The sequence below is a fragment of the Medicago truncatula genome, chromosome 1 (genome assembly GCF_003473485.1).
Source record: "Medicago truncatula cultivar Jemalong A17 chromosome 1, MtrunA17r5.0-ANR, whole genome shotgun sequence".
Taxonomy (NCBI): Eukaryota; Viridiplantae; Streptophyta; class Magnoliopsida; order Fabales; family Fabaceae; genus Medicago; species Medicago truncatula.
The window spans coordinates 51,666,744-51,807,398 of record NC_053042.1 but is presented as its reverse complement, the minus strand read 5'-3'; the positions used below and the strand labels follow the sequence as shown (position 1 = coordinate 51,807,398).

The 140,655-nt window shown below is 33.0% G+C and overlaps 14 protein-coding genes, 3 long non-coding RNA genes and 13 other non-coding genes across 36 annotated transcripts; 8 read left to right on the top strand and 22 right to left on the bottom strand.

The window, feature by feature from the left end:
- Nucleotides 1-2,486: 2,486 nt before the first annotated feature.
- Nucleotides 2,487-5,485, top strand: LOC25485345 (endo-1,4-beta-xylanase 5-like). 2 transcript variants are annotated; one of them, XM_013614527.3, is made up of 7 exons: nt 2,488-2,695; nt 2,779-2,825; nt 2,911-3,133; nt 3,253-3,422; nt 3,708-3,806; nt 4,093-4,884; nt 5,006-5,462. In XM_013614527.3, exons 1-7 carry the CDS (start codon nt 2,611-2,613, stop codon nt 5,351-5,353), a joined length of 1,764 nt encoding a protein of 587 aa, XP_013469981.2. In that variant the 5' UTR covers nt 2,488-2,610; the 3' UTR covers nt 5,354-5,462. The 2 variants fall into 2 exon arrangements, with proteins under 2 accessions (XP_013469980.1, XP_013469981.2); XM_013614526.3 differs by lacking the exon at nt 3,708-3,806 and having other exon boundaries at nt 2,487-2,695; nt 5,006-5,485.
- Nucleotides 5,486-8,728: 3,243 nt separating this feature from the next.
- On the top strand, nt 8,729-12,176 carry LOC11419359 (endo-1,4-beta-xylanase 5-like). Its single transcript, XM_039831423.1, has 6 exons — nt 8,729-8,771; nt 9,326-9,538; nt 9,645-9,811; nt 10,367-10,465; nt 10,683-11,474; nt 11,774-12,176. The coding sequence occupies exons 1-6, from the start codon at nt 8,729-8,731 to the stop codon at nt 12,119-12,121; spliced, it is 1,662 nt and encodes a 553-aa protein (XP_039687357.1). The 3' UTR covers nt 12,122-12,176.
- A 24,681-nt stretch (nt 12,177-36,857) lies between these two features.
- Nucleotides 36,858-38,188, bottom strand: LOC112418670 (uncharacterized). Its single transcript, XM_024775137.2, has 2 exons — nt 37,879-38,188; nt 36,858-37,654 (listed from the first exon to the last, which is right to left on the bottom strand). The coding sequence occupies exons 1-2, from the start codon at nt 38,186-38,188 to the stop codon at nt 36,858-36,860; spliced, it is 1,107 nt and encodes a 368-aa protein (XP_024630905.2).
- A 2,346-nt stretch (nt 38,189-40,534) lies between these two features.
- On the top strand, nt 40,535-44,955 carry LOC11427902 (endo-1,4-beta-xylanase 5-like). Of its 2 annotated transcripts, XM_024770958.2 has the most exons (7): nt 40,535-40,673; nt 40,752-40,798; nt 41,826-42,048; nt 42,137-42,303; nt 43,322-43,426; nt 43,541-44,332; nt 44,513-44,955. In XM_024770958.2, the coding sequence occupies exons 1-7, from the start codon at nt 40,607-40,609 to the stop codon at nt 44,858-44,860; spliced, it is 1,749 nt and encodes a 582-aa protein (XP_024626726.1). In that variant the 5' UTR covers nt 40,535-40,606; the 3' UTR covers nt 44,861-44,955. The 2 variants fall into 2 exon arrangements, with proteins under 2 accessions (XP_024626726.1, XP_039685922.1); XM_039829988.1 differs by lacking the exons at nt 40,535-40,673; nt 40,752-40,798 and adding an exon at nt 40,850-41,497.
- A 956-nt stretch (nt 44,956-45,911) lies between these two features.
- LOC11414705 (endo-1,4-beta-xylanase 5-like) lies at nt 45,912-51,362 on the top strand. Of its 2 annotated transcripts, none has more exons than XM_039829987.1 (6): nt 45,912-46,164; nt 46,482-46,704; nt 46,801-46,967; nt 47,291-47,389; nt 47,630-48,421; nt 50,956-51,362. In XM_039829987.1, the coding sequence occupies exons 1-6, from the start codon at nt 46,051-46,053 to the stop codon at nt 50,971-50,973; spliced, it is 1,413 nt and encodes a 470-aa protein (XP_039685921.1). In that variant the 5' UTR covers nt 45,912-46,050; the 3' UTR covers nt 50,974-51,362. The 2 variants fall into 2 exon arrangements, with proteins under 2 accessions (XP_039685921.1, XP_003592519.1); XM_003592471.4 differs by lacking the exon at nt 50,956-51,362 and adding an exon at nt 48,691-49,151.
- A 150-nt stretch (nt 51,363-51,512) lies between these two features.
- Nucleotides 51,513-52,995, bottom strand: LOC25485344 (octanoyltransferase LIP2, mitochondrial). Its single transcript, XM_013614525.3, has 2 exons — nt 52,781-52,995; nt 51,513-52,376 (listed from the first exon to the last, which is right to left on the bottom strand). Exon 2 carries the CDS (start codon nt 52,371-52,373, stop codon nt 51,666-51,668), a length of 708 nt encoding a protein of 235 aa, XP_013469979.1. The 5' UTR covers nt 52,374-52,376; nt 52,781-52,995; the 3' UTR covers nt 51,513-51,665.
- A 1,619-nt stretch (nt 52,996-54,614) lies between these two features.
- Nucleotides 54,615-54,686, bottom strand: TRNAP-UGG (transfer RNA proline (anticodon UGG)). The gene has a single exon. It is a non-coding gene; the product is annotated as a tRNA-Pro (tRNA).
- A 1,192-nt stretch (nt 54,687-55,878) lies between these two features.
- TRNAP-UGG (transfer RNA proline (anticodon UGG)) lies at nt 55,879-55,950 on the bottom strand. The gene has a single exon. It is a non-coding gene; the product is annotated as a tRNA-Pro (tRNA).
- Nucleotides 55,951-57,488: 1,538 nt separating this feature from the next.
- TRNAP-UGG (transfer RNA proline (anticodon UGG)) lies at nt 57,489-57,560 on the bottom strand. The gene has a single exon. It is a non-coding gene; the product is annotated as a tRNA-Pro (tRNA).
- A 2,446-nt stretch (nt 57,561-60,006) lies between these two features.
- Nucleotides 60,007-60,078, bottom strand: TRNAP-UGG (transfer RNA proline (anticodon UGG)). Its single transcript has one exon. It is a non-coding gene; the product is annotated as a tRNA-Pro (tRNA).
- A 524-nt stretch (nt 60,079-60,602) lies between these two features.
- TRNAP-UGG (transfer RNA proline (anticodon UGG)) lies at nt 60,603-60,674 on the bottom strand. Its single transcript has one exon. It is a non-coding gene; the product is annotated as a tRNA-Pro (tRNA).
- A 534-nt stretch (nt 60,675-61,208) lies between these two features.
- On the bottom strand, nt 61,209-61,280 carry TRNAP-UGG (transfer RNA proline (anticodon UGG)). Its single transcript has one exon. It is a non-coding gene; the product is annotated as a tRNA-Pro (tRNA).
- Nucleotides 61,281-67,780: 6,500 nt separating this feature from the next.
- Nucleotides 67,781-67,852, bottom strand: TRNAP-UGG (transfer RNA proline (anticodon UGG)). Its single transcript has one exon. It is a non-coding gene; the product is annotated as a tRNA-Pro (tRNA).
- Nucleotides 67,853-68,390: 538 nt separating this feature from the next.
- Nucleotides 68,391-68,462, bottom strand: TRNAP-CGG (transfer RNA proline (anticodon CGG)). Its single transcript has one exon. It is a non-coding gene; the product is annotated as a tRNA-Pro (tRNA).
- An 828-nt stretch (nt 68,463-69,290) lies between these two features.
- TRNAP-UGG (transfer RNA proline (anticodon UGG)) lies at nt 69,291-69,362 on the bottom strand. Its single transcript has one exon. It is a non-coding gene; the product is annotated as a tRNA-Pro (tRNA).
- Nucleotides 69,363-70,288: 926 nt separating this feature from the next.
- LOC120577907 (uncharacterized) lies at nt 70,289-71,725 on the bottom strand. Its single transcript, XR_005643843.1, has 3 exons — nt 71,620-71,725; nt 70,849-71,090; nt 70,289-70,512 (listed from the first exon to the last, which is right to left on the bottom strand). It is a non-coding gene; the product is annotated as an uncharacterized lncRNA (long non-coding RNA).
- TRNAP-UGG (transfer RNA proline (anticodon UGG)) lies at nt 70,442-70,513 on the bottom strand. The gene has a single exon. It is a non-coding gene; the product is annotated as a tRNA-Pro (tRNA).
- Nucleotides 71,726-74,424: 2,699 nt separating the features above from the next.
- Nucleotides 74,425-77,448, bottom strand: LOC112417841 (uncharacterized). Its single transcript, XR_003008290.2, has 2 exons — nt 77,332-77,448; nt 74,425-74,927 (listed from the first exon to the last, which is right to left on the bottom strand). It is a non-coding gene; the product is annotated as an uncharacterized lncRNA (long non-coding RNA).
- TRNAP-UGG (transfer RNA proline (anticodon UGG)) lies at nt 74,857-74,928 on the bottom strand. The gene has a single exon. It is a non-coding gene; the product is annotated as a tRNA-Pro (tRNA).
- Nucleotides 75,904-75,975, bottom strand: TRNAP-UGG (transfer RNA proline (anticodon UGG)). Its single transcript has one exon. It is a non-coding gene; the product is annotated as a tRNA-Pro (tRNA).
- Nucleotides 77,449-77,511: 63 nt separating the features above from the next.
- Nucleotides 77,512-77,583, bottom strand: TRNAP-UGG (transfer RNA proline (anticodon UGG)). Its single transcript has one exon. It is a non-coding gene; the product is annotated as a tRNA-Pro (tRNA).
- Nucleotides 77,584-79,758: 2,175 nt separating this feature from the next.
- Nucleotides 79,759-83,408, bottom strand: LOC25485327 (cysteine-rich and transmembrane domain-containing protein WIH2). Its single transcript, XM_013614522.2, has 3 exons — nt 83,248-83,408; nt 82,918-83,116; nt 79,759-80,087 (listed from the first exon to the last, which is right to left on the bottom strand). Exons 1-3 carry the CDS (start codon nt 83,297-83,299, stop codon nt 80,042-80,044), a joined length of 297 nt encoding a protein of 98 aa, XP_013469976.2. The 5' UTR covers nt 83,300-83,408; the 3' UTR covers nt 79,759-80,041.
- A 6,617-nt stretch (nt 83,409-90,025) lies between these two features.
- LOC25485326 (nucleobase-ascorbate transporter 4) lies at nt 90,026-94,421 on the top strand. Its single transcript, XM_013614521.3, has 14 exons — nt 90,026-90,269; nt 90,379-90,476; nt 90,592-90,768; nt 90,849-90,949; nt 91,080-91,155; nt 91,271-91,330; nt 91,692-91,870; nt 92,107-92,203; nt 92,518-92,604; nt 92,696-92,754; nt 92,903-92,994; nt 93,279-93,356; nt 93,608-93,768; nt 93,856-94,421. Exons 1-14 carry the CDS (start codon nt 90,170-90,172, stop codon nt 94,072-94,074), a joined length of 1,584 nt encoding a protein of 527 aa, XP_013469975.1. The 5' UTR covers nt 90,026-90,169; the 3' UTR covers nt 94,075-94,421.
- A 3,965-nt stretch (nt 94,422-98,386) lies between these two features.
- Nucleotides 98,387-99,741, top strand: LOC25485325 (protein SOB FIVE-LIKE 5). Of its 2 annotated transcripts, none has more exons than XM_024775436.2 (4): nt 98,387-99,032; nt 99,118-99,207; nt 99,288-99,364; nt 99,453-99,741. In XM_024775436.2, exons 1-4 carry the CDS (start codon nt 98,634-98,636, stop codon nt 99,484-99,486), a joined length of 600 nt encoding a protein of 199 aa, XP_024631204.1. In that variant the 5' UTR covers nt 98,387-98,633; the 3' UTR covers nt 99,487-99,741. The 2 variants fall into 2 exon arrangements, with proteins under 2 accessions (XP_024631204.1, XP_013469974.1); XM_013614520.3 differs by having other exon boundaries at nt 98,388-99,032; nt 99,456-99,741.
- A 3,269-nt stretch (nt 99,742-103,010) lies between these two features.
- On the bottom strand, nt 103,011-103,949 carry LOC25485324 (uncharacterized). Its single transcript, XM_013614519.3, has 3 exons — nt 103,669-103,949; nt 103,390-103,436; nt 103,011-103,296 (listed from the first exon to the last, which is right to left on the bottom strand). Exons 1-3 carry the CDS (start codon nt 103,880-103,882, stop codon nt 103,162-103,164), a joined length of 396 nt encoding a protein of 131 aa, XP_013469973.1. The 5' UTR covers nt 103,883-103,949; the 3' UTR covers nt 103,011-103,161.
- Nucleotides 103,950-105,167: 1,218 nt separating this feature from the next.
- LOC25485323 (agamous-like MADS-box protein AGL62) lies at nt 105,168-105,788 on the bottom strand. The gene has a single exon (XM_013614518.2). The coding sequence runs from the start codon at nt 105,717-105,719 to the stop codon at nt 105,168-105,170; it is 552 nt and encodes a 183-aa protein (XP_013469972.1). The 5' UTR covers nt 105,720-105,788.
- Nucleotides 105,789-108,261: 2,473 nt separating this feature from the next.
- LOC25485322 (magnesium transporter MRS2-3) lies at nt 108,262-112,595 on the bottom strand. Its single transcript, XM_024773868.2, has 6 exons — nt 112,185-112,595; nt 109,966-110,088; nt 109,479-109,607; nt 109,083-109,255; nt 108,784-108,982; nt 108,262-108,695 (listed from the first exon to the last, which is right to left on the bottom strand). Exons 1-6 carry the CDS (start codon nt 112,551-112,553, stop codon nt 108,414-108,416), a joined length of 1,275 nt encoding a protein of 424 aa, XP_024629636.1. The 5' UTR covers nt 112,554-112,595; the 3' UTR covers nt 108,262-108,413.
- A 3,242-nt stretch (nt 112,596-115,837) lies between these two features.
- Nucleotides 115,838-120,277, bottom strand: LOC25485320 (ribosomal RNA small subunit methyltransferase E). Of its 3 annotated transcripts, none has more exons than XM_024770905.2 (9): nt 119,994-120,277; nt 119,729-119,802; nt 118,337-118,479; nt 118,184-118,230; nt 117,984-118,092; nt 117,767-117,828; nt 117,338-117,452; nt 116,634-116,807; nt 115,838-116,236 (listed from the first exon to the last, which is right to left on the bottom strand). In XM_024770905.2, exons 1-8 carry the CDS (start codon nt 120,150-120,152, stop codon nt 116,656-116,658), a joined length of 861 nt encoding a protein of 286 aa, XP_024626673.1. In that variant the 5' UTR covers nt 120,153-120,277; the 3' UTR covers nt 115,838-116,236; nt 116,634-116,655. The 3 variants fall into 3 exon arrangements, with proteins under 3 accessions (XP_024626673.1, XP_013469968.1, XP_013469969.1); XM_013614514.3 differs by having other exon boundaries at nt 116,643-116,807; XM_013614515.3 differs by having other exon boundaries at nt 116,687-116,807.
- Nucleotides 120,278-121,732: 1,455 nt separating this feature from the next.
- On the top strand, nt 121,733-123,749 carry LOC112419176 (uncharacterized). Its single transcript, XR_003009309.2, has 3 exons — nt 121,733-121,999; nt 122,302-122,451; nt 123,106-123,749. It is a non-coding gene; the product is annotated as an uncharacterized lncRNA (long non-coding RNA).
- A 7,792-nt stretch (nt 123,750-131,541) lies between these two features.
- Nucleotides 131,542-139,453, top strand: LOC25485317 (arginine--tRNA ligase, cytoplasmic). Its single transcript, XM_013614511.3, has 17 exons — nt 131,542-131,703; nt 131,796-131,944; nt 132,441-132,516; nt 132,616-132,717; nt 132,838-133,056; nt 133,567-133,647; nt 134,209-134,292; nt 134,408-134,515; nt 135,061-135,239; nt 136,495-136,579; nt 136,668-136,854; nt 137,000-137,069; nt 137,884-137,953; nt 138,227-138,316; nt 138,558-138,626; nt 138,821-138,922; nt 139,011-139,453. Exons 1-17 carry the CDS (start codon nt 131,695-131,697, stop codon nt 139,119-139,121), a joined length of 1,791 nt encoding a protein of 596 aa, XP_013469965.1. The 5' UTR covers nt 131,542-131,694; the 3' UTR covers nt 139,122-139,453.
- The last annotated feature ends 1,202 nt before the right edge of the window (nt 139,454-140,655 follow it).

Here is a 140,655-nt window from a genome sequence, read left to right as displayed (position 1 = left end):
AGATTTCACCTTATAAGATGAATAAGTGAGGTGTCCGAGGTTCGAACTCCAACCCCTGCATATAATAATGCATTGTTCTACCAACTGAGCTACGCTCACGGGAAGGAGTATATGGTATTTAATTAAGTTCAATGATATTTTAATCTTAATAATTTATTATGCATTAAAAATTGTTATTGTTGGAGAACCATAATTATTGAGATAGACAGAATAATCTTACATGAAGGTAATGGAAGAAATTGCTCCATTGACAGAGGTTTCACCGTAATCCATTGAAGAAGTTCCATCGATAATGTTTTGGTCGAAATCTATGGTAATTGTGTTGTTTGACAGAAAATAGATCATACATTGATTGTTAATGATATGATCCTTATATATACCAGACCAAAAATTAATATAAATAATCATTTTATCAAAAAGAATGAGATGGAGGAAGTAAGTTTTTTTTGGTTAACCCTAATAATATAACCATTGATATATATATATATATATATATATATATATCAACATTTATGAATTATCCCTTCAAAAAAATAAATATATAACATTTATGTAAAATAAAATAAAAACAAACAATTGTTTTAATTGAAAAGTTTTAGATAGGTTGATTATCTTTTATTTTTGCGAGGTTTTCATAGTGGATAATTAGCAACTGATTAAAAAATGATACATTAGTCCAAAACACCACTCGTTATTTCTTTACTACTATAACCATAAGAAACATCACGTTATCTTGATTTCAGTGAATGGTAGTAGTGGTTTCATCACTCGATGCCTGCCACAATACTATATATATATATAGTACCTTACCTCTTATTTAAATTTAATCCAACCAAACTGGACTGATAGTCGGTGCAATTTTAGCTTCGAGTTATATGTAGCTTGCAACCTATAAATGGTGTAAACTCCACCATTACACGTCACTCTGCATGATATTAAAATCCTTGATTTTGGTGGGAAAAAATGAGTTGTAACTCACCAAACAGTGGTGATTAATTCAGATTCGATCTTCCTCTCTTGCAATGAATTTTATATGCACTAACATATATATAATGGCCATTATTTGCTTTTTTATCTACGACAACTTCAAATCTACGTGACACAACTGTGTCATTTATTTACGTAGATGCGATCTGCTTCAGACACCACTTGAATTGAAGAGTTCAATTTTCATGCATTTTGTGCAAAATTCATTACATTGATTATTGATATTATAGTACATTAGAATTTGATTTGACATATTAATTAAGAATATCAATCGATTATTAGCAACAACGAAAAATCTAAGAAATGATTTCACGGGACATCATTGGAGTCTCCAATCCATATCTGACATTATTGCTCAAAGCATTATAGTATGTCTGTGTCTCAACCAGTTAAATATTTCGTGTGACATTTCTTGTACTGTATGATCCTTCATTGAATTTGATGCTAAAATCGGCTTCTAGCCTTCTATTTTTCTAAAACATTTGAACCATTGTCGCGGCTTTTATACCAAGATTCGCTCAAGCAATGTTCTAACAAGTGACAAATTAAGGGATAAGTTTTGTTATTCTTTTTACCATCTTAATATATATATATATATATATATATATATATATATATATATATATATTCTTATTAGAATAAATGAAATTATAAGATACCAACAATAGATTTGTTCAAGTGGTAAGGGACTTAGACCTTTAAATATATGGTACGGGCTCAATTCCTAACACATACATATGAAAAAAAAATCTGAACCCAACTTACTTGTCGCACATGTTCTATAACTAAAATTAATCATTGATGTTACATTGTAGAAGTCTAATCCTCCGTTAGACACAACCTTGTATTTTCCTTATATCACTTTACTCAAGTTTTAATAAAAAGGATACTCCTTACTAATATTGTGAACTTTCACATTTACATTATTTATTTATTTCCTGGTTTGTCTTTTCCTTATATCACTTTACTCAAATTTTAATAAAAAGGATACTCCTTACTAATATTGTGAACTTTCACATTTACATTATTAATTTTTTTACTCAATTATTTATTTATTTTCCAATGTATTTAATTAATTATTTTTAGTCAAGAACAAACTTTATCCTTAATAAGTAATTATTTAATTTTTTGACAAAGGATTGATAAAGTTTGGTAATCATTTATTTATTAGTAAGTTATTTGTATATGATCACTTTATCATGTATGTCATGTCCGACTATCATCAAATTTCGTGTCTGGTGTTCGTAAGATTTAGAATTTTTTTCTTGTTGTAAATAAAATGATAAACACCACAAAAGTTAAAACTTTTGGATAATGTGTGACGCTACAAATAATATTCATTCTAACAATATTAGTATAGTCGGTTGAGTTAGATTTTAGGATATGATTGCACTTTTTAAATAACAAAACAAAATATTTAAATTCTATAATAGATTATAAGGAAGAAAAAAACAAAATCTCTCATTCTTTATTTCTTACTATTGCTATCCAATTTTATCAACCATTTTTTTCTTAAAAAATTTTTAAACCGAATTTTCAAAGCTCACAGGCAATGCACGGGCTTATAAATAGCCAGTTAATCCCTATAGGTTCATTGTATAAGGGACGTTTTTACTTTATATAATGATGATTAGTGCTAAAATGAAGGTTACTGCAAAATGCTGCAATTTGTTGTTCATCACCACCTCTTTCCTTTTATTTATCTCAGGTTTCAATCTCTCCCTCTCTCTATAATTCAGTGCTACTATTCTTTTAATATCTAACATATATATCTTCACACCATATATGCAGGGCTAGGCGTTCATTCTTTGGACTATGATTATTTTGCTACTATTGAGGTAATGACACATCTTTTAATATGATTATTAATTCTTAAACATTGCATAAATTTTCTTGTGTTGTCAATGCCTTGGAATAAAACAGTGTATGAAAGAACCTCAAAGAGCACAATATGGAGGGGGAATTATAGTAAATTCCGGATTTGATCACAACATAGAGGGTTGGACAGTATTTGGAAATGGAACAATTGAGGAACGTATATCAAATGATGGAAATAGATTCATTGTTGCCAGCAAAAGAACACAATCATTAGATAGTTTTTCACAAACGGTTCAGCTAGAGAAAGGATTGATATATACTTTTTCAGGTAACTAACTTATGTTTCTCAGTCACTAACATTCATCAAATGAATGTAAATTATCATATTGATCGTTAATTCATTTGTTTTATAAAACATATTTTGATTGATTTTATTTCCACATTCAGCTTGGCTTCAGCTGAGTGAAGGAAGTGACACAATTTCTGTGGTATTTAAAACAAATGGAAGTGATCAACTGGTGCATGGTGGCCATGTGATAGCAAAGCATGGATGTTGGTCTCTTCTAAAAGGTGGCATAGTTGCAAACTTCTCGAGCCCTGCTGAGATTCTTTTCGAGGTTAACTGCATTCTTCTTTGAGTCAAATATGTTTTTATTGAATATTTTTTTTGTAGAGACTTAATACCAAAACACGTAATTTTAAGCCGATTGAAAACATATTTAACCCTTCTTCTTTTATTGAAGCAAGAAAAGAAAGTTCTTATCTAAAATTTTTACATGTACTTTTTGGACCTTGTACTTTTTCTGAATTGGTCCTAATTATTTCTGAATTCTTATCTAAAATGAAATCTGTTATGTAGCAAAAAAAGTTGGTAAATGAAATTGACTAAGAATGCATTGTAGAGCAATAATTCAAGTGTGGAAATATGGGCTGATAGTGTGTCCTTGCAACCATTTACTAAAAAGGAATGGAGATCACACCAAGACAACAATATTGAAAGGGTAAGCTAATGCAATACGAAACTTGCATTATTCTTCTATGCTTACTATCTTTGTGATACTACCAACTCGAGGAACAAAATCCATAGTAAGCAAACCAATTTTATACTCAAAAGCAATACTAAAATTAGAACGGATAATAAAGACGTGGTTGGGAGTGGAGACTCCACTAAATTTATGCGTCGACAAAATTTATGCATACTTCGTACCAATAACATGGTTCCAAATTTTTTTTTTTTGTAACAAAAAATATAAGAATAGTAACCGGTAATTGATTTATAACTTGTAGGTACGTAAGAGTAGAGTGAGATTCCATGTAAGTAATGTAAATGAAACAGCATTGGAAGGAGCAACAGTTGTGATAACACAAACAAAGGCAGATTTCCCATTTGGATGTGGGATGAACCATCATATACTCACAAACATTGACTACCAGGAATGGTTTGTGTCAAGATTCAAATACACAACTTTCACCAATGAAATGAAATGGTATAGTACAGAAATAATTCCAGGCCAAGAAAACTACACTATCTCAGATGCAATGTTAGAATTTGCTAAAGATAATGGAATTTCTGTCAGAGGTCATAACATTTTCTGGGACGATGAAAAATATCAACCTGAATGGGTTAAGTATTTATCGCCCGATGAATTGCGCAAAGCCGCGAAAAAAAGAATCGAATCTGTTGTTAAAAGGTATAAAGGAGAATTGATTGCATGGGATGTGGTGAATGAAAATGTCCATTTTCACTTTTATGAGGACAAACTAGGTGAAAATGCATCTGAATTATACTATTTAAAAGCTCATGAGCTTGATCCAGAAACAAAATTGTTTATGAATGAGTATAATACTATTGAATATAGTGGAGATAAAGTTGTTAGCCCACCCAACTATCTCAAAAAACTTGAGGAGATTATGCAATCTGGAGAAGCTACTGAAATATTATTTGCCATAGGATTGCAAGGCCATTTTGCAAGTGGCCAGCCAAATCTTGCTTACATGAGGTCAGGTCTAGATTTTCTTGGTAATATTGGATTTCCAATATGGCTCACAGAAGCCAGTTTGGATCCTCAGCCAAATCAGGTATGTTTATTACTCAACATAATCTAATATAGGATAAAACGGGAAAATGTTTTCGCAGTAACACGAAGAAGTATAAAATGAACATTGATTTCTCTTGTGATTCTTATTTGTTGTTATGTAGGCAGAGTATTTTGAAGAGGTACTAAGAGAGGCTTATTCTCATCCAGCAGTTGAAGGGATTATAATGTTTGCTGGTCCAGCACAAGCTGGTTTCAACAGTACACTTCTTGCAGATACAAATTTCCAAACTACTCCAACTGGACAAGTTGTGGACAATTTGATTCTTGAATGGGGAAGTGGGCCTTATACAGCCATAGCAGATAGTAGAGGAATTGTAGATATTTCATTACATCATGGAGATTATGATGTAACTTTTACACATCCTTTAACTCAAAACTCCAAAAAATTAAACATAAGTGTCAGAAAAGGATTTTCACAGGAAAACATCCATGTGAAAATGCATGCCTAAATTATAAATAAGAACCACCTTATGTAATTTGTGCTATAGTACGTACATTAGCATTTACTTGCACACTCACTCTTCAAAATTGAATGTGAAAAAAAGATTGTTAAAATAATAAATTGATTTGCAGTTGTAGCATCTATATGTTATTTTACTATTCGCTAAATTAAAATCAGAGATACAATCACACTACCTCTTCTTTTAATTTTGGCTTAATTGCACTTTTCCCCCTTATAGTTTGCCAATTGTGCGATTTTGCACCCCATAGTTTTAAACGAGCGATTTTGCCCCCTATAGTTTTCCCCCTTTCTGATTTTATGGTCCCCATGATATTTAGTGCTGGTTTTTTTATCAATTAATGCGTGCCACGTGTGTAATTCCATTTTTTTAAAAAATAAAAAAATCGTATTTTTTAGATTTTGAGAGAAGGGGGCACGTGATTTTTCAGATTTTAAGAAGAAATATCACGCGCCTCCTTCTCTCAAAATCTGAAAAATGCCATTTTTTTTATTTTAAAAAAAATGGAATTACACACGTGGCACACATTAATTGATAAAAAACAGACATATCAGCACTAAATGTCATGGGGACCATAAAATCAGAAAGGGGGAAAACTATAGGGGGCAAAATCGCTCGTTTAAAACTATGGGGTGCAAAATCGCACAATTGCCAAACTATAGGGGGGAAAAGTGCAATTAAACCTTTAATTTTTTAAAATTATTAAGATATTACAGAAAGATTGCTAATGAGTAATGTCATTCTTTTTGTTCGTATATCAAATAGCAAGCGCCATTGAAACTCATATATACAACTATGATATTTTAGGTTCGAACCCGAATGAAAATGTTCAACCTAATAATATCAGCATAGCTAGTTGAATTAAGCATTATGAACTTGATTAGTATCATTTTAACTACGTTAAATTGAGTTTATGTGACATTTTGGCATGGGCCAATATATATAGTAAGGAAGAGATAAGGAAATTTAGAGATATAGCATGGTATGTAGTATCATTGATTTTGTCGATGATTATTTTTCGTTCTAAAATTTGACGGACAATTTTTAGTGGAATCTTTCATTCACTCCATGTTTTTTATTCGTGCACAAGGCTCAAACTCAGCGTAAGGAATTCGAGTTAAAATCCATTTGGACCTAGTTAAAATTGATCTTGAAATTTTGGACCTGAAAACTTCACATAAATCCTAATATAAAAATTATATATTATTGTTTTAAGGTAAAATTACACTTCTCATCTTTAACTTAATTTCAAATAATGATTTCGTCATTTATCTTTTTCTCATGTTATTTTTATCTTTTTGGTTCGTTTACAAACAAATGTTCAAACATAAAATTTAAAACTCATATAAAAGCACGGATGAATAACCATAAATTTGAATTCCTATCGAAATAAACTCATAGATTTGAATCTTCAAAATTCATATGTAAATTGACAAAAAAAAAAACAGAATTAAAATGACGTGAAAAAAAATAAGATAAATAACGAAATTGTTACATGAAATAAAATGAAGAGACCACGAAAGTAATTTTGACTTAATTTAATGTAATAATTATTTAAAAATATAAAATAATGAATTTATTTATTTAAGCTTTTGAAATATTGCACAGGACAAGAATATTAATTATTCTTTATTAATAATTTCTTTTTTTTTGACAAGTTTATTAATAATTTCTTATACGGTGGATTTATATATATATATATATATAAGTTAATTTCTTAATAAATTTTTTTTCATATATCTTTTATCATTCAATCACTCATTTCACCAATGGTATAAGTGTAAAATAATTTATAGGATAATAATATAATATAATACAGTATAATTTAATAATAATTGATTAAAAATATTTTGTTTTTGACAAAATTGATTAAAAATATTATAAATGGAACATTGGATAGTTGATATCTGAAAGAGAAATGATATTTGAACAACTATTTGTGACAACTTTCTCTCTCATACTCAAATATTATAAATAATATTTGAACAACTTTTGTGACAACTTTCTCTCTCTATTATTTTGGTTTTTTTTTGCCAATACCTTATTTTCTTTGTAAAATTTTGGTTGTCTCAAAAGTTGTCATATAAATAGATGTTTCAAATATCACAACTCAATTATTTACTTCAAATTTTTAAGAAAATGGATTTTTTTTTTTTGTGGTCGGGGTTCGAACCCGGACCTTGCATATATTAAGCATTGTTCCCAGCAATTGAGTTAAACTCACAAGGACAATGGAGTTATTTATTTAGTAGTGTTGACTAAATTTTTAAAAAGTTATATATAATTATTTTATTACTAAGCTAGTTTTTAATCTATTTATTAATTTAAAAATATGAAAAATTAATTTGAAACGGATGAATATAATTGTTTCACAACGGTAGTCTTGTTATTTAAATATGATACATAAATCTTAGCATATCAAAGTTAAAAGAAAAAATTCGTTACATATTTAAACTTTTTTTCCCGAGGAAATGTTACATATTTAAACATAAAAATACTAAATGATATTATCTATTTTCCCTATAAAAAAAATGATATTATCTATTTCTTATCATGTGTCCATCAAACACATAAAACGAGTCATTAGAATTAATTGATGTGATAATGATCTTATCAAGAATATAAGATGATATATATTTATTTTAAATTTAGGTCAAAATATATTTGTTTTAAATTGTGCAATATTACACACCATAAGAATTATTGATTATTAATTAATTAATGGAAAATTAATAGAGAATTAATAATGTTTACCATCTGCAAATGTTGGGAAATTGTTATATATTGGAAGGTGGCAAGGGGCATAAGATGAAGCATTGTTTGATTAGTGACAAAGATGAAGGTTGCAACAGAACTGTGCATATTTTTGTTCAACACATCCTGCCTTGTACTTATTTCAGGTTTCTTTTTGTCCCTCACTCTAACTACTCTTTACTGTCCCTTTTCTCTAATAACTTATCTTTTCAACACACATGCAGGGCTCCAACTCCAATCTATGCCTTATGATTATTCTGCTACGACCGAGGCAATGTCACTACTTTATCATCGTTAGTTTTAATTATATATTAATTATATTTTTTGTGTGTTCTCTTTTCATTCTATAAATTGAAGAAATCATAATATTTTAATCATTTTATAAACTTTATAAATCGGTCAAGCTGGTTGTGAATCAACCAAATATATATGGGTTTGTGGAAGTTTTCAATCAGTACATAAACTCATTAAGGATTCTGCCTTAGACTTGGACCCTTTTTATTTTCCTTTTGATTATATAATAATATATGGTTAGATAATTGACGTAAGCCAAAGCCAGGAAAGAATTGTAATACAATGTTTTTTTTTTTTTTTGAGGGATGTAACACAATGTTTTCGTGTACTTGTGTTCCTGTAGTTAATAGACTCTTCGGTACGTTTTTTTTTTTTTTGAGAGAATGATTAACCTTAATTTTCTTTTTAAAATATTTGATTTGTTATTCTTAAAAAAAAAAAATTGATTCTTTCTTCAATTATGTGTATGCTCCATTAGTATACTATTAAAATCTTGTAGCTATTGTTTTTATTGAAAGAAGTTGTTCAAAATTCAAATCTTATCTAACATAGACAATGTACTAAGTTAGATAAAATAAATTAGTTATCTTTTTTAATAAAAATGTCTTGTCAAGAATTTTACTATTAGTCTTGATTGCAGTTGTTGTCCTCTATTTTTATCAGCTCACGAAATTGATTTTTCGTGTTTTAAATCCAATTCTTTGTTCCTCAATTATATTTTTTAATCAAAAAATGACGTGGCAAGTTTTTTTATTGTCATAGTATAGAACTCTGTATATTATAAATCCACTTGAATGATTCCAAATCAAGTGTTTTATGTCAATAAAAATTTGTCAAATGCTCCAGAATTCTTAGACATTGCACAAACTTACTTGTGTTGCCAATGCCTATAAACAAAGCAGTGTGTGACAGAACCTAAGAGGGCACAATATGGGGGAGGCATTACAGTAAATCCAGGATTTGATCACAACATAAATGGCTGGAAAGTGTTTGGAAATGGAACAATCGAGGAACGAGTATCAAACAACGGAAATAGATTCATTGTTGCCAGCAACAGAACACAACCATTGGATAGTTTTTCACAGAAGGTCCAACTGAAGAAAGGAATGATATATACTTTTTCTGGTAACCTATGTTTCTCTTTTGTTAATTATCATTTGATGTATGTTACCATGCATGCATATGTTGTCGTATCACTAATTGACTTTTCTAAAACATTTTCCACATTCAGCTTGGTTTCAGTTGAGTGAAGGAAGTGAGTTTGTATCAGTTGTATTTAAAATAAATGGAAGTGAATTTGTACGAGGTGGTCATGTGATAGCAAAGCATGGATGCTGGTCTCTTCTAAAAGGTGGCATAGTTGCCAACTTTTCAAGCCCTGCTGAGATTCTTTTTGAGGTGAAATGGTTTTCATTTTATCTTATTTTGCATATTTCTTCAAATTTCCTAAACTATGTGATAAAAGAAATCCCTTATTATCTCAAATGACACTTAACTCTTCTTTTTTTGATGGTGGTCAAGGTTTGAACCCCAAACCTTGCATATTTTATGCATTGTCCATACCAACTGAGCTAAGCTCACAAGGACGACACTTAACTCTTCTATAGGGTTATGTTAGACCTAATATAAAAATCTAATACATTGGAGAGTTAACTATTAAAATTTACCACATTTTCTTTTATGAAAGTACTGAGAAATGAGAATCATGTGTTTTCATTCATAAATGTTTTTGTGCCACATATTCTAATACCGTATAAATATACTTTTTTTTCTCACCTCGGAAAAAAAATACTAGCTCGGAGTGTATTCTGACATATTGTGTCCATTTTTTGTGTCAAAATAACATATATCATATGAGAAAAATCCATAATCAGAGACTGAAAGAAGATGGTGAAAGTAGTTATGCTTGTGTATTTAGATATTTGTTATAACTGAAATTTATTGGCAATGCAGTGCGAGAATCCAACTGTGGAACTATGGGCTGATAGTGTCTCCTTACAACCATTCACCAAGAAACAATGGAGATCACAGCAAGACGATAGCGTTGAGAGGGTAAGCTAGTCCAAATTTTCAATACTACTCACTCGACATTTTAGACATTAAATTTACATAAAAGTCAATGCCTCTTATCTTATTTTCACTTTAGATCCTAGTAATCATGTTGTCAGCAACAGAAATGAACTTAATAGCAGACCAAATTACATTGTGAGAATTAGTAGAACTGTAGCAGAAAAAACTAGTAATGATTTTTGTGATTTATAAACTGCAGGTACGCAAGAGCAAGGTGAGATTCCATGTAACTCATCTAAACAAAACAGAAATGGAAGGAGCATCAATTGTCATCAAACAAACAAAGGCAAATTTCCCACTTGGATGTGGGATGAACCATTACATCCTTACAAACTTTGAGTACCAGAGATGGTTTGTGTCAAGATTCAAGTACACAGCTTTTACTAATGAGATGAAGTGGTATAGTACAGAGAGATTTCAAGGCCAGGAAAACTATACTATCCCAGATGCCATGATGAAATTCGCCAAAGAAAATGGCATTTCTGTCAGAGGTCATACCGTTTTCTGGGACGATGAAACTTTTCAGCCTAAATGGGTTAAGTTCCTATCTCCTGAAGAATTACGAAAAGCGGCTGCAAAAAGAATAAGATCTGTGGTTTCAAGGTATAGAGGACAACTGATTGCATGGGACGTTGTGAATGAGAATGTCCACTACCACTTTTTTGAGAACAAACTCGGCGAAAATGCCTCGCCAATATATTATTCAACAGCTTACCATCTTGATCCAGAAATCAAAATGTTCATGAATGAGTTTAACACCATTGAATCAAGTGGAGATCGGGTAGTCAGCCCACCTAATTATATCAGGAAACTTAAGGAGATTCAGCGATTTCCAGGAACTGCTGGAATATCATTGGCCATTGGGGTGCAAGGCCATTTTAGACTTGGTCGACCAAACTATGCTTACATGAGGTCAAGTCTAGATCTTCTTGGTGCAACTGGACTTCCTATATGGCTCACAGAAACAAGTGTCAATCCTCAACCAAATCAGGTATTTCTTCATTTTCAAAACTAATCTAATAAGCTCCTTCCTCTTCAGGGAAATTTGTTAGTTATAACTTCTGCTTATTACTCAAGTCAAAATACAATGCTGCATGATTTAATACAGAAGATGCACAATATATTTATCTTTAATTTCCATCTATTAGTGAAATAAAAGCAAAAGAAAGAAATCTGAATATAGTGAAGAGAAATTTCAGAACTATTAATTTTCATTGGTGTCATATGCCACATTATGACAAGAACAAACGGAAAATAAACATTTCTTTCTCATTTTTTTTTGTTGGGCAGGCAGAGTATCTTGAAGACGTGCTAAGAGAGGCTTACTCTCATCCAGCTGTTCAAGGGATTATAATTTTTGCTGGTCCGGAACAAGTTGGTTTCGGCGATACATTACTCGCAGATGCAAATTTTCGAAATACTCCAACTGGAGACATTGTGGACAAGCTGATTCGTGAGTGGGGAACTGGAACTCATACAGCCATAGCAGACAGTAGAGGGATTATAGATATTTCACTTCATCATGGAGATTATGATGTAACTGTTACACATCCTCTAACCAAACACTCCAAAAAATTGAATATAAGTGTAAAGAAAGGATCTTCACCGGAAACTATCCATGTGAAAATGCATGCCTAAAAAGCAGCCACCTTTTATGTCAATTTTGACAGATTATAGTAATAAAATGATGACTTGCAGCATCAAGCTTGATTAGTTTTTTGGTTATATTACACTTTTAATTTGAATCAGAAATACTACATGATTAATTTTCTAGTGCAATATGCTTCCATCATCAGCTGAGAACTCGTTTTATAATCTGAAACAAATAAAACTCAACAAAGTAATATCAGCAAGGTGAAAATAGTAATATTGATTGAATATATATCTTTCCTACCTAATCAACAATTAACCGGATAAAACTACAAAATAAAGTAGAAAGAGATTGAAAATTATGCTTAACACGGGTTTTTTGCTAGTTAACTACAAAATGCAGCAGAGTTTTTTAATACAAATAAATAGGTCGAAGAAACATTTCAACAAGCAGTTAAAGTGCATTCAAATAGTATTCAGTGATGAGCAAAACTTAACAGTATAGTAGAATAGCATATTAAGATTAAAATGTTGGTTCGGTTGAGATAGAAGAGTGATTTGGAATTAATTAATAAAAGATGTGTAACGGTGTAATGAGTACTATATTGAAGCAAACGAAGAAGAAGAATTATGTGAGGGAATGGAATTGGAGAAGATGAAGAACCTGTGTTTCACTTTGGTTTTGTTTTGTTGGAGGAATCATTTTAAAATTGTTTTTTTGTTGTTTAAGAATATTTAAGATGAGGGATCTTATCTCATTGTTAGGGACAATACATTATATGTAAGATCCAGTTCAAATCTCGACCACAAAAAAAAAACTTTAGGGATCAAAGAACACCTACAAAATTATTTATATTTACTTCTCTCATATTCATATACTAGTCAATAGATTTGATAGAGAATCATATTTCTCTCACTCAACTGTCCTAACCTTCCATATGTCGAAAGGTTTCCTCGTCTAAACTTATAACTTATCTTTCGATGTTGGACACCTTTGATTTTCGGAGCAAACCATCACTGAGCACGATCAAATGTAACATGGAGACAACCTCTTTCAACAATAATTCTATATATGAGGTACAACATGTGCTTTAGAGAATCTTCGGGATGCACATTCTTGGCAAATCATAATATTTCTACTTCTTTGTCACTCTTCTAGAAGCTAAAACCATAGATTTGCGGGAAGCTATCAAAGTGGTCATATCAAACTGAATGAATGTTGTTTTGTTTGAAACTAATCGTGAATTTCTATATGTTGCTCTTGCCACCACCAATGGTCCTCTAAATGAATTTGGTGATCTTATTTTACAATGTAAAAATCTCTTACTAAATAGACCAGACTTTGTAGTGTTGCATGTTCGGAGGCCACCAAATAGGTTTTGCTCATAGAATAGCTAGGGCATCCATATATCACTCCAGCCCTCGTATTTTCAATAATGTACCAACTACTTTGTATTTGTTGATTATGAATGAAATGACTTAACTATACGGTTGGCTTAATAGGTCATTTAGTCCTCTAATTAATTTCCAATTTTTATTTTGGTCCCATAACTAATAAAACTCATGTTTTAGTCCCTTAGGTTTGTCTCCGTCGGTCAAATAAATCCCTACTGTTAAGTTTAACCTCAAATGTATATGGTGGACCAACCTTAAGAGTGGTCTACCATAGATCCTATTAATTATTTAAATATTAATCGTTTGATCTTTTTTTTTACGAGGACCATTGGATTACATAGGTGTATTTTATCTTACGGTGAGTCGATAACAACTAATTAATTTTCTTTTTCTTCATCTTCTTCCTTACTCTTATCATCATCTTCAATATCACATTCATGAACACCATCATCATCTTCATTATTTTTCCAGAAAAATTCAAAAACATCAACAATCATCAACAACAACAACAACAACATCATCATCACCATCACCATCAATTGCTATCAATAACAACCCCGGAAGAACAAAACTCACTTCCACATCAATAACATCAACACAAAACAACAACCCAACTCTCATTTAACAGAATATAAATCAATCAAAGAATTCCATAAAACACAACCAACATAAACAAATTAACCAACATAACCCTCATCATCCTCATAATCTTCATAAAAAGCCCGAAAAAATTTCAGCAATTCATCAAACTTTATAATTATCTCATTCTCTTAATACATCATTTACATAAAAAAAAAAAACCAAAAATTAACGAAACAATTAATCGATTTTGACCATAAATAAGGAAGACCCTTGCTTAATTAACTTCAATCTTCCACTAACAGCAAACTGAGTTGGATGAATTGCAACATTATCCTTGGAATATACAATTTTAGCACCTTCCAGTTTATTAGACGATGAGCTGTGTTGGAAAAAACTATCTCAGTGAGCATCTCGCATAAGCTTTGTTATCATGGTTTTTGGGTGTCAAGCCATTAATTGGACTTGTACCTTTCGACCGTTGATATCTCTCTTTTTTCTTGGGAAGAGAAAAATTGAGAAAAAACCCTTAGATTCTAAGTTCGGGGGTCGGTTTTACTACGGGAAGGTGTTAGGCACCCGGAGTAACTATAGTCCTCTATAGGAGCCGTTTTCCTAAGTTGATTTCTACGCTTATTTTTACTTACTTTTGAAAATGGGAGGTTTATTTAGTTAAGAATGGGGGGAGAGAAGAAGTAGAATTTAGTTTTATTTCGGCTTGGATGAGTTTTGACTCATTGCCTACGTACCCTTTTAAGGGATCAAAACCGTTCGTAGTTCTTGCTAAAAAAACTTGTTTTTTTGTTTTAATTGTTTGGTTTTAAGTTTGAAAAGAGGTTTTGAAGAATAGGGATGAGAGGCCTCAAGGGCATTAGATTTAGCAAAAAAAGTGAGGTTTGTTTAGTGATTAAAAAGAAAGTCTAAATGATTAAGATGAATTGAATTTTTCTTAAGAAAAAAGAAAGGAAAAAGAAATGAAGTGTTGACTTCATACTTATTATGAAAATTTTTGAAGTGAAGTTCAATTGTTTTTTTTTTTGAAAGAAAAGATGGATTTTCTCTAAGTGTTTAAAACCTAAGCGCTTATCTAACCATACAATCCTATGCATGCATCTAAGGTGAGTGTGTGCGTGTCGGTGCTCCATAGTGTCCATAGTCCATATTACAACATTTCCTAAATACATTCTATGGCCTCTTTGCCAAGCTACAAACCAATGGTAAAATATTACATCACCAAATGAATTACAATTTGTAAAAGGGAAAACTAAGCTAAAGAAGACAATGGTGAAGATAATGAAGTGCTATGAAGTGATCAACATGAAAGGAAATGTTAGTAGAAAATGGTAAAAGAAGAGTATGACATAAAGTGATAGAAGAAAGTATGGCATAAGACGATAGAGTGACGATGAAAATAAGCCGGAAACGTGTGGTGAATAATGCGCATGATGCAAGAATAAAACCCAACACATCAAAACAGTGACATATGCATAGCAAACAGTAGCAAAATTCATATGAAATAGTATGCAAATCAAACATGACGAATACGAACATTATGCACACGAAGTAACGGGTAAACATGTGAGAAAAAAGACTCAAAATTGTAAAAACCCTTGACAAAACAACACTAAAATTTTTATCAACTTTTCCAAGTAAAATACCACTGAAAATTAACAAGAAAAATAGTAAAATGACATAGTAAATTTCTTGGAATTTATTGATAAAAATTAACATGAACAGAGGTGCAAACAGCAGGCAAGTATGGTGCAAGTAGCAAAAAAGCAAAAAAACGTGAAAGAAAACTAAGCCCAAACCCAAAGCCCAAAGCTACAAGGTCCGGATGCACAGGGGGCGTACGATTGATCCAGGGTTCTGAAACCCTAGATCAAACGGCCAGGAACAAAAGGGACTGGACCGGTCTTGGACCGGTCCGGTTCACTGGCTTATAAAAGTGGCAGAGCTCCGGTTTGTTTCATTTTGCTGCTCTCATTCTCTCTCTAACTCTTCTCTCTTCTCTCACCTCTCACTAACCTCGCCGCCGGCGAGGATGAAGCTACGGCGGAGACCTTGAAGGTCCGCCGGAAACTTCATCTTCTCCGGCGAGTTCATGCAGTTTCCGGTGACCTAAATTTCCAGATTTCAAAGATTCTTACTTCATTTGATTCGTCCTTTAACCCTAAACACGAATCCAGCAGCTGTTTTTTCAAATACGGTTTGAAACGTTGTAGATCTAAAAAGTTCCGTACGGTTTTGAAACTGATTTTTTGGTTTTTTGAAAAGAAAGGTTTAGATCGTTTCAAGATCTACATCGTTTCGTTGTTTGATTACGCTTCTAGTACTCGTTCTTGCTTTCAAAACCTAGATCCTTATGGATCTAGGTTTCGTGTTTACGGTTACAGTTTTCTTTGAATTCTGGAATTTTTTGGTGTGCTTTGCTCACGTGATTGTTTTCTACAGGTTTAACAGTGATATTATTTCTGAGAAAAGTTTATGAGTTTTACCTAAGGTTTTGGTTGAAACCTTTAATGGAGAAAATCTTTGGAAATCTTGATTCTGTTCTTGATGATTTTGATTCTGTTTGCTTCACCGGTCCAGATTCTTCATCTTCTTCGCCGGTTTAGAACTTCGCTTCTTTCCCTCTTCTTTTCACGCTCTGTGATCAACGCTTGAGCTTGCTTCAATGCGAGCTCGCGTTTGGAATTGCAGAGAATGATCAATTCGATGATGAAGATTCAACAGAATCTCTGAGAATTGATTCAAAAACTGTTGATTCTGATGAATTTGATTTCTGAAAAAACGGTTAGGGTTTTTGTTCTTGGTGTTCTTGAGAAATTCTGAGAATTTTCTTGTTTTGATCTGATTGCTGAGAGAGAGAAAGTTGGAATTGTGTTTATGAGTTGGCGTGTTGTTAATGGCTTTGAATCTGACTCACTGTTTATATAGTTGACATGTGTACACTTGAGCCAATGAAAATGTGACACCTGGATTTGTATGGAAATGGCACGGCCTTGGACTTAGAATTAATTTGGGACCTTTCTGCAAAATTGAAAAATTAAGGGACTGAACTGCAATTGACAAAAAGGACTGAAATGTAAAAAAAAGAAAATTCTGGACTGACACGCAATTTTGGACCTCTTGGGGATCAAAATGTAAAATAAAATAAAATTGGAATAAAATTGGCAATCTGACAAAACGTAAAGTGAAACTAAAATAAAATTGACAAAACGGACTAAAACGAACCAATGGCCTAAATGAGGTACTTCAAAGTAACCTCCCCATGCCAAAATTTTATGTGAAATGACCAAAATGCCCCTAGGGCTAAAAACGACCTAAACAGATTCAAATTGACTCGACACTGACTCAGATGCAAGTTCGAAATGAAATTAGCAAGGTTTACTGATGGAAAGTAAAAAAATGAATTTGAAAAGACTCAGAGACAGTCACAAGGATGAAAATGGGTCCCATTGCAGGAAATGACCAAAATACCCTTCTGTATGACTTTTTGCAAATTTTGAAATAAACTGTGAAAAAAAAAAAAAAAAAAAAAAAAAAAGCAACGTAATGATTCAGAGACACTTTTAAATGACTTACAAGACAAGTAAAGACATTTCAAAAGGTTTTATGCAAGAAAAACATAGGTAAAATTGTGATTGAAAAATACTGCGAGGCAGAGACAGTTTGAACTGTGCAGTTGAAATTTGATAATTGACAAAGTTTGAAATGAAATTGGGCCCAGTATTTTTAGGTCCAAAAACAGGGTATAACAGCTGCCCCTATTTAAGTTTCTTTGTCTGGAGAGTCAAGAGACGGAGTCTTTGGCTTGACAGGACGAAGATACTTAAATATTAGCATTTGCACTGTGTTTGGACGTAAAAATACGCCTACCCATTTTCAAATAATATGCATGCCATGCATCATTTGGATTATGAATGCAAGACCTCATGGGGATTGGAATTAACAAAATATGTCGTATCCATTGCGGGATTGGTAGACATTGACAAAGATAGTGAATAGCAGAGTAACGGGAAACTAGAAGCAAGTTGGACAGGTACAAGCTGTTCTTGGATTCAAACTAGCCACTTGACCGGGGATGAAACAAACAGACAACTGCGAGTTGTTCTTATGGATTCGAACTGGTCACTTCACAGGGGATAGAGGTTACTGGACAAACATGAGTTGTTCTTATGGATTCGAACTGGTAACTCACTTGGGGATATTGGAAAGTGCGAGTTGTTCTTATGGATTCGAACTGGTGACCCGACTGGGAAAAAGAGAAAATTGGCAAGTACGAGTTGTTCTTATGGATTCGAACTGGTGACTCGACTGAAAACATGTAAAATTGGCAGGTACGAGTTGTTCTTAAGGATTCGAACTGGTTACTCGACTGAAAGCAAGGCAAATAGACAGGTGCGAGCTTGTTCTTGGATGCGAACTGGTTACTCCACCGGAGACAAATACAAAATAGACAGGCGCAAGCTGCTCTTGGATCGAGCTAGCCACTTGAGCGAACAGAAACAGATAGACGGGTACAAGCTGTTCTTGGACTTGAACTAGCCACTTGACCCAAAATCATAGACACATAGACAGGTACGAGCTGTTCTTGGATTCGAACTGGTAACTCGACCGGGGTCATGGAAAAGTAGATAGGTACGAGTTGTTCTTGGATTCGAACTGGTCACTCGACCGAAAGCAAAGGCAAATAAACAGGTGTGAGCTTGTTCTTGGATGCGAACTGGTTACTCCACCGGACAGAAACAGATAGACAGGTACAAGTTGCTCTTGGATTGAGCTGGGCACTCGACCGATAACATAAGCAAATTGATAGGTACAAGCTGTTCTTGGACTTGAACTAGCCACTTGACCAAACAGAAACATATTCACTGGGGATCAGTTTGTTTGACAAAATATAGATTGAGATTGACTTGACACCGATTTGAATTGAAAGGTAGAAATTGACCGATATTATTGGCTCACAAGGTTTTGACAGAGAACCTGACATGAGTATTGAATTGAGACTGATGTTGACATTGGAAATGCGATATGCATGGATGATATAACAGTTTCATTAAATGCATGGGTACACAATATGCATGATTATGCATGTATGAATGCTTGTAATGCATGACTGTTGGCAGTTTGTAGGCACGACTTCACGGGGAAGACAAGACATTAGAGTATTGGGCACGTAGTGGCTCGTGCTATGTTACACATTCTTGGAAATCCTCTTTGGAGATGACGTCGTTGGGAGACGTGTCGGAACCATAGCTGAGGGCAGGTAGATATGCAACTTGCTGGAGATAGAATCTTGGAAGACCTGACTGGGGAAAATGCCGTTGTGCTGGGCATTTCAGTGCTGGATATGTTGTAGACATTGCATCTGTGGTCAATGCTTTTTGCATGTTATATTCTTAATTTCATTCATTCATTTTTTGCATCCCATTTTTGCCTGGATCGCCCTTTCGGGTTTTCGATCCACCGGGGAAATAAATTCTTTTCAATGCCCCATTTTTGCCTGAACTGCCCTTTCGGGTTTTCAATCCAGCGGGGTGCTCATTCTTGCCTAAGCCGCCCTTCCGGGTTTTCAACTTAGCGAGCCTTTTCATTTTCATGCATTTTCATTCTGTTTTTTCATTCTTGCCATTGACCACAGACTATCCTGGAGGAGAACCTGCTTGTAACACATATTGAAATAGACATCAACATACTCTCACTCATGCATGTTTCATTTGAATGTACCCTGTTGCTCAGGTTTGCTTTTCAAAATAGACAAAAAGTTTTCAATTTTCAAAATGTTTGTTTCAAGCATTGTCATTATCAAAATAGAAAGAAAATGTTTTGTATATAGCTTTGAAAGTAGAAAGAAAACAGAGTTTTAAACAAAAGCACAAGCTCAAATTGATGTATAAGAGTGGTGGTCAGCCGAAGGCATGACTCCACGGATTCACAAAGCTTGGAAAATGGTAATTTTATTGGTTGGTGGTACATTGAACACAGCAATCATTACATTTCCTGGAAACTTTGAATTCGCAAGTGTAGGAGCTTTTGATGAAGATAGTCATTAACAGCTGCAAATGCCCCAAGGGGGACGGTGGTTAGCCAGATATAGTTACTTGCCTTTTGTTTCAATCTCATTTTTGCATGAACCGCCCTTCCGGGTTTTCGGCTCATCGAGACGCTCATTCTTGCCTGAGTTGTTTACAATCTCAGCGAGCTTTTCATATTTGTTTTTTTTGTCCCTTATTTTTGCCTGGACCGCCCTTTCGGGTTTTCGATCCACCGGGAAGCGCATTTTTGCCTAGGCCGCCCTTTCGGGTTTTCGACCTACCACGCTGTTCTTTTCATATTTCTAGGCAAAGTATTTCTTGACTATATCGGCATTCACTGGATTTGGAAGTTCTACACCATCCATGTGTGTAAGGATTAAAGCACCACCGGAGAAGGCCTTCTTGACAACATAAGGACCTTCATAGTTAGGCGTCCACTTGCCCCTTGGGTCGGGTTGCTGGCTTATCCTCCTTTTCAATACAAGTTCCCCTACCTTGAATTCTCGAGGATGGACTTTCTTGTCAAAAGCAGTCTTCATTCTTGCTTGATATGACTGTCCGCGAGCCATGGCATCCATACGTTTTTCCTCAATCAAATTCAACTGGTCATACCGGCTTTGGCACCAATCAGCCTCAGATAACTTTGCTTCCATTATCACACGGAGAGATGGGATCTCCACTTCCAAAGGAAGAACTGCTTCCATACCATATACAAGAGAGAAAGGGGTTGCCCCGGTTGAACTGCGCACAGTAGTACGGTAGCCATGCAGAGCATAGGGTAACATCTCATGCCAGTCCTTGTAAGTGGTTACCATCTTCTGGACAATTCTCTTGATATTCTTGTTGGCGGCCTCAACTGCACCATTCATCTGAGGTCTATAGGGAGAAGAGTTATGATGCTCAATTTTGAATTCTTCACAAAGAGCTTGCACCACATTGTTGTTCAGGTTGGTACCATTGTCGGTAATAATCTTGCTGGGAACACCATATCGACAGATGATGTTGTTCTTGATGAACTTAGCTACCACTTGCTTGGTCACATTGGTATAAGATGCTGCTTCAACCCACTTGGTAAAGTAGTCAATTGCCACTAAGATGAAACGATGACCATTTGAAGCTTTCGGTTCAATTCTTCCGATCATGTCGATGCCCCACATTGAGAACGGCCATGGGGATGAAATAACATTGAGAGCGTGCGGAGGCACATGAATCTTATCAGCATAGATTTGACATTTGTGGCATTTTCTGGCGTATTGGTAGCAATCATGCTCCATGGCCATCCAGTAGTAACCTGCCCGTAGCAACTTTCTTACCTGTAGCATGGGTCCCGAAGGTACCGTCATGTACATCATGCATTAACTGCTCTGCTTCATGTTCATCAACACATCTTAACAGTACCATGTCATAGTTCCTCTTGTACAGGATATCTCCATCTAACAGGAATCTACCGGCCAATCTTCTCAGGGTCTTCTTATCTTGTTTGGAAGCACCCGGCGGATATTCGCGGCTTAGCAAGAACTGCTTGATGTCATAGTACCAGGGTTTATAGTCAACCATATTTTCACCAGCCTGATCGATCACATCCCCAATAGCAAACACATGCGAAGGTCTTTCAAGGCGTTGCACTTTGATTATTGGCACATCATTCCAATGGTTTACCCGAAACATGGAGGATAGAGTAGCAAGAGCATCAGCCATTTGGTTCTCATCACGAGGAATATGGTGCAGCTCAACCTTTGTAAAATATGTCAGAAGACGTCTCGCATAATCACGATAAGGAATCAACTTAGCATGGTGGGTCTCCCATTCACCCTTTATCTGATTGATGACGAGCGCAGAATCTCCATAGATGTCGAGGTGTTTGATTCTCATGTCAATGGCTTCCTCGATCCCGAAGATACATGCTTCATACTCAGCCATATTGTTGGTACATTCGAACAGGATTCTGGCGGTAAAAGGAATGTGATGCCCCTGTGGGGATACAATGACTGCCCCAATTCCTTTACCATAAGCATTGACAGCACCATCAAAGATTAAACCCCACTTGCTATTGGGATCTGGACCTTCATCAATCAACGGTTCTTCGCAGTCTTTGGATTTCAAATACATGATCTCTTCATCGGGGAAATCGAATTCAATTGGTTGGTAATCATCAAGAGGTTGGTAAGCAAGGTGATCGGCAAGAATGCTACCTTTGATTGCCTTTTGAGTTTTGAACACAATATCATATTCAGACAAAAGCATCTGCCAGCGTGCAATCTTCCCAGTAACAGCAGCTTTCTCAAAGATATACTTTATCGGATCCATTCTGGATATCAACCAAGTTGTATGATTCACCAAATAATGACGCAGGCGTTTAGCGGCCCAGGCCAAAGCACAACAAGTCTTCTCAAGCATTGTATACCGAGTTTCGCAATCGGTAAACTTCTTGCTTAGGTAGTAGATAACATGTTCTTTCTTTCCAGTCTCATCTTGTTGACCAAGCACGCATCCCACAGATTCATCAAACACTGACAAATACAAAATCAAAGGTCTTCCTTCCACGGGAGGGACAAGGATAGGTGGTTCCAGCAGGTAATTCTTGATGCTATCAAAAGCTTCTTGGCATTCATCGTTCCATACAATAGGCTGATTCTTGCTCAAGCAGTCGAGTGATCTCATATGGTATATCATCATCCTCTTCATCTTCGGCTTCATACACAGGGAATTCAAAATTTGGAGGAACCGTAGGATTACTGTGTTCAACGGGTTTATTATGGTTCAAACTGCATAGAATGGTTGAATGATTTTAGAAAATGGTTTTTTTTTCTTTTATGCAGTTCTTTGAAATTGATAAGAAAAATAAAGATGTTTTGGTTTTTTCTGGTATTACCATTATTTCCAAGGAAAAAAGCACTAAAAAAAATAAAAGTCGTGAAAGAAACGACAATTTTTATTAATAACGGCGATGCCGAAACAAACATGCCCTTACAGAAAATATCACTGTCGCTTCGGGCAGAGCGAGAGGATTGTTATTTTTGAAAAACAAAACACTTAAGCAACAAGACACATTACTCGGAAACATGCATGATTGAAGGAATGATGATGGCATCCCAATTTCTCGCAATGCCCCTGGTATAACAAACATAGGCCTAGGACTACATCCAGTCGCCTCTTCAGTAATTGCATTGATAAACTCAGCACTGTAGAAGATTCATGTGGAGACTCCTGAAGTTGGGGAATATCCTAGACCCTCTTTATGCTTATTCTCAAGGAGTTGTATTAACTTGCCCCAGCCAGCAGCTTGTCCTTCTTGGATGTCATTGACAGTCAGATAATTGTCGTTCATCAGTTTCTGGATGTCATTCTGAACAACGTAGCAACCCCAAGGATTATGGAAGCATTCTGGGCAACTGGCATGATCATGGTCAAACAGAGAGGCTTGGCATAACTCGATGTGTAGTGGCACCAGAGGAGTTGCAACGTTACAAACGTCCGATCTGGGAGCTTCCTCATATACCTCAATCATGTTTACAGCAGCGTGATTCGGAAGAGGATTGTCGACGACATGAGGGACGTTATTCTCAAAGGTCAATTTTCCTTGGTCTATGAGTTTTTTTACAATGTACCTCAACGCGTAGCATCCTTCGACATCATGACCCATAGCACCTTGATGGAAATCACACTTGAGGTCCGAACGGAACTTGGGAGGCGATGGATCAGGTGGAGGCTTGCCCTGTCTGGTTGTGCAGTGCCCTTTGAGAAGTAGAGTCGGGAGTAATTCAGCATATAACATTGGTATCAGAGGAAAGGTAGGTCTAGCCTGTTGCTGCTGTCGTTGTTGAGCTGGAGGCTGTTGTTGCATTCGCTGGACGACGGCATTAACGGGTACCTGAGGTTGACCCGATGGCAAAGGATACTGATGATAGAATGGTGGAAAGAAGGGATGCTGAGAGTATTGCGCATACGTGTACGACGGAGGTAGCTGAGCAGCATTGATGTCCATGACCTGGAACGTGATCAGAAAGGTTTCGGGACAGATAGTTATTGGCAGATCTATCTCCCCAAGAATGTTCTTACGGGATCCGTCGAAGGCTTTAACCAGAAAGGTGCTCATTCCCAAGGGAGTTCCCCGATAGCTCAATCGATCCAGAGTGGCCGTTGTCTGAGGCAAGGTGGTCTTGACAGAGACATGGTTCTTCCCAGGAATCTGGCCATTATTGACAGTACCAGAAACGCCAGCTGCAGTACTGGGAGTGAAGAACGGTGGAAGCCCATACGGAAACCCAGCTGTCATAGCAAAGCGAGCGTCTGCAGATGCGGTTGGGAGCACGCTTGTAGTCACCGGTGCAGTTGTGGCTGTAGGGATAGCTGTAGCTGATTGCTCTTGAGCGGCTAGCAGAGCAGTCATGACATCATTAGCTTTAGCCAATTCCTCCCTTAGAGTGGCTAACTCGGTACGGAGCTGAGCGTTCTCTTCTTCCATAGCCTTTTTCCTTCTTCTGTACTCTCTGGTTCGATCGATTCTATCAGGTTCGTAGACCTTCTGAGCACGAGCCACTTTTCAAACTGTGGCAGAGGAACCAGGAAGTAGTGAGCAATTGGAAGCCTTTGTGACCGATGTATGATGCATATGATGCATGATATGCAGATGCAAATGCAAAAACGACTCTTTTTAATGTCATCGAAGGACTTTTTAAACAAATTCGAAACATTGTGAACACTGTTAAACAAGCAAAATAAGGTTTTACAATGGTAAACTTATGAATACAAGTTCACACCTGCGGTGTCTTACAATGTTTCGATCTGTCTAAAAAAATCTTCGATGTATGCGTGAAAAAAAACTTATGCATGAATGCATGTATGCATGGTTGTTTTGTTTAGTTACAAAGAACAAGGTGGGTTGAGATTCAAAGTAACAGGGCCACGGATGGACACGGCGTCCGGTGAACTAAGGCTTTGGATAGTAGTAACCAAGGTTCTAACACAGTTCCCAAACTGCAACCTCTCTCACATATATCATGGTAGTACAGGACGACACCCGTTCCATGATTATTTGTGAGAAGGTCTAGTTTGAGTGTAGTATCGCGTGACGACTAAAGTTTGAGACAACACTCAATTTAGCCACCGCACTACGTCCTAAAAAGGCTAGGATGAGTTTGGTAACTACGGTTCATAGCTTCGTCGAACAATTGAAAGTGAAGTGCCTAAGCATGACAACACACGCCGACAATATCACCTTCAAAATGCCTCAGCTATGTGAGATTGATCGCATAATCCAATACACGAGGCAACCCCCGGATCGAATTGTCGATTATATCTCTACCTAAACATAAGTTCACTCAGCCCGGGTTAGGACTTTTGATATTCTCACCCCACACGTTGAATGAAAGTAAACAAATATTCACATATGTAAGTAATAAAACAAAGCGTAAATATAAACTAAGGAAAACTAGGCGCGACCCGCTAAAAAGAAATCCCCAGTGAAGTCGCCATTTCTGTTATCATGGTTTTTGGGTGTCAAGCCATTAATTGGACTTGTACCTTTCGACCGTTGATATCTCTCTTTTTTCTTGGGAAGGGAAAAATTGAGAAAAAACCCTTAGATTCTAAGTTCGGGGGTCGGTTTTACTACGGGAAGGTGTTAGGCACCCGGAGTAACTATAGTCCTCTATAGGAGCCGTTTTCCTAAGTTGATTTCTACGCTTATTTTTACTTACTTTTGAAAATGGGAGGTTTATTTAGTTAAGAATGGGGGGAGAGAAGAAGTAGAATTTAGTTTTATTTCGGCTTGGATGAGTTTTGACTCATTGCCTACGTACCCTTTTAAGGGATCAAAACCGTTCGTAGTTCTTGCTAAAAAAACTTGTTTTTTTGTTTTAATTGTTTGGTTTTAAGTTTGAAAAGAGGTTTTGAAGAATAGGGATGAGAGGCCTCAAGGGCATTAGATTTAGCAAAAAAAGTGAGGTTTGTTTAGTGATTAAAAAGAAAGTCTAAATGATTAAGATGAATTGAATTTTTCTTAAGAAAAAAGAAAGGAAAAAGAAATGAAGTGTTGACTTCATACTTATTATGAAAATTTTTGAAGTGAAGTTCAATTGTTTTTTTTTTTTGAAAGAAAAGATGGATTTTCTCTAAGTGTTTAAAACCTAAGCGCTTATCTAACCATACAATCCTATGCATGCATCTAAGGTGAGTGTGTGCGTGTCGATGCTCCATAGTGTCCATAGTCCATATTACAACATTTCCTAAATACATTCTATGGCCTCTTTGCCAAGCTACAAACCAATGGTAAAATATTACATCACCAAATGAATTACAATTTGTAAAAGGGAAAACTAAGCTAAAGAAGACAATGGTGAAGATAATGAAGTGCTATGAAGTGATCAACATGAAAGGAAATGTTAGTAGAAAATGGTAAAAGAAGAGTATGACATAAAGTGATAGAAGAAAGTATGGCATAAGACGATAGAGTGACGATGAAAATAAGCCGGAAACGTGTGGTGAATAATGCGCATGATGCAAGAATAAAACCCAACACATCAAAACAGTGACATATGCATAGCAAACAGTAGCAAAATTCATATGAAATAGTATGCAAATCAAACATGACGAATACGAACATTATGCACACGAAGTAACGGGTAAACATGTGAGAAAAAAGACTCAAAATTGTAAAAACCCTTGACAAAACAACACTAAAATTTTTATCAACTTTTCCAAGTAAAATACCACTGAAAATTAACAAGAAAAATAGTAAAATGACATAGTAAATTTCTTGGAATTTATTGATAAAAATTAACATGAACAGAGGTGCAAACAGCAGGCAAGTATGGTGCAAGTAGCAAAAAAGCAAAAAAACGTGAAAGAAAACTAAGCCCAAACCCAAAGCCCAAAGCTACAAGGTCCGGATGCACAGGGGGCGTACGATTGATCCAGGGTTCTGAAACCCTAGATCAAACGGCCAGGAACAAAAGGGACTGGACCGGTCTTGGACCGGTCCGGTTCACTGGCTTATAAAAGTGGCAGAGCTCCGGTTTGTTTCATTTTGCTGCTCTCATTCTCTCTCTAACTCTTCTCTCTTCTCTCACCTCTCACTAACCTCGCCGCCGGCGAGGATGAAGCTACGGCGGAGACCTTGAAGGTCCGCCGGAAACTTCATCTTCTCCGGCGAGTTCATGCAGTTTCCGGTGACCTAAATTTCCAGATTTCAAAGATTCTTACTTCATTTGATTCGTCCTTTAACCCTAAACACGAATCCAGCAGCTGTTTTTTCAAATACGGTTTGAAACGTTGTAGATCTAAAAAGTTCCGTACGGTTTTGAAACTGATTTTTTGGTTTTTTGAAAAGAAAGGTTTAGATCGTTTCAAGATCTACATCGTTTCGTTGTTTGATTACGCTTCTAGTACTCGTTCTTGCTTTCAAAACCTAGATCCTTATGGATCTAGGTTTCGTGTTTACGGTTACAGTTTTCTTTGAATTCTGGAATTTTTTGGTGTGCTTTGCTCACGTGATTGTTTTCTACAGGTTTAACAGTGATATTATTTCTGAGAAAAGTTTATGAGTTTTACCTAAGGTTTTGGTTGAAACCTTTAATGGAGAAAATCTTTGGAAATCTTGATTCTGTTCTTGATGATTTTGATTCTGTTTGCTTCACCGGTCCAGATTCTTCATCTTCTTCGCCGGTTTAGAACTTCGCTTCTTTCCCTCTTCTTTTCACGCTCTGTGATCAACGCTTGAGCTTGCTTCAATGCGAGCTCGCGTTTGGAATTGCAGAGAATGATCAATTCGATGATGAAGATTCAACAGAATCTCTGAGAATTGATTCAAAAACTGTTGATTCTGATGAATTTGATTTCTGAAAAAACGGTTAGGGTTTTTGTTCTTGGTGTTCTTGAGAAATTCTGAGAATTTTCTTGTTTTGATCTGATTGCTGAGAGAGAGAAAGTTGGAATTGTGTTTATGAGTTGGCGTGTTGTTAATGGCTTTGAATCTGACTCACTGTTTATATAGTTGACATGTGTACACTTGAGCCAATGAAAATGTGACACCTGGATTTGTATGGAAATGGCACGGCCTTGGACTTAGAATTAATTTGGGACCTTTCTGCAAAATTGAAAAATTAAGGGACTGAACTGCAATTGACAAAAAGGACTGAAATGTAAAAAAAAGAAAATTCTGGACTGACACGCAATTTTGGACCTCTTGGGGATCAAAATGTAAAATAAAATAAAATTGGAATAAAATTGGCAATCTGACAAAACGTAAAGTGAAACTAAAATAAAATTGACAAAACGGACTAAAACGAACCAATGGCCTAAATGAGGTACTTCAAAGTAACCTCCCCATGCCAAAATTTTATGTGAAATGACCAAAATGCCCCTAGGGCTAAAAACGACCTAAACAGATTCAAATTGACTCGACACTGACTCAGATGCAAGTTCGAAATGAAATTAGCAAGGTTTACTGATGGAAAGTAAAAAAATGAATTTGAAAAGACTCAGAGACAGTCACAAGGATGAAAATGGGTCCCATTGCAGGAAATGACCAAAATACCCTTCTGTATGACTTTTTGCAAATTTTGAAATAAACTGTGAAAAAAAAAAAAAAAAAAAAAAAAAAAAGCAACGTAATGATTCAGAGACACTTTTAAATGACTTACAAGACAAGTAAAGACATTTCAAAAGGTTTTATGCAAGAAAAACATAGGTAAAATTGTGATTGAAAAATACTGCGAGGCAGAGACAGTTTGAACTGTGCAGTTGAAATTTGATAATTGACAAAGTTTGAAATGAAATTGGGCCCAGTATTTTTAGGTCCAAAAACAGGGTATAACAAGCTTAATCTCACAAACCCTCATTATTGTCAATCGAATCTCAGGATCTCCTTCCAATTTATTTGTCCCACAAACCCTCACCACAATGAAAACCCATCAACGATTCCCTAACAACACCCATTGGGTCAATATTTTAATGGGATGAAATTAATGCAACTGAGTTTTCTGGCCAGCTGCAGAAACTCCGGCACAGCTACAGAGTATAAGATAATTTGTGGAGACATGTTCAAAACAAGTCATTAGTATTAATTGATGTGATAATGATCTTATCACATCTTATCAAGAATATAAGATGATTATCACATCCTAAATTTAAAATAAATTTAAGATGTGATAATCATTCAAATATCTATTCTTGATAATCATCTTATATTCAAATCATCTTATATTTAGGATGTGATAATCATCTTATATTTTTGATAAGATCATTAACACATAAATTAATACTAATGACTTGTTTTAAACATCTCTATTATATATATTTGCCTTGCCTAAATGCAATAGTACACATGGTACTTTAAAATGCAATAACTCATTTAATGCTTTTCTAACATCATATTCCTCTCATCTAACTCAATTGTTGACTAAAAATGAATTGTTTATGGTGTGTAAATGCTATTAACTAGCACTGCCTTATTTATTTATGACAAATTTAAACATGATAAAGGAAAATAGTTGATATGCTTCTTCTATTTCAAATGTTTCAATGTGATCATAAAACCAATCCAATAATAACAAGTGTTACATGATATTTTTAAGCCAACAAAATTCTAACATGTGTAATTTTTCCATCATCATATGATTATGATCAAGGGTTTAAAAGTAATTTGGTTGTCATTTCCCCTATATATATATTCGATCAAATTTGCATCATTTTCATCTCATTACTCCTTTCATCGTTACTCCTTTCATTTGATGACATCTCAGAAATTAATTCAGTTGAAGAACCATGAAGCATAGTCGCGTGAATTATACATGTTTGGTTCGTTCGTTTTGTTAAACAAGAATGTCATGTAAATTGTTACTAAGCATGCTTATTGTTGTAAATCGACTATCAAAATAAAATAGAGTTTATGATCATGTTTTTTATATTCTTATTGAATAGTAATTTAATCAATTCTTATCACAATCTTCTATTTCATTTTTACTATGCTTATTATTGTAAATCGACTATCAAAAAAAAATACTTGATCAATCGGAGTTTGTGATGATTCTTTTTATTTTCTGATTGAATAGTAATTTAATCAATTCTTATCACATTCTTTTATTTCATTTTTACTATTATATCATTATACAACTGTCTTGCTTTCAATTTTTTTTTGGGACATTGCATTCTAAAGTTTGTTTTTCATAAATATTCAAAAATAAAAATAATGTTACTCCAAAAAGTTGGTCACTTTTCATTTAGATGAAGTTTGGTAATTTTTCCAGCTTAGAACAATGAAATCTATATATGTTCAATATGTTTGTCATCATTTTCATCTTCATCGTAACACACATCTTTTCTCTCTATTTTCATTGTGATGCACACATTCTCTCTCTCTCTCTCTCTCTCTCTCTCTCTATATATATATATATATATATATATATATATATATATATATGATTATTATGGATGTTTAAGTATTGTTTTTACATATATGTTTATAATTTTATTTGTTTTCGTTCTCTCTCTCTCTCTCTCTCTCTATATATATATATATATATATATATATATATATATATATATATATATGTATGTATGATTATTATGGATGTTTAAGTATTGTTTTTACATATATGTTTATAATTTTATTTGTTTTCGTTTTCTTTATTCATGCAATGTGTTTTAATTTTATTTTCGTTTTCTTGATGGCAGCATGATGATCATGTGACCTCCTTAACTGAATCAATATCATTATTGAATTAAAATAAATCAATTGCTAAAATTTTGTATCAAATTAACTTTGACAAATTAATGTCATTTAATCCTAACTCATTTTTATATATTGATTGAAGGATTTCTATGATAACAAAATTCATGTCATTGTTCCCTATTTCAAGTAAATAGAAAAAAAAATCATTTTTACATATTAAACCACCCCAACAAAAATAATTATTTCTTTTTCAACTAAAATTTAATATCCTACGAGAATTTAAAAAAAAATTCCAAAAATTTGTTTTAATTTTTAGAAAAATAAATCAAGCTAGGTAAAATTTCCAATCAAACTTATTAGACCATATTTTGTTTTAAATTTGTATTTATTTATTTATATATTCAAGGTAATAGAATTCAGTCGTCATGTATGACGTTGATATATATAATTTGAGAAAAACTTTAATTCCCTAAAAAAAGAGTATGTCAATTTTAATAGTCACCAACTAACCAGTATGCATATTATAATTTACTTTACAATTATAAAAAAAATAAAAAATTGGCTCTCGATCTTTTTGAAGGCTTATTTATTTTGTTATGGTATAAAATTCTCCTAATGTGGGAAAATTAAAAAATTGTGTGTTGGATGAGAAGTGTTGGAGACTTGGATAAATTCTTCAACTTTAATTTATATTGTTATAATACTTTAAATATTAAAAATATGTTAACATTTATGTATCATTCTCTATAAAAAAAAAAAACTCTCCGAAAGAGTATGCCAGATTTCTCAATTTCTTCGGCTAACATATTACAACTAACATGAAGACATTGCTTCATTCCCTTAACAAAAAAAAAACAAAAAAATCTTCAAATAGTCACTAATTTGCAACATGCTAACATCCGACCTTATTTTGGCATCAAGTGTCTTTTTTTTTTTTTTTTTTTCCCTTTATAGTTCATTTTTTTTTTATCTTAATCATTAGCAGCTTCATGTAACCTAAACAAAACAAAAATCATTAGCAACTTCATCTATATTGATTCTTTCACAACTTCACCAATATTGATATCCCCTTAGGTATTTGGTGTCCATAGTAAGAATTGATATGAATATTTTAGCTGCAAGAGCGGCCCGAGCAAGAAGGAAGCTCATACAGCAATAGAAACATTGTAATTCTAGGCAGATTTCGACAAGTACCTTATTTATTATCTTAGTTTTAATTTTTTAAGGGGTCTTTGGTTGTTTGGATATATACATTCTTGCTTTCGATTTTTGTAATTATTTAGGTTTTTAAATTAAATCAATTATAATGAACGATTCGTTAATACAATCTTTTAGAAAAATTGCAAATAACTGAACATCGATAGACTCAAAAGGAGGACTGTAATATTATTATAAGTTAAATTTGATGCACCATTGGAGTAATAATCGAATGAGTTGCTTCAAGATGGTGTGGCTTAATGCAGCCCAAAAAATACTCTTATATGATGTCCACCCTTAGGGTTGCTCTAATATACGCAAAACTCACACACCAAACAACCAACTCACAATATTAACGGAAAGTGCAAAACGATCGCCTATGCAAAATGAAAAAATCACGTAGTTTGAATTCGATCCATAGGACATTGACATAGGCTTGCTACTAAACACGTCCACTTTGTATATTTAGGCATCCTCCGAGATCCCAAATTCAAAACCTGATGATTGGGCATCCCGATTGGTTTAGCTTTTCTTGATTGTGTAAGAGTTTCCTCATGATTCCTCTTCAATCTAATATCGATACTTACAATTTGGTTGATACAATAATCTTATTCTTAAACGGTTGTATTCTGCGTCACTAACTTTATTGGAAGTTCTGAAAAAATTATTAGTTGGAACTATATGATTGTATAATTGGATGGGCATGAATTATACACTTTTCTATCTATCAAGGCGAAAATCAAAATCAATTTTGCAGCTAATTCAATTTATGTGATGGTTGAGTCTTTGTATTTAAACAATAATTTGTAATTGAGTTTGTTTAACATGTGCAATATTGCACATGTTAAATCAACTAAAAGTAGTACTTTTTTTTATTGAAAAACATCAATTATTTATTGAAAAGCAATATATTTAACATAAAATACAGAAGTTCTAAGACAAAATTAACATTTTAAATTTCTTAACATGTGCAAATTTGTAGATAATAGAAAAAACCCTTTATAATTATTTCAACATAATCTTGGTGGTTCTTTTAATCTTGGTGGTTCTAATTTACATTGTTATTTGTTATTAATAATTAACATTTTATATTCTTTATGTTTAGATTTGGCCACGACGTAAGCACGTTTTGAGAGACATACTTCAAAGGATCCTAAAAGTATCTTAACCTGCACACCTAAACGTGATAGAGACATCGATTTTGAGGACCCATTGTCTTTTCGTCGTAAAATAAATAAAACCAAAACTCTTCCTACAACGTCGTGCAATAACTCTTCTACGGAACGATATATACGTTCGATGCATTTTTTTTTATTATCATTGACTCATTTTTATTATTTGTTTTGAATAACTACGTTTACATATTATAATAAATACTTATTGACAATTATAAAATGTATACCTTATTCAAGGAAAAATATATATAGCATGTTTACCATCCGACATAACTATATCAAATATATTAAAAAATATTTTGTATCGATTCTTATAAATATACAATTTGTTTGTGCATAAAAAAACATATACAAATATGAATTATGAGGTCATTGTTGGAAGCAGTGACATCGCTACATATAACAGACATTTTACTTGCATGTCCAATCAAGGGGATTTAAAAAAACATATATAAATATGAATTATGAGGTCATTGTTGGAAGCATTGACAGTGCTACATATAACAGACATTTTACTCGCATGTTCAGTCAAGGGGATTTACTAAGATCGATAGTTCTTGATATCAACAATATATCTTATGATGAATTACTAGATATTTTTTCAACCACTCAAGGTATATCATAGTAAAATTAACGTATCAACACAAGGACTAATTAAGGTTATATGTTGCTTGGTTGGAAATTTGAACTCTAAATGTTAGAGATTTTCCCTACTTACAAACTAATTTCTTATCATATGCATTTTTATTACATAAGGTGGATCTACCATCAACACAAAATCACTTATGTACGAAATGGCTTAGTGTGAATGTATGATTTTCAAATGCTATTGTTTTAGATATAGTTATTATTTTCATATGATTTTACTTTTGTTTAAAAAAGACAGAAGCGATTAGTGACATCGAATTTTCACATTGTACGATATTGTTTGATGCTGGAGACCTTATTATGTGTTGTCGGTGGTGTGGTGCAAAGATGTTGTTGGGTGAACCTTGAATGAAGCGGAAGTGAAGGTAATGTTGAATTTTTGCTATGTTGCACAAAGGGAAAGGTGAACCTTCCCCACATTCAGAAACCTCTGAAACTTTTATTTAATTTGTTACGCAGCGATCATCCAAAGAGTAAGCAGTATTTAGATAATATTAGACCTTACAATAGTATATTTCCATTCACATAAATGCGAGGTAAGATTGATCATACAACAAATGATGGAGATGGAGTTGTATATTTTGTTCTTAGAGGTCAAAACTATCATAACATGGGTAGTATGATGCCAGAGTCGGATTCTACGCCGAAATTTGCACAAATTTATATATACGACACACAAAACGAGTCGAAGAATCAATATAAGCATTTCCGATACGATATTGTTTAAATTTATTTTCATATTTTTGTTATATACCAAAGGAATATTTTTAATGTGTTTATATATATATATATATATATCACAGTGCGAGTAATGATAGTCAATCACTTAACGAGTCTTTGGTTAAGACAGTTCCCACTACCTATGTGCTTCAACAAGTGAGGGATTTCATATGAAAGAGGCGGTCCATCAAGTAAGCCTCCTTATGTGGAACGAGGAGACAGTTCCCGCCGACTTTATGTTTCGCAATCACGATAAATAAAAGTCAAGGTCAGTCGTCATCTAATGTTGGAAACTATCTTTCCAAACTGTTTTTCACTCAAGTCACTTCCAAAAAGGGATTTAAAATGCTTATACTGGATGAAGAAGATCGTGTGTCCACTAAAACCACTAATGTTGTGTACCGTGATGTATTTCTATTTCAGAACGTTTAACTGGTCGTTCTAGATGATATAGGTTTTTTATATGTCGAACTTGAATATTATGTTTTATGAAGTATTATTTTAACCCCTTTTTGACGATATTTTGTTGGTCTCAAATAGTTGGTGTCTTTATTATTATTTGTTATACTTATTTTTTACACAATTAAATAATTACAAATTCACGTTAGATGTTAAGTGAATCCAGTATATGCGTGAAAGAGATCATAGAATTTGAAAGAAACTACACCCTCCAGTCACTAATATAAGCAAAACTTTATATTTTAGATTCATTCAATTAATAACGTATATGATCTTTATTATAGACCACATACATCATTTAATGAATGAACCTAAAATATTAATTTTTGCTTATAATAGTGACCAGAGGGTGTATATATATATATATATATATATATAACGGTATCAGGTATGGAGATCAATTGACAAAAAATATAGAATGTTGCTTTCATTTTTTTTAACGAACAAGTTTATTAAGTTTCCGTGAGCTTTACTTAATTGGTAGAGATAATTCATTGTATATGCGTGGTTGAATTTGAGACCCCAACCCCTCAATTACCAGAAGAACACACAAAAAAACTCATCTCCATAATCAATTTTGCTTTGTTTTTGGATAAATTCATTTATTATCGATATTCATATTAATAATATCGGCTTGATTTTAGTTATCCGCGTGAGATCTTCCCGCGTTAAAGATTATTATTTCAGTGTTACATGTGTTAGTATTAATGTACAATGTTTAATTAATAACACAATAACAATATGTTTTATTAATATATTATGTATAAAAACAATGAATTTTCCATTTAATTAATGTTTATATAATAAAAGTAAATAGTCGACAATCTAACCCGTGCCTGGCACGGGTGTCCAAACTAGTGTCTCCACAAAATCATTCAAATATTTTTTTTTTTGACAAATCATTCAAATATTTATAAGTTGAAGAATATTTTTACAAATTTTAATTTAACAGCAACTAAAACTGCATGCTAAATTTTTTGTAGGGATGCAGTTGCAAACACATCGTTTCTTTTATGAGAACAAAAAAAAAAAAAACGAAGTTTGGTAATTTTTTAGAAACGAATTATATATGTTTTCCTAGCTTAGTTTATCAAGATTTAGGCCTCAAATTCTTTTAGTCTTGGGTTCAAATCTTGAACTTAGCAATTTTTTTACCAAATACCTCCCCGGATCCTTTAAGTTTTATGTTTGTTTCAGATAGGTCCTTTAAGTTTCTAAGTTTAAGATAAGTCCTTTAAGTTTCGAGTTTGTTTCAGATATGTCCTTTAAGTTTCTAAGGTTTCAGATAGGTCATTTAAGTTTTGAGTTTGTTTCAGATATGTCCTTTCTATCAACCTCCGTTAAGCCAAAGTTATCTGTCCGTTAAGCCAAAGTTGATCTGGTTGGGGAAAAAATTGATGCTAAGTGTCAGAGAGAACCACCTCACCCACTTAAGGACATATCAGTTTTGCCTTAACGGACAGAACAACTTTGGCTTAACGGAGGTTGACAGAAATGACCTATCCGAAACAAACTCGAAACTTAAAGGACCTATCTGAAACTTTAAAAACTTTTTTTTTTGAACAAGCCAAAATGGAATTATATACGAATTAGTAGTTCCAAACGCACAAGGTGTGCCTTTAGAGACTACCTCAGAAACCAAGAGTTACAACGATTACATACAAAACACAACAGAAAAACCTTAGCCAATACCCAAACAAACAAGAGGGCTTGACCACCACTGCTGAGTCCCAAAAACAAAGGTAGCTTTTTTAGCTTTCAACCAACCTAGAGACAACAGCTTAACCTTATCAAGTAAACAGGGGATGGGGGTAACAACGTGATTAAACATACGGTTATTACGTTCATTCCAAACAACCCAGGCACAAAGAAGCCAGATTAGTTGCATAAAAGAACGTCTAACAGCACCACCACCTATCAAATGAGTGAACTGTAAAAAAATGAGCTGAAATATTATCTGTGTCCACCCCAAAGCAACCGATCCAATCACGCACCAAATGCCACAGAGAACCAAAAGTATCACACAATAAAAATAGATGTCGAGCCGATTCAGGATGACCGTAGCCAGCAACACACGAAGACATGTCAGACGACAACACCCGTCGAGCAATCAAATTTGTCCTTGTTGGTAAACGATCACGGAGGAGCCTCCACGCAAAAACGGAAACCTTCAAGGGAACCTGTTTGTGCCACACCAAATCCAGATCATCGACGGCGACCGAAGGTACCTGAGAGATTAACAAACTATATGCACCTCGAACTGTGTAACCACCAGATGGGTCCGGAAGCCACACCCAGCTATCTGAAACAATAGGATTCAAGGAAACATCAAGAAGTAAAGCCCCACACTCATCTAGCAACTCCTCCTCCCACTCCCATAACCTACGTCTCCACCTCCACACCTCCCCCCACCGCTCCGAATCAACAGAGAGCAAGTCGGCAACGGACATAGACTTATTCTCTGTTAACTCAAACAACCGCCTAAACCGCACACAAAGAGGAGCCTCCCCTATCCACCTATCAGACCAAAACGAAGTAACAACCGCATCACCAACTCTCCTCAACACCTGATCCCCAAACCACCCGCTACCACCATCGCCTACCCCATCCCTAAGACGCCTCACCTCCGACCACCAGCAAGAAACACTCCGGCCCCCAACCTCCAACCTGCCACCTAATTCGCCATACCTGACGACTAAAACCCGATACCACAAACCACCTCTATCCACCAACATCCGCCAACACCATTTTCCTAACAAAGCTAAATTAAACTCCTTCAATTTCCGCACCACCAAACCGCCACACTCCTTTTTTAAACAAACAGTTTGCCAACTTAACCAAGAAATTTTCCTATTATACTCACTCCCCCCCCCCCTCAAAAAAAATTAATAAACAAAGAATCAATAGAGGAGATTATACCTGCTGGAGCTTTGAAGAAGGAAAGCGCATAGACAGGCAGAGAGGTCAAGACAGATTTGAGTAGAACCAAGCGACCACCAAAAGAGAGAAACCGACTATTCCAACCCGACAGTCTAGATTTAATACGATTCACAATAGGTTCCCAGAAACACAATCTTCGAGGGTTACCACCAATAGGCATACCTAGGTACAAGAAAGGGACAGTTCCAACTTTACAACTCAACACGGATGCAGCTTCATATAACCAGGACGACCCAATATTCACCACCACCAGCATACTCTTATGAAAATTCACTTTCAAACCCGACATAGCCTCGAACAACACAAGGGCCGCCCTCAACGCGCGGACATTGGCCCAACTTTTAGACCCTAACAATAAAGACCCAGTGAGGTATTTGACCAATTTTTTTTAGGGTAAATACCTCTTTTCGTCATTGTAATATTAGTGAATTCCGGTTTTAGTCCTTGTAAAAAAAAATATTTAGATTATGTCCCTGTAATTTCATATTCTTCCACTTTTGGGTCCTCATTTCACCACGTCAGCAGAATCTGCATACATGTCACGTAAAATGAGGGACCAAAAGTGGAGGAATCTGAAATTACAGGGATCAAAAGTGGGAGGAATTTGAAATTACAGGGACGTAATTTATGCATATTCTGCTGATGTGATGAAAGGAGGGAGCAAAAGTGGAATAATATGAAATTACAGGGACAAAATCTAAATCTTTTTTATTACAGGAACTAAAACCAGAATTCGCTAATATTACATGAACGAAAAGAGATATTAACCCATTTTTTTATAAACATTGTGTAGGTTTTTATTTTATTTTATTTTATTTTTATTTTACACATAATATTTAGTTTAGGTCTCTTAACTTGTTGTACCGACTTTGTGGAGTGGTACCAAAATTTAATGGTAGAAAAGAGTTGATTAATCTCCCATGGAATCACAATTATTTCCTTATACATGCCAAATTTAGAATCACAATTGTTTTCGGTGGAAAGTTAGGAGCAAAGATGGTAACTTAGGCGGACAATTAAGATAAGCAATATATCTTTCTTTTCAACATTTATAATAGTTTTTGGGTCCTGCTGACCGGTGTTCTGGAGCACCGGTTAAGCATACTATAAAAGATAATTATTACCATAAAAGGAAACTGTTTTTGACTTTATTATAAATTAATTACACAATTTCAATGCATTAACTATTATATAATTTCCTTTTACATATCCTTAACCAGTACCCCGGAGCATCGGTTAGCATTTCCCTAATTTTTTTTTTGTTAAAACAAACATTTAAATAAATATACATTGCTTATCTTGATAGTTCGCCTAACTTTCCCGTCTAACTTTCCAATTATTTTAAAAAGAAAGATATATTGCTTATCTTAATTGTCCGCCAAGCTTCCGTCTTATCTTTCTTCCTTATTAGAGCTCATATACACCAAACATTACTGGAGCTTCGAATGAGATCACCAAAGCTAACCCGATCTATCTTTTTGAAAAGAATTTTCAAAGTAGTTTCCATCAACGTTGATGATTGATTGGGTCGGGGAGATTCATTTGATGATTTTGCCTTCAAATTACAGTTGTAGGTTTATGAAATAATATATAATGATGTTTTTTTACACAATGAAATAATAATTTTATTAAGAATATAATGCGTATATAAATGTTTTGGACCGGACCTCGACTCAACAACGACCCATTAACAAAAGCCCAACTAATGGACACACCGGCTCAAAAGATGCTTACACAAGGTAACCCGCGCGTCTTACCGCACAGGAACACTGCCTGAAGACGATCTTGGTCGTTAACTTGTACTCATTCAACTATATTCCGCAACAAGTCGGTTTACACAAAAACAGTTGCAACCAAACAATCTATACAAGTATGGCATCTCTACCACGCCCAGGTACGATCTCAGAAGCACACTTTTACACTTCTCTCTCTTGACAAATACTGACTTGGACATCGGAGCGATTGTCTGTTTTGCAGGTAGAAGCAATCCTCAACCGCACCGGAGTTCCTCCTCCGCCGCACCGTTTCACCGCAGCATGAGAACCACAATTGTGTCATCCATAAGCTATGTTCCCGGATAGATCAATATATATGTGTGCGTGTGTATATTAACTTGTGCAATACTAAGCACAATGAGAATTATTAAGCACATCTACCGTTCCAAATTATAAGTCAATTTAGGAAGAAAAAAAATGTTCCAAATTATAAGTTACGTTGTTTTACAATACCAATGAAATTTTAATGTTATTTTTTCATATTATGACCTTAACTATTTATTACTCTTTTCTTTTAACTTTATCATTTATCTTTCGCACACCATTAATGTAGAATAATTTTATAAAATAACTTATAATCTTTCTTTCCCATACAAAATTTATTATATTTATTAATTTGTGTGAAATGATCAAAACAATTTATAATTTGGGACCGAGGGAATATCAATTTATTTATTTGATAGATGGAGAAATATAACATTACCACACAAAAGAGAGAGAGAGAGAGAGAAATATAGGAGATGGAGGCTGTTTGATTAAATAAATAAGTAATTAACAAAGAAAAACAGCAGACAGTTAATGATTTTTTTTTTTTTTTTTGGGTCAAAACAGTTAATGATGTTTACAATCTGCAATGTTTCACATGTTGGAAATTTTTTATATATTGGAAGGTGGCAAGGGGCATAAGATGAAGCATTGTTTGATTAGTGACAATGATGAAGGTTGCAACAGAACTGTGCATATTTTTGTTCAACACATCCTGCCTTGTACTTATTTCAGGTTTCTTTTTGTCCCTCACTCTAACTACTCTTTACTGTCCCTTTTCTCTAATAACTTATCTTTTCAACACACATGCAGGGCTCCAACTCCAATCTATGCCTTATGATTATTCTGCTACGACTGAGGCAATGTCACTACTTTATCATTTTAGTTATATTAGTTTTTTTTAACAAAATTAGTTAATTATACATTAGTTATATACACACGTACTAATCGAAAAATAAGAGTGTTCTTTTTACAACTTGATTCTTTTTCACATTTTATCTGTTCTATAAATGAAGAAAACAAAATTGTTTCAATTATTTTATAAACTTTAAATCAGGCAAGCTGTTTATGAATCAACCAATACTACAACATTTTTCACTTATGGGTTTGTGCTCAAAAAGTCATTAAGGCTTCTCCCTTATGCCTCTTTTTTTTTTTTTTTTTTTTATTTTTTTATTTTTTTGTATTATATATGTATTAAACGTAGAAACTAGCATATGGTTAGAATGCTGAAGTATGCCATGAATGCATTGTAATACAATGCTTTTATGTCATTTATATTCCTAGAGATAATGAGCTCTTTGGAATTGTCATGATTAATATTATATATATTTTTTAGTGAACATTACTATTTATAGGCTTGTTTTAATTATTATTTTAATATTAAAGAGAAAGGCAAATAAAAAATGCTCCAAAATTGATCCTCATAATCGTGGCAGCATATGATTCTAGTACCACCGACAATATAAAAGAGGTCTCAATAACGATTGAAAATATAAAAGGATGATATGAAGATGAAAACCCAATATAGAAATAGAGAGAAACCCTTGTATATGGAGGTTGTTACCACATTCGTGTGTGTAGCACGAAAATATTTATCGTGTCTTTTAGCATTTTTCTATTCTTTTTAGTCATTTTATTTACTAAAAGTGTCTCGTCAAAAAAATTACGATGAGACTCAATTGTAGTTTTGGTCATATTTTTACTCACTCACAATTTTCTCCTTCATAAAATCCATTTTTGTCCCGCACTCATAGTTTTGAATCAAAAATTGCGAATTAGCAACTTTTTTTATTGACGTGACATAAAACTAGTATATTATTAATCCAATTGGATGATTTCACATCAATGTGTTTTAAGTCACAAACTTGTCTTGAAATAAACCAGTGTGTCCCAGAACCTCAGAGAGCACAATATGGAGGTGGCATTATAGTAAATCCAGGATTTGATCACAACATTAAGGATTGGACGGTGTTTGAGCATGGAACAATCAAGGAACGAACATCAAATGATGGAAATACATTTATTGTTGTCAGCAACAGAACACAACCATTAGATAGTTTATCACAAAAAGTCCAACTGGAGAAAGAAATGATATATATTTTTTCTGGTAACCTATGTTTCTCTTTTGTTAATGATGTATGTTACCATGTTGTTGATTCATTAATTTACTTTTCTAAAACATTTTCCTAATTCAGCTTGGTTCCAGCTGAGTGAAGGAAGTGACACAATTTCTGTGGTATTTAAAATAAATGGAAGTGAATTGGTAAAAGGTGGCCATGTGATAGCAAAATATGGATGTTGGTCTCTTCTAAAAGGAGGCATAGTTGCAAAATTTTCAAGCCCTGCTGAAATCCTTTTTGAGGTTAAATGGTTTTTATCTTATCTTATTTTGCTTTTATTTCTTCAAATTTCCTCAAATACATGATTACATGGTTTTTATTATCATTTTGTCTCTTCACTCTCAAATAGAAAATGAAATTGACTATTTAAATATTTCTTCGGCGTTATGTTAAGAGTCTCACATCTGATGAGATATAAGTTTATAAATTGAAGACATTCTTACCTTACAAGTCAATTTGGTAGCATTGAGTTAAATTTGATATAAGAACCTAATATGGTATTAAAGTCTTTTCATTAGGTCCACCCATTAAATTATCAACTTACTCACCAAGCACAATAGTGTTGGGCATTATAGGGTATATAAAAAAAAGTATTGAAGTCTTGGATAGTAAATAGAAACGGCCTTAAAAAAAATTACTACCTCCGTCTCTAATTATAAGACCCTTTTGAAAAAAAAATTTGTCCCTTTTTATAAGACCCCTTTTCTATTTCCAACTAAATTAATTATTTCTTTACATACATGCCCCTATTTATTATACATCTTTTTCTTCAATCAACAATAAATAGAATGTTGAAAACATAAGCCAACCCTCTTTCTTAAAGGATAAAATTGTAAAAATAATAGTAATTACAAACATATTTAATACAAATATCTACTATTTTAATTCCCGTTATTTTTTCAAAAGGGTTTTGTAATTAGGGACGGAGGTAGTATAAAGAGAAAGATCTCTCACAAAACAAACCGTTTTGTATAGACGAGTCGAGCTGAATTTTAATTATATGATGGTATTAAAATCTATCAAAGATTCATTGGGTCACCCTTTACTTCAGAAAAATCATTTTCAAGAGTGTTAAGACTTTAGATCCACTGTGCAATAATTCACCATATGTTTTCAGTCAAATGTCGATTTTAAATAATACATACTTGGAAGCTGAGTAAAATGCATAATCAGAGAGTGAAATAAAATAGTGGAAGTTATTGGATTTATCTATTTAGATATTTGTTAAATATTGTCAACTGAAATTTACTAGCAATGCAGAGCAAGAATCCAAGTCCAGGTGTGGAATTATGGACTGATAGTGTCTCTTTACAACCATTCAACAAAACACAATGGAGATCACACCAAGCCGACAGCATTGAGAGGGTAAGCTAATCCAATCCAAGTATAGCAGAAAAAATATACATAACCTGCATTCTTAAAATAAGTTGTAAAAGTATAACAGAAAATTATTAAAGAATTGCGATCTATATCCTGCAGGTACGTAAGAGCAAGGTGACATTCCAAGTAAATCATCTAAACGAAACATCATTGGAAGGAGCAACGGTTGTCATCAAACAAACAAAGGCAGATTTCCCATTCGGATGTGGGATGAACTATCACATCCTCACAAACATTGAGTACCAGAAATGGTTTGTGTCAAGATTCAAGTACACAACTTTCACTAATGAGATGAAGTGGTATAGTACAGAGAAAATTCAAGGCCAGGAAAACTATACTATTCCTGATGCCATGCTGAAATTTGCCAAAGAAAATGGCATTTCTGTCAGAGGTCATGCCATTTTGTGGGACGATGAAAGATTTCAGCCCCAATGGGTGAAGTCCCTATCTCCTGAAGAATTACGAGAAGCGGCTGCAAAAAGAATGAAATCTGTGGTTTCAAGATATAGTGGACAATTAATTGCATGGGACGTTGTGAACGAGAATGTCCATAACCGCTTTTTTGAGGACAAACTCGGCGAAAATGCCTCTGCAGTATATTATTCAACAGCGTACTATCTTGATCCGAACACCAGCATGTTTATGAATGAATTTAACACCATTGAATTCAGTCCAGACCAAGTTGCCAGCCCACCCAATTATATCAGGAAACTTAAGCAGATTCAACAATTTCCAGGCACTACTGGAATGTTATTGACTATAGGGGTGCAAGGCCATTTTTCACGCGGCGTGCCAAACATTGCTTACATGAGGTCAGGTCTAGATCTTCTTGGTGCAACTGGACTTCCTATATGGCTCACTGAAAGTAGTGTGGATTCTAATCCAAATCAGGTATTTCCTAAACTTTAAAAGTAATAACTTCTGCTTGGTCATAGAAGTAAAAGAAACAAACCTGAATTTAGCTAAGAAAAATTTCAGAACTATTAGTTTCATTAGCATCAGTAGCCACATTATATGACAGGGTCAAATAGAAAATTATTATTTTTTTTCTTATTTTTGTGTGTTGGGCAGGCAATGTATTTTGAAGAGATACTAAGAGAGGCTTACTCTCATCCAGATGTTGAAGGGATTATAATGTTTGTAGGTCCAGCACAAGCCGGTTTCACCAACACACAACTTGCAGACGCAAATTTTCAAAATACTCCAACCGGAGACGTTGTGGACAAGCTTATTGGTGAGTGGGGAACTGGAACTCATACAGCCATAGCAGACAGTAGAGGAATGATAGATATTTCACTACATCATGGAGATTATGATGTAACTGTTACACATCCTCTAATCCGATACTCCAAAAAACTGAATATAAGTGTAAGGAAAGGATTTTCACCGGAAACCATCCATGTAAAAATGCATGCCTAAAAAGATACCAACTTTTACAACTTATACTGAAGCTAGCAATAGTTAACTCTGTCAATTTTGAAAGATTATAGTAATAAAATGGTTTGCACCATCAAGTTGATTATTTTTTGTAATATTACACTTTTCATCGAAATCAGAAATGAACCCTCTTTGTCAGAAATCTACCACAAAATACACCAGAATTTTAAAATCTATATAAACAGGTGGAAGAAACACTTCAACAAACAGTTAAAGGACATAATTTACGGTAAAACAATTAAATGTGGGACCACACTAAGATAATAAGTAATAAAAACAATTAAAGCATGTTTCAAAACAACACTGAAAATACTATACGAGAATCAATTAAGCATATCAAAAATGATAAATTTATGTTGGATGAGTGGTAAAACTAGACGGGATAAGATTAGAAAAGAAACAATCTGAGAGAGTTGTGGTAACGAAAAGAGGGTTTGAACGAGAGAAAACTTATATTATATATATATATATATATGTTATAATACAAAGAATAGATTATATGAGAAGAGTCGGATCAAAAGAGATAGATCATGATCTAGGAAAACTATAGGAGAAATTGTTAGGAAAAATTTCGAGGTTGATGAATTGGATCCAAATATGATTTAATATAAAACATTACTCTTTTCAGTCACAATTATAAAAAATAAAAAAATAAAAAAACTTGTAAGTTTATTAAATACGTAATGTATTTGATCTATAATATATAGTACATATATTAGATAGTCAATGAACCTAATTTTGGGATGAAATATGACATAATTCGATCCAACTAACCAAACTCATTTAATGGAATAATATTTGATCATTGTTATAGTAATTCAAAACACAAACCCACAAAAAAATAAATAACTCAAGCACTATCACTCAAAAAAAAAAGGAGAGAAAGTCAAGCACTAAACGTATGTTTGAACTTACATTTTCAATCTTGATCACCGAGTGTGTATGAGTTTTACTAAACAAGAGAGATTTAACTCAAGTAAAAAGAAGGAGAGAAATTTGAGTAAATAGTAAGTAAAGTAGTAAATAAGAAGGTAATAAAGAAAAAAAGTAGTGAGTTAATGAACGGTTACTTACCAACTGCAATGTTTGACGGAAAATGGATATATAGTGGACGGTGCATAAGTTGAAGGGTTGTTTGTTTGTTTGTTTGTTTGTTTGATAAATCATACAATATGAAGGTCGGTGCAGCAGAGCTATGCATTTTGTTGTTCACCACATCTTGCCTTCTTCACTTTTCATCAGAGCTACAACATTCTATGCCTTATGATTATTCTGCTACTACTCAGGCAATGCCACTTCCTTATCTCTTCTTTATTACTAGTTTTTTATATACCGACAAAAAATCTTAGTGCATAAACACTTGTGACACTGATTCTGAGAATTTATGATCACAGCTTATCAATTGTTTATAAGTTCTTTTTAACTTATGAAATCAACTTATAACTTATACAAAAATAGTTTTACTTTATTTTATCTTTTGCTATAGAAATTGTTTCTACATTAGGACTAATCATGATAAGGGCTTATGCTATAAGCTGCAAATTAAGTTGTTTATCCAAACATGGCCTAAGTTGAGCTTATTCTATGCCTTGAAATAAAGCAGTGTGTGACAGAACCTAAGAGGGCACAATATGGAGGAGGCATTATAGTAAATCCAGGATTTGATCACAACATAAAGGGTTGGAGAGTGTTTGGAAATGGAACAATCGAGGAACGAATATCAAATGATGAAAATAGATTCATTGTTGCTAGCAACAGAAGACAAACATTGGATGGTTTCTCACAGAAGGTCCAACTGAAGAAAGGAATGATATACATGTTTTCTGGTAACTTCTATTTTTTTGTCCTTAATGATTATTTGATGAATGTTGCCATGTTTGTGATTCATTAATTTAGCTTTCTTAAGCATTCTTTATATTCAGCTTGGTTTCAGCTCAGTGAAGGAAGTGACATTGTGTCAGTTGTATTTAAAAGAAATGGAAGTGAACTGGTGCATGGTGGCCATGTGATAGCCAAACATGGATGTTGGTCGCTGCTAAAAGGCGGTATAGTTGCAAACTTTTCAAGCCCTGCTGAGATTCTTTTTGAGGTGAAATGGTTTTCTTCTTATCTTATTTTGCATATTTCCTCAAGTGTGTCATTGCAAGTACGTAGTTTTCACTTCTCAGTATTTGCATATAAAAAAAAAAGTGTAAATGTTAACAATTAACCCTCTTCTGAACAAATGCTCAAATAGCATGTAAATTTCATTTTCTATAGGAGAGTTAAGTTAGAAGTGTGTCATTTTCTATGAGAACTATTCATGCTTGGAAGTTGAGTAAAATTTGTAACCTGTGAGAGTGAAATGAAATGGTTAAAGTACTTGTTTTTATGTGCTTAGATATTTGTTGACTGAAATCAACTTGCATGCAGAGTGAGAATCCAATTGTGGAATTATGGGTTCATAGTGTCTCCTTACAACCATTCACCAGAGAGCAATGGAGGTCACACCAAGATAGCAGCATTGAGAGGGTAAGCTAATGCTTATATTGTTTTCACATAGATACCTGTGCTTTGCACCAGGGGATGAATCGTTGCTTTTATTTTTGTATTACTAGTACTACCATCACGACTCTCGGCCTCGCAGACCAATAGTCAAGCATGTTGTCATTAAGAGGAACAAACTCAATAGCATACCAAATTGCATAATGAAAATCAGTAGTAGATGTATAGCAGAAAAAATGCTTAAGTTATCTGATTTATAACCTACAGGTACGTAAGAGCAGGGTGAGATTCCAGGTAACTCATCCAAATGAAACAGTGTTGGAAGGAGCAACAGTTGTTATTAAACAAACAAGGGCAAATTTTCCATATGGATGTGCGATGAACCGTCATATCCTCACAAACAGTGACTACCAGAAATGGTTTGTGTCAAGATTCAAATACACAACTTTCACTAACGAGATGAAGTGGTATAGTACAGAGAAAATCCAAGGCCATGAAAACTATACTATCCCAGATGCCATGCTGAAATTTGCTAAGGAAAATGGCATATCTGTCAGAGGTCATAACATTTTGTGGGACAGTGAAAGACGTCAACCTGAATGGGATTTGTCCCTGTCTCCTGATGAATTACGAGAAGCAGCTGCAAAAAGAATGAAATCCGTGGTCTCAAGGTATAAAGGACAATTGATTGCATGGGACGTGGTAAATGAGAATGTCCACTTCCACTTTTTTGAGGACAACCTCGGCAAAAATGCCTCTGCAGTATACTATTCAGCAGCTTACCATCTTGATCCCACAACGAACATGTTCATGAATGAGTATAACACTATCGAATACAGTGGTGATAAGGATGCCAGCCCAACCAATTATATCCGGAAGCTTAAGGAGATTCAGCAGTTTCCAGGAAATGCTGGAATATCATTGGCCATAGGGTTGCAGTGCCATTTTTCAAGTGGCGTGCCAAACATTGCATATATGAGGTCAGGTCTTGATCTTCTTGCAGCAACTGGACTTCCTATATGGCTCACAGAAACCAGTGTGGATCCTCAGCCAAATCAGGTATGTTCAACCTTCAAAAGTAATATAATAAACTTCTTCTCTTCAAGAAAATTTGTTATTTATAAATTCTGCTTATTACACTAGTTAAAATACAATGCTTCGTGATTTAAGACCAAAGATGGATAGTTTATCTATCTGTTTTCATCTGTTTGCAAAAAAAGTAAACAATATATGACAGGTTTCATTCACATTACAGTTACAAGCCACATTCCATGACAGGAACAAATAGAAAATGAACATTTCTTTTGCATTTTTTGCTTGTTTGGCAGGCAGAGTACTTTGAAGAGATTCTTAGAGAAGGTTACTCTCATCCTGCTGTGCAAGGGATTGTAATGTTTGTGGGTCCAGCACAGGCTGGTTTCAACAGTACACTCCTTGCAGATGCAGATTTTCAAAATACTCCAACTGGAGACGTTGTGGATAAGTTGATTCTTGAGTGGGGATCTGGGCCACATACGGCCATAGCAAACAGTAGAGGAATTATAGATCTTTCATTACATCACGGGGATTATGATGTGACCGTTACACATCCTCTAACCAATTACTCCAAAACACTGAATATAAGTGTGAGGAAAGAATTTTCTTTGGAAAGTATCCATGTGAAAATGCATGCCTAAAAAGCAACAACTTTTTATAACTTCTGCTGAAGCAAGCAATAGTTACTTGTCTCAATTTTGAAAGATTATAATAAAATGGTTCACAGTATCATGCTTGATTGTTTTTGGTTTTATGTTACACTTTTCATCCAAATTAGAAATAAACTATTTGTATACATTTGACACTGCGACTACAAGAGATATAATCTAATAAAACATAAGTACAGAGCAATGCTGCGTAATTATTTTTCTAGTATAATATGCTTCAATTACATCAGATGATAACTCATTTTGTAATCCAAGACAAAAATAAAACTTAACAAAGTCCTAGCAGCTATGTGAAAGATGTACTCTTGATTGCAAATCCAGCTTTCTTACCTAGTCAAAATGCTAGCCAGGCAAAACTAAAAAACTCTAGAAAGATGTTAGATTTAATTCCTCCTTGAAATTGAGATCGCCAGACGCAAATGATGTCAAAGTCTCTTGTTTTGGATTGGATTTGATTTGCTAGCTGGAGTCTTCCTTAAACTTGTGTCTACAGATCTCTGAGAGGCTTCATAAGATATTTCCGACTTGTTTAAACTTGCAGAGAAGGAGGAAACATGAACCAACAGCTTTCGTGACGGAAACCTATCTATAAGATTGCTTCTAGTTTCACTATTGATCAAAACTATAGAACATGTCATTAAATTTAAGAGCATTAGGACAAAGAGACCCAACAAAGTACGCTGAGTGGTTATCATGGCAGGGTTTACTCGAAACAAACAACGGATGAGGCAAGAAAAAAGAAGGGAATTATTGTGCTTGGAACTATCCCATAAAAATGTATTGTAACCGGAGTCTATGTATCTCAAAGGGAAGCAATTCTTCTCAATAGCTTGTTGGTGGCTGATGGTTTTAATGGACGATGGAGAACAAAGCAAGTAGGTTAAGATACTAGTGTAATGCATAAATATAAACTTGCCTTCCCTCTTTTAAAAAGAATGAAATAATGTAGTTAAGATTTTTTCAACCGCTCAATAGTTGTGTGAAAGAATCAGATTTGAGGAATAGGAAAGGGAAGGAAGGTACATGGATAATGGATTATTGGACCTGCCACATTTTGTTGTGTTGTGGAGTAGAACATGGAATGGAAGGAGCTTGTCATGTGATCCTTAATCAAATCCCATACTTCTCAGACATTTCTATAATGTTTCCATCACATGCTAATATGGATCATGTGACTAATCACATGATGTTAAAATGGGTTTCCTATCCTTGACCATATTTATTTGTTTATTCTTGTATTTCTCATAAGCATGACAAACACAGCTAAATAGAGCTGGGTAAGTTTACTTTCCAGGAATTGGACAACTTCATTTTCAGGGAAGTTTATTTACAGCTACTAATCGACGATAGACTCCTAACAAATTCATCATATTCCAAGTGTCGCAACTGATTAGTTTTACTTGGATTTGTATGAACTATAATTTCATGCACACAATGTTTATGTGTGAAACAGTAATTAATTTTATGTAACTCAGATATTATGCGAGTGTGTACACACTAGAACTTTCCTACAATCAAGATAAATTCTTGCTCCATCAAAGCATGTAACCTTTTTGTATTGAATCTGATGTAATTTTGAGGTCTTACATAGACTTTCAATCGAGGATGTGACCCTTTATTTGATATGAATAGATAATGTAGTCAAATGGCTCCTAAATGCTGTTTTTCATAATGGAGGTGTTATAGTCAAAGAGTCTCACTTGATTAGAATCAAATTTGCATGTGGAGACTGAGGCTTCAATATTCCTTGAGCTAAGAAAAAACATACGGTCTATGTCAGCAAGAATAAAGTAGAATCTGTGCAACAAATTTTTCCAATTACATTTCTTATACTGAGTGACTCTTGTGATGGTTATTTTGCACCTCACAATTTGTTTGGTGATTTGACAGAATCAAGGTGGGTTCTGATTGAAGTTTGTAGCCCTAACATCCAACCAAATATAATCAGCATGATACCAATCCCGTAAGATATGGAGTGTGGTCTCAATCTCATTTGATTTTGCATATCTGATCTGGAGAGAAATAAATATAGTAACAAAGCAATATCATAGCTCATTAGTCAGCATGTGGTCATGAAGTCAAATCCAACCAGTAGTCATATCATATCCGTGTCACTACACACTACTAACTAGTACCTGTTATCATCATGCATTAGTATTACTCAATGTAAAGTGGCTTCAGAAAGGATGAGTATGTGTATGCGAAAATCAGCATGTTATTGTAGTAATGACGTATTTTTTTCATCGCCTCCTTTGGAGAATGTAGTACACCAATATGAAAATACTATTTTCAACTCATCAAACATGAATTTGTGAAGTTTTGTAATCTTGGTCTTCTTATCATTCAAAACTATATCATTACACTTGTAGAATCAATCTATTGAACTGAATTTATCATTATCAATCATCGGTCGATCGCTAAAATTCAACAAGTAAAAGCAGAATATGTCTTGCCCAATTCACGTATCATATAGATAGACAAAAGTGAAAGAACATGTGTATATGAAGAATAAACATGAATTGTATTGGTTAAATACTTCAAAACAATATAAGAAAAGAACAACTGTTATACAACTATATGTCCAGTAAAGTAGCTATGTCTCATTCAGTTTCATTTTTATCGGATGATATAGAAGCATCCTCCTTCCAGATCAAGTTATCATAACCAAAAATTCTTGCAAAACATGAAACCAACTGCTCTTGTATTATTTCTTCTGTGGGAAGGTCAAAATCTGTCTCTCTTCTCAAAGATGTCACTTCTTTATCAGCAATTCCACAGGGAACGATGTGCCTAAAGTAGTTTAAATCAGGATCAATATTAAATGCCAATCCATGAGAAGTGATTGCATTTGATATCCGAACACCAATTGCACCTATCTTTCTTTCTCCAACCCAAACTCCTGTCTCACACTTCTTTCCAGGACAAGCTTTCACGCCGTATAGACCTGCCAGTTCAATCATAGTTGACTCAATTTTTTCTACAAATTTTCTAGCACCAAGTCCCGTGTCACGAAGCGATATGATAGGATATAAAATGGCTTGGTGTGGACCGTGAAATGTAATGTCTCCTCCACGTTGTGTGTAGTGAAGCTCAGCTCCGATCTGTTCCAATTCTGACTGAGGGATTAATAAATTATGAACAGTTTGTCTTTTGCCAACGGTGTATGTAGGAGGGTGTTGCAAAGACAATAGAGTATCACATCTCTTATGCGATTTTCTATCCAAGACTAGCTTTTCCTGCAGTTTTAACGCATCCAAATAGTTGACGACTCCCATTTTCCATACCTCAAGGGTTCGCAAAGCCCTCATTGCCTGTTCACAAGGACATTATCAATTACATAAAATGCTTTTATAATATAACTACTTTTCACAATTTCGGTGTGCTAGTTTGACTTAAAAAAAAAAAAAAAAACTACTTTTCATTTCTCAAATCTAGAAAGTGAATTCCTTTTTATTTAGAATGCCCTACACCAAAAATTGCATCCATAGAATCCCACTTCCCATAAGTAACCGCAAAATACAGCAGAATATTAGAATCCATACAAACAGTTGGAAGAAACATTCCAACAAACAGTTAAAGGGCATTCACGGTAAAGTCATATATTCAATAAATTTCAATTTTTATGAATAAAAGCTGTTACTAGATTCAAATGGGTTTTCAACGGTGAGCAAAATTTCCAATGTAGAATTGCATATTGAATTTAAGAAAGACTTACCTGGAAAAATAAAAATGGTACTTGATGAGTGAAAATTGAGATGGGTAACAGTGCAATTCGGACAATTTACTTCAATAGAAGGAGAAGTATGTGATCGTGAAGTGAAAATGTGAAGAAGAAGAATATTGTGAGGGAATGGAATTGGAGAAGATAGAATTCCCAGTGTTGTAGTGGAAGAAAATATGTGGAGCATAACTGCCCAATGTAATTTACTCTTTATTTAAATTTATTGGCTTTTTATTTATTTAATTTATTTTGCTTTGGGTTTTTTAGATGAATTTTCTTTTAAATAGTTTTTATCAATCAATGGAAATTTAAAACAAACTAACTACCAACTAAGTTTTTGAATATACTCATAAATTTAACCCAGACATGGCAATGATATTGGCGAGTCGACAATGGTAACAATTTGAAAAAATTGAAGTAGAAGAATTTAACTACATGTGTCGTTGTATCGTATTGGACATCAAACACATCTTCAATCAAAAATATAAGTGCCACGTAGGTTTTGTTGATTTATTTCTCTCAATATTTCCTCGATGATTGCATCAATGTGAAAACTATTAGGATGATATTGTTTCATCAATTTTGTAGCAAACTTGCACTTGAAAGCCTAGTTCAAACTTCAGTGAAACTAAAATTGCCAAGACATAGCTTTAGTTGTTTCCAGCCAAGCCATCATAAATTTTCAACTTCATTTTTTCTTCCGTTTTTGTTAAATTTCATTTTAGATTATCCCAAGCAAATAAAGATCAATTATCATCCACTTTTTTTGCCGGAACTCTAAGTTACGTTGTTGATGCAGGTGATTATGAGAATCTACCTGTCTCAAGAAATGAACTCCATCATTTGTTAAGCATCTTTAAATGTGATTCAGCTTCTGGTTCTTGGTAATAAGATTGACAAACCTGGTGCTTTGTCTAAGCAAGACACGACAGAAAAGATGTAAGTACTGTGTAGTGTGTCTAGCCAAGCTATTGTGATCCTTTGATTTCAAAATTTTATATTTGTTCAGGATGTGCTTGTACTTTCCTTTCATTGATGTTGTTTCACGTGCACTGGAGACTGAAATCAATAAATGAGAGAGAAGTTTGTTGCATCATGATCTCAAGTAAAAACTCCACCAACATCGACTCAGTTATTTGTTGGTTTGTAAAACATTCTAACGCAAAGAACTGAAGCTCTCAACTTCTGCCCTAGGATTCTATTTGAATGTTACATTGCAGACTGATATCAAGGTCATTGAAGGGATGATATTGGTGCGTGTCTGTGTCATACTAGTTTTTTATTTTGGAACAGCTTTTAATAAAATCATATGATAACTTGGTTTACCATCAAAGGTATCAAAGAGAGTCTACTTACTTATATACCATTCAGATTCACAATATTCTTCATAGACCAACATGTTTTTCAGCCAACACCAACAAACAATACTCATGTGTTCCAGGCTTCCAGCATTCATCTCAATAAGGCATCCACATGCAACATTCATCTTCAAGATCTTCAACAATAAATCAAAAATACCGAGCTTATTTGTATTTAACTAAAATATTGAAAAATTAACCTCCTAGCCTTCAAGATGTTAATTGTTATTTATCTACTAGTACTGTACAGAGCATATAAGTCAAACTTGACAGCTTACCGATCTTAAAAAACTAGAAGTATACAAACTGTTGCTTATTGAGATTCAACTAACCAATTAATAAGTCAACATTGTCAGCTTCAAGATCTTCAGCAATAAAAATATAAAATACTGAGTGAGTCAAAAAGAAAATACTGAGCTTATTTGTATATAACTAAAATGTTGAAAAATAAAACTCCTAACCTTCAAAAAGGGGCATTCGGAGAATCGAACTCCGGACCTCTCGCACCCAAAGCGAGAATCATACCACTAGACCAAATGCCCTGCTATGAAAAGTTTTGTTTGTGAATGTATCTATTAGTTAGTTCAGGCAATTATTTAAGAAAATAAATGAATTTAGACCTTATTTTACCACATGTGATCATTACATTGATAGAATTCTCATTTTAATAATGTCTTACCATGTGTGAGTTACTTGCACAATTTAGGAAAAAATTAATTTATACCTCTTATTTTCACCTCATGTAATCACAACACAAGTTAATGACAATAATTCTTTCTAATATCCATATCCATTAGGATCTCATTTTGTATTCTGATGAGGACTAAAGCAAAAAAATTCAAATCAGAATGTTGTCAACATTGAAAACCATATTTCTAATATGAGCTAAATAAAAGGAATATCCAAATCAAACTATATGTGTGCAATTTGGCTATGAATTGGTTTCAGAATGAATATGATATCGTTTCCGAACAGATTTTATAAAAGATCCAAAAATATCAAATGAAAATTGGTTTTGGGCAGAAATGCCCATATTGAAGTAAGCAAGGTTAGGTGAGATCTATGTCTTCTTGTTTAGTAATGAAATTGTTCATGAATACCACATGGTCTGCAGTTGTATTGTAATATTGCATGAAAATGACCAAATCTGCTTATTTGGATACACAATTGTTGGTTGTTCTTCACATCTTAATATTGACAACAGAAACCAGGTGCTAAATACAGTCCTGTGACTTCTCATGATAACGAGACCACTGGATGAATCGGTTGACCACTGGATGAAGCTACCATCTCAAAAGCTAAGATGGTATTCTAAGTAAGACATCAAAGAGTCACCACCATGGTATGACATAAGTGGTAGATACTTGAGTCATTTAATCATTTAGTAAGAGGTTTGATCTCAGATCGATGCGTATAAAAACATAACTTATAAGATAAACTATGACCCACAATAGTCTTTCATGACCAACTTGTTTTTCAGCCAACACCCATACACTATTCATGTATCCCAGCAGTCACATGCAGTCTCTAATGCTAATTGTTAGGTAATAATAAATACTAGAACTGCACACTAGTATATAGATCAAACTTGACAGCTTCCAGATCTTAAAAAACGAAAAAGCATAAAAACTTGACAGCTTCTGGATCTTAAAAACAAATAAGTCAACCTTGTCAGATTCCAGATCTTCAACAATATTAAAAAAAAAAACTTATTTGTGTTTAATTAAAAAAACAGGGGCATTCCGAGAATTGAACTCGGAACCTCTCGCACCCAAAGCGAGAATCATACCTCTAGACCAAATGCCCTGCCCTGATATGAAAGGTTTTGTTTATGAATTAATTAATTCAGACAATTAGGTTAGGAAAAATTGGAATTTTACCACATGTCATTGTTATCATTACATTGGTAGCATTCAAATTTTAACTGCTATTATGAATTAGCTCTCTCTCTCTCTCTCTCTCTCCCTCCCTCCCTCCCTCCCTCCCTCCCTCCCTCCCTCTCTCTCTCTCTCTCTCTCTCTCTCTCAGGACATAAGTCTGGCTACTAGTACAAAAGTCAGCCTTGCCAGCCTCCAGGTCTTCAACAAAAATAAATAAAAAACACAGCTTATTTGTATTTAACTAAAATATTGAAAAGTTAAACTCCTGACCTTCGAAAAGCGGCATTCTGAGAATCGAACTCAGGACCTCTCGCACCCAAAGCGAGAATCATTTCACTAGAAAAATGTTTATATTTCTTATTTTCCCCACATGTCATCACTAAAAAAATTGATGACAATATTTCTTTCTAATATCCATATCCAAATCCAATTGGATCTCAGTATGTAATCAGATCATGACAGAAGCAAAAGAACATTCAAATCAGATTGTTATAAACATTGAATACCTAGTTCTGTTGTGACTTGCGAGATGAATAAATGCATTAGACAGATCAAACTATGCATCAGAAACCACCTTGATTGATACTGCAGTTAGATTTCCGTCTATGCTTCTGTTTCTTGGGGCAGGGGTAATTTCTAGGCCTTAACTATCAAGCCTGTCAAATATTTCTGTATTTTCTTGTTATTGTCATACTTACTGAAATTGGAGCTTCAGTCAAAGCCAAGAAGTTTACGTTTTGAACTCTTCCTTTAAATTTTGATAAAGGAATGAAACTCTGATGTTAGTTGCAATAACCTCACTGTATTTTATGCAATGGATCTCTAATTTTCTCACAGTAAAAAATTGAATTCATCGAAGACAATGAAAAGATACAAAGGATATTGTTCTGATATTTCATAAGTGGGAAGTCCTACATTTTGCATTTGACAACTAAAGTAAGTTACATTTTGCATTCTATGATAAAATTTAAGTTGGACTTGACTCAACTTTACAAAACCACAACTTGCAAGGTTAGAGATTGCTAACCACTTATGCACGATCCTATAATGTTATGTATAATGTAGCATTCATTTAGCTTGCTAGCCCAACTCTCTCTCTTTAATGATATCTAATCCTATCTCGGCTTTTTTTTTTGTTAGGGGTCCTTTCTCGTTTGGTATTTCTGCTCATACAGTGCAGCATCCTCATGAATCTCAATCCTTTTCATCTTGGCTTTTTACTACCCAACAGTTCATCTCATACAACAAAGCAACTTTTTCACAAGATTAAAAAAGAAATTATTTGTTGATTGTCATAGCAAAACGAGAGTTTGTAAAATAAGAACATAAGTCTGGCTACTAGTTCATTATTCAAGTATCACAGCATTCATCTCAAGGCATAAAAACTGATGCCTATGGGTATTTATCTAACCAAATAAAAAGTCAGCCAAAATATTGAAAAGTTAAACTTCTAACCTTCAAAAAGGGGCATTCCGAGAATTGAACTCGGGACCTCTCGCACCCAAAGCGAGAATTATACCACTAGACCAAATGCCCTGATATGAAAAGTATTAGTTTGTAAGTTAGTTGAGACAATTGTATAAGGAAAAAAAAAAGTTTATACCTCTTGTTTTCACCAAATGTCATGACTAAACAATTAGATGACAATATTTCTTTCTAATATTCATATTCAATAATCTCATTATTAATCTGATCATGACTGAAGCAAAAGAACATTCAATCAGAATGTTATCAACATTGAAAACCATAATTCTATTGTGACATGTGAGATAAATAAATGCAACAGGAAAATCAAAACTATGCATCAGAAACCAATTTGATAAAGCAATTCAAGCCCAAAAATGCTGAGATTGATGTTGTACCTGGATTTCTGGCTATGCTTCCATTTCTTGGGGCAGGGATAATATCTAGGCCTTAACCATCGTGCTTGCGACTTTTTCTTGTTATTGTCATATCTACTGAAATTGGGGATTCTGTCAAGGCCAAGAAGTTGAATTTTTTAACCTTTCCCTTTAATTTCAATAAAAGGAATGAAACTCAACTGTTAACTGCAATAACCTCACTGTATTTTATGCATTGGATCGCTTCTTTTCCTACAGTTAAAAATTGAATTCATCAAAGACAATGAAAACTTACAAACATATTGTGATGATTATGTGTGATAGTTCAAAAGTCGGAAATCCTACAATGCTCACTCCTCAAACAATTAAAGGGTTTATAATCTAATATATATTCGATAAACGACAAATTATTTGAATAAAAGCAGTTAATAGATGCAAATGGTTTTCAATAGTGAGAAAAATTTGAATGTAGAATTGGATATTGAAATGAAAATGTTGGTTCAGTTAAGATTATAACAATGCAATTGGTGTATTGAAGAAGAGGACAAGTTTACGGCAATAGAAGAATAATATTGTGAGAAAATGATGAATAACTAACCTGATGAAGTCCTGCTATGCTATGCATGTGCATGTTGAGACAAGACAGTGGAAGCTAGAATTTACCGTCTTAGTTCAAGCAAATACTTGAAATATAACCTTTTCTTTTTTATGTGTTGGAAACTGGAAAGTGTGTATAATTAATTCCGTAATTCTTTTTTAATTTTTGTTCATGCTGAATCCTTTATTTTTTTATTTTTATTTTTCCATTAGTCTGTTTTTCATTTTCATTAAAAAAACATTAACGAGGTTAACCACATGTACGTAAATTAGCATGATCTATCTCCCTCTATATGCTGATGTGGCACACTGCCATGTTATTTTCCAGCAAATAAAATGAATAAAAGAGTGATGGCACGTCACCAAATGGCATGTCACAATCTGCACTGCACCACAAATAGAATCAATTTCATTTTGATTATCTATATGGCCAGGTATCACAAAGTACAGTTATCATCCCATGACATGGGAGTTATAAGGTTGACTTGGTGGCTGGGGTGGAAGAGTTAAAAGAGTGGACACATCCACTGCTGGTTCTAAGTAACAAGATTGATAAACCTGGGGATTTGTCTAAGCAAGACCTGACAGAAAAGGTTTAAGTAGTGTGTGATCCTATGATTTCAAATTTTAGCTTTTAATCAGGATGTGTCCGTACTTGCCTTTCATATGATGTTGTTTCACATGTGCAGGGGACTGAAATCAATATATGGGAAGGAAGTTTGTTACATCATGATCTCGTGTAAAGGGAGGGAAGTTTGTTACATCATGATCTCGTGTAAAAACTCCAACAACATGGACTCAGTTATAAAACATTCTAAAGCAAACAATTGAAGCTCTCAACTCTTGCCATATGAATCAATTTGAATGTTACATTGCAGACTGATATCAAGGTCTTTGAAGAGATGATGTTGGTATGTTACATTGCAGACTCCAACAACATTGCAGACTGCTACTAGTTTTCCTTTTCTATTTTTGACTGGATTTAAACCAAATCTGATAGCTTGTGATTTAATCTTGTGATAGCTTGGTTTACCAACAAAGGTATCAAAGAGAGTATTATACTTATTTACCATTCAGGTTCACAACATTCTTCAATGGCCAACATGTTTTTCAGCAACCACCAATACACATTATTCATGTATTCCAGCATTCATCTCAACAAGACATTTGCATGCAGCACCTGAAGTTAATTACTCCCTATGGTCCTTTTTATAAGAGACAAATTGGTCAACTAAAGTTGATGTATTTGGTTCATAATGTGGACCAAATACATTTACTTTTGTTGACAAGTTTGTGTCTTATAAAAAGGACCAGAGGGAGTATTATCTATCTACTAGTATTGTACACAACATATAAGTCAAACTTGACAGATTCCAGATCTTTAAAAACTAGAAGTATACAAACTGATGCTTATTGAGATTCAACTAACCAATTAATAAGTCATCCTTGTCAGCTTCAAGATCTTCAACAATAAAAAAAAAATACTGAGTTTATTTGTCTTTAACTAAAATGTTGAAAAATAAAACTCCTAACCTTCACAAAAGGGGGCATTCGGAGAATCGAACTCCGGACCTCTCGCACCCAAAGCGAGAATCATACCACTAGACCAAATGCCCTACTATGAAAAGTTTTGTTTATGAATGTCTATATTAGTTAGTTCACGCAATTATTTGAAGAAAAATATTGAATTTAGACCTCTTATTTTACCACATGTCATCATTACATTGATAACATTCTCACTTTAATAACATCTTCCTGTGTGAGTTACTTGGACGATTGTTTTAGGAAAATAATTAATTCATACCTCTTATTTTCACCACATGTAATCACAACACAAATTAATGACAAGATTTCTTTCTAATATGCATTAGGATCTCATTATGTATTCTGATGAGGACTAAAGCAAAAACATTCAAATCAGAATGTTATCAACATTGAATACCATGTTCTCTAATATGAATGAATAAATAAATGCAATATGCAAATCAAACTAGATGTGTGTAATTTGGCTATGGATTGGTTTAAGAAAGAATATAAAACCCGATCTGAACAGATTTTATTGAAGAAGATCCAAAAATATTGAATGAAAATTGGTTTTGGGCAGTTTTCAAACACTGAGAATACTAAATTAACAAAAAATGGGGCATTCCGAGAATCGAACTCGGAACCTCTCACACCCAAAGCGAGAATCATACCACTAGACCAAATGGCCATATTGAAGTAAGCAAGGTTAGGTGAGATATATGTCTTCTTGTTTACTATTGAAAATGTTAATGCATACCACATGGTCTGCAGTTGTATTGTAATATTAGTTGTGCGCAGAGGATAACTTGGTTTATAAAAAAAAGTATTAGAGTCTACTTACTTATGTACCAGTCAGGGGTTAACTTGGGATTTTATCATTAAAGATAAAGTTTGATAAACCATGACTCACAATAGTCTTATATGATCCGCTTGTTTTTCAGCTAACACCCATACACTGTTCAGCATTCATATAAAGCAGCCACATGCAGTCCCTAATGCTAGTTTTTACTTAAGTATATAGATGCTACTAGACACTAGTATGTAGATAAAACTTGACAGCTTCCAGATCTTAAAAAATGAAAAGCATATAAACTTGAAAGCTTCTGGATCTTAAAACTAATAAGTCAACCTTATCAGATTCCAAATCTTCAACCAAAACAAAAAACAGAGCTTATTGGTATTTAACTAATATATTGGAAAGTTAACCTCCTAACCTTCAAAAGGGGCATTCCGAGAATCGAACTCGGGACCTCTCGCACCCAAAGCGAGAATCATACCACTAGACCAAATGCCCTTATATGAAAAGTTATTGTTTGTGATTCAATTAGTTCAAACAATTAGTTTAGAAAAATTGAAGTTTTGACCTCTTATTTTTGTCACATGTCATTGTCATCATTACATTGGTAGACTTCACATTTTTCATAGTTTTTCTCTACATCTATCGACTGATCCACCACATATGTGATCTATTCTTCTTACTATAGAATCTATAGATTTCCTTCACACATGTCCAAACCAGCTAAGTCGAGATTTAACCATCTTATTACAATTGGTGCTAGCTTGCTAGCCCAACTCCCTCTCTTTAATGTTATTGTTCCTATTCCTATCTCGTGTTTTTCTTTGTTATGGATCCTTTCTCGTCTAGTATTGCCACTCATCAAGTACAGCATCCTCATGGACCTCAATCCTTTTTGTGCTGGCTTTTTACTACCCAACACTCTATCTCATACAACAACACAGCTTTTTCATATGATTATAACAGAAATTAGTCATCAATTGAAATTGAAAAGGGAGAGTTCATGATATTAGGACATAACTTTGGCTACTAGTACATTCTTCATGTATCACAGCATTCATCTCAAGGCATAACAACCGATGTTAATGGGTATTTAATTAACCAATTAATAAGTCAACCTTATCAACTTCGAGATGAGCCTATTTGTATTTAACTAAAATATTAAAAAGTTAAACTCAGGCCTTCAAAAGGGGGCATTCCGAGAATCAAACTTGGGACCTCTCGCACCCAAAGCGAGAATGATACCACTAGGACCAAATGCCCTGATATGAAAAGTTTTAGTTTGGTAGTAAGTTAGTTGAGACAATTGTTTAAGAAAAAACATGTTTATACCTCTTATTTTCACCACAGGTCATCACTAATCAATTTGATGACAATATTTATGCTAATATTCATATCCAATAGGATCTCATTATGTGATCTGATCATGACTGAAGTAAAAGAACATTCAAACCAGAATGTTATCAATATTGAATACCATAACTCTACCGTGACTTGTGTGATAAATAAATTCAACTGGCAAATCAACACTACGCATCAGAAGCCAATTTGATAAAGCAATTCAAGCCCAAAAGTGCTGAGATTGATGCTGTACCTGGATTTCTGTCTATGCTCCCACTTCCTTAGGAAGGGGTAATTTCTAGTACTTAACCAACATGCCTGCCAAAAAAATTCTGTCTTTTTCTTGTAATTGTCATATTTACTGAAATTGGGGAATTTGTCAAGGCCTCACTGTATTCTATGCATTGGATCTCTTCTATTCCTACAGTTAAAATTTGAATTCATCATAGATAATGAAAACTTCCGAACATGTTGTGATTAAGTGTGATATTTCAAAAGTGGAAAATCCTACACTGCTCACTCCTCAAACCTTTAAAGGGCTTATAGTCTAGTCTATTTTGAACTAGTTAGAGCAATTTAATTTTTGAGTTATCATAGAACATTGCACTATGAATTTGAGTGTTCAACAAGTGAAGTAAGTTACATTTTGCATTCTATCTTAAAATTTAAGTTGAGCTTAACTCAAGTACTCAACTTTACAAAACCACAACTTGGAATGTTAGAGATTGGTCACCACTTAGTCTTATAACCACTATTCATACCAACTATATTACTACATATCCAATGTGTGAATCTGATAAAATGTAGCATGCATTTAGTTCCCCGATTGTTTTATAATCTAACTACATTTCATATGAATCATATCTGAAATTTAGAAAGTGAACTAATGTAAGAAGTAAGCAGAAAATGCAGCATACTTATGAAGTCTATAGTTGGAAGAGACATTTCAACAAACAGTTAACGGGCATTCAGTGTAAAGGCAAATTATTTGAATAAAAGCAGTTACTAGATTCAAAAGGGTTTTGAAGAGTGAGAAAAATATGAAGGTGGAATTGCATATTGAGATGAAAATGTTGGTATATTGAAGAAGAAGAAGAAGAAGAAGAAGATAAACTTACGGTAAGGGTGAAGTTGAAGAAGAAGAATATAGTGAGGAAAATGAAATTGGAGAAGACTGATAACCAACCTCATCATCGTGTAATCTTCAAATTGAGAGTTGTGAATTGTGATATACTAACTACATGCATGCATATGTTACCGTGTTGCATGTTTGGAGTTCAAGAAAATACGAGTACAATAACTGCAAAATCTAGTTTACTCTTGTAGTATCTATCTATCTATTAGTTAATAATAATAATAATAACAAAAAGGGACAATGAGATCACTCTTTGCCTCTGTTTGGATAATCTAAAACTAACGGAGCGGAATGGGGACGGGACGGAATGGAACGGTATGGAATAAAAATTTCATTCCATTGTTTGGAAATTTTAAGACAGAATGGAACTAATTTCCCACTCCATTGTTTGGAAAGTGAATGGAACGGAACATGTTATAACTTTTTTATTCCAATTTTACCCTTTAGTTTAAAAATATTAATGTGTAATCAATATATGTTTATTTTGGCATCAAGTAACACCCTAATAAACAAGTACATAATAAATATGGGTAATTAAAAAAAAGGTTCAGTACTGATTAGTTAGAATAAACAAGTCCATACATGTTCATAATAAGCATAAACTGCAAAAAAAAACGTATAATACTAATTAGTTATAATTGAAGATAATTGTGCAATGCATAATAATGATTCTTACATAATTTACAATTGTTACATAGTAAATTGCCAATCAATTTCTCTACGGTAGTAAGTAAACATGTCGGAAACAAAATGGGGAAGTAGTATGAAGTATGGGAAAGGCAAGAAGAAAGAAGGCAATGAACAGAAGAAGAAAAAAAAACGACGAAAGGAGGATCATTAGTTGATGAAATAAAAAAGGCAGGGGCATAGTTGTCATTGTATTATTTATGTATTCCATTCCATTGGATACACCCCAAATTAGGGGGAATGAAAATTTGGCTTAATGGGTGGTATTGGATGGAATGAGTTCCATCACACTCCATTCCATTCCATTCCACCACTCTCCATCAATCCAAACATAGCCTTTCCTCTATACTTACCATCTTTTTTTACATGATTTAAACTAAGGATTTCTACCTCCAAATTTATTATATATCATAGTTTGAGAGTTAAGACACACTTCAAAGACTTTTAAACCCACACCAAAATTTTTATGCAACATATAAACCACCATTCATAGAATCTTTATCTATAATGATCTCATCCATATTGATAATTTTACTTGCATTTACCTCTTGTTTTTTCTTTTCGTATCTTACATTAATTTTGCTAGTGAAATTTTCAATTGAGATGCATCACACAATTGTTTTCAAATGAAAAACTCTCTTTACGACATTTACATTCAACTTATTACAACAAGTTAAATTAAATTTTTATAGAATTTTTCGACAACAACAGTAATCATGAAAACATTAGTTGTTTTATTTACCATTTTCTCATTTATTGAGATTTGAATTCTAGTCTCTGAACTCTTTCAATATTCTTCTAATTATATGCTTAAATTAGTTAAACTACCAACACCTCTAAGAAATATTTAATATGTGCTTCACTTGAAGTGAAAGTAAGAACTTGTTTATTGTACGTCCCCTGTTTTTATTTTAATAAATACTATAAGAGAATATAAAACAAATATTTCTTCTTAAAAAAATCAAATATTTCATTGGCTATTTTTCTTTTATGAAAATAGATTTATTTAGCATTTTCAATTTGATCCTTTTTTTTTCATTTTATTTTCCTTTTTATATAATTTCATTTTAAATTTTCCATTTCTTGTACTGGAACTGGCCGTTATGTTGTTGATGCAGCTGATTATGAAAATATACCCTGTCTTAAGAAGGGAACTCCATGACTTTGTTGAGCAAACCTTCTTAAAATTGGATTCAATTGCTGGTTTTAGGTAATAAAATTGACAAACCTGACAATTTGTCTAAGCAAGACCCGACAGAAATATGCAAGTAGTGTGTCCAGTAGCCAAGCTATTGTGATCCTTTGATTTCTAAATTTTAGCTTTTTTTTTTTCCAGAATGTGTATACTTTCCTTTCATTGATATTTTTTCACATGTGCAGGGAACGAAAAAGAAGTTTATTGCTTCACGGTCTCATGTAAAAACTACACCAACATTGGCTCAGTTATGCGTTGCTTTGTAAAACATTTTTCTAAAGCAAAGAACTCTCAACTCCTGCCCTATGAATCTATTTGAATGTTGCATTGCAGATTGATATCAAGGTTCGCTGAAGAGATGATGTCGGTGTCATACTATTTTCTTTTCTTTTCATCTTTTGACTGATTTAATCTTTGTGCTTTGATAAGTTTGCATCCGACTGTTGTAAAATATGCAGTGGATTTGAACCAACAACTGTGTTCATACATGTTTTTAAAATTGATATTTTAGGGTGTCTACAATTTATAGGAGTTTGTGGTTCGGTTAAATCCAATTAACAAAACAGGGATATTAATAGGGTTAATAGTGTTTTTTACCCCTTTAATATATGTCATTTCTGGTTTTCGTCCTTATAAAATTTTCGGTTTAATTTGCACCTCGTAATTTATTTTTTTTCCGGAAAACACCCTTAATAGGCCATTCAAAAACCAAAATTTCTTGAAAAAAAAATTCTGAAAATGGCCTATTAGGGGTGTTTTCCGGAAAATAAAATTTTTATGAGGGTGCAAATCAAACCGAAAATTTTATAGGGGCGAAAATCGGAAATGACATATATTACAGGGCTGAAAAGCACTATTAACCCGATATTAATATCTCTGCATTTGTGGTTCTATAATATTCAATCCATAATTCCTCCATTTGTACAGTTTTATTTGATATATATTTCTGTTATTCATTGCTCTGTGATTGAGGTTTGCAATGATGGTCCGGCCTACGGGATATAGAATGGGATCAATAATTTATGACGCCCACAATCAGGTGACAAGAATCACAATGATTGTCGCAATAGAAGATGCAATAGAAGATAGGAGACGCACAGAGGAGTGAAAGCATCTTAAGCTTGGGTCTCACACATGACACAACCTAATTGATCAACTGCATTCTCACAAGGGGTCAAATGTTTGTCGAACAGGAAAGGTTGGAGAAACATAGGTCCCATGAACAATCTTGTTTCAAGCCTCACCTTACTAGCTATTAATTGACTCTGAGAATTATTCAAATCAAATAAGCGTGACCTATCTCCCTCTCTATGTTGATGTGGCATTTTGCCATGTTATTTACCAGCAAATAAAATGAATAAAAGAGTGATGGCACGTCACCAAATGGCATGTCACAATCTGCATCACAAATCCCCTCCGAAAGCTACAAATAGAATCAATTGCATCAATGTGAAAACTATTAAGACGATATTGTCACATCAATGTTGTTACAAACTTGTAATCGGAAGGAGCACCTACTACTACCTAATTTGAACTTCATTTAGATCATTTATATGGCCAGGTATCACAGAGGACAATTATCATCCATTTTTTTGTGCTGGAACTAGCAGGTATGATGTTGATGCAGCCGCTTATGAGAATTTACCTGCTTCAAGAAGTGAACTCCATGACTTGGGAGTTATAAGGTTGACTTGGTGGCTAGGGTGGAAGAGTTAAAGAATGGAGTGATAAGGGTGATCTCAGATTCGATTCCTACATCCAGCAAATGCTAACAAATTAACATAGTAACATTAGCTATTTTAAAAAAAAAGAGGGATTCCACTGCTGGTTCTAGGTTAATAAGATTGACAAACCTGGGGATTTGTCTAAGCAAGACCTGACAAAAAAGATTTAAGTAGTGTGTGATCCTTTGATTTCAAAAAATTTGCTTTTTTTCAGGATGTGCTCCATTCATATGATGTTGTTTCACATGAGCAGGGGACTGAAATCAATCAATGGGAGGGAAGTTTGTTACATCATGATCTCATGTAAAAACTCCAACAACATTGACTCAGTAATTTGTCGGTTTGTAAAACATTCTAAAGCAAACAACTGAAGCTCTCAACTTCTGCCATATGAATCTATTTGAATGTTACATTGCAGACTGATATCAAGGTCATTGAAGGGATGATATTGGTGTATCATACTACTAGTTTTTCTTTTCCATATTTGACTGGCTTTAAATCCAATCTGATAGCTTGTAATAACTAGGTTTACCAACAAAGGTATCAAAGAGAGTATTATACTTATTTACCTACCATACAGGTTCACAATATTCTTCAATGGCCAACATGTTTTTCAGCCAACACCAATACACAGTATTCATGTGTTCCAGCATTCATCTGAACAAGGCATTCGCATGCAGAGCCTGATGTTAATTGTTATTTATGTACTAGTACTGTACACAGCATATAAGTCAAACTTGACAGCTTCTAGATCTTAAAAAACTAGAAGTATATACAAACTGATGCTTGTTGAGATTCAACTAACCAATTAATTAGTCAACATTGTCAGCATCAAGATCTTCAACAATAAAAAAAATACTGACCTTATTTGTATTTAACTAAAATGTTGAAAAATAAAACCCCTAACCTTCAAAAAGGGGCATTCAGAGAATCGAACTCCGGGCCTCTCGCACCCAAAGCGAGAATCATACCACTAGACCAAATGCCCTGATATGAAAAGTTATGTTTCTGGATATCTATATTAGTTAGTTCACGCAATTATTATTGGAGAATATTTAATTTAGACCTCTTATTTTACCACATGTCATCATTACATTGATAACATTCTCCTATTAATAACATCCTCCTATGTGTGAGTTGCTTGGACGATTGTTTTAGGAAAAAAATTAATTTATACCTCTGATTTTCACCACATGTAATCACAACACAAGTTAATGACAAGATTTCTTTCTAATATCCATTAGGATCTCATTATGTATTCTGATGAGGACTAAAGCAAAAACATTCAAATCAGAATGTTATCAACATTGGAAATTGGAATACCATATTTCTAATATGAATAAATAAATGCAATATGCAAATCAAACTATATGTGTGCAATTTGGCTATGGATTGATTTCAGAAAGAATATGAAATCCAATCTGAACAGATTTTATTGAAGATCCACAAATGTTGAATAAAAATTGGTCTTGGGCAGTTTTCAAACACCGACAATAGTAAAAACTAACTAACGCTATATAAAAGATGGGGCATTCCGAGAATCGAACTCGGAACCTCTCGCACCCGAAGCGAGAATCATACCACTAGACCAAATGCCCATATTGAAGTAAGCATGGTTAGGTGAGATATATGACTTCTTGTTACTATTAAAATTGTTTATGCATGCCACATGGTCTGCAGTTGTAAAGTAATTTAGCATGAAAATGACCAGATCTGCTTATTTGGATACACAATTGTTAGTTGTTCTTCAACATATAACGTACCCAACAGAAACTGGCTGCTCTTCTCTTGATAATGAGGCCACTGGACGAAGCTACCGATCTCTAAGGCTAACATGTTTTTCTAGGCAAGATATCAAAGAGTCATTTAATCATTTAGTTGGAGGTTCGACCCCTGATTATTGCATAAAGATAAAACATCATTTATAAGAGATCATCTCCTGAAATGATTCTCGGCTAAGTTGAGATATCAGTCTCTGTTGATGTGCGCAGAGGATAACTTGGTTTATAAAAAAAAAAAAGTATTAGTCTACTTACTTTTTTACCATTCAGGGGTTAACTTAGGATTTTATCGTTAAGATAAAGTTTGATAAACTATGACTCACAATAGTCTTATATGACCCACTTGTTTTTCAGCTAACACCCATACGCTGTTCAGCATTCATATAAAGCAGCCACATGCAGTCCCTAATGCTAGTTTTTACTTAGAATAAATACTACTAGACACTAGTATGTAGATCAAACTTGACAGCTTCCAGATCTTAAAAAATGAAAAGCATAAAAACTTGACAGCTTCCGGATCTTAAAAATCTAACAAGTCAACCTTATCAGATTCCAGATCTTCAACAAAAAAAAAAAAAAAAAAAAAAAAAACAGAGCTTATTTGTATTTAACTTAAAATATTGGAAAGTTAAATAACCATCAAAAGGGGCATTCGGAGAATCGAACTCCGGACCTCTCGCACCCAAAGCGAGAATCATACCACTAGACCAAATGCCCTTATATGAAAAGTTATTGTTTGTGAATCAATTAGTTAGAAAAAATTGAGTTTTGACCTCTCAGTGTTATCACATGTCATTACAGTGCGAGAAATGTATAGCCGAATTTAAATTTACATTACTATTATACACAAGTTCACTGTTTTTTTGAAAGATACACAAGTTCACTGTTGAAATTTAATCTTACATTTTCACATATACAACAACAATCAAGTTCTATCTCACTAGGTAAAATTGGCTAGATGGATCAAAAGTCGTCATAATGTTCTAGCATAAATAATATATAGCCAAAATATGGACGTCTAAGCATTTGTTAATAGTTTTGTTTCGTTCATATTTTTTCATGGTTTTTCTCTACATCAATCGACTGAACCACCATCCATGTGATCTATTCTCCTTACTATAATAGATTTCCTCCACACATGTCCAAACCAGCTAAGTCGGGATTTAACCATCTTATTTACAATTGGTGCTAGCTTGCTAGCCCAACGTCCTCTCTTTAATGTGATTGTTCCTATTCCTATCTTTAGTTTTTTTTTGTTTGTTATGAATCCTGTCTAGTATTTCCACTCATCCAATACAGCATCCTCATGGACCTCAGTCCTTTCTGTGCTGGCTTTTTGTTACCCAACACTTTATCTCATGCAACTACGCAGCTTTTCATATGATTATAAAAGAAATTAGTTACCAATTGTAATTGAAAAGTGAGAGTTCGTGATGTTAGGACATAACTCTGGCTACCTATGAAGCACGTATACGGATATGGATACGGACACCGGACACGACACGGACACTGACACGCCGACACAGATAATAATTTGAAAAAGGTCACATATTTTAGTGTAAATACAAGTGTCGGTCGTGTCCGACACTGGGACACGCCTAATTGGAGGAGTGTCCGTGCTTCGTAGCTGGCTACTAGTACAATATTCATGTATCACAGTATTCATCTCAAGGCATAAAAACTGGGGCTTATGGGTATTTAATTAACCAATTAATAAGTCAACCTTATCAACTTCCAGATGACCTTATTTGTATTTAACTAAAATATTAAAAAGTTAAATTCCTGACCTTCAAAAAGGGGCATTCCGAGAATCGAACTCGGGACCTCTCGCACCCAAAGCGAGAATCATACCACTAGACCAAATGCCCTGATATGAAAAGTTTTAGTTTGTTAGTTAGTTAGTTGAGACAATTGTTTAAGAAAAAACATGCTCATGCATCTTATTTATTTTTCACCACAGATCATCACTAACGAATTTGATGACAATATTTTATGCTAATATTCATATCCAATAGGATCTCATTACATAATCAGATCATTACTGAAGTAAAAGAACATTCAAGCCAGAATGTTATCATATTGAATAACATAGCTCTACTGAGACTTGTGAGATAAATAAATGCAATAGGCAAATGAAAACTATGCATAAGAAACCAATTTGATAAAGCATTTCAAGCCCAAAGTACTGAGATTGATGATGTACCTGGATTTCTGTCTATGCTCCCATTTCCTTGGTAAGGGGTAATTTCTAGTACTTAACCCTTGTGCTTGCCGAATATTTCTGTATTTTTCTCATGAGTGGTTATATTTACTGAAATAGGGGATTCTGTCAAGGCTAAGAAGTTGCATTTTTGAACCTTTCCCTTTAATTTCGATAAAGGAATGAAACTCAACTGTTAACTGCAATAACCTCACTGTATTTTATGCATTGGATATCTTCTTTTCCTACAGTTAACAATTGAATTCATCAAAGACAATGAAAACTTACCAACATATTGTAATGATTATGTGTGATATTTCAAAAGTGGGAAATAAACACCTAAAGGGTTTATAATCTATTTTGAACTTTGACCAATTTTATTTTTGACTTATTATACAACATAGCACTGTGAATTAGAGCCTTCAACAACTAAAGTAACCTACACTCTGTATTCTATCTTGAAGTCTAAACTTTAAAAAACTAACTTGCAAGGTCAGAGATGATCACCAGTTATAACATCTGGAAGAGACATTTCAACAAACAGTTAATGGGCATTGAGCGTAAAGACATATATTTAATAAAAGCCAAATTATTTGAATAAAAGCAGTTACTAGATTCAAAAGGGTTTTGAAGAGTGAGAAAAATTTGAGTGTAGAATTGCATATTGAGATGAAAATGTTGGTTTAGTTGAGACGTGGAATAACTAGTATATTGAAGAAGAAGATAAACTTACAGCAAGGGTGAAGTTAAAGAAGAAGAAGAAGAATAACCAACCTGATCATGTAATAATCTTCAAATTGATAATTGTGATATGCATGCATGCGTTACAGTGTTGCGTGTTTGGAGTTCAGAAAATATGTGGACCATAACTGCAAAATCTAATTTGCTCATATAGGATCTATCAATAATAGTAATAACAAAAAGGTCTAAGTTTAAATTGAGAATTTCTATCTCTAAATTTATTATTGACCATATTTTGAGAGGTGAGATACACTTCAAAGACATCCAAAGTATCATTCTCTTTAGACCTACCAAACTTTGATGTGGGTCTCTAACCCGATGAATTTTTTTATGTAACATGTGAATCACGGGTTTAGATCCTCTCGAGTCAGATGAGAATTTAGTGAAATCTTGTTCATTAAAAATTAATGCATGTGAGAATTTTAAACGATTAAAACAAAATAGAGAAGACAACTTATGTGGAGACTGTGCCACTACAGAAGATTAGAGGAATTTTCACAAGAGGAAATCCATTCTCATGAACCACCACTCATAAAATCTTTATATATAATGACCTCATCAACATTAATAAGTTTACTTGTATTTACCTCATGGTTTTTTCATTTCGTTTGTTCACAATATTTGGTTCAGATGCACATCTCAATTGTTTCCATCTATTATATATTATATGTAAATGACAAAACTTTCTTTAAGACAATTACATTTAACTTATTACAACAAGTTAAATTAATTTTATATTTTCATTTTTTTAGCATTTTTAGGAAACAAAATAATCATAAAAACCGATAACATTTTTAGACAACAAGAACAATATGAAAACATTAGTTGTTATATTAGCATTTTCTCTTTCATTGGGATTCGATTTCTAGTCTTTTAACTCCTTCAATATACTTCAACTATTGGCTCAAATTAGTTGAACTATCAACTCCTCTAAGAAATACTTAATTTGAGTTTCACTTGAATTGAAAGTAAGAACTTGTTTATTTATTGTGTGTTCCACTGTTTTCATTTTAACTAATAAATATAAGAGAATATAAATCAAACATTTCACTCAGAAAATAGATTTAACATTTTTTAAAACTCGGAAAATTTCTCATCATTATTTTCATTGTCTATGAAAATACACCATCTCTATTTTTGTCTTCCAATTTCCCTCTATCACAAGATTGCCAATACAATATTCTAGTCTATGTTGTTTCCATCCAAGAAATCGCAAATTTTCAATTTGATCCTTTTTTTTGTTTTATTTTCCTTTTTAGCCATATGTTTAACAATTAACAACAAAAACAATAAACTTTATGCGAGAGTAAACCAACAATTTTCTTTTCAAAGTCTCTCAATTACTCACCTTATGGAAAAATAAGGTTATAAAAAATGCCTAGAAAGTTTGTTAGTGGAAAATGTGAGATTCAATTCTATAATGGGCGATTTTTCAATTAAAATGTCTTTAAGTTTAGCATCAAGACTATCTCCATTTCTAGGATCATTATCATAGATATTACATAAAAGACGTTAGTAGCTTTTCTAGCCAAGCTATTGATTGATTTAAAAAAAATTAGCTTTCTTTTCTTCAGGGGACTGGAATCCATCAATGAAAGAGAAGTTTGTTGCTTCATGATCTCATGTAAAAACTTCACCAACATTAATTGACTCAGTTATTAGTTGATTTGTAAAGCATTCTAAAGCAAAGAACTTAAGCTCTCAAACTTCTGCCCTGTGAATCTATTTGAATGTTGCATTGCAGACTGATATCAATGTCATGGTAGGGATGGTGTTGATCTGATGCTAATTTTTCTCGCCTTTTTTATTTTCCTTTTTTCACTTTCTTGACATCGAAACTGATAACTTGTGATTTGATCCTTTGATCCGATATGCTGCTTTGCATCTAAGGATTGTAAATTATGCTGTGAGATACATGTACAATGGACTTGAATAAAAAACTGTTTATACATACGTCTTAAAAATAGATATTTTGGGGTGCGTAGAAGTATGTGTGTGTTTTGCGGTTCGATTTAGACTAGCTGAGGCAAAAATGTATTTTGATCCAAAGATTTAAATAGCAAGCGCAGTTTCGATCCAATGCGGTTTAAGTGTGTTTTTGGATTAGATCGATTCGTTTAAGTTTTATCGATGCATAATTATATATTTATATCAAGTAAAATAACTTTTTACAAGCTAAATAACATTAAAATATAAAATTAAGAAATAATGAATATCAATTATGCTCGGACCATTTACTCAAATTTCTTTGAGCTTCCTTAAAAAAAATTGAAATTTGAGTTAATTACACTGATGCTGTATAAAAAAGGGGCATTCGGAGAATCAAACTCCGGACCTCTGGCACCCAAAGCGAGAATCATACCACTAGACCAAATACCCATCTTGAAGTAAGAAAGGTTATGTAATGTATATGTATTATTTCCTATTGAAATAGTTTGAGAAAAGCACATGTTCTGCAGCTGTATTGTAAGATTGTGTGAAAATGACTAAATCTACTTATTGAAATCTATTCTTCAACATCTCAGAGTTGCCAACAGCAACCAGCTGCTAAGTACATGCTGGTCCTGTGTCTTCTCATGATAATGAGACCACTGGATGAAGCTGCTGATTTCTAAAGCTGAAACGTTGTTCTATTAAGATATCAAAGAGGTAGCCACCATAGCATGACATATCTGGTATATACTTGGATTCTTTAATAATTTAGACAGAGGTTTGGTCCCTCATTGATGTGTATAGAGAAATATCGGTCAAAAGATAACAACTTAAATAAATCAAAATTACCTTTAGATATAGTCTCTTCAGTTGCTACCAAATATAATTTGATTTAAGTTTACCGAATAAAAAGTAACAGAGTCTACTTTCTTATTTACCATTCAGGTGTAAATTTAGGATTAATCTTTAGAAATAAATTTTGATAAACTATGATTCACAAATCACACCAGTCTTCTAAGACCAACATGTTTTTCAGCCAACACAAATACACTAATTCATGTATTCCAGCATTCATCTCAACAAGGCAGTCACATGCAGCCCTTGATGCTAGTTGTCAATTAACTACTAGTACTGCACACCAGTATATAATTCAAACTTGACAGCTTCAGGATCTTAAAAAACTAAAAATATAAAAAACTAATGCTTGCTGGTATATAACTAACCAATTAATAAGTCAATCTTGTCAGCTGCCAACTCTTCAACAATAAATAAGGAACACTAAGCTTATTTCTATTTAAAAAAAATGTTGAAAATTTAAACTCTTAACCTTCACAAAAAGGGGCATTCGGAGAATCGAACTCCGGACCTCTCGCACCCAAAGCGAGAATCATACCACTAGACCAAATGCCCTGATATGAAAAATTATAGTTAGTGAATCATATAGTTCGTGCTTCTATTCATGACATCCAACCAGACCAATTATTTTACTACATATCATCACTATATTTGTAGCATTCACATTTTAATAAAGTTTTATTACATCAAAGTTGTATTGCAAAATTTACATTACTATTATACACAAGTTTACTGTTAAAATTAAAAAAGAAAATGGCTGATCCATCTTACAACAACAATTAAACTTTATCTCACTAGGTGAAGTTGACTACATGAATTGAAAGTTGTCATATATATATAGCCAAAATTTGGATCTATAAGCATTTGTAAATAGTTTCACTAGTAGGTTTTCATAGTTTTCTCTACATCTACTGATTGGGCCACCATTCATATGGTTTATTCTCCTTACTCTAGATTTATAGATTATAGATTTCCTCCACACATGTCCAAACCAGCAAAGCTGAGATTTAGACATAATGTCTCCAATAGGTGCTGGCTTGCTACCCCAACCATATCTCTCTTTAACCTATTATCCTAATTATATCTATCTGGTCTTCTAATAGTTGAGGATCTTTTCTAATCTAACATTTTAACTAATCCAGTGCAGCATCCTCATGGCCCTCATTCCTGATACATTGAGTATATTCGTAGCAACACTGGGTTAGTTAAATAATTTATTGCACTGGATTCAGGGGCTGCTACAATTGACAATTAACACTTCATCTCATATTTGTCAATTGTCATTGCAAAGAAGAATTTGTCATATTAGGACATAAGTGTGGCTACTGATATATTATTCAAGCATCACACATTCATCCTAAGGCATTCACATGCAGCCCCTGAATCTTAATTGTTGATTAACCAATACACCAAGTCAATTTGTCAGCTTCCCTATCTTTAATAAAAATAAAATTAATGCTTATTCATAACAATAAACAATGGTAACCTTCCAGAGCTTCAAAACAAAACAAAAAAAATATAAAATAAATTGGGGCATTCGGAGAATCGAACTCCGGACCTCTCGCACCCAAAGCGAGAATCATACCACTAGACCAAATGCCCTGCTATGAAAAGTATTAGTTTGTAAATATGTTATTTGGGACAATTATTTTAGTTGGAAAAATAAAGTTTATACCTCTTATTTTCACAACATGTTATCACTAAACAAGTCAATGACAATATTTCCCTCTAACATCCATATCCATTAAAATCTCTATGTATTCTGATGAGAGAATGTTAACAACATTCTATTGTGAGATATATGCAATTGGCAAATCAAACTATGCATCAGAAGTCACATTGATAAAGCAATGCAAGCAAAAATTACTGAGGATAATACTACCCTTGGATTTCTGCCTATGCTCCCATTCCCTCGGGAAGGGGTAATTTCTAGGCCTTAACAAGTGTGCTTACCGTACTTTTCTTGTCTTAGTTATATATACTGAAATTGGGGCTTCTGTCAAAGCTAAGAAGTTGTTTTTCTAAAAGTTTCTCTTTAATTTTGATAAAAGGAAGAAAACTCAGATGTTAGCTGCAATAACCTCAGTTTTTTATGACATTGGATCTCTTTGTTTCTTACAGTAAAAAACTGAATTCATCAAAGACAATGAAAACTGACAAACATATTGTGATTATGTGTGATATTTCAGCAGTTGGAAATCCTACATAGCTCACTCGTCAAACCTTTGAAGGTTTTTTATTTTAGTTTAATTTTCATGCACTGTCACAATAAAAAAGAAGGGAAATGCTAATCATTGCCCTTGGGGCATTAGATAAAGGAACAAAAATAGAAATTTTGTGTTGGAAAAAGAAGAAAAGTGGTCAAGCCAACTTGTAAAAAGTTTATAAATTGTTGTTTCCAATGTAAAGCTACTAATTTTGGTTACCTTAACCATTGCCCACCATTGCCCTGATGCAATGGTTAGCAAGACCCAAAAAAGAATTACACTGTCACTATAAAAAAAAAAAAAATTACACTGAGTATGACTTTCAAAGTGGTCATGATAAAAGTCAAACGTTTCTACTAATATAATCGTGTTATGATTGATTGACAGTGTAAAAACTCTATTATGTATTTTGAGCATTTTAATTTTGGAACTCAGACATTGCTCTCAACTTGTAAGGTCAAAGATTCTCACCAATTATTATATCAGAAAAAGAAAAGAGAAAAGAGATTTTCACCACTTATAACCAGTTGGAAGAAACATTTCAACAAACAGTTGAAGGGCATCAAAGTCATTGAATACAGCAAAGCATATTATTACTACTATATTCCAATTTAGAATTACATATAGTGAGATTAAGAAAGAGTTAGAAATTTACGGCAATGGAAGATGCATGCATGTGACTGTGAAGTGAAAAAGTGAAGTTAAGGAAGAAGAATATAGTAAGGGAATGGAATTGGAGAAGATGAATTACCTGATAAAACATTGACAAATCAAAAGTTGTTTGGATTCATGGTGAGGATGGTTTGAACTTTGAATCGCCGCAATTTTTGCGAACGCTACCGTTTCAATAAATTAAATTCACACACATGTAAACAAACATACACAAAATTGAGAGTTTTAGTTTGTAAAAATAATAAAAAGAATTAAAAAAGGGGCATTCGGAGAATCGAACTCCGGACCTCTCGCACCCAAAGCGAGAATCATACCACTAGACCAAATGCCCTGTGGTGATATGCTTCCATTTGTAATTATGTTACTTCACGATTACTTAATGGGAAAAAAAATGAAGTTTTCACCTCGTATTGTCACCACTTCTAATCACTGATGGCCAATTTTATTTGTTTTTGACTTAAGTGAGTGATATGAATCAAGCCTTCTCTTCTTATTTATTAGCAAGATTATATGTCTGGTTCTAATATCCTACCATTATAAAGTCAATTTATGAACTTATAAATAGATCCAACAATTTCTTTTTCATGGAGTAATCTTATTTGAAACTTGTCGGACATTAAATCTAAATACTTATTCAACTACAACTTCAAACACTAGTTCACCATATTTTGTTAAAGTTGAATCCCGTTCACATGAAATAATCTTATTTGAGACGTACCGACACTAAATGTAAATACATCTACAACCTCAAATTCAAACATTGGTTCGACTGGATTTTGTGAAAGTTTAAAACCCCTTCCAAAATACCAACTTTTTTTTTTTGTTGGTAGTGTTGCTTTCCTTTATCTACCACACACATAATAACAGAATTAATGTATTTCCTATCGTATTCGTTTGATTGTCGTTTTCTATTATTTTTTCCAATATGGTCAGGACTCCAGATTATATATTATAATTGAAAAACTATGTACTGGGATTTAGTATCGACGATGGCCATGCCCATATGCTCCAAAATGAGGGGTTTAAAGTGCATCATCATCATCCTTTATAGTTAACGTACTGAAATTAAGGTATGCCCAAGATTGTTAAATAAGGATTTTACTAAGGATTTACTGGAAACTCAGACAAAATGATTGTTAGATAGCCAACTCGTCAATCATCACTGCATTAATCTATGTATCTAAGTTCTATGTAAACCTTGTTCATTTTTTTCCATCCGCAATTCACTCCAACTCAATAACGCATCATATATTTCAGATCATACGACAGAACGGTTTATTACGTTGATAAGCTAACTGCAGATGATCGAATTTATCATAAGCCCTGCTTCTGATGCCACCATTGCCGGAATACCCTCAAGGTAAAATTTTGTATGCATATCATATGTAATAAAAAAATACACTTTTTTATAGAAAAATATTAGTTGTTAGTAAAGTTTGAAACTTGGATCACCCTTTTCAATCCCTTTCGAGTGTCACCACTCAATCACTTGAACGATGCCTTGGGAACATACGTAATGAATAACAGAATAAATGAATGAGATCTGATGAAGATTTTACATATTTACATTGATAAGGAGGGACATTACGCATCCATTTCTATATAGGAATGCTTTCTCCTTGAATGATGATAATAAATTGGATTAATAAACTCAATAACTGATCCTACAAAAGTGTGTATGTGTTGTAACTCTATTTGCAGCTAAGCAACCACTGTTCTTTTGAGGGGGTTCTACATTGCAGACCACACTATGATCAACTCTGCAAGAGAACAGGAAGCCTGGACAAATTAAAAGCTTTGAAGGTAAAACTCGCTTTTAAATTTGTAAACTAATCATCCCTTTGTGAAAATTTTAAGTGTTTGTTTGAGTGAGAGTTTGACAAACTTGATTTTAAATGAACAGAATGCAAAGATACTAGCAAACGCGTTCTTTCTTAGGCAACAGAAACAATGCATGTGTTGCAAAAAGACTGTGTATCCCACGGAGAGGGTATAACTAATATACTAAAAAAATTCATTTACTTACTGTTTTACACTTTTTCCTTCTAACTATAATAAATGCTTAATAGTATCCTTGTTGCTATTTACTAAAGGTAACGGTTAATGGTACACTCTATCACAGAGGCTGCTTCAAATGTACCTATGGAGGTTGTACTATAAGCTCATCAAACTTTGTATCACATGAGACAAAGCTCTATTGCAAACATCATCACATTCAACTTTTTAAAGAAATTAAATGGGGGACTACAGTCAGCTTGAGAATGATGTTCACGTTGCTGCATAATGTCTATTGTAAAAAGAATATTGGTAGTTTTGGATGATGGGTGCTCCAATTTCACTTAAATGTTACTACGGTCTTGTGCATTTTAAAACAAATGTGTTGATGAGACAAGTACTATAAGGTGAAATTTGCTATGTATTCATCTTAAAAATGCTTAATAGTACTAGAAGGCCTCTGCTCTTGTAGTGGTGATTATCAGATTCATGCATCAGAACATTAGACAAATTCATCAAAACACAGATGCTAGCAACATTAGACAAATCCATCAAAATACAAATGCTAGCAACAAATGAAATTTCTTATAAAGGTAACAAATATCACAAAAGGAAAATAAACCGACCAATCCTGTGAATTAGGCTGTATGAAAGTTGGAAGCATTAGTTCATAACTTCATTTTCATAAAAGCAAACAACAAACAAGAAAAAGAAACTATAAGAACAATAATCATTATGTGCTCAGATTCAAAATACACATGTAATCAATCCAATCTGTGCAAAGTAATGTCTTCTCAAAAGCATGCATCCAAGAGACAGCAACAGCAGAGAGCAGCCAAGCTGCAACAATTTACAAATTATACGAACAAATCAGAATTACATCACATATTGGTTAGCATATATAACACAATGTATTAGCAGAAAACCAGAAATTAACAAGGTTATTTACCAAAGGAATAAGAAACTAATAAGGTCATAAGTGTGTTTGTATAACCGGAAATAGGTGGATCATGCATATCTTCAAATAGAGGAAGTGTGAGAACCAAGAACTGTTACATTTGCACTAATATGCATTTTGAGGACCACAAAACAACAAAGATATACGTATAGAATAGTTGTTATAATGCAATTTCACTAATTTTTTTTTAGGGTTAATAGGCTTTTACCCCCTGCCATTTGGGGGTCTTTTGATATACCCCTGTAAAAAAAAAACAACTTGGAGATTCTCCCTTATAAAATGTAGATTCTTTGGTTTACACCCCCAGGCCATCTGATTGGATAAATAAGCTTATGTGGCGCGCTGATGTGTTATTTTATTTAGTTATGTTTTTTTTTTATTTCCACGTCGGAAACAAAATATTTTTTTTGCAAAAAATAATACTAAAGATGTGAAATACCTAAAATACCCCTGATGCTAAATTAAAAATCCCAATTTCTTCTTCTCTTCCCTTTTCAAACTCTCAACAACAACATAAATTTTTCAAACTCTCGCCAACCCAGAGAAATCCATAAGTAAGATTCAACGCACCATCAACACTAACAACATAAATTCAACACAAGTCCAAAAATAATAATCGAACAGTGACCTTTTCTTTCTTTCCTTACACAAATCCAGAACTGATACAGAAGCAAATAAGACTCCCACACTACTAACATAAACACACCTACATGAGGAGAAAAGTGTGACAGCAGCTGGCACAAAAATCAGAAGCTAAAACACAGACAACACCACTGCCTGCGCTACCAAGACACTCCCAGCACCAAAACAACACACAAATCAAACCCAAAAACGCGAAATAGATCGTGAAACATGTCGGGGATGCAAAGCAGATGGTGAAACGAAACCGGCGGCCACCGTAGGCGTATGAGCGGCGGTGTGATTAGGGTGAAGCCACAACTTGTTCAAATCTGATTTGTGGAAACTGATTTAGAGGGTTTTGTTGTGTGGATCCTTAATTTGGAGAAGGGAGAGGGTTATTGAGGATGGAAGAGAAGGATTGGGTTTGTTGGTTCATTGGAGAAAGATGAAGAGCGATCTGGTGAAGAAGAAATGAATGGAGAATTGAATTTTTTTTCCTTTTTTTTTAATTGATTCGAATGTGTTTTTTTTTTTTAAATAATTACTACTAATTTATTAAAAAAAAAAAGGCAGCTGGGATAATAATTGTTGTTATTTTTTTGATTTGGGTCTCAAGGGAGTAAAGAGATTGAAGGGAGGTGGAGTGAAAGAGTAAGAAAGAAAAGAAAGAAAAAAAAACTGGAAAAAGGTTGATAGAAGAAGGAGATAATGAGGAAGAAGATGAAGATACGATGTTTTTAATTTTTAATTTTTTTTTAGTAATTGTTAATTAATAAAAAAATGTAGGTACAAAATAAATAAATGGAAAAAATAAAAATCCAACTCAGCATGCCACGTCGTTGGTAAATGCAGAGTCAACACGCCACTTAAACTAATTTACCGATGACCTTAGGAGAGTGAACCAAATAATAACATTTTACAATGGGAATGTCCAAGTTTGTTTTTTTTTTTTTTACAGGGGAAGACCAAAAACCCCCATATGGCACGAGGTTAAAAGCCTGTTAACCCTTCTTTTTAAATAAAATAAATTTTCAACTAAAAGAAATTGATATTTTTAAACTCTTTGTGGAAAAAGTATTTAAAATATAACTTTTCTAATAGGTATAGTTTTTAGAAAACTTGTCCCTACACACCTTCACCTTTTTTGTATAGAGTAATGATATTTGAACAATTATTTTGATCAATTTTTGGTACAACTTTGTTGTTCTCTCTTCTCATTGGTTAAAAACAATGGAGAGATAAAAAAGAAGAGAAAAAAAAAGAAGATAATATGAATATGAAAGAGAAAGTTATACAAAAATGATTGTACAAATAACATTTCTCTTTTGTACAAATAACATTTCTTTTTTGTATACTAGTATTGTGTCTCAAGAAAAAGGCGTTGAACAAGACAATATACCATTTCTAGATGGCTAAAACCTGCACGTCATTGACATCATTATCAATGACAGCAACGACCCACCCCGTCCACTTGACTTATATTTTAAGTTCAAATTAAATTTTAACTTCAAAAATATCTAAATAATTTAAATACTAATCTACTTCTTTATTTATAGATAGATGAAATAATGATAGCAATTGGAAAAATTCACACAAGTAAAATTGGGGTTCAAATCCGTTTCGATATTTTTGTTGGTTGAGTTAAAACTACAAATACTAATCTAGTGTACTTAACTATTGTTTATAGTTGTTGAGTAGGTTTTAATTTTAAATAGCTTGTTAATCTAGGTCATTAATTAATGTTTAATAATGAAAGAGTTGAACTTAAGATGGTATAGATTGGTATATCCGATGATATAGGTCCCACATAAATAAAGAAAGAAAAAGAAAACAAAAAGTAAGGCAGTTGAATAATAACGTGACGAAAGATAATACGAAAACAACAAAGTAACAATCAAGCGCTGACGCACCACCGGCGATCGATTCCAAGATCGCACCGCTTGATCTGAATCTCCTCCATAGTATTAGTCACTTTCATCTCATGATCAATTCAATTTTAATTTCAATTTTAACTTGGGATTTTAGATATGAACAAAATTAAAATTTGCAAGTAGAAAATTATCAGAAAGATCGAGAGAGCGAGTAAATTACCAGCCTTCCATGCAACCAGCACCGCCTGAACCTTGCTGACGAGGTGGTGGCTGAGCGTACTGAGGAGCATATTGCGGTGGGTAACCCTGTTGTGGAGGATAGCCTTGAGGTGGATAGCCCTGTTGTGGAGGGTAACCTTGTGGAGGATATCCCGGTGGAGGGTAAGCATCTTTTCCATAAGTCTCCGGCGCCGGGTAACCTGTTAATTCCATGAAATCACTAAATTGAATTAATTTAAAGCAAAGATCAAGAATCAAGATGATAAATTAACATGCAAGAGTTGAATTAAAGTGTATATGCATGCGGTTAAGAAAAGAATAGAGGATGGACCTTGCTGGGGTGGAACGCCGACGGGCGGTTGCTGTTGGTTGTAGTAACTCATTGTGGGTAGGGGGGGTAGTGGAGAGAAGAGAAAGTTGGAAATGGGGTTGTTTGTTAGTAGTGTTTTGCGCAAATATAGATAGATAGATCATCTTTTTATATATCATAAATAAATAAATATCTAAATACAGTATTATTTTACTATTATTTTATTGACGGCTCTTTGGGCTTTTATGGGGTGACTTCTGCCTAGGAGGTTGTACATAGGATGTAGAATTCTGCTCTTTAGTTAAATGGATTCGCTCATTTCTATAATAAATGACCGAAATGCCTCTATACATGTTAATATGCGTTAGTGCAAATTATAACGTAATTTAAGATAAGTAGCGTGACTTAAAATGCGCTAGTGTTATTTGTGAGTTATTTGTTGAATGCTTAACGCAAGTTAACATGTGCTAGTGTATTGTGAAACGTGAGTTAACTCACGTTGCCATTTGCACTAGCGTAAGTTAACTCACGTTCATAGTAGACAATTGAAACTTGAAAAGTGTAGATTGACCCGTAATCACGCCACATTCATAACTTAATCGAATTACGCTAGTTTAACAAGATTATTGGATAACACAACATAATCGATCCAAATTACTCAAAAACATCGTTTTTCTCACAATCACGTAATCACACATAAACGATCCAAACGGTCCAAATTTCAAAAATTCGTCGGTAATTACCCGTAATAATTTAAACACACTTAATGACATGTAAACGATCCAAAATAATTCATTACATATATTTATATAATATTAGTTACATATTGACCATAAATATCAAAATTACACAACCGGCCATCAAAAAATATGTCGGGGTGTAATACCACCAAAAAATATGACGAACACCGACCTATCCAAAAGTGTCATAACCTATCTAACTAGACTAGTCATAGTGCGTATTCTTCGTCTTCATCCATGACTTCGATCTTTCCATCTCAGCCGCTTGTCGACGAATCCAACAAAGTAATTCTTCTCGATCTTTCCATCTTTCATTTGTTGTAAAAAATGACCCGGTGTTTACTTGAATAAAACGAACACCGGTAGGTACCGGTTTAGGCTTCTCTTCAAAGTTACCGGTAGGTACCGGTTTTGCTTGGTTGTGAACTATGTGAGCTTCAACTTGAAAAGAAATTTTCACTTTAAACTTCACATCATTGGTTGGTTTGCCTTCGACGGAAGCTTTGTTTTTACTCGATTTCGGCTCAACGCCATCCTCCGCCACATTTTCAACCATGCCACTCAAGTCTACTCAATAAATAAAAAAAAAACAAAGAAAAAATAAATAAGTGACTTGTGCGGCAAGCAAAGCAAATAAAAAAAAGTGGTGCAAAATTTCAAATTCTGGACTACTGTCAGTAGTGTGAGTTAACTCGCGCTAGTGCTATCTACCTACGCAACTTAAGTCACGTTGCCCTTATAACTAGCGTGAGTTAACTCACGCTGAGCCCTACACCTACTAAAATGAAAAACGAAACTACTAGCAAAACCAACAAAAATGAAAAAGTTTTGACAGTACATTACCTGTTCTTTGATGCTTGATGAGCATAGAAACTTGTTTCTTGATGATTTGCAATGATTTGGAATGAAGATTTTTACCCAAAATTTCGCACTTTTGGGGTTTTGGAGGTGGAGGGAAAGAAAAAATGGAGCTTTGTGGTTGTCTGATAGGTTTTGAACAAAAATAGTACTTAACGCAAGTTAACATGCGGTACGTGTCTTAACTCACGCTGCGTGACTTAACTAGTGCATGTTAACTCACGCTACGCAAGTTAACATGCGTAAGGGCATTTTCAACTTCTACTTTGGGAATGAGCGATACTGTTTGGGTAACGAGCATAATTCTAGGATGTAATTTGCTTTTCTTTGAAAACATGATACTTAAGTGAGAAGAAAAGAAAAAATTATGTTGAAAAAAAATTGATTTCTAGAAATAAAATTTATTGTTATACTCCCTCCGTTTTAAAATGAGTGTCGTTTTAGCAAAAAAAAATTGTTTCAAAATGAATGTCACTTTCGGTTTCCAATGCAATAATAACTTTTTCGTTTCAATTGTACCCTTCAATTAATACTATGTTACACTACTTCCAAAGTATTATTTTTTCTTTAAAGAAAAACAAACAAATAGTTTATTAGGATAATTTGGTAAAATTGCTACAATATTTGACTACTTTATTCCATTCCATAATGTGTGTGCAATTGGTTAAAGCGACACCTATTTTAAAACGGAGGGAGTACCATTTTAAGATTTATCTACTCAAGAACATTGGGATGAAATAATAAAATTTTCTTTAAATTTAATTAAAGGTTATGAGTTTAAAAGTCAGTCTTAGAAATGTAGTATTTCCTCCATTTCAAATTATATGATGTTTTTAACTTCAAGTATAACCAATTTTACCTACATGTCTAAAATCAAATTTGACTCTAAAAATAAAACCAAGCATACATAGACCAGCCACCACTTAAAAATTCAACTGTATTCTGATTCCTCCCAAATTGAGAGTGGACAATCGCAAGAGCGGATTGAAAAGTCAAATGAGTTCTCCCCCATAGACCAGGATCATGCAGCAATGAATTGACCAGGATCATTTCGAATACACATCCTCATTCATACGACGTCTTGGTTGATAAAAAATGTGGGCAAAATATTTCATTTGAAACAACTCAAATTTAGGCATGGCAATGGAGCGGGGTGGGGAAAGTTTTGCTATCCTCACCCCTACTCTCATATACTTATTTGTTATCCTATTCATACTCAACGAGGATAAGAAATTGAATCTCATCCCCGTCCACAATAGGTTCGGGTATTCCCGCCTCATCTCTGTCTCCGCGGTGAATCAATTTTTTTAAACTTCAATGGTAATGTTGTAATGCATTATTCAACAATTTACACTTATTTTAACATTTTCTTATCGAATAATTCGGTTGCTCATTTAACTATCAATGAAAGTTTTTATATCATGACAATTATCAAACCAATAATATGTCATATAATTATCAACTCCCTCAACAAAAAAAACATGACCTTTCTACATTCGAATACGATTCGAGGTGGGTACATATATCCCCGTTACCCATCCCTACCATATTTTAAAATCAGGAAAAACTCAAACTCATTATTGCCATTTTTGTTGAATCACACATTGTTGCCTCATGCACTCATCTAAGATAGTCGTATCATCTTTTCTTTTTTATTTCATTTATTTGAATATATAGCATAAACCGTGTGAAATACATAGTTCCTTTCGTGAGCACATAGTTTATATGTGTTCCTTTCCTGAGTACATGGTTTATGGTCAACATTTGACCTTAAATCACCCTTTATTTATTCTTCTTTTTTATTCAAATAAGTGATTTTTACATGTATTTAGTTTTTCTTTTGTGTTTGTCGCTTAGTGATTATCTTTGACTCACTGCACATTAAATCAATGATTTTGGCGTCTTCTACATTGCATATATTAAAAAATGGGCATTCGAGGCACCTTAATTTTGTCACATTTGTAGGCTTTATCGCATTTGTATGAATTTTGTCTCTGTACACTCTATTAACTTAAAAGTTGTGATTTTCTTCACTTATTTTTTTTTTGGTTGCTTTGATTTATGATGTCTTCAACATTCAGACAACTTCATTTCGTCATATTTGTAAGCTTTGTCACGTTTGTAGAAATTTTGTGGTTGTATGCTATTAAAGAAAAATACAATCGAATTTTATTGATATTTAAAAATATATCAAGTTTTGAATATTTTAAAGGTAGCACTTAATATCAGATTTAGATATTAGTAAAGTAAAATGAAAGGTAGATTAATAGTAGAATAATACGATGGGTATAAACTAATAGTTATCTCGGCTAGAGCTTTATTTTTTTTTTTAGATTTCTTGTAAATATTGTTTGAACTTGTCTGTTTCTTCTCTAGTATATTTCGTGTTAGAAAAAATACGTCGGTTGATTAATATATTCTATTTTAACTTCTTAAAAAAAAAAATAGAATAACTCATTTAGTTTTTTTTTTGAAGGTACAATAACTCATTCGATCTTACCAAAAATTAATATTTATAGTTTTTTTTTAGTAATTGAAAAATTAATCTTTATCTGGTTTATATCAAAACCAATTCATGTGAGAATGGAGAATGGAAGTGTCAGTCCTACCTTTCACATATCATTATTGTGAGACTCTGTCTCTTTCTTTCATAATTAGTACTACCTCCTTTCCTATATATAAGATTCTTTTATTAAATTTACGGAAATTAAGAAAATGAATATTTACATTAAAGTTATTTGTAATTACAATTGTTTTTATAATTTTATTCTTAAGAAAGTGAGTTAGTTTATGTTTTCCATATGCTATTTATTGTTGATTTAAGAAAAATATATATAATAAATAGGGGCATGTATGCAAAGAAATAATTAATGTAGTTGGAAATACCAAAATGATCTTATAAAAAGGGACATATTTTTTTCTCAAAAAGGTTCTATAATTAGGGACGGAGGTAGTAATAAACAATATGGTAATGTTAACTTGTGCCCTTAGGGCACATGTTAAACATTAATTTCATTCCATTAATGGTAAGAATTTAATGAAAAAAATTAATACTAAACATTTTTAGCAATAATTTAACACAATTTCCAATACATAATTTCTATTACAGGAATTCTTAACATACACCCTCCGGTCACTAATATAAGCAAAAATTCACTTTTAAGATACATTCATTTAAGGATGTATGTGACATATAATAAAGACCACATACATCATTAATTGAATGTATCTAAAAAGTGGATTTTTGCTTATATTAGTGACCGGAGGGTGTATACCCTAAGGGTACAAGTTAACATTTTCCTAAACAATATTCTAAATTAAACGCGGTATCTCCCTTTTTTGTCTTTTTTTATTTTTATTTTTATTGTTAGGGTCTTGTTAACGAGTGCCCCTGTGGTACTCTTTAAGCATCCCATATTTAGTAATTATTGTTTTAAAAAGTTAACTATTGCAATTTTCAATGCATTCAATACATATTTTTTTATTAAAAACTTACTATTTAAAATGCTTAGAAGTGCCCCGAAATACTCGTTGACATTTCTCTTATTTTTATTTTGTTACAAATGCCTGGATGTCCCCTTTACATCCAAAGGGGAAAAGTGAAGTTAATGCACACACTCTTCTGGTTAAACGTTTCCTTCATTTATATCTCTTTTGTTTTCCCTATCAGGAGGTTCATCCTATATATTCTTCAAAACTTTCTTTCTTTTGCAACCGTATATGACAAAAAACATAAAACTTTCAACTGAATAAAGTTTTGACTGACAGAGATATATGGCTATATGTGTATAGGTGGTTGCCGTATGAGAACGACTGTAAGGCATGAAAAATGAAAGGCGAAACTTATGTAATTCTTTTTAAATAAAAAGTGTGATGCATATTTTTTATTTTTTTGAACAAGAAAAAGTGTGATGCATATTAATTCTTTTTTAAACGGAAAAACTATTTTTTTTTTGTAAGGAAACGGAAAAACTATTGATAACACCAAAGTCTTTTTTAGATACGCAAAAACTATTTTGAAAATACTACACTATTGATAAATTTTCTCATCTTTTTTTTTTTTTTTTTGTCAAGTTCTCATCCTTTCTTTTGTATTGGATCTCAAATATTTTTAAGCGCATGAATTGATAAATAAGTAAAATAAATTATTAATTATAATAAAATCAGAAATACAATACCAATGTTACAGCGAAAATACAACTCATACGATAAAATACAACGACATTTGATATATTGAATTACAAGTTTGAACTCGTATTTTCTCAATTTTTAACATTTAGGCTCTGTTTGAGAGTTTTGTAAGGAGTGGAAGGGAGAACAAAAAGGAAGAAAGAAGTTGAAATAGTTCAGACTTTTAGGAGGGGCTCTGGAGGTTTAATTAGTTTTCTTCAATATACAAAATCATTTTAATTTGGAGGAACTAAAAAATTGTATTGAAGAATAAGTTTGGAGGGTTTTAGGGGGATTGAGTAAATTTTCCAAATCCGACCTATGTTTTCAAAAATAAAATTATATTAATCGTAAATATTATTTATCATTCTCTACAAAAACACCCTCTCAAAAAATTTAAAAAATTTCTCTATTTTTCTCTCTAATCTCTTTTCCTCTCGGAACTCTCAAACAAAGTTTTAGAATATGCGAGTTGCTACTAGACTCATTAAGCTAAAAAATACAATACCAATTTTTAATTTCCGCAATTTAACGAACAAGATTACTCCTGTATTTAAGGATAGAGATAGTACATTAAATTAAGAAAAATACTGTATACCATAGTCTTATGGATACCTTTTTTTATTTTTATTTTTAAGGAATAGTTATGAAAACTGTTATGCGTTACTACCAAGGTCTTATAACCCCTTTTTTAATTGAGATTATGGCGCAGCTTTATCATAGGAAACAAAATGCCTTGCTCGAAAAGAAACTACAACCAATACTCAAAAAGATAATTGAAAATGAGACAACATGCAAAGATTGTGAACAATGGACATGATTATATTGGCATCAATATTCTACGTTTGGTGTTCCAACAATTGACCATTTGACCCTTGTAAGAACAAATTAATCCAACAAACAAAACAACATAGGATTATTAAGGATTAAGGACAATAGAAAAAGACAAAACAAAGAAGTAGTGGTAGTATTGGAATTAGGAGTACCAACCAAACAAACCATAATGACACATTTCTCATTTGCAAAAAACATCTCCTTATAGTCACAACGTTCCTGCCAACTTCCTCATCATTTCCACTCTTTCTCTCTCTAGAAAATAGTACACTCACCTTCTTTTTATTCTCTGCTCTATAACTAGAAACATTGCCTAAGAAAAACAGAGTGAAAGAGAAACAATGGCAGCTGGTGAAAGTGGTAAAGTTGATCATTTTCAACCTCATCCTGTCAAAGAACAACTTACTGTTGATTGCTGTGTTAGGAGCTCACCTTCATGGCGTAAGTAACCCATTTTGTTGTAATTTGCTTTTCATGTAATACCCATTTTTCGTTTGTGATAAAGTTTTAAACTTTGGTTTTGTTTTCCATGTTTTTATTGCATTTGCAGCTGAAGGGATTTTTCTTGGGTTTCAACACTACCTTGTAATGCTTGGAACCATTGTCATTGTTTCCACTATTCTTGTTCCTTTGATGGGTGGTGGCAATGTAATCATCAACTTTTTTTTAACTTTTTCTTGATGATTTATTTTTCTTCTTTTTTTTGTTATTTGGATTTGAAACTCAGTTTTTATTTTTGTTTTGTTTTGAGTGAAAACTGTAGGTGGAAAAAGCTGAAATGATTCAAACACTGCTTTTTGTTGCTGGAATCAACACTCTGTTGCAGACATGGCTTGGAACTAGGCTCCCAGTGGTTATAGGAGCATCTTTTGCTTTCATTATTCCAGCTATTTCTGTGGCATTCTCTTCCAGAATGAGTGTATTCCTTAATCCTCGTCAGGTCTGTCTGTGTAACCATGCTGTTCTAGTTTTCATTAGCTTGGAGAATAGTGTTAATTTGTTCTTGGTTTCATTTTTCAGAGGTTTAAGCAATCCATGAGAGCTATTCAAGGGGCATTGCTTATTGCTTCTTTTGTTCAAGGAATGATTGGATTTTTTGGATTCTGGGGAATTTTTGGAAGGTAGAATATGCATATGAAATTTCATAGTGTCTTTTAATGCATTTAGCTTCTTTGATGAAATCAGTTCTAGTTTTGGTAGTAGAATAACTCAAATACTAAATTATATTTAATGTATTTATTCATATTGCAGGTTTTTCAGCCCTCTCAGTGCTGTTCCCCTTGTAACTCTAACTGGTCTAGGACTCTTTGTGATAGGCTTTCCAAGGGTAAACACATTTCTCTTCTTCTTCTTTTTTTTTTTATGGCTATTCGTGCTAAATATCTTTCGCCTAATGATCATTTATTTAACAACATATTCTTTTGGTTTACTGATTCCTGTAGTTGGCAGATTGTGTTGAGATTGGTCTTCCTGCATTGGTTATTCTGGTCATCCTCTCTCAGGTATGTTACTTTATTTACCCCTCTATCTCCTTCAACATCTTTAATTAAGTCCTTTTGAATATTTGAGTAGCAACAATATAACAAAACAGAAAATACAAAGCTCTCATTTTTTTAGCATATTACACCAACTCTTACCTTGTAAATTACTCAGTGATATGCTAGACATGCTTCTATGTGACATTTCTATCTATGTAATTTCACTTGACTTAGCGTCCCTTGAATAAAAAAATTAAAGTAGGAGGTTTGAATGGTGGTTATGCAAGAAAATATAAATCTTATTTGTGCATGTTATATATGAAAACAGCTCAACTTTTGAAATTGATGTTCTTTCCACTTTTTGGTTAAACCAATGTCCTTGCAGTATATTCCACAGAAGATTAAATCAAGAGGAGTCGACCGATTTGCAATCATAGTCACGATTGGAATTGCATGGGCATTTGCTGAAATTTTGACTGCGGCTGGTGTATATAACAAAAGACCATTAAGTACTCAATTCAGTTGCCGTACTGACCGATCTGGGTTAATTACTGCTGCTCCTTGGTCAGTCTTGGTAGCCCTGCTGTGTTTTCTATAGTCATTCAGTGCTCACAAAGAATGTCAATGTGTAATAATATTTTGTGACATAATAGATGATATCTTAGGCTCCAAAGCATCAACTAGACAGAGATATATTATGTTTACAACTAAATTTTATTAGGAGCTGAATATGTTCTTTGCACCTCTTACTTCTCTGTGGAATGTATCCATTTGAATGAGCTTTCTGTACATCTATGCAGGATAAGAGTTCCATATCCATTTCAATGGGGGAGCCCTACTTTCAATGTCGGTGATATTTTTGCAATGATTGCTGCTTCTCTTGTTGCAATTGTAGAGGTTTGTTTTAATATTTCATTTTCTTTATAAATATAGACTAACTTGTGTGGGGATCGTTGTTATACATTTTCGGATATAACGATCACAGTAACAATATTTTGTATATGACAAAGTGTGCCATGATTAATATGGCATTGTGGACTAGACATTTTGAGTTGCAAAAGTTCTCTGTGAATTGTGAACAATCATGTTCTTTTTTATATCCGCATATTGTAATCTGGCTATTTCTAAGTAGAAGGTGTATGTTTAATTTTTTAGTTTCCATTTGGCTATACTTTGATATTCATTTTACCCTTTTCAATCTCTTGTAACAGTCAACTGGGACATTCATCGCTGCATCAAGATTTGGTGGTGCAACACATATTCCACCTTCTGTACTTAGCCGTGGTGTTGGCTGGCTGGTACTATATCATTTTTTTTTTAAAATACATTTACAAGCTCATTTATTACTTCTTGATAATTAGACTCATGTGTTGAAGTTTGATGATTTAGGGTATAGGCACTCTTCTGAATGCCATGTTTGGCGCAGCAACTGGATCCACCGCATCAGTGTACATTTTGTTGCCCTCTTCTCACTAGCTATTGTCAAATAGTTCTTAAGCTATGTTCTTGATTGTTATTAAGTGTCTTTGACCTTGGATAATTTGTTTTTTACAATCGCTTGTTGAGTATATTAATGACATTTGTCTTTCCTTTTAGTCAAAATGCAGGACTGTTGGGTCTAACACGTGTTGGGAGTCGTAGAGTCATTCAAATGTCAGCTGGATTCATGCTTTTCTTCTCTATATTTGGTATTACATTTCATTCCCTTCTGTGAATTTCTGAGCATTCTAATGTATTATTACTGATAAAAGTGAAACACTTTTCATGTGTTTGTATGAAACAATTTGTTCATTCCTATGGATTGGTTGGAATATCTGAATAAGTGAAACAGAATGAAACAAAATAAAATGACCACAACATTGTTCTCACATTTATGATATAGTGAATGAGAGTATTCAAGTGATTAAAACTTAAACTAGCTTGTCTTTTCATGTGTGCCTAATTTCTTACTGTATCCGGGTTTATAAATCAGGTAAATTTGGAGCAGTGATTGCTGCAATACCATTGCCAATAGTAGCAGCCGTGTATTGTGTTCTCTTTGCCTATGTCGGTATGTATGATTTATTCGTTATCAATTATAATTTCATATCACTTAGAGATAATAATTATATCATCCTTATGTTGGTCTGCAAGAACTGAGAATTTGATGAACCAGAAACCAAAAAACAAATTAGTGATTTCAATGAAACTTGACATGTAAAATGTATTTACAATACTATTTTCATGCATTGCATTGTTTTGTTCCTTTAAAATGTCAAATTCTTTCTGATTTGAATGTCATGTTTCTTCTGTGATGAGCAGCTTCAGCTGGACTTGGTTTTCTTCAGTTTTGCAATCTAAACAGCTACAGATCAATGTTCATTGTCGGCTTTTCTCTCTTCATAGGTCTATCTGTTCCACAATATTTCCTCGAATATCTCACACTATCTGGACATGGCCCTGCTCATACTGGATCCACTTCGGTACACATATATCTTACACGACAAGTTTCCTCTTGCTATAAGTATAACCATCTTTGATTCTTATTCTGATTTTCTCACAATATGCAGTTCAACAATATAGTGCAAGTGATTTTCTCATCTCCAGCAACTGTGGCAATTATAGTTGCTTACTTCTTGGATGCCACTATGAGTCGTGAACACGCCTCAACTCACCGTGACAGTGGGAGACACTGGTGGGAAAAATTCAGGACCTTCAATCAGGATATCAGAAGTGATGAGTTCTATGGATTGCCTATGAATCTGAACAGATTTTTCCCTTCAGCATAAATGCACTCATTTATTTCAAAAGAACAACATTAATTTTGTTGACAAATTACTGTTCCCAATCTCAAAGTTTCTAGTATATCTACACAAAAAGGCTGTGCAGAAGAGTGACAGGTTATTGCAAATTTGAAATAGTTGTAGGAAGACTTGCTAAAAGTTATATACTCTTTGCATATTATAGATTATCTGTTGTTTAAGGTTAAGCGCATACATTAAGTAAATGAACTTTTTGACATGATATATTGAGTAAAAATAATAAACAACTTTGAAAGTGTACTTTTGGACGACATAATTTGTCTAGAGATGTACTTTCGGATGGTACAAAAGATTGTAAAGATATTATTTAGACACTCACCTTGTTGATTAAGAAATCTAATAGCAAATTTGCAAATCAACTCAAAATGGCCCTATGGAAATTAGATTGGTCTGCATATTCACTCTTTTGGTCTAAGTAATGGTCAAGCTTTTGACCCAGAAAAATTTACCCTACACTTATTCTTTCACTCCTGCATATTATTATTTAAAAGAAAAAATCATTTTCCTATCATTAAAAAAATTGTATTAGCTAAATATATATATTTTTGGGTAAATGAAGAGAAACAAAAAAAAAAAAAACAAGATAACCAAATTCTCCATTTTTTTTAACAAGTAAAAATGGGATATATATGAACATCAAAAGAAGATCATCTTAGCATAAGGAGTGCCAAAAAGACCTCTAGGATTTACAAGGTAACCACAAAATAGAAAAACAATCGAAGGTTAGCCGACACCCAAACAAGCAAAAGGGTTCGACCACCAAATATGAAAACTTAAGGTAAAATTGACATGTGCCGCCTTCATTCACTAAAAAGAGTGAAGTTTAACTTTGATTAGCATATGAACATCGCTTTCCTTATTTTTAAATAATATGTTATTTCTCACATTCCAGATAACCCAAATGTATATAGAGCCATACAAATTCTTAATTGTCCAGATGGTCACATGAAATTCTCTCCATTCTTAATGGTCTTTTCTTGCTTCAAAAAAAAATTCTTAATGGTCTTCTCATTAGTACGGTGCAGTACTACTTTTTTTTTTTTTTTTTTTGGAAGGAGTACTACTTTTATTTGACCACCGTCACGTGTACCAGTACAACATTCAGTCATTTTGTTTTTCCGTGAATTCAATTCAACACTTTCTTTTGCAATATTTTTTCATAGATTTTTTTAGTCATTAATCCTTTTCAAGTTATTGGACAATAGATGTAGGCAACTCTATTCAAACCCTTTTTACTCCCTCGTCCCATAATAAATGAAAAAGTTGTATTTTAGAAATCAATTTGGTTAAATAGGAAAATGTTTCTGAACAACACAAATGAGTGTATAGACCTAGCGATATGATGAGATAAAGAGAATAAGTGGTATGTTGGTAATGTGATAGAAATAGATATATTGAGATAAAATGAGTGTTGGAAAATATGGAATGTATAAATATATTAATTTCAAGACATTAGTTTTCTTAAAAAAAAAAAGACATTAGTTATAAATGGTAGCATGGCAATTTATATTGAATGAGAAATTATTGTAAGTATTAATTGTATTTTATTATTGATGATTTCAAATTATTTGGAATGAGTAGATAATTATTTTTAACTTTAAAGATATGTAGTTTAATTTTTATGATCAATTTTATGTTTAATGTTTACTACAACATAAATGTTGTATTTATTTTGGTGGTCCACCTAAGTTTTTTTTTTTTTTTTTTTTTCTGACTCTGCTACTGGTTGTAGTTTGATCTTTATAGAGTATACTTTTTAGAGTTTTAAATTGAGATTAAAACATATAAACATACATTATTCTTATTATTGACTAATCCATAGATGACCTCGTGGTGACACATGTAGTTGTTGAGGTGCAATGGAGGATAATGGTAGTTCATCGGAGGAGTGTTTTTATAAAGTATGCGATGGAGGTGCAATGCAAGGAATCAAACTCTCAAACTAGGGAAGATTTTATATAGTATGGAGATTTTAACTGAATGATAAACATATATTTCATTACGAGATGAATCCAATATAAAAGTTGAGTGGATAGCCAGAGGGTCCTAATTCGGCTCAGAGCGATACATTGTGGTTACATTGTGCATCCATGATGACTCGAGCATCATTGTGCATATTGGACCATGTTGTCTTGTTGGGTGAGGCCATGAATTAGTTCAAAACACTTAAATATGTGAGATGTTTTTATTGAGCCACTTTGATAATAAAAAAGTTTAGGCGAGTTGGCATTCATAGATTGACATATATCAGGATTTGTCTTAACACTCAACAAGTGACAACAAATGTATTTACAAATTTCTCACTATAGAAGTCATTATCCTGATTATTGTAGTTGAATGCACAGTCTTACAAGACACGAGTAAATTTCTTATCAATGAAATCAACCATCATTGACACTTCTATTGAGCCACTAAAATTCCAAAGAAAAAAAAAATTATGCTCTACATTTTTCTTCAAGATCACATTAAATCTTAATTATTATTTTTTTAACTCAACGCGTTATAAAATCATCTGTGTATGTTTGCTTAGCGTTGTGTTTATCAATTCCGCCGTAAGAAACCATGAAAATTGTGATGAACTAATTTGCTATTAGATAATTTATCCTTATCCACGGTAAATTCATCTAGTATAAACTCGCCATTGATTAGTTTAAAATGATTAATATTTTAGCACTAAAACAATGATTGATATTTCAAAAGTAGTAATTATAAATAAATTGTGAAATAGAACTGTATGCTATTACAGTATGCATGTAGATTTTGTTAGTTTGATAGAGTCGGTTAAAACTTAGTTGGTTAATTGCTTTTTATCTGGAGAGTTTATTGAATCAGTTCATTATCTTTTCAATATGATTATTTCTTTTAAGATTCTATCTCATTGATCCAAAAATGTTCGAACGAGATGATTGTTATTTCTTTTAATTAACGATCATGAGTTTGAATTCAAACTAAAAAAATATGATTGTTATAAAATCCTATTTCGAATTCTATTTGGATAGTGATTATTCTAAGAATTATGTGCACATGACTTTGTTGTTGATGCTATAGGATTTGGTATCTGATTGCATGTGGATTAATAAAATCCCAGTCAACTGCACCGTGCCCTAAATTTTTTTTTTTCACATTCTACCACTCATATTATCCGCTCTATATTTCCACCTTCCACACACACGAAAAAAAATCTATTTTTTTAAAGGAAGACTCTACTTTTTTACCATAGAACCAAACACATGCATGCTTAAGATCTTAATCACCTATATGCATAAATGGTGATATTGGTAATGTACCAGTACAGCTGTAGAGACTATACAACACAACAAGAGGAATGGATTCTATTTCTCTAGTGCTATCTTTTAACCACGTCACATAATTAATGAGTCACATGAAATAAACCACATACTATGCCAAACACTATGCACCGTTTATATTCAAAATAGCATGATATGTTTTTTTCCTTATTTGTGCTGCGAATCAGGTTTGTAATGTACCTTATCAAATCTTTTTATTGGAGCATTATTGACCCTTCAGTTCATCACTAACCATTTAAATTAATTTTAAAATATTCTTCCTTAAAATTAGGATAATACATAGCTGGTACTATATGATAGGTGTCAATAGTAGACTGAAGAATGGAAATGGACGTGTACTCTGTTTTGTTAAGAGGGTACACAGTGCCTCGCTGTCTAGCATGTGAATGAATGGGGTATGGTGTGATTCAACTCTCTCTCTCTCTCTCTCTCTCTTACATGCACCCATTATAACACACACAACTGCCATTTTTTGATTCATTCTAATACACATTAGAATAAAGACAAAATTAACGATAAATACAATTTAGATGATAAAATCCTAAATAGATTTCATGTGTTTGGATGCAACAACATAATTGGGTTTGTTTGGTGGACATAAATTATGTAGATGGTTTAATTGCAGAAATTTACAGGTGATTCAATGAATCTTAATTAATATAAACTTTGATACTATCTTAAAAATTATGATTGAGTCTAATAAGATTTCATAAAATCAACTTGTAAAGCAAGAATTGTTACACTTATATTTTAGGTTATTTTTTATGTGATGTAAAACTCTTTAACACGAACTCATTATGCAACGTGAGTTTTATCATTAAACTTTTTAAAACAATGCAGGTAAAATTATTACATAGGTTAATTCACTATTAAAAATTAGTTGAAATTATACAAGAGCGTAGATTAAACTTTCATTGCTAGCGTTTAAGACTTTCCTAGTGGTTAGTCTATCGGTATTTTTTGAGTCTTGAAGTCTGTGCAAGTTTATCCAACTTTTCATCCACCAAACGAAAGCAATAAAAGACAAAATGATTTCTTTGGTTTTTTATCCAACTTGCTCAACTCCAAAATCAAACACTATCAACAACGTTAATAAAATGTTCCATTGTTTTCACTCTTTTATTACATGTACCTAGTCTTTCTTAATTTCATCATACACTAGAAAAGTAGAAAACTCTTTTCTATATACTAGAATCTATAGGTAGAAAGAATTGAAAAATGAACATGAGTGCATTTGATTCTGAATGTAGTAGTGGATGTGAGTCAGGTTGGACTCTATACCTTGAACATTCTTATGAAGACACTAGATTCATAGGTGGAACTGAAGGGTACTATGGAAACCAACACAAAGACAAAAGAGTCACAAATGAGTATTCTGAAGAAGGGGTGGAAGATTTGTCTATGGTTTCTGATGCTTCTTCTGGTCCTCCACATCTTCCATATGATGACGATGTTTACTTCAATGAGAAAGACAATGTAGTGAAAAAACACAAGAAAGGTACAAAGAAACAGAAAGTTAGAGAAAATAAACAACATGCTATTGCTGTTGAAGATCAACAACACCTTCCTTCTTTTCTTCATGACACTGCTAGCTCTCATGTCTTTGACTTTTCAACTGTAAGAAATATGGTAGATTATTTGATATTAATTTCTTAGTATTTTTAACAATTTTTGTTACTTATGGTTGTTCATAATTTTTCAGAACAATGTTGTTGGGACAAACCAACAAAATTATGTAGGAAATATGGTAGATTATTCACAAGGTTTTTCAGCAACTAATAATTATTTTGAGGTAATTTGCTTGATATTTGTACTACTCTATAGTTTACACTTTGATTTTGTATTTGCTAAAATTGTTTGTGTTATTTGTAGGGAAAATCATCATACCAAGAAGAAAAATTCGGTTTTTTACAACCACCTCTCTCAAAAAATGATCTTCAAGGCAACAAGTAAGTTGATATTATTTTGTGCATTAGAAGAAAATTTTACTAGACATAGTAGTGTGTTCAGCTTTAATGATTTGCATTCTTTGTTTAGCAGCTGGTATGGAGGAAAAAATCAGTTCTATTAATGGCTGCCTCTGCTATTGAAGTTGTTGCAGTGGATGTTAATTACTCAAGATTAATGAAGGAATTTAATTCTTCTTTTCCTTTTTACTTTGTCAATTCAGTGGAAGTTACTGAAAAGAGCAAGTTAGTCATTTGTTTCTACTTTAGAAAATGTAATTTTGTTGTTTAATCAATGGTGATTACAAGCTAATTTAGTTAGGAAGTATGTTTACTTCTTGTTATTTTGATGAATCTACATAGTTAATTTTACTTTTTTATTAGCAAGTTAATTTGAGTAATTTTTTTATAAAACAAATTAATTTGAGTAAGTAAGAAGCTAACAAAAATTAATCTTTGTATCCTCATTCAGAATCTGTTGTACTGCTAGCTGTGTGCATGCTTTCAGATTATAAAATTGTTCTAATAGATTTTGAAATTATATGGTTGTAGACAATCTCTTACTCAACTTTCCGGATTAATTTATCAATTATTCTCAGATTCATGCACAATCCAAATCCATGGAATGGAAGTATTTGTTCCAAAAAATAAAAGTACACACATACTTTATTTTATTTTAAGTATACCGTACATCTTAATGTACTGAAAATTCAATTCAATGATAGGTAGTATACTTTTATTTATTATTAAAATAATCTACCGTAAAGTTTTTCCCACCCTTAATTGTATTAATTCCTTTTTACAAAGCAAGACAAAAATAATGTGCTGCCGACAAATGTGTTTTGATATGGATTGACAAATAATAATACAGATAAAGGCAATATAGTCACACATTGATTAGGTAGGATAATTTCATGTGATTTATTTATCTAAAAATTGGTCACACGAATTTATGCTCTAAAGTAATCTATACACCTCTCATCATAATTATTAGTACGATTCACTAACAATTTATGTATTGGGTCTATATTATAAATCATATACATTGACTATTCATGTAATATATTACTCTCTTCGATCTTTTAGATTCATTTAATAAATAATGTATTTAATTCTTAATATAGATAAAATATATTATTTATTGAATAAATTTAAAATGTAAACTTTATCTTATGATAGAGATTGAAATTGTATTGTCTCTCTATAAAAATTATAAAATCGAGGGGAAAAAGGTTTTAATGTCAATGCATTTATGAGTGTTTGGAGGAGTCCATAAAAGGTTCAATTTTCTCAAAATCCAGCATTTTACTCAAAAATGATGTTAGAAATATTTATAATCTACATTAGAGCTTCAATAAAATTACAATGTCCTCATAATTTTGTCAAATTCATGGGCAATCCAAACATGCATGTAATCTGATTCTAGAAAAGAGAATATGGCAAAAGTGTTATGAAGGGATGGGCAATGAAGACAATATACAAATATGATGAGGAGGAAATACCATTATTGATGTTGGAATATGTACTAAATCATATGTATCTCTTTTAAGCTCATGAAATCCTGCCTCATATCTTCCTGACTCAAAGGAACATGCGTTACATGACCCATTTCGTTTAGTTTTTTTTTGTCAACTTTATCTCTTTTGGGAGGATCATCTTTTAAAATATGGTTATATTTGATGATGTTTTTTTATGTAGTTTTGTTCCCTCCAAGCCTGTCTGGTTGGAAGCTGTCACTGAACTTGATGTCATACACAATCGTGCCTTTCATTTTTTATTTTTTTTATTCCATTTACTTATTCCTAGTCAATTCCTGTTTAATTAAATAAGTAATTAAATTCTGCTACCAGTCCATAAAGGTTGAAAATGTTAAGGAAAATATGACCTTTGAGAATTTAGGATGACAAAATTTATAATCTCTCCCCACGTGTTTTCTCATATACTATAATCTAAAGTTTTGGCAATGAGATTCTTTAACAAATTAAAAACAAACTAAAGTAATGAAGAAGGTTAACCTAAAGAGAAATCAAACACGTAAATTAGTAGTGAGAGAGAAAATAATTTAAAATATATTTCCTCCGTTTCAAAATGAGTGTCGTTTTAGTCAATTGCACACATATTAAGGAATGAAATAAAATAGTCAAATATCATAGTAATTTTACCAAATTATCCTAATCAACTATTGGTTTGTTTTTCAATAAAGAAAAAATAATACTTTGGAAGCAGTGTAACATAGTATTAATTGAACGGTACAATTGAAAAGAAAAAGTTATTATTGCATTAAAAACTAAAAATGCCATTCATTTTAAAACAATTTTTTTTTTTTGCTAAAACGACACTTATTTTAAAACGGAAAGAGTATACGATAGTCATTGCCCGGCTGTATTCCATAAAATTGTATAGGATTATTAAAGGGTATGGGTAGAAACAATTTTGTCATACCAACCACCATCCAAACCAAACCAAATTTCTATCTATCCTTGTTGTAATTGTAATAGAGGAGATACTTCCAAAAACTTGTCCATTTTCTGATATCCTCTTTATGTGACCATTGCCAATTTAGTTTGGATGTTCCCAATTCCCTTGACACAACTTTTGTGCACTTGTGCAGTTGAAAGCTCTATGCCAAGGAAATAAATGTGGTACACATGTCTAGTATTAGTTTTTTTTTTTTTTTTTGAGAAATGTCTAGTATTAGTTGATCACTGAGCAACTCATTATGTCACACCAAAAACTGGATCCAGATATGCTGCAACAGCACGTAGTTTTATGTTCTAAATGATTTCAGCCGTTAATTTGAGGTTAAATGTTTCGATTTCAGTCGTTGATTTAGGTCGAACGGCAAAAAGACAGTGACGTTATTATCTCTTTAAACATTAAATTATCTTTTTATATCCTGTCAAATATTGATCCCCTACTATATGATGCAACAACCGTAAGAACTTGTAAATCTAAATAGATAATATTCTCTGTAGATCTAACAATTTCCACGGTTGCTGCACCATGCAGCTCAACCATAGTTGTAAACAGACACTAATATCACGGTGGACTAGAAACTGTAAATGGAGCTTCTAAAAAATTATTGTGGATAAACACTAACCTAAGGTTGGTAGTTTGCATAATTTATTCTCCCTTCACATTTAGTCAATATTCGGTCACAATTTGCCATTATAAAAAAGTCAACAGTCAATGACAAAGCTTCTGTTGCTATAAACTGCTTGATAATTGACTTAAGAGTGTCTCCAATTCTCCATTAATTATGTTTTGAAACAGAGTTCAAAAGGTTATGCCAAATTGGAACTAGTTCATAACATTGATTCTTAAAGTACAAAGCAAGATGGAATATGCCAAATTGATCCAAAGTCGTGAGCAGGATACGCAAACCTAAGTGACATAATGGTAGATCTCATTTGATGATGGCCATGCAAGTCTCATGTGCGAGTGACATCAATGTTAACACAATATTTGACTATTATTAGATGGAGAACCAAGAATGCATGAAAGTAATAGTTTGACCATATACATCATCTTTTTTAAGAATCATATTCGAGAAGCTATTTAACACTAAATATGAACATTTCGTCTGACACTTTTCACTAAACCTAATCTCCTTTGTTCGACCATATATATATCATATCCCTATTTTCTATTCGGTAATCTAGCAAATTTCATTCAAAACCTTGCAAGAAAGAAACTGTACCATATCCAAATTTTCCAACAGAAAATCAAAATTTACAAGCTAAGGTGGTGATTGGAGCTAGCTACACTAGTAATTGAGAAAAAAAACAATAAATATATGATCACTTGTTAGCTTTAAGCCAATCAAGGATACCCTTTTCTGCTTCTGAAAGCTTCCCCTCCTCCTTTCCTTGCAAACCCCCTTCTACGAACTCAAAGTAATCCTTGTAATTACGCTTGTAATAACTATCAACCCTCTGCCACACACAAAGACTGTGATTAAATTCAATACTAAATAATGACATACTACAACATAAAATTAAATACCCTGCTTTTAGAGCATTACTTACCTCTTTGTCATTTTTCTCCTTGTTTTCCTCTGTTTTCTTCAAATATTCTGATAACACATTTTTTTAGTTAGCCATTAAACCACTAAAAAACATGTTCAAGTGGCAATACCTAGCCGGACAGACACGGCACTGATAATAATTTAAAAAAATATATGAATTAATTGAATGTGACCATGTCATATCAATGTCAAACACGAGACACACGCATTCATTTAGAAGTGGCGGTGCTACATAAGGCAAAAGACATAACAAGTACAAAAAAGAGTTATGCATATATACTTTGAAGAAGCAATGTCCTTGACTCAGGGTCTTGAGTTGCGGTTGCGGCGATAACAGTGGATAAGACGAGTCCTCTCCTTCCAAATTCCAAGTTGGTGCTTCTCAAAGTTGGGTTTGCTTGTTTTCTATTATGAACTGCTTGTACATTGGATGATGCATACTTGTTTACCGTAACTGTTAGTGCCATTAACATGGTTTGCCCTATAGAACTCATCGCCTCTTCTCTTTTTAGTTTGCTTAATAGCTTATCCTAAAGGATAATGAACATGTGGTAGCCTAGTACATTGTGCTTCATATTTATGTACATAAGGACAAAAACTATATAATGGATGATTTGCTTCAATTTCATTTTTACTTCAACTAATAAACATAAATTTAGTCCACCTTTTTCTTTTACAATTTGTTAAAACAAATCTTTTTTCTTTTTTTCTTTTTTAAATGGAAAAACATTGTTTTCATTCTTAGTCGTCCTTAGTTTAAGCTAATTGACGTTTTTATCGCTGAGCCTGGCCATATCGTCTTTTCAAAATTGACCCAACTTTTGGTCTTAAACTAAAGACTAGGGGTCCGGTTAAGTAAAAATGCCAATTAGCTTAAGCTAAAAACTAATAGTTTAGTTTAAACTAAACTAAGGAATCAAATAATAGTCTTTAGTTTAAGCTAATTCTTATGGTTGAGCTTAGGTATATTGTATTGTCTTTTCAAATTTTGTTTTGCCACATATAGTTGTATACATATTGAAGGTAATCTATGTTGTGATGTATCAAATGGAACTCAAAAGACATACTACATTGGATGGAAGAGGGGTTGAAAAACATCATAGGATTCATAAACTCATTGCATTTGAACTTTAGGTTTTGTTTGATAAAATATAAAGGATAGTTAATACGATGGTTTATAGCGGATAAAAATGAAAACATTTTCTCAAAGAGCTTAGTTTATAATAAACCCATTAGTATGTATTAGGTCATTTATCAAACAACACAACAAAGATTGAAGTTGTTTCCGATAAAGTTAATTATCAAATTTTGGAGACGACTAATACGTTTGAGCACTTATGTGTAAACGTTTATATTAAGCTATTTCACTCAACAAAATCTAAGTCAATAAATTTAAGATTGTTTGAAATTTCATCCAATAATTTCAAAATACAATATGTTTTTTAAAGGCATATATCAATGTATCAACTTATTATTGTAAACAAAAAGGATCCAACATAAATAAAACAAGGTTAAGCATGTGTGCTCCAATTGAAATTAATTTAAAACAACATGAAACATAAAACAATAAAAATAAATTAACACGGGCATCTTAAGGCAAATCTAAGGGCTCGGATCAAAAGAATTTGGAGGGTCCATATCCACCTCCTCCTCCAATATTGTTGAAGCCAAACAAATGAGGTTGCAGCATAGGGTTATCAAAAAACTGTGCTGGAAACATTTTAGCTTGTGGATGATTTGATTGATGATGGAGAGGCATATTAGAGGATGAACCATTTTTCAAAAAAAAAGAGGAAGGGTTTGAGTAGGAGCACTCTGGATTACAAGCCTATCAGCATGATGTGCAACAAGTTTCTTAAGCTCCTCCAAATCATTCTTGAATAATTCAAGTTGGACCCTGTTCATCCCATCAACGGGACCATCCCACCAAAATTGAGTCTCGACCGACTTACACAAGTGGCTCAACTCTTCAGCACGTTTCTTCTCAATGTCCAATAGGTGGTTGATCTGAGTTAGCTGAGTATTAAGCTCACGCACGTTGGCACTACGGTGAGCCTCAATGAATTGCATGGTACCATTGTTTTGGGATGAGACTCGAGAGAGATAACGATCTATGACTGTATCAACATTGGGGTGGCCAAATGAAAATACCTTCTCCCCAGGTGAGTAAACAACGAGAGCAACATCTGCACCGCAGAGGGTGCAAAGCTCACTGGCTTTCTTGAAGAGACCACTACGGCGCTTCGAGAAAGTCACTTGCAAGTGGCTCTCGTTGCTCATTTTTTTAATCTCAATCTTTTGGCGACCTCGGCTTTTCCTTCCACTCGACATGATTGAAGCACAAAAAGAGAGAAAAGAAAAGGGTGGGTGAGTGTGTTTGTAAATTTAGATTAAAAATTGATACATTGGAATTGAGTGTGAAGGAGCCATTTTATAGTCAAATTTTGTGAGTATATTTCCGCTCAAATTTTGTGAGTGTATTTTCAAGACGCGTTTCTTTCTCAAACGTTATGCCTTTTCATTACATTAATTTTTTTTACTGGATTGAGAGATTATCATCAAATCTCTTTTTACATGGTTTATATGGAAGATATTTCAATGTTAAAAAATAAATTTGTTCCTTTTCCAATTATATATATCTTAGCTTATTCAACAATTGTTAGATAAACCGTACCTGGATAATTCCAAGAACTTGAAATAATTATGTTCATATTATTTTATAGTATATTTTAAAATTAAAAAGGAAGTCTCGTACAACGTTAAGAATGGTGATGTTCTACATAGTTGAAGTATCCATTGTAGTCTGTTTTTTTTTTTTACTTGTCGTAAATATAAAAAAGCAATATCCTAAGTGATACGATAAATATGAACTGTCGGACATTTAAAATTATTATTTACGTTTATAAAATAAAATTGTTTCGCGAGATGGAAAATATTATATAGATGTTAAGAATTTTCTAAAAAATGAATATAATTCTTTTAAGTTTTAATATCAAATATGTGGCCAACTGTAACATACGAATATCGGTTATTTATTTTTTTGTTATATTTTTTAAAATGGAAAAAATATTATTGATAACGCATGAGATTCGAACGACAAAAAGACATAAAATAACTCATAAAAATTCCACTATTGGGTTATTGAAGATAATGTGCGGCATAGGAGTAAATATTAATTTTAAAACTCCATGATTTTTATTTATTTATATTTTGTATTAAACATTTCACTACTTAATATTATTTTTTAAAAAAATTTAAGTTATTTATTGTATGTGTCATTTCTTACATAGTTTCCAAATCTTTTCATATCTACGGTGGATGGTAAATGTTTTATATCACGCATAAAATGTTTTATAACTGATAGATTTAATAATTCTTTCAAAAAAAAATTGATCGATTTAATAATTTTGAATTTCATTGTCACTTTTATAAAAGACAATTTTCTTTTTACAAATTGGATTATTGGTGATAGTGCACAATCGAAGAGTAAAAATTAATTATAATTAAAAGGGAAAAGTATAATTTTGAAAAAAATTAATTTGTTAAAGTAATAATCATCTCTAATTTTATCTATTCTAATAAAAAAAATCATTTATAATGCATTACATTGCATGCATGGTAATTTTTTGAGAAAAATAAACGATATTCATTTATTAAAATTGATATAGTAATCAATACAGTACACATTCAAAGTCGTTAAAAACAAAAAAGATGAATTTGTAAACAAAATCACAACATTCATGTTAATAGCATAAAACGGCAAAATACATATGAATATAATTATGACTATATTCAAATCTTCGGAATATTTCTGCATCCGGATTTATAAATGATTAGATACGACTCGTTATTGTTTTTCTATCACTTAGTACAAAATGCTAGCTAACCCCAAGCTTTGATTTTTTAAGATTCATGAATATAATTTCCAAACTTTTTTTTTTACATAAATAAATAATTATGCTTAATTCTATTTTAAACCTAGCTAGGGGTGTTCATGGATTGGATTGGTTCGATTTTGAGAGGAAAAACTATTTGATCCAATCTTTTCTCTTTTGTTATTTGTTCATTCAATTGGTTTGATTTTAAAATCAAATTCGATCTAAATTTTTTCTGTATGAATTGGATTGATTTTCTGTATTCAATTGGTTTGATTTTAAAATCAAATCCAATCACTGTATGTTTTTTTTTTTTTTCCCATTCAGATGGGTAAATTATTTGTTGTTTTAAAAAAAGTTTTGTTGAAAATTTAGTGTTGATCGATTAAATATTACTCTTGCAATATATAATTTACATTTTAATATTGAAATAATACAACAATTGAATAGAGAAAAAAAGTAGAATTAATTGTCCATGTAAGACCTATAAGTAATAGGAGAGAGAGGGTGCCTATAAAAGCACTCATCTTTATAAATACCGTATTAATTGGTGTCACAATGAGGGTGTCTATTTAACATGGTGCTAAATAGGGGAAGGACTCCCCATTATAGATGGTCTAATATATATGGACAGATACGACACGATGTATACGTTTGGTTGCAAGTTGAAATTCTCTAAACTTGCGGTGCAAAGGTAAAAGTGATTTAACTTGGCTAAAATGTGTGTTTGGATTTCATTTTAGAAATCGATTTCAATAGAAGCTAAAATAGTAGTTTTTGCGGCCAATTAAATCGATTTTGTTATGACTTATTGTCCTCTTACCTAACTACCCTTATACTTTTCTTTAATTTCATTTTTATTCACAATGTTTTCAACGCATGCACTAATATATAAATAAAACCTATTTTATACATGCATAAAAATTCAATTTTTATGCAAACTAGCTAAACATCATAAATCGATAAGAATCACTTTTGTGGTAATGTATCCAAACATAAATCAATTACGTTAAACTCAATTTTAACCAATCAAATCTCTCAGAATCAATTATGACAACCGCAAAACAAACTACACAGACGATATGTCTATAGTAATATAAAAACTTGTACAAATTTATTTGAAACATAATTAGGGTGCCCGACCAACTAACTATTCCAACATGCGCATTTTCTTGTACCAAAGCATGGCAAGGAAGTATAAGATGACACAAGCACCAGTGCATCCAAAAATAGTTCCAAGGAATTCTTTCATTCCACCATCATCAAATAGTTGAATGTGAATATTCATACCAAAAACACCTGTCACAGCAACAAAGCAATTCAGAATCACACTTGCTGTGCCTATCTGAACTCCAGTTTGCAGAATACGGTTCTGATTATCATCCAATGTAATGTTTATGTAGTCCTCTGTGTCTTCAACATAGTCACTCAGCTTCAACCGTCCAATCCAACAAATAATAAGTGTTAGTAATAGCCAATAAAATTGTTTTACCAAATAGAGGGAGTAAAAGATTGTGTACCGCAGATATTTTGTTGACTGTGCCTCCAATTTGCACAAAGTATGCTCCCAACAGCATCTCAAGCTCAGAAACATTGGTTACGCCACTATAGACAGTACCAGCTTGTGTCCCAGAGATTTCTTCACCAACAACATTTTCATAATCTCCATGATCACATGTAGAATCTCCACCTCGTTCCAATGATATTTCGTGACCAGTCCTAATAAAATAATGAAGAATTAATTATATTGTACGACATAAAATATTTGTTATGGTAAGACATGTCCATATCAGATCAAATTCACAATGAAATGAAATACCTGTCAACTATATTTGGTTGAAGAACCCGGTTCATCATCATGTCATCCCCGTTATTATTCATGGATGAAAAAGTAGAAGAATTTTCAAACTTCTTTTGAGCCAACTTATCTGTCAAATATAGCTCAGCCATATCTCCATCATCATCCAACAAGTTTTCTAATTCATCTCTTACCTGAAAATGATCATAGGTTTGCACTATCAATTAAACATTTAAGTTTAATTGTGATGGATCTGACTCCTTTGCATACAGGGATTCTCCGCATTCAGGTAGTCAAGACATCCATAGTTGTTCGATCAAGATAAAAAAAATATAGATTCAAGCGCAATATTTTGAATTATAAAAAAAATATCACATGAGGTTTTAAAAAAATGGTAATTGGAGACAAATTTCTAACCCTTTGAACACGAGCAGTTAAGGCAACTAATCGACTCTTAATATGACGAACACGTTCCAAATTAAGAGTACTAATCTTTGAAGTCAACTTATCTAAAGCGGGGAGAGCCTCCAATTCCAAAATATTTGCCTAGAAAACAATCACCAAAAGGAACATATTATAGAAAATCAACAAAAACAATCAAACAACACCTACATATACTATATTGTCAAAAAAAAAAAAAACTACGTGACGTACTAATCACTTGGTTCCTTTCTAGTTGTGGACTTTTTACATGTACCAAAACAACCAATAAGTTTTGTTACTTCTAATAGAATTATTTATTTATTTATTTTCTATAATATTCCTAATCGTTTACTATCTCATTTAATTTATGTATGCATATTGAAAAAATAGCATTGAGTTTTGAAAATAACAAGTGAATAAGAATGCATATTTTTGAATATTCGCCATTTAAAAAAAGATTGAGGGAATAAAGTGCACATACCTCATTTTCTAAGGAACTAATAACAGCTTCGAGGCATGCCTCCAACACAACAAACTCAAACGGAAGAATCTTCTTCCTGCTGCTATCTTGCCTCATTTCACCCTTATCCTTCCCATCTAGACCCTTGACAATGATCATGATAGAAATTTGAAGAGCAGTGCTAAATATCAAAAAAAAATATTCACATGTGGAGCTTTAAGGAAGACAACAATGTCAGCAGCAACTATCAAAGTAAAAGTTGCTTGATAACTCATCAAATTTTCAACCCACTTAAGAATCAAACAATATACTACCAAAGTGTGTGCTAAATTTGCAACACGCATTGGTAGTATATTGTTGCTGCTGATATTGTTGTCTTCTTTAAAGCCCCACATGACATCACATTCATTCTCTTACCGGATGCGATGAATGTTGAATTTGTTCGACTATAATTAGGATATCATCTTCGTTGGTTTTTTTCCTTGTTTTTTTTTTCTTCCTTTTGTTACCAAAAAAAGAATAACTTTTAAAGACAAATTGCATGTTTGGATGCAGTTTTGCAAGAGAAAATGTGATTCTAGAAATATAAAATTCATTTTGATATTGTTTTTTATGGGTTCTCTCACTTATAAAGTGTTCAGCCTACACAAGAATCTCCCACTTGAGTTTGAGTTCATCCATTCATGATGCTCACCCCTCAAGCAAAATCTCTTTTGCACAACAATTCTCAAAGGCACCAATGAAACTCGCTGCCTGAATCAATACCTCTGTTGTCGAAGACCTCACTCCTCCAAAATCTATAGATATTATGGTTTATATTTGGGGATGTGTACTCTACCACCTACAAACCTCGATGAGGTCATTCAAATAGTCGCTAGCGACAACAAAGTGGACTGACTACTCAGTATATACATACATGTGACCTTCACGTTGTTTGACCCTTAAGTTAATTGATGGATTTCGTCACTTTGTTGTTTCATTACCATAGGTTTTCGTTCTGGTTTGATGTTTTGGGTTGGCTTTCATCTCCCATTGGAAGCATTCATTAACCCTTAAAGGTTTACGTTGATATTTTGTCCAATGATCTTTAGGATTGGTTTCATACCACTTTTGGTTTAGTTTGGCATTTGCAATTCGCTTTTGGGATGACTCTAGTACTTTTGTGTTGTTTTATTGGGTACCTTGCTATTCTCTTTTTATTTTACTTCAAAAATAATAGGCTTAAATATGTATTTGATCCTTGTAATTAGGGGTCGTTTAAAAATTGGTCCCTGTAATCGCTAATCTTGGCAATTTACCCCTGCATTATTTAATCATTTAAAATATCGTCCCTCTCCCCACTTAATCACTGCCACGCCACATGAAATTCCAATTTTACCCCTGAGTTTCCAATTCTTTCTTCAATATTTTGTCCTCTTCTTAAGGGCAAAATTGGAATTTCATGTTTGGCAGTGATTGCCACGTCATCAAATTGGTGACGTGGCAATAATTAAGTTGGTCAAAGGACTAAATTTTAAATGATTAATGATTGCAAGGCTAGTTTGCAAGGATTAGCGAATACAGGGACCAATTTTTAAACGATCCCTAATTGCAAGGATCAAATACATATTTAAGCCAAAATAATAACTCTGTATCTAACATACTCTCATGGATTTAAATAAAAACAAAAGGAAAGAAAATTATTATTATTAATTAATGGATATTTACTATTGTCTTTAAAGGGATTCAAATTTATCCTTTCTGATGATAAGATCAAATTTTTTATCATTCAGATGACATTTTATATTCAAAAGTCAAATGTATTTAGTTTATATATTAACCAAATAAATTTGGCCTTTACTTTATATCTAAATCCTCAAAATATATCAAACATATTTTTTATTGAACTATGATATTTTGACAATAGATAAGTTGTTGGTATGCACAATGTAGATTTAATGCTTCAAAATCAAGTGTGACACTGACACTCAATTAAGACAAAAAATGATTTAAAAAATAAAAATAGTGGAAGAACGAATTTAAATACAGTGGATTAACATTTAGGTTGTCAATATATCATTTCTGCTTTTCATTTCAAAATTACTAGTCAACATTTTTATGTGAATTTATCAAAAACATAAATTATTTTACGGTCAAGTCAACAAGTCAAATACTTTAGTCAAAATCAATTAATAATGATCTTTGTCTCTTTTCCCACACTATTTTGTAAAAATTAAATTAAATTAAAAAGAAGAAACTACCTGAGGTTGAGGATGATCAGTAACAGTAGTGTGATGATGAAGAATTTGTGCATGAAGTTCATCAACAAAAGGGATAACAGAAGGGTCTCTAGAATTGAGCAAAAGAACCTCATGTGCAGTGATGATAGCCTTAATTTGTTCCAAGTTTAAGACAATTGCTCTGTCACGCCCCACGATTGTGGAAGAGTATGACAACATAGGATCAAGAATCCTAAAGTCCCTAGCAGTCAGCCCTGTCCTCTGCATTATCAACTGCCTACTTGCCTCCACCATCTGTCTCTGCCCCTCACTGCCCATCAGCAGCCATGTTCTCGCCATACTTCCTTTCCTACCAATCTGTCGCCTCACTACCCTCTCGTCACTCGCCATCTTCTCCAATGAAAGAGAGAGTGTTCCAAGAGAAAATGTTAAAGTGAGTGTTGTAACATTTTTTATAAATTTATATGATACAAACCTTTTACCTTTTATAATAAGAGCAAAGTATATTATTTAAAATAAAAAGAGTAAAGTATATTTACATATATTAATTAAAAAAAAATAATTGTCAAGTTTATTTCCTTTTTTTATATTTTTTATTTTTTTCCATATTTGACCTTGATTCATTGTATTCAACAAAAAGACATTTTACCATATCTAGCGTATATTTGGTTGTTTGTCAGATCGATATTTTTGGTGTGTTCCTAGTACTAATTTGAGGGCAACTTTACATAAGCAACTAACCTAAGTTTTTTTTAAATTGCATGGTGGCACCGTGACTTTATGAATTTACCAAAATCAAAATGTAGGTTCTATTTTTATCAAAAAATTTGAATCGCAAGACTATCAAATACAACAACAATAACGTGATACCTAATCTGAATTTAAGATAGTAGAAAGCAATTTGTTGGCATATAATTATGTGTTGATAAAAATGAAATGAACAATCCTACATAAACCACGTATGATCTTATGGAATCAGATTTTTTTGAAGCAATCTAACTAAACCAAACTATATGTTAATTTAGCCTTTGAATTTAACGACTCTTTACCTCAAAATCAACCCTAACAGAATTGCAAACAACCCTGCTTCCCTCAAAAAAAAAAAAAAAAATTGCAAACAACCCTGCTAAAATCATCTCTAAAAAAATTGTTCATGGTTTAGTGAGTAATTACCAACTGCTACGTGAAAAACCACTTTTGTTTTAAGTAATTGACGTTTAACATTAAGTTATGATCTAACAGTAAAAAGAAAAACCATTGTTATGACCGGTGAGGCGCATATAATGAAACATTTGGTGTTGGAACTTGGAATATTGAACTAAAATAGAGAAATAATATCAACAACAATGTCAAACACATACTCCCTCTGTCCTATTATTTTATAAGCAAAAAACAGTAATTCACACTTATTAAGAAAACTAACATTTAGTGATTTGAGGTATTATTTTTTGTGTTTTTCTTGAAGTAAGTTTTTTGGAAAGATATAAAAATAATTCTCATTAGTTAAAAATTATGGAGAAAATAAAAAGGAGAACAAATTGAATACAATTTGTATTTAATTTTACATTGGAAAAGATGATTTGTTTGAAAAAACATAATAATAGCATAAAAATTGATCTTTTTTGCTTATATTTTAAGATAGAATATGAGATTTTTTTACTTATATTTTAGGACAGAGGGAGTATGAATCAAGGGAATTAATAGATACACGAGAAAAGTATCACGAAAATTTCTCGAGAGTATAATTGCTCAACACCTTTTCTTAATTACATTTGATTACCTCCCTTAATTTCCAGCCAATAAGAAATTTAATTGACTGAAACATTTTTTGGATCAATTTCGGATAAAAACTCTCTAGATAGATAAATAGCAATGCTTCTCGATAAATTTAACACTTCACCCGAAAAGTAAAATAAATTTTTTCTTTTTAAGATTAAAAGTAAAACAAATCACTTTTATGATAGGATAGAAAAGTAAAACAAATCTTAACACATAACAAGATCCACATACATACCCACAATCACATTATCGCTAATAAATCTTTCTTTGAAGCCTTAATAGTCATGAAATTGCAGATTGCAAAATTAAATACAGGGTAGTATACTTTAGGGAAAGCAAAGGTTGAATTATTAATCTAGAGTCTACTACACTCTTGATCTTGATAATCGCTCAAATTATTCCAGCAAGTGCATGCTCACTCACCTTTTCTTTTCTTTTCTTTTCTTGGGCTACAATATGTGTCTTTATTTTCTTCATGTCACCCTTCAATCTTCATTGATGATGTTATATATACGTACGTTTGGATTCTTGGCAGCACTGCTCCTTCTTGATGGAATCAAATGCAAAAGATTGGTTTTGAAACCAATTTGATTGCTCTCAAAATGACAAGGTTGATCCTCGTCAATCTTACCCATCTTTTTCACCTCAGTATTGCTTTTATACCCCAAATTTGATTGTTTTTGCCTCGATGCAATATGATTTCCTCCATTCGTGTTGATGTTGTTTGGCTTAGGCAAGTATGGAATGTGATTTGCAGCTCCAACACCATACCCTCCAGCACATTCAATAACACTTTTCATATAAAATTGCCTTGCTTTCTTTAGAATTCTTACAGGGCCTAATATGAAGTGCTTAAGCTTACTTTCCTTGGCTGTTTTCTTTGTCATGGTTCCTATCTTAAACTAATGTATCCCTCACAATTAATTGAAAATCTAGCTACCTGGAACAAAGGTTTGTGTCATAAAAAGGAAGTTGCAAATGGTCGTGTGGTGCACTCGTGTTGTACGAGGAGTGGACTTTTGCAGAGTAATTTGTTGTGGTGGAGCTGTTACTTACATTTTAATTTGCTCTGGACAGTAAGGTATGACCGTATGTATGTATGAGAACATCCAAAGGAAGTTGGATACTATATTAAATGATGTGCGATTCACGACATGAATAAACAAATATCAAATACTAAAAATACACAATAATGTGAATTGTTGAGTACCAGTATAAACTAATCAGGATTTGATTATATTAACTGACGTTAGGTGTGTACTAACGAGAAAGTGACAGTGATCCATATAAACCAACTAACTTTGCCAACATTATCTCAAAAAATTCAATTAGGCTAGAGATAGATCATGATTAATTAAAGAATCATAAATTTTTCACGTTGAACACTGAGAGAATAACACAAGCATAATATAAAGAACTTTTTTTGATTAATCACTTTTAAGTTATTAGTATAACATAGAACTGGCTAATCATAACTAAAGGACAGACAGCTATAGGAAGTCATGTATGCTCATTATGTTTGGCAGTGAGGATAATTTGAAGAGAAATTTGGACAATACAAAAAAAATTACAGACTAAAAATTTAATAATTACTTTGATTGTAGGTAAATTTAATAATTACTTTGAATTAAGTAGATCTCTTGTAATGTGTCTAAGCATCTGTTTGGAAACACGTTGTATCCTTTAATTTCGCGCCCCAAGGTAGTCCCAAAGTGAAAATAGAGAAGCTCCAATTTGGAGAGTTTGGAAAAACGTTGGTTTGGTGGGTATCCACCGTGAAAACAAACACACATTGAGTATATATTATTATAATAGTTTATTAAACTCGTATCTTATATATATTAATATAATAGTTTATTAAACATGTATCTTCGACCCAAAATTTAACACAGGTCTAAGTGAAAGGCAACAATTAACAATAGACTTACTATCACTTCTAGACCAAAAATCTTGAGATGACAAGTATGCGAGTTTTTACAATTGTACTGTTATCACTAATCATATTTTTTGTCCGACATTAAAACTTATTCATACCTGTTCAGACTTACTGTCACTTTTAGAAAAAAAATCTTCAGATGACAAGTATGTGAGGGAGAAGGAGAGGATCCGTGTACAAACAGGACTACGGCATGACACTAGATTAACATGCACCCCTCGAGTCAGGAGTAAACTATTACTAGCTGTAACAGCATTCAACACAAGTAAACAGAAATCTACTTCATGTTTTCTTAAAGCAAGGGCATCAACACAAATGTTTGCTTCACGATCTATGTAGGTCATTTCAATGGTCCAACCTGCGAGGCAGATAAGATGCATACAGAAATGCATTAGTGCACATGATACCAGCTTGCAAATAACTCTGAAAAAACATGTCAAGTCATATACATGGTACGACTTGCATGAAACTCGGAAGAAGAAAAAATATCATAACAAGTTATACTTCTAACTCCGTGTATATTCAAATTACTCTTTTATCAAAGTTGGATTTCATCAATTGACCCAAAGTTTTAAAGCATGTTAATCCTCTCAATAAAATAAGGTTAAGACCTAAACCTTCAATGCATTTTCTCTGTTTCCCAAACTCAAATAGAGAAATGTCATCTTCATCCCAAATGTCTGTTTAGTCTAATTAAATCTAACAGACAATTGATACAAAATATAAATTGTTTCCAGAACATAATCATGCCTCACCGGACATACATATACAGATGAGTCAAGAGACAGAAATTTGCTTAGAGTCGGACCATAACATAACAGTAGTCAGAAGTGCTATCGTGGCAGTTTCAACCCGAAGACGATGAGGTCCAAGACTAACAGCTTTAGCACCTGCTTCCATCATCATATTCACTTCTTTCTCAGTGAAATCTGCAGGCATCCAATACAACATGAATTAGCATCACTTGAACTTTCAGCAGAAAAAATAAGGCTCCTTTACTTTCTGGAAATATTATCAGTTATCATTTACTAAAACTTATGTTCAATTTAAATTGCTAATAAGGAGAAGGAAGACTCATGCAGTTGACAATTGTGATAGAAAGCTTGATTGAATGTATTTTCAAAAACAATAATACAATATTTTGACATTTTCAAAATTTGTAATGAAAATAGTGAGAAATATATTGGATCTATATTATCTTATGTTTATTAGTTGAAATAAAAAAGAAAATAGGAAACATTTAAAGTAAATGGACCCTAATATATTTATACCCTCCCTAGAAACACAACAACTATTGTCTATTTGCTAATCACAGGTTTTCATTTTAGCCCCGGAAAAAACAGGGAGAATGTACCTTACAACTAAACTCGTCTTATCACCTTATCAATCCAAATGTCCATTCATGTCCAGACATGTGGCAAAACAAAAAAGTGAAATTAGACTTATTAAGTATACTAACCGCCCTCTGGCCCGACTACGATTAAGCCACTAGTTTCCTTTTCTGGTGACGTCAATGCATTAAGAACAGGAGTTGCTTCTGCTGTTGCAACAAGAGATAGCTTTGATTGCGCAATCTAAGTTACAGAAAATAGGTTAAGTTATGAACATAGAAGAAAAGTGTTGGAATTCGATGAGCATAATTCACAAATTGACTATGTAACCACATATATTAAATTACTAACATGCAACACCAATGGAATCAAATCCCTAGCTTAGGTGTTTAACACAGAATTCCAAGAAAAAAAAAGGAAAATAACAAAGATATCACTAGTAAATAGAAGGAATTATGGATGTTAATAGGTTACTACAATGCACTGGTCAAAATTCTTCTCAAACAACTTAAATTTATGCCAACTTTCTCGCCAGGTAGTTAGAATGGAGAACTTACAAGATGCAAAATATCACCAATCTCTACAGGAGGTTTCAGGATCATTTCATGCAGTCTTTGACCTAAAAAACAGGCAAAAATAGAAGGTTCACTGACCAAAATCGAAATGGGCCACCCTTCATTTTAGACCCAACTTTAAAACTTCGGTCAAAATAGGCCAAAAAAATTTCAGAAATGAGCAAAATAAATGTTTAACCTCATGCAAAAGAACAGTTACATTGTTTAGATGCCGCTAAAATGACACGTTCCAGTCTGTCCACCCGATTTTCTGAGATTGACGGAGAACGTTCAGTCAATAGCGGAGTAACACTACTGGCTCCAAGTTCCTATGGAAGTCATGAATGGAAGAAAAACAACTGTTACATATAGAAGTGGTAATCTAACCAGATAAAATTTCAATATGCTATGGAAACATACTGTACACTTCTCTACAAGCCAGTCAGCGCGCCCACCCTTCAGAGTACCTGTTAGATTCTCAACATGTGAAAAGTTGGGTGGGGAGTCAACAGTCAAGTGTTAAAAAAAAAATCATAAATAATTTTTGTTTTAATAGAAAATAAAAGAACTTACCAAAACCAGAAAATACATGCAATTGAAAATTTTGTGGAGGCACTAACTTCAGATCAGTCAATGCAATAAAATCAAGTCCAGTGCGGTCAATGTTCTGTATGCATCCTTCTACCAAACCTCCTTTTCCATTGAAGAGTTGTACCCTTGATCATCGCAATTTGAATCATAATCAAAAAGTTTTCAAGATCACAATGCTAGATAGGAACCGAGACATAGGCTATAACATTGGGTAATAACCATGACAAAAATAGAATCAAAATTTTGACAGAAATCATTGAAAACCAACTGCCGATGTAAAGGATGTGTTTGGCATGTCAAGATTTTGAGCTTATAAGTTCTTTTGACCAAAACAGACATGTTTGGCAACATTTGTTCTTCGCAAGCTTTTAACTTATTTTTACCAGCTTATATATAGCTTAAAGCTTACTCCATCTGTTATGAATTATAAGCAAATTTAACTTTTTAGGATCATTCTTTTAATGATGTATGTGATCTATATTATGGACCACATACATCATTAAATGAATGAACCTAAAAAGTCAAATTTGCTTATAATTCATAACGGAGGGAGTATCATTTTTTCTAACAATTTTACCCTACCATCTTAATTGAAAAAAATTATATGTTAATTAACATACCTATTTTATGTTATGTCATTTCATTTCATATTTATAATGTAGTTAATCCGCTAATTTTACCTTAACACTACAAATTGAACAGCTGGTTTATCAACTATCCGCAGAGGTGGAAAAATAGGCCAAGCCTGTCGGGCCAGCCCATTTAACCCCCTATATTTGGCAGGTTGAGTTGGAATTTTCAACTCACCCCACCATTTAGCCTGCTGAAATATCGGGGCAGTCACGGGTGACCTGTCACATGGGCTAATTAAAACTTTAAAAAAAAACTGTCATTTTTTTTCCAATGAATCTGCCTATTACTTAATTTTAAGTACTTACTCCCTGCTTGCTAGTTCTGTTAGAAATTGCATGAGAAAGGCATGGCACTAGGCACTCGGTATAAATTGCATTAAAATCTGACACTGCAGTGCAGGGTATAATTGTGATACATATATTGTGATATGTAGTTGCAATTTACACTCTAATTGTGATTCTAGACCTCGGCGCAGCCCACTTTGCCACACCTATCCATGCGATAAAAGTTAGTTTATGTGCTATCTGTCATTATTTACTCACCAAATAAAGCCAAAACTCTCCAACCCTCTTCCCATTTCCGCATGAAAAAAGAATTAGCACTTAATAACATACACACAAGATTTGCAGGCATGCAATGTTCAACATTCAATCTACTGTGGTTTCCAGAGTGCATTTATAGTCATTAAAAAAAAAAACAATTTGAAGGATAAAATTAATTGTGAAAAAACAAACAAATTACCTAGCATTGGTGGAGAGCCTCAATACTTTAGTCATGTGCCAGAATTCATCGCCTTTAACACGAATAACATTACCCTGAATGAAGAGTTTTTTGAAAAAGTTAAATGAATTATTAGTAAACCCTTAAAATTAAGAAATTTTGCGAAAACCCAGCTCAATGAGTAGACTGAACAGGGAGGGGCGTTATCAACTGAAAAAAATCACAAATTGAAGGTAAACCTAACATTAATAGTAAAATTCGTGAGATATTAGATAAGAGCGCATGCCTTTGAAGGAGGAAGAATTTCAGAGTAGAATCGAGGGAGCCCACCACGAGACTGATCTCCATAATCGGAATTGAATGAACGAATTCTGCTCAAGCTTCGACGGAGAGATATTCGATTTGCGAAGCGAAACCTTGCGGGAACTACTAGGGTTTGCAACATTTGTACCAATTCAATTTCTCATTGTTATCCTCTTCTTCTTCGTCTCAAATGAAACGGGTTGCGTTGCATTTGCAGGATTATGGCGGGAAACCGTCCACCACTTGGCCCAAAGTCAGCCCGTATAAAAAGTCCATGGGTTATTTAAGCCCGTGTTTTGCTTGGACCCAACTTTAACTACTCCCATGAACCTATTTATATGTATTTTTATTTTCTCTTTATTATTTTGATTTTTGTGTCAATACTCATATTTCTTTGTATATTTTGGTTGTCCCACAAGTTGTCAAACAAAAATAGTTGTTCAAATAACAATTCTCTTATTTTTCTACAACATGTTTTTAATTTTTAGATAAAAGAGTTTTTTATTTTTTTATGGACAAAAGAGTTTTTATATCATATGCAAATTTACACATGTTAATAAGTTAAAATAGTAAGTTTGTACGATAACTTATGCATTTTACATTAAATATATAATTTTTAATAAATAGTTGGAATTTAGTTTTTTAAAAGTTGATCCTAACATTTACATCTTACAGACGCTAAATTTATCGTCAACAAATTCTGAAGCTAAATAGTGTATGTATTTAGATGTTTTAATATACATTTAGCTTCAACTTTAGCGTCCACTTTTGTAAATACTATTTTAGCTTCAATTGGAAGCTAGTGTTTAGCATCCAAACTTTATTGTCGTCATTTTTTTGGACTTTATACTGACGCTTAAAGGTTATTAGTGTCCCCAATTTTTCTTCTAGCATCCATTTTTCAGCTGACGATAAAACCCAATTTTCTTGTGGTGCTCACGCTCATCCATTCATGCGGTTTTGTTTCATCATCGCCCAACTCATCTTTTTCACCATTTTTTTTAACTTCATTGGTACAAACTCTACAATTGTATATGTATGAAACTATGAAGCACGGACACTCCTCGGATTAGGCGTGTCCCGATGTCAGACATGTGTCGTGTCCGACACCGACACGACACCGACACTTGTAATTACACTGAATTATGTGATTTTTTTAAATTATTATTGTGTCGGCGTGTCAGTGTCTGTGTCGTGTCTGGTATCCGTGTCTGTATCCATGCTTCATAGGTATGAAATAAGGATCAAAAATGACAAAATCACAACCATAGTGGTCTCACAATTTTAGGGCCTCAAAATCACGAAAGGGAATCAAAAATTTAAAAGTAATAAATAAGAAAAAGTGTGTCAAAATTTAATAACATATTTGGGTTTGAGAAAATAAGACCATCATTTACTATTTAAGATCCAGTACCTAATAGGTACTCCAATGTGGACAAAAAATTAGGGGTCTCTTAAGACCCTCATTACCTCAAACCACTTTTAAATAAAATAATTATTATTTGAGTTGCTATTGGAGTTATTAGTGAAACCCCTATAATATTGTCTTAAATAAATAGTTATTGTTATAAGATCTCCATTGAAGTGGTTGGGTAGCTATTAGATATTATTATTAAAAAAAAAATGATGTATCAATGTGGGATCCGTTTAAGATCTAGAGTCTCCATTGTGGATAGTTTGAGAAAGATGATGAAAGCGGCGTAGAGAGATAAAGAAAGTTGACAAATGCAATATTGGGTTTGAAGATGACAAACTTCCAAGCGACGTCGTTGTGATATGGCTTGCGTGTGTCCCTCGTTCAGTCGCTCTTAACAAACAACCCCCTGCCGTGTTGATGATATTTAGTGGTTGTCATTGTTAAAAAGAGGATTACCAGGTTGGAATAACCCGTACAAGTCCTAAAAGGGCATGGCCAGGTTTTAAACATACTCAAAGCAAAAGTGAGGAAGCTGCATCAAGAGCATACAAGTTTAATTTTGGAGACCACTGGTTAGTAATTTATCATTATCCATACAATGCTCTTCTCATATGTTGATACTTTTCTGCACTTTTTTTTTTTTTTTTGGTTATTTATATCCACCATGTTTCTACCACATGCTGTAATGCCATTTTTAATTTCTACCCTTGCTATCTCTTTCTAGGATAAACATGAGTTGTGATCCTATCATCCACCAATATTTGCCCTTTAATTTGAAGTTTAATTTCTTGTTTTTTTACCACCCATATTAACTTTATCCATTTGTTCTCATCTCACATGTTTGATGCTTGCCTGTGCCATCATCTCAAACTAGAAGGTGGAGTCGAGGATTTAAAATTGGGGGTGCCAAACATTTCATGTAGTGAAATTTTTTCAAAGAAAATAAACAAAAAATCTAAAAGCTAAGGAATATAGTAAGGGTCAGATAGGTGGTGTTAACTGTCCGCACACAAATTATGATTAGGTAAACTATATTTACCTTTTTGGTTAGAAAACTTGTTGTTGATTCTAATTGCGGCACTTCAATTTTGAAAGACTATATTTTATTGTTGTATGGACGTGTGCTAAGATTAGAAGAGAGACTATATTTTAACATAAATGGTTTTATCTGTTTGTTTTCAACCTTTCTATTCATGGAGATGTTTTGGAGATATTTTTCCACACTACTTTAGGGTTTTGAGTAAAATTCCATTCTAGCATCTTTTACTGATTCTTGGTATATTTGTTATTTCTCACATGACTGTATGGGAAATGCATGAAAATATTTTTTCCTCGCTACTCGACCTTTTCATTTTTCTTTGTCGGGGAGTAGGGGTCAATAACATGTCATGCCTAAAATTTAATGATTTTAGGTTTATTGTTAATTATTTTTATGTGGACGAAAATGAATATCTATTGTTTGCTATACATTGGCATGATCCATGATCACAATAATGAGAAAATATACTACTGACAAGGAAAAAAAAGAAGAATAAAAAAAGAGAAGAGGATCACACATATTTGTATTTTACGTTGATATGGATTTTTGTTTGGGGAAAATGGGGTAACAAGTATCTTATGTTTCATGTAAACAAATATCCTAGAAATCACCTAATATTGTCAATATTATGATACAAAGGAAAACAGGTGAAGATGGTACAAGAGAACCGTAAACTTCCGTGGGATGTGCTTGATATCATTTCCAAAACACTAGATTTTGTCGACCACTTTCAATTTGCTGGTGTGTGCAAGAATTGGAGGACATTTCATAAAATTTACTCGAGAAATTTCTTGGCATCCCAAGAACCTTTACTTCTTCAAATTTCGTGTCATCCTAAGGGATCATTTTCCTTTATTAGCATACCCAACCAAAAAGTTTATTGCTCGAAGATGGGGAAGTACTTCTTCCACTCTGCCTATGTTACGATTTCTAGCGGATATTTTATCATGGCGAGGTACAATGATAATTCATTTATGCTAATGTCGGCATACTCTTCATATTTAGAAATGAAAGTTAGTTGCTGTTTTATTCTCTACATTTGATCATATTGAAAATCTTTTTCCAGTTAGTATGTGTAAATTGAGAAATGGCAAATGAAAATCTTTTTACCAGCGCCCACTTCCACTCTACCAATTAACCAATGTTGTGTTGTAGCAGTAACTCAATGGTAGTTAGTGACAGTTAAAGAAGTTAGTTATAAATGTTAATTTGTATACTGGCTTATGGACCATATGATGTCGGACTTGAGCTATATAAAATAAAATGTATGTCATTGTGATCAATACAATTCATCTTTATCTTTTGCAATTGTGGGATTAAGTGAATGTATTGCTCCCCAACAAACTGGTATAAATAGCCTTCTCTCTTTGATCCAAAAATAGTGTGTGTTTGTGCGCGCGCATCTTGCAGGCTGCACTGATCTAATGGCCAGTTTCAATGGACACTTCCTTCGGTAACTTGCCAATTCTTGATGACAAGAGTTGTATCAAGATGAAGCTAGTTTTGGGTGATGGAGTAATGAAGTGATGACAAAATTGATGCACAAACGAGCCACCTTTTGAGAGTCAAAGAAGAAATATTGTAAGGCCGTGCAGAGCAATTTGTGCATCCTGCGTAAAAGCAATTAAAAGCAATTCTTATTCGAAGAAAGTTTTTCTATTAAAAGTAATTCTTATTAAAAGCAATTACTACCTATTTATTGCAGTCATAAAAGCAATTAGTGCAAATTAAATGTATTTTTCTAAGAAAGTTTTTTGTTAATATAATCATTGCAGTCATGAATGTTTTCAGCATGTAGTAATTGGCAGAGCATCTAGTGCATACTGCATAAAAGCAATTAAAAGCAATTCTTATTCGAATATATGACCCAAAAGTATGATAGAAAATTGGTGCATACAGAAAATTAAATGTATTTTTCCAAGAATTGCCTCTACTGAAGTATGGTAGATATGGACATGTCAAAAGTGATGATGAGTCATGCGAATCAGTAAATAACTTGCATGAGAAAGATGAAGTTTTTTAGTTAATTATTAACATGTATAGAATTTTCATAACAACATATCTCCTTAATTTGTTCGGATCATGTCAACATAATTGATTGCATTTTTACAACCATAAGCTGAATGTCATCTAATATAACTTAAGTTGATAATGATAGTACTCTTATATTGCACAATGAATGTGTCTCCTTAAAAAGACATCCTTGCACGTAAATGTGAGTATTAAAATAGCAATTACTACTTGATGGAGTCTTTATAACTCATATTATTGTAGTCTACTTGATGGCAACACTTTTTCTCATTCTTATCAGTTGCGTGGTCTTGAAAGCTTTTCAAAAACTCAAGGAATGCGTTTGCCATTATCTGGATTTCGATGATTTTTGTTATATGGAAATATCGTAATAATAGGATTTTCCACAACAAGTCGGACCAGCTGGAGACTCTTGCAGAAAATGTTAAACTCCAAACGTCTTGGTGGCTGAAATCGCACTACGTCTTGTTCGATTTTGATTACCCCTATTTGAGGCTAAATCCTTTATGTTGTCTTCAAGTGATTGTGTAATTGTTTTTTTTCCTTTTCTGGCTAGTTGTGGCTTAACATTTGTGTAATTGCCACTCTTCAGTTCTCTTAAGCACATCTTGTGCTTGAGGAGTTGTGTGTTACTTTAATAAATTTTTCTTAGCTTCTTAAAAAAAAGATATGAATGTCATATGGAAGTAAATATAAGAGAGAGAAAAAGGAAATTTTGGAATAAAATAAAAATGGGTAAATCGGTAATTTTCCTTTCAAAATTGTATGTTTCGTCAATTACCTTTCTGACATTAACAAAATTTAAGTTATCCTCTGAAATTGCATAACGTTAATCAATTTACCTCTTCTATCAAATTCTTCTGTTAGTCAACATGACGTGGCATTTGACTGTCTACGTGGCAATGCCACATAGCATGCCACATCACATGTACAATATACTACTTGAAGAATTGAATGTATGATTTTTTGGGCAAAATACTTGGAGAATTTGGATTGTACAAAACTTATACTAAAAAAGTGTTAGTTTACTCTCGTGTGTTTTATAAGAGATTCATACTCTAGCATTAGTTGTTTGTCTTTAATATCTTTTGAGTCAAAGATAAAAAATATATATATAAATTTTTAAGTTCATGGGCATTTTGTACATAAGTGCAAAATTTGAGGGGGGCGTGTATTTGCTCATAATTTGTAAAAAAATCCAGATTTTTTTTTTCCAAATAAAAAATAAAATTACCACTTGTGACGTGACAGTGTCACGTAGACAGTCGAATGTCATGTCACGTTGACTAACAGAATAATTTGACGGATTGAGTAAATTGATTGACATTATAAAATTTCATAGGTGTAATTGAAGTTTTGTTAATATCATGAAAATAATTGACAAAACTTACAATTTTAGGGGAAATTACATACTTACTCAACTAAAAAGTATTTGGTGTGGTGAGCATAATGATAATAACTATACAACATCACTATCCAACGGCTAATAAAAAATATTCCAACCCTAGACTGAGCCATGAGGCACCTTTCTATATGGATACTATTACGTGTGTTTGTGGTACGGTTTGGTTCGGTTTTGAGACTAAAAGTCATTCAAATTGCAAGATAAAAAAACATGCAGTTTGATTTGGTTTGACTGACTTTTAAAATAAAATATGAACCAAACCAACCAATGTGGTTTGGGTTGAATCAATTGGTCCAATTTTTTTCAAGACAACACAATTTTTTGTTTTCGACATTAAAATCGAGTTAAAAAGGTAAAACACAACATGTTTCCTGCAATATTTCCGACAATGTTTTTAATTTCATTCCACATTACAATTTATTCTAATTTATTTATTATTAACGCTGAATTTATTCTAATTTATTTATTTACTTTATTCAAATTTATTAATTCAATACGCAGTCATAAAATAAGTGCAAAAATTAACAAAAAATAATATATATATATATATATAATATCATTTTATTAATATAATTTTTATTACATTTACAATGGGGTAAAACTAAATATGCGAAAAAATAAAAACCACTAGAAAACCGACCTCCCTAGAGTAAAACTAAAAAAAAACCACCAGAAAACCTAACTTCCGATTGTAAAACTAAAAGAAATCCACAAGAAAATCAGCTTTCATGGGGTAAAACTAAATCTGGTTCTTTTTTTCAAGAAAACTGCTCACTACTCATCATTTTATTCCCAAAATTTGCCTCTTTATCTTTTTACACCAAAATAAAGAAGGAAAAAAAGGAGATTCATAAGGGGAGTGAAAATGTGAGATGATGTGAGGAAAATGGGAAGTTTAGAGGTGTATTTATAAGGGGAGATTGTAACATAGGTTATATTTACCATAAATATAGTCAAAAAACTTAACAAAAACGTGCAAAACCAATTAAAATGCATTGAAACACCGTCCAAAAAACGTGTGTTCTTTAGTTCTGACCACCGGCCAACGTGCGTCAGTTAACTCGCGCACATGCCAGTGGTAAGTGACTTAACTCACGCAGAACATATAAGGTGCGTTAGTTAAGTCACGCTGCGTGACTTAAATAACACAGGGGCATTATGGTCTTTTCAGCTGAGTGGGAGCGAAAAGTGCAGGGGGAAGAGCAGAAATCCAAATTCTTTTGTTCCGAGTATTTTGTTAGAAAATTGATGTTCACATATAAAAGAAGCTAAAACACAGATGTAAATGACGTAAATATCCTTCGGCAGTCAGCTGCCGCCAGTTTAGAAATTTTCAATAGTTAACTGCCGCTGGTTTATAATTCCCTCAGTAGTTAGTTACGGATAGGGTTGACAATGAACCGAACCAACTCGAAAATAGTTCGAGATTCGATTCGATAATTGATTTGTTGAACTTGGTTCACGAACCAAATGAGTCGAACTTGAGTTAAAATCTAAACTCGTTAAATAAATGAGTTGAACTTAAGTTAAGTATGGTTCGACTCGTTTGGTTCATGAACCAGCTCAATAGATAGATATATATATATATATAATATTATTTTGTATTTTTTTATACAATATGTAATTTATATAATAATAGAGAAAGCGAAAAAAAGAAATTAGTACCTAAACATGTACACTCAAATGGTCTTGGGGAGTTTTGAAAAACATTAGAAAGGAGAAGTATATATATATAAGAGAAGTGAATCCCCTGATTCACAAGGTAGAACTTATTCTGGCATAGGGAATGCGCTACAGTAGTAAAGTGCAACTACCTTTCATGGTAGTGGACATGCATTGCCTAGCCTAATAGTTTAGTTTTATTTCAATTTATTTTTTTCAAAAAAAAGGTCAAAGGCATATGTTTGACAAAAAAAAGTTATTGAAATGTGTAATTAATTATTGAAATGGATTGATCCTAACGAGTCGAACCGAGTTGTTTGTGAACTTTAAACGAATCAAACTCGAGTTAAAAAAATGTTCGTTTTGAACTCGAGTCGAGTTTCGAACCGAACCGATTCTTGTTGAGTCGAGCTTAGACAGGTTCGACTCGACTCGACTCATTTCCATACCTAACTACGAATGTGCCTCATGTTGTGTTTTTTAACAAAACTTCACATTTGTTCATTTTCATGTCCTCCAAGGTGAATAAATGAGGAAACAAAAACGATAAAATTTGTGAAATGAAAAAACTAAAAAGCAAAAAAAAAAAAAAAAAAAAAAATATATATATATACTATTTTGTTTTAGTTTTTTTAAGAGTAATGATGTTGGAGAAGGTTGTCATAACATTGTATGTTTGAACACCTTCTCCAACACCACCATGCATCTTATAAAATGTTTGCGCCTCTAAATTTAAAACCAAAAAACAATGAAAAAGATTTTTGGGTTGGTGGTTTTTGTTTAGTTTTTAAGAGGAGTGGTGATGAGAAAAAAATATGAATGGAGGAGAAGAATGTGCAGACAATGAAGATGAAGGGACACCCATTTGCATAGGAGTGATAGATCGTAATTGCTAATTAAATTAGTGTTTGGTTGCCCGGTGAGATAGCCCATACGTGAGATCATTTTTTCAAAATCAATTTTATTGTGTTTGGTTATCTTCACCTTTTTGCTGTAAGCATACTTTTTGCTTTTGAGAATCAATTTTGGATGAAGCTCCATTTCATAGCTTCTTGGAATCAATTCTCCCACATGTGAGTTTGGTTTCAATGAATTTCTCTTTTTTGCCCTTTAATTTAATTGTCTTTTACATGCTGCTAACTCTTCTTTTCACACACATGTTAAAACCTATTTTAGTCTTTCATACACCCAAAAGCAATTCTAATACAAAATATCCAAACACAATTTTTATAAAAATCACTTCTGTTTTGAAGGTATCCAAACATAAATCACTTTAAATTCAACTCAATTTTAACCAAAATTAATTTTACAAAATCAATTTTATTAAAATCAATTCTCGTCACCACACAACCAAACACACGCTAAATTTTATTTTCATAAAGTTAACTGAGAAAATCAAGATGAAACATTATGGGGAGCTCTCGTAACTAGAAACCAGGGGCGATGCCAATGGGTATGAAAATAATTGGATGAAACATATATTGCGACACCGACTGAAATTTAGCGATATGTGAAACTAGTGGATGGAAGATGCAAATATGGTGGGTGGAAAACAGCCTGTTGTTGTTTTGATTAATTTCGGATTTTTAATTTAATTAAATCAATTTAATATTACATGACAAAATTATGGATTGGGCGATACTTACTAGGCATGGCAACGAGGCGGATCGGAGGTAGGTTTAAGCATCCTCGTCCCTGGCCCTGCTTGCATGCACCCGTCCCCATTCCTAAATCATATTGAGGGTAAAAATTGAAGACCCAACTCTATTTTTTATAAAATACTTAAAAAATGAATATTTTTTTCATAGCAATAATAAAAAAAAATATTAATAATTAAAGATCTGATAAACCTTTTTTTAAAAGATCAAAATAGTTATAATAATTATGTTTCTAAAGAATTATAGTATATTAAAATAGATTGATGTTTATGGAAACAAGATTATAACAATTAATAAAGTAAATTTCAAAAAGCCGGTGCGGGGCGGGGGTGGCTACAGGTGTAAGCATCTCTGGCCTCGGCCTCGTCGCTGTACTAAAAACTCATATTTCCCCCACACCCGCACCCAGTTAAATTGGTTTTTTCACGTTAAATTTAGGGCGGGGGCGGCCGGGTCTGGGCGGGGACGAGTTTTGTTGCCATGTCTAATACTTACATGGTGTTCCATGTACATGGTTCATCAGGTTCCTCACACTACACCTGTTAAACACTACTGTTATAATAATTTTTTACACAACAGTTGTTTTAGTTTTTGACAGTTTTTTCAACATGTTTAGTGTAAAACCAGACGAAAAGTCCCTAAGGAACTTTACTTAGGCTCTGTTTGGATTGATGGAACAGAACGGAGCGGAACAGAATGGAGGGGAATGGAATGGAGTGGAACGGAGCATAATGCAACACAGATTTCATTCCATTGTTTGGATATGTTGTGAAATGTTTCCGTTCCATTGTTTGGAAAGTAGACGGAATGGAACAAGTTATACTTTTTTAATTCCATTTTTACCGTTATTTAAAAATACTATTATTATGTAAAAAAAACATTACTATTTTTTTTTTATTCAAAAGAAATGGAATAGAAAAGTACTCAATTAAGACAACAAAATATATAGAGTACACTTATGCAGGAAACTGGGAAATGTTTTTTCTCTCTCAACACTAAAAAAAATATATAGAGTTGGTTTACACTGTGAGGGCATATCCTTTATTCTCAACGTATTATCATCTATTTGTATACTATTGTATACAAGAATTTTATTAACGATGAAAGAAAAAAATTGTGGACAGTTATCGTAAAACATGAACAATTACACTGATTCCTTTAAAAAAATCAGTGAGTTATCGTTTTTATTATTTTCAAATTATAATTAAGTATAAAGGATGAATGTGGATTTAGATAAAATAATAAAGGTAAAAATGAAAAAAAAAAAATGATAAGCTATATGCTCATACGTTATTTGAAATAACATTTAAAAATAAAGGGTTAATAATGTTTTAACCCCTGTAATATATGTCATCTTCGGTTTTATCCTTTGTAAAATATATATTTTTGGATTTCGTCCTTGTAATTTGAAGATTTTTTGTTTTAAATCTTCATAAATTTTGACCGTACAAAATCGAAAATATGACAGGTGGTAAACCGAAATTTGCTAAAATTAATAAGGATGTAAACCGAAATTTGCTCAAATTACAGGGGGTGAGATTTTTCATGAAGGTCAAAAACAAAAAAAAACATCAAATTAAAAAAAAAAAATTAGAGGGAGGAAAACCGAAAATGATCTATATTACAGGGGTAAAACATTATTAACCCAAAAGTAAACTATAAGTTTGTTATAAAAAGACAATTGCCAAACAAGGTGTTTTTAGGCTCGGTTTGTAAAAATAGTGGATGACTAATGAGATAATTTATAACTTACAGCTTATAACTGATAATTGATAATTTATAATGATGATTGATGACTAATAAATTAATAAAAATGTTTGGTTAAACCAGTGGTTGAATTAGTAATCTAGAGTTTAAACTCTTGATAATCACTCAAATTATTCTCGTGCGACTCATTTTTTTAATCACTACTATTGGTCCTTATTTTTAAGTTAATTTTAGTATTTTTTAAATGAAATTGTACATAAATGCGTAGAATATTTAAAAATATTTTCCAAATAAAATTAGAATTTTTAATAAAACATAAATTTAATATGAATTTTTAACCATAAAAAATATAAAACTTCATATTAAATTCATGTTTTGTTAAAAAATTATAAAGTTTTTTGGGATAGATTCTTATAATATTATAAATATTTATGTAAAATTTTATTCAAAAATATGAATTTTACATATGAGTTTACTTTAAATGATGGGACTAAAAGTGAAGATGAAAAAATTTTGAGACTAAAAGTTGAAGGAAAATTTTAGAGGGATTAAAACGAAAAGTTGATATATTTATAAGGACGAAAAATATATTTAACCAAAAAAAATAAATACATGCAAGAGACAGTGATTAATAAAGTTGAACCCTAATACCCTCTTTTGTGAAGAAGAAGGTTGCATTGCAGCGCCTCTACACTTATCCCGTCGCCATACCTCTCTCTCTCTCTCTCTCTCTCTCTCTCTCTCTCTCTCTCATACAGTTAAACCATGCTCATTGTAAGTTCATCAATTTATTATTTCTGGGTTTCGATTTACATTTATCATTTTCGGGTAATTTCATAACGGTGATGTTCGTTGTTTATATATAGGAATTAGATGCTCCTGCGAGTGTCAGGAAGCAATTGGCTACGTTGTTTCGGGAAGCTCTCATTGCTACTGTTCCCACTGAACCTGATGTTGTTCCCTTAATTGATGCTTGTGTTCCAAAAAACGGTGTTAAACATGCTGATTATCAATGGTAACTTTCTCTATATCCATTCATGGATTGACTTATTGTACTTAATTTACATGCATGATAGCTTATAGCTTATATGAGATTAATTTGACTTTATATTAAAAATAACTTATTCATAACCACTTAATTAAGCATATGTTTGTTTTCAATTTTGGAGGGTCAAAAGTGATTCTAGAAGTTGTAGAGTTATTTTATCAAGTTTGGATTATTTAAAGGAGAATTGATTTTCCTTGTAGAATTGATTCCATTTGAAACTAGAATTTGTAGCTTTTAGCTTTAAATTTAGTGTTAAATTCACTTTGACATAAATACATCCAACCATAAATCACTTTACATTCAACTCACTTTTACCCAAAATCAATTCACTCAAAATGAATTCTTGTCACCGCAAAACCATACATACACTAAGCTGTTTATCCAAACAGCCACTTAGCGTTTTAGTTGCACTATACATTGGCAAAACAAGCTTATTTGTTTTTTTTTTTAATTCTTGACGCAGTAATAATGCAATGAGTCTTTTTGCTAAGATTAAAGGGAAGCGACCGGAATTCAAAAGTCCTCGTTCAGTCGGAGAGGTATAATCAGAGATAATTTCCTTTTTTTTTTTTATTAATTATTGACTTTGGAATTAGATTTTGTTTAATTTGAATGCGTGTGTGTTTTTGTTTGTGTAGGCCATTATGAAAAATCTCCCTCCATCAGAGATGGTAGAATCGTGCTCTGTTGCGGGTCCTGGATTTGTCAATATTGTCTTATCAAAGAAGTGGATATCAAAGGTGATTCATTGAATTTCTATTTGCGTGTCCTCAAATTTCTAGGCTAGTGTTAGAATTGTAGTGTGTTTCCCTATGTGTTGTTTGGATTATGCACTCAACAGAAAATAATTCCTTCTGCAGAGCTTACAGAAGATGCTTACCGATGGTATTGATTCATGGGCACCTCGACTTCCAATCAAGAGGGTTATGGTTGACTTTTCCTCACCGAATATAGCCAAAGAAATGCATGTTGGTCACCTGAGGTCAACCATTATTGGGGACACACTGGCACGAATGCTTGAATTTTGCCAGCCTGAATGTCTGATCCGCCGAAATCATATCGGTGACTGGGGTACTCAGGTAGATTTAATCTCTGAAGTAAACTATGCTATTTTGTGCCCTGTGTTTTAATATAGTTTTATGTTTAAATGGAGGTAAAATTTTTATTATATTTGCTTGACTAGTTCATTGCTATACACTGTCAAAGCTAGGTTATTTTTCCATCCATAACCTTCTGTCTTTGAGCTATATAATTTTCTTCATTCACAACCTTATGTCTTTGGGTGATTCCTTTGCAACAACCATTTAACTTCTAGTTTTCTTTGGGACCAATAGCCCATGTAAGTAGGTTTATAACTGGGGAACATGAATTCCATTCATGCAAATTAAATGAAATCGTGTAACCTTCTAAAAACGCTGCTGTAACCACCCATAAAGAAAATAGTCTAGATACCGAACTATTTCAATTGCCACCAAAATAACAATGTTTACTTGCGACATATTTTCTTGAGTAATAGAACATTCTATTATGAAGAATCTCATTTTTAGCATTGTAGCATATGTCTTAAAGTCCATGCATTGATTTTGCAGTTCGGGATGCTGATTGCATACCTATTTGAGAAATTTCCGAACCCAGAAGATGTTAAGGAATCTGATATTGGAGATCTACAGGTGAGACAACATATCGAAATGAACTTCATACCAGTTTTCTTATGTAGGTGTTTATCATATATTTTTTTGGTTAACTAGCTGCATGTTTGTTGTCGTTGAATTATATGCAAGTACTAACTATGCATTCCTAGATATCTAGGAATTATTTTGTTATAAATGCCACGGAACCTAAATAGATAATATAAGCTGCTACTTCTTCACGGAACATTCAACAGCCGTAAAAAGATAACTAATGGGTTTTCTTGGCAGACATTGCTTTTATACAGTGTTTGCAATTTTTTATTTATTTAAAATAACAGTTTTTTCTGTTTGAAATCTGATCTAGACTTCCATTTTCATTTTTTTAATTAAAATGATGTCAAGGTGTGAATTCAGAAATAAAGGTCCGGGCCTGTGTTTGACTATAGATACTAGTTATTACTTATTTGTATAAATAATCAAACCTTGAAGTCGCAATGTTTATTGGTCTTAGAGACAACATTTTATGTTTTCATCGTTATTTAGCTTCGATGGAAAATTATTTTACTTATTCTGAAATTATTGGAGTTGGTGCATTTTTAGGCATTCTATAAGGCCTCAAAATTGAAGTTTGATAGTGATCCTGATTTCAAGAAAAAGGCACAGCTGTCAGTAGTCGAGCTCCAGGTAAATTTTATGTCATTTTTTTCTTCTTTTTCTGATTTGTTTCTTTCTGCCCCCTATTTGCAAGGTCATGGGGAATTGGTTTTACATTTTTTGTATGCCTGAATTTTGATTTCAGAGTGGGGAGGATCCCAAGTATCGCACGGCATGGAAACAAATTTGCGATATTAGTAGGACTGAATTTAACAAGGTCTATCAGCGCCTTGGAATCCGTTTGGAGGAAATGGTAAGGGTTCTAGTTTCTTTTGTATCTCGGATGAGGAATTTCTCATCTCTTTCGTTTCTTATAATTTTGGGCCTCAGAATTCTATCTGTGCCTTATATATGTTTGGTTTTGTAGAAATTGTCTGTTTTTGGTGTGGCTTTGATTATGTGTTTTTAGCCAAATATAACATTGTCTATCAAGTAAATTGTGTCTTTTTCCTTGTTCTGTGATGATCATAAGTTTGACTGGTTGCTTGATTTAACATTAGGAAACTATGTGATATCTAGCTCATATATAATCTTTTTGGTTTTTTTCTGTTTGAATTATATTCTCAGTTCAACTAGACTGATGTAATTATTATGACTTCTCTTTTTGCTCCATTTCCTGTATATAGCAATTGCAGCAACAAAAAATTTGGTCACAGTGTAGCATTAAATTGGAAAATGCATACAGTGTAGCAATAAAATGATCAAATATTTTTGATTTATGTGTCATTACAGTTTTTTTTTATTGAAAAATTGTTATATGTTTTATTGTTCACTGATGGGCGATATATTTGGCCACAGCCAGAGAGCTTCTTCAATCCATTAATCCCTCCAACTTTGGAGAAACTGGAGAAATTAGGGCTGATTGAAGACAATGATGGTGCTCGTGTGATATTTGTTGAGGGTGTAGACATACCACTAATTGCTGTGAAAAGAGATGGAGGCTACAACTACTTCTCAACAGATCTAGCATCACTTTGGTTAGTTTTTACTTTTAATTTTTTGGATATCTTCTTGTAAGTTGTGATGTGACTTGCACGAATATTTGAATTCTGCTATCAATTAGTCAAACTTAGTTTATCTTGAATGTCACATTAGAAGTACTAATAAGAAGTGTATGAGATAGGTTAGGTGAAGGCCCGAAGGGTATTCCGATAGTCAGACATGAAGGTAAATTACAAAGGAAAAATGTATCATTAATTATCAACAAGGATTCAGATTTAAACGGTCCAAATTGGTTATGTAATAGGCTCTGTTGTCAATAGCGGCCTAACGCGGCGCGGAGCGGCTGAAAACAGCCTAGCGCGTCAGAACGCGACCGCATCGCGCGTTAGGCAAAAGCGGCTGAAAACCGGGTTTCGCGGCCGCTTTTCGTGGAGCGGGAGCGGGTCTAACGCGGCGCGTTTCCGGGTCGAAGCGAAATTACAGAATTACCCCTCACTTAAGTGACATTAGAAGGGTTAATTTTGTAATTTTCAAAGCCCTATTTCTTCACTTCATTCCATCGTATAGAGAACAGCCGCTTCTTCTCCTCTTCTCCCAATTCAATCGTACAGCACAAAGTTCTTCTCCTCTTCTCCCAATTCAATCGTACAACACTATTAGGTTTTCACTTCATCTCTTCACTTCATTCCATCATCTCTCAGCTGCTCAGATCTTTCACCTCATCCATCATTCCATTTCTCAGCTGCTCATGATTATTGAATTCGAAGTTTTATTTCATGTTTAGTACTTTTGTTACTTTAAGCTTTAGAGGCTTAAAGTGTTTGCTACCTTGAATTTTATTAGTATTTCTTGCAAGTATGTTCTTATGTTTTGCCTAAGACATGTTTTATTTCAAATTATGAATTGAGTAATATTTAAGTTGTTTTAGTATTTCTTTTTCAACATCATAGTATTTTAGTATTAAATATATTAGTGTCCGCGTCATGTAATAGCGCCCGCGTCGCGCCCGCATACCGCGCCGCGTCAATTTTTGGGGTGGCCGTGTCGCGCCGCGTTTCCGCTTTGACAACAGAGGTAATAGGATATAGTCTTTGCTTCGCATATCTGGCCTCGGGAAGGAAAGAGGCTTTTATGATTTTTCTATATACACACCGTTTTTTGTTGAAAATTTGGTGCACATGTTTCTATTTGCCTGTATTTTTATCTGACTATGGAATAGGAAATAGTTTATAGATCTACTGTGGAAAATAAACTGTTATGTTACCTTAACCACTTGAACCTTGCATGCAGGTATCGTCTGAATGTTGAAAAGCTTGATTGGAATATATATGTTACAGATGTTGGGCAATGGCAACATTTTGACATGCTTTTTAAGGTATGTCCGAATTGACTAAGTTATTGTCAGTGCTACTAATATTGCAATGAGTTAAAATGTCTAACTTCCCTTTTGGTTTTTCTATCAGGCCTTTAGGCGTGCAGGGTGGCTTCCAAAGGATCCAAATGAATATCCAATATGCACTCATATAGGTTTTGGTCTTGTTTGTGGTGATGACGGAAAACGATTTCGAAGTCGCAGCAGCGAGACTGTTCGATTGGTTGATTTACTTGATGAAGCTAAAAGGCGCTGTAAAGTTGCTCTTCTTGAACGTGGTAAAGTACCATTTGCCTATTGCAATTTTTATTTCTTCCTTCATGTGAGCCAGAATCAAATAAATGAAGTTTCTGTTTGTGGAAGATCTATGGAACTGATATTGTGCATTAGACAGTTAACCTTCTAAATCCCATGTTCATCTAGATAATGCTAAAGATTGGACGGAGGAAGAGATTGAGAAAACATCCGAGGCAATTGGATATGGGGCTGTGAAGTAAGTTCTGTATCTCAATAACGTTTTCCCATTAAAGGATAATAATAACCAACATGCTTTCCATCAATAATACATAATTAGCTAAATTGTAGACATACTTTATTGAGTTGAATTGGAACCAGATATACTGCTTAAATTTCCTGCTTACTGAATTTTAAAAGGTATTGTGTTGCTTTTCATTCTGCTCGAATGGTTTGAATCTGGTTGATATATACTTACTTTATTTTAAGGTTTAGAATATGTGTTTTTAACTGTCATATAGTTAACAAGATTTTCTAGCTGGCAATTAGTTTAATGAGATACTACCTCCTTTGCAAATAAGCTCCCTTTTCCAATTTCACATGGATTAAAAAAAATAGGTCGTCTCAATGTGTCTATTTTGTATATGGAAGTTCGTAAAATACCATTTTGTATATGAGTGTGTTCAACTCTGATTTCTCATCTACTAAGAGAATTAGTAGTATTAATTAAGGATATATTTGAAAACAATAATAAATGTATTTAGTAATTTGAAATGGAGATTATATTTAAGGATACTTTTTTCTTTCAAAGAAGGCTTATATTTAGGGACTGAGGTAGTTAAAAACCGACACACGGGTTGTTTATTTTTTCATGCTAAATGTTCCCCATTTATCAGGATATTTTTTTTTTTTTTGAGCAAATCAGGTTTGCTTTTTGTTTCAAATGACTATAAATGGCTTTGGTTTGACTTTACAACATTTCTGTTGTCTGCTTATGCCTCTGTTCTTGGAATGCTGAATGAGTTGCAGACTTGTTGCCCATCATCATGTTAATGCTTTTGGTGTATTTGCAGATATGCTGACTTGAAGATCAATAGAACAACAAATTACACCTTCAACTTTGATCAGATGCTTAATGACAAGGTGCATATATTGTTTTCAAATGTTTGTCAAGTTACAATAGAAAAGATTGTAGATTTTAGTCATTATTGATGCCCCCAGATCTGTCTCGCTCCCCTCTCAAAGAAAATATTTATGAAATCTAAAGCTATCAATTTTGTTCCTTTTGATTGACAATTGCTTTCAGAACTGCTAAAAGCATCTTTTAACAAATGTCGAGCCTGTTCTTCAAGGCCCATGAAACTAACTAATGTAATGTCATAAATTTCTCACCTTTCTATGCTTTTTGTCTTACAGGGAAATACCGCTGTTTATTTGTTGTATGCACATGCTAGGATCTGTTCCATTATCAGGAAATCTGGTAAAGACATAGAAGAACTAAAAAAGGTAACTGTTCTAATTTCTGTGATGATGATATTATAGTTGAAACAATTAATTGCTTTGTCTCATATAATGAATGTTAAACATATACATGTATTATGCCTAGGTTTTATGAGTAGATCATGGTTGACTTGATGAGTCAATTAAGCACTCATATATTATGATTGTAATATGACTCATTAATTCATTTGTGTTTATACTTTTGTATAATATTAAGCTTCATATCTTGTTTACCAATTCGTGACAGACTGGGAATTTGGTGTTGGAGCATGAAGATGAGCGTACATTGGGTCTTCATTTACTTCAATTTACTGAGGTACTTTTTCTTGAGATTTATACCTTTCAGGCTATATTTGCAGTGTTCTTCTTTGTCCATCTTCGTCCATTTTCCTTAAGAAAAGACTGAGGCATGATGATTAAGCAACTATATGTTCACGCACACGCGCTGGTGTGTATTTTACAATCCAAAAAACATATGCACTGACATGAGATTTTTCTTTTATCTTTCAGGTTTTTGTGGAGTCATGCTCAAATTTATTACCAAACGTGTTATGTGAATACCTGTATAATTTGTCTGAAATCTTCACAAAGAAATTTTATTCAAGTTGCCAGGTATCCCATGTTATAAATTTTTCCTACGAGTTTGAATGCCCTCCCCATATTCCTATTTGCTGTGTATTAATGTGAATGCCTTTGTCAGGTTGTTGGGTCGCCGGAGGAAACTAGTAGACTCTTGTTATGTGAAGCAACACTTATTGTGATGAGGCATTGCTTCTATCTCCTTGGAATTGATCCAGTTTACAAGTTATAATCCGCTATCTCAATGAGGAGTTCAAGAGCAAGTTTTTTGGAACAGACTTTTACTTTTAGTGCACAGAAGTGTAGGAACTTCTAATATAAAATTTATTGTTCAAGAATCACTCTACCTCTTCGGTTTTGTTTTATATTCTGTGAAATAGTTAGAGCATCGACACTTATTTTTATTGACAAGGCCCTTGAAATTTTCAGTTTGTGTGGAGACAATTAGTTTTGAACTGATGCAAACCTTTAGAAAAAATGTACCAACAGTCTTGCTGTATCCCCGCTGTTTGCAATGGTTAGTACTGAAAGTTGTGATTTGAATTGAAATTTAATTGCTAATTACATGAATGACCCTTAATGAAGTGTTTGATGAAGACTTTAGACATATCTTTCTTATATAGATAGAAGATAATTGATTTGATAAGTATTTTACATTTTTGTCTATCAAGTGGTAAAAAACGAACGAAGAAATTATGAAAATAGAAATTAGTGGTAACCGAACATTTGAGATAGATTTACTAGAGCTTAAACTCAAATACAAGTTTGTAGATATTAAAAAAAGAACTCTTAATTTCCAATAGTCTACTCTTTACATTTTCATGTTGCAATATGTCGAAGCATCTCTTTCAAAGACGTATAATCAGATTTGAGTAATTTAGTAAGGTTTTCTAATAAAAAAAAAATTACTCAGGTTTTAAGCTTTTAAAATAGAATTTAACTTACTATCTTATATTTAGCCTTTAACTTTTATGAAACTTGGCATTTACCAGCACTTCATTTTTCAAGACTTTGATCTAACTTTGAGTTAAGGTATACTCCGTAGAAACATTAAAGTTTGAGGATAATTAGCACATAACCCGTAATACTTGGTTTCCAATTCCAAATCAACCTAGTAATAATTGGAGATAAACGAGTTTTCAAAACCAAGCGGCAAATACATATATGTACGTCAAAAAGTCACGTACCCATGAAATGGAAATACAAATCAACGTATATATAGAAGCTTCTATTGTTAGGATTCCTCTAATTTGATACAAATGATTTACACGACGCCATCATTTACAGCCATTCAAATTCATATGCTTGTAGGCCAACATTTCACATCATATCATAAATGTGGTCATTTCATAATTGCATTCTAACTTTAACTTTTTTTCTCAAATCTCAAAAACCAAAAAAACAGTCTTGTTATATCCCTTCTGTGTGTTTGCAATGGTTAGTAAAAGTTGGTATTTGAATCGAAAGCTATTTGCAAATTTGAGATACATGAATAAGTGTGGACCAAATGTATAAGATAGATTTAGTAGAGATTAAAATCAAATATAAGTTTGCAGAAATAAATAAAAAAAATTAACTCCTAATTTTCAATCGTCCACCCTTCTTTACATTTACATGCTACACTATGTCAAAGCATCTCAATGAACAGCCTAAGTACTTCATTTTTCTAGACTTTGACTTTAACTTTGAGTTGAGGTATAGAAGAAGCGTTAAATTTTGAGGATAATAGCATACGTGGTTTCCGATTCAAAGTCAACCTAGTAGTA

Excerpts from the sequence above, each read along its gene's own strand:
- LOC25485317 (XM_013614511.3), top strand. Across the intron at positions 134,293-134,407 it reads TGTCAGTAGTCGAGCTCCAG|AGTGGGGAGGATCCCAAGTA; the intron begins GTAAATTTTATG and ends TTTTGATTTCAG. Across the intron at positions 138,627-138,820 it reads ATTTACTTCAATTTACTGAG|GTTTTTGTGGAGTCATGCTC; the intron begins GTACTTTTTCTT and ends TTTATCTTTCAG.
- LOC11427902 (XM_024770958.2), top strand. The coding sequence starts at position 40,607 with ATGATGAAGGTTGCAACAGAACTGTGCATATTTTTGTTCAACACATCC. Across the intron at positions 40,799-41,825 it reads ATTATTCTGCTACGACTGAG|TGTGTCCCAGAACCTCAGAG; the intron begins GCAATGTCACTA and ends GAAATAAACCAG. Across the intron at positions 42,304-43,321 it reads CTGCTGAAATCCTTTTTGAG|AGCAAGAATCCAAGTCCAGG; the intron begins GTTAAATGGTTT and ends CTAGCAATGCAG.
- LOC25485324 (XM_013614519.3), bottom strand. The coding sequence starts at position 103,882 with ATGAGTTCTATAGGGCAAACCATGTTAATGGCACTAACAGTTACGGTA. Across the intron at positions 103,437-103,668 it reads AAGGACATTGCTTCTTCAAA|AATATTTGAAGAAAACAGAG; the intron begins GTATATATGCAT and ends ATGTGTTATCAG. Across the intron at positions 103,297-103,389 it reads AGGAGAAAAATGACAAAGAG|AGGGTTGATAGTTATTACAA; the intron begins GTAAGTAATGCT and ends TGTGTGTGGCAG.
- LOC25485344 (XM_013614525.3), bottom strand. The coding sequence starts at position 52,373 with ATGAGGGCTTTGCGAACCCTTGAGGTATGGAAAATGGGAGTCGTCAAC.
- LOC112418670 (XM_024775137.2), bottom strand. The coding sequence starts at position 38,188 with ATGTCGGGTTTGAAAGTGAATTTTCATAAGAGTATGCTGGTGGTGGTG. Across the intron at positions 37,655-37,878 it reads CTTCTTCAAAGCTCCAGCAG|TCGTCAGGTATGGCGAATTA; the intron begins GTATAATCTCCT and ends ATCGGGTTTTAG.
- LOC25485320 (XM_024770905.2), bottom strand. The coding sequence starts at position 120,152 with ATGTTGCAAACCCTAGTAGTTCCCGCAAGGTTTCGCTTCGCAAATCGA. Across the intron at positions 119,803-119,993 it reads AAATTCTTCCTCCTTCAAAG|GGTAATGTTATTCGTGTTAA; the intron begins GCATGCGCTCTT and ends CTCTTCATTCAG. Across the intron at positions 118,093-118,183 it reads GGCTTGTAGAGAAGTGTACA|GAACTTGGAGCCAGTAGTGT; the intron begins GTATGTTTCCAT and ends TGACTTCCATAG.
- LOC25485345 (XM_013614527.3), top strand. The coding sequence starts at position 2,611 with ATGATGATTAGTGCTAAAATGAAGGTTACTGCAAAATGCTGCAATTTG. Across the intron at positions 3,423-3,707 it reads CTGCTGAGATTCTTTTCGAG|AGCAATAATTCAAGTGTGGA; the intron begins GTTAACTGCATT and ends AATGCATTGTAG. Across the intron at positions 3,807-4,092 it reads AAGACAACAATATTGAAAGG|GTACGTAAGAGTAGAGTGAG; the intron begins GTAAGCTAATGC and ends TATAACTTGTAG.
- LOC25485327 (XM_013614522.2), bottom strand. The coding sequence starts at position 83,299 with ATGAGTTACTACAACCAACAGCAACCGCCCGTCGGCGTTCCACCCCAG. Across the intron at positions 83,117-83,247 it reads CGGCGTTCCACCCCAGCAAG|GTTACCCGGCGCCGGAGACT; the intron begins GTCCATCCTCTA and ends TGGAATTAACAG. Across the intron at positions 80,088-82,917 it reads GCTGGTTGCATGGAAGGCTG|CTTGGCTGCTCTCTGCTGTT; the intron begins GTAATTTACTCG and ends AAATTGTTGCAG.
- LOC25485323 (XM_013614518.2), bottom strand. The coding sequence starts at position 105,719 with ATGTCGAGTGGAAGGAAAAGCCGAGGTCGCCAAAAGATTGAGATTAAA.
- LOC11414705 (XM_003592471.4), top strand. The coding sequence starts at position 46,051 with ATGAAGGTCGGTGCAGCAGAGCTATGCATTTTGTTGTTCACCACATCT. Across the intron at positions 46,968-47,290 it reads CTGCTGAGATTCTTTTTGAG|AGTGAGAATCCAATTGTGGA; the intron begins GTGAAATGGTTT and ends ACTTGCATGCAG. Across the intron at positions 48,422-48,690 it reads TGGATCCTCAGCCAAATCAG|GCAGAGTACTTTGAAGAGAT; the intron begins GTATGTTCAACC and ends CTTGTTTGGCAG.
- LOC11419359 (XM_039831423.1), top strand. The coding sequence starts at position 8,729 with ATGTTTTCGTGTACTTGTGTTCCTGTAGTTAATAGACTCTTCG. Across the intron at positions 8,772-9,325 it reads TGTAGTTAATAGACTCTTCG|AACCTAAGAGGGCACAATAT; the intron begins GTACGTTTTTTT and ends AGTGTGTGACAG. Across the intron at positions 9,812-10,366 it reads CTGCTGAGATTCTTTTTGAG|TGCGAGAATCCAACTGTGGA; the intron begins GTGAAATGGTTT and ends TTGGCAATGCAG.
- LOC25485322 (XM_024773868.2), bottom strand. The coding sequence starts at position 112,553 with ATGGCGAGTGACGAGAGGGTAGTGAGGCGACAGATTGGTAGGAAAGGA. Across the intron at positions 109,608-109,965 it reads TTAGTTCCTTAGAAAATGAG|GCAAATATTTTGGAATTGGA; the intron begins GTATGTGCACTT and ends ATTGTTTTCTAG. Across the intron at positions 109,256-109,478 it reads TAACTGCTCGTGTTCAAAGG|GTAAGAGATGAATTAGAAAA; the intron begins GTTAGAAATTTG and ends GATCATTTTCAG.
- LOC25485326 (XM_013614521.3), top strand. The coding sequence starts at position 90,170 with ATGGCAGCTGGTGAAAGTGGTAAAGTTGATCATTTTCAACCTCATCCT. Across the intron at positions 90,270-90,378 it reads TAGGAGCTCACCTTCATGGC|CTGAAGGGATTTTTCTTGGG; the intron begins GTAAGTAACCCA and ends TTGCATTTGCAG. Across the intron at positions 91,331-91,691 it reads TTCTGGTCATCCTCTCTCAG|TATATTCCACAGAAGATTAA; the intron begins GTATGTTACTTT and ends ATGTCCTTGCAG.
- LOC25485325 (XM_024775436.2), top strand. The coding sequence starts at position 98,634 with ATGAACATGAGTGCATTTGATTCTGAATGTAGTAGTGGATGTGAGTCA. Across the intron at positions 99,208-99,287 it reads CAACTAATAATTATTTTGAG|GGAAAATCATCATACCAAGA; the intron begins GTAATTTGCTTG and ends TGTTATTTGTAG. Across the intron at positions 99,365-99,452 it reads AATGATCTTCAAGGCAACAA|CAGCTGGTATGGAGGAAAAA; the intron begins GTAAGTTGATAT and ends TTCTTTGTTTAG.